Source organism: Vigna unguiculata, chromosome 4 (genome assembly GCF_004118075.2).
Source record: "Vigna unguiculata cultivar IT97K-499-35 chromosome 4, ASM411807v1, whole genome shotgun sequence".
NCBI lineage: Eukaryota > Viridiplantae > Streptophyta > Magnoliopsida > Fabales > Fabaceae > Vigna > Vigna unguiculata.
In genome coordinates, this window is record NC_040282.1 from 17636457 (window position 1) to 17780635 (window position 144179).

The 144179-nt window shown below is 36.1% G+C and overlaps 6 protein-coding genes across 7 annotated transcripts; 3 read left to right on the forward strand and 3 right to left on the reverse strand.

The window, feature by feature from the left end:
• The first annotated feature begins 15928 nt into the window (after positions 1 to 15928).
• On the forward strand, positions 15929 to 19408 carry LOC114180424 (mitochondrial import receptor subunit TOM20-like). The gene is made up of 6 exons (XM_028066744.1): positions 15929 to 16179; positions 16432 to 16510; positions 16854 to 17023; positions 17134 to 17181; positions 18338 to 18430; positions 19004 to 19408. The coding sequence occupies exons 1-6, from the start codon at positions 16081 to 16083 to the stop codon at positions 19136 to 19138; spliced, it is 624 nt and encodes a 207-aa protein (XP_027922545.1). The 5' UTR covers positions 15929 to 16080; the 3' UTR covers positions 19139 to 19408.
• Positions 19409 to 36329: 16921 nt separating this feature from the next.
• On the reverse strand, positions 36330 to 53077 carry LOC114181715 (UDP-N-acetylglucosamine transferase subunit ALG13 homolog). Of its 2 annotated transcripts, none has more exons than XM_028068247.1 (4): positions 52932 to 53077; positions 52641 to 52837; positions 52153 to 52249; positions 36330 to 36831 (listed from the first exon to the last, which is right to left on the reverse strand). In XM_028068247.1, the coding sequence occupies exons 2-4, from the start codon at positions 52818 to 52820 to the stop codon at positions 36575 to 36577; spliced, it is 534 nt and encodes a 177-aa protein (XP_027924048.1). In that variant the 5' UTR covers positions 52821 to 52837; positions 52932 to 53077; the 3' UTR covers positions 36330 to 36574. The 2 variants fall into 2 exon arrangements, with proteins under 2 accessions (XP_027924048.1, XP_027924047.1); XM_028068246.1 differs by having other exon boundaries at positions 52928 to 53077.
• Positions 44896 to 49344, reverse strand: LOC114181714. Its single transcript, XM_028068244.1, has one exon. It carries the CDS (start codon positions 47424 to 47426, stop codon positions 46404 to 46406), a length of 1023 nt encoding a protein of 340 aa, XP_027924045.1. The 5' UTR covers positions 47427 to 49344; the 3' UTR covers positions 44896 to 46403.
• Positions 53078 to 70218: 17141 nt separating the features above from the next.
• LOC114180553 (acidic repeat-containing protein-like) lies at positions 70219 to 81931 on the forward strand. Its single transcript, XM_028066863.1, has 2 exons — positions 70219 to 70315; positions 81726 to 81931. The coding sequence occupies exons 1-2, from the start codon at positions 70219 to 70221 to the stop codon at positions 81929 to 81931; spliced, it is 303 nt and encodes a 100-aa protein (XP_027922664.1).
• Positions 81932 to 109706: 27775 nt separating this feature from the next.
• Positions 109707 to 117760, forward strand: LOC114180554 (probable transmembrane ascorbate ferrireductase 2). The gene is made up of 5 exons (XM_028066865.1): positions 109707 to 110039; positions 114686 to 114838; positions 115092 to 115140; positions 116906 to 117105; positions 117343 to 117760. The coding sequence occupies exons 1-5, from the start codon at positions 109707 to 109709 to the stop codon at positions 117643 to 117645; spliced, it is 1038 nt and encodes a 345-aa protein (XP_027922666.1). The 3' UTR covers positions 117646 to 117760.
• Positions 117761 to 127275: 9515 nt separating this feature from the next.
• LOC114182183 (probable translation initiation factor eIF-2B subunit delta) lies at positions 127276 to 132827 on the reverse strand. Its single transcript, XM_028068984.1, has 7 exons — positions 132120 to 132827; positions 130832 to 130975; positions 130189 to 130538; positions 128829 to 129573; positions 128624 to 128720; positions 128486 to 128540; positions 127276 to 127719 (listed from the first exon to the last, which is right to left on the reverse strand). Exons 1-7 carry the CDS (start codon positions 132607 to 132609, stop codon positions 127657 to 127659), a joined length of 1944 nt encoding a protein of 647 aa, XP_027924785.1. The 5' UTR covers positions 132610 to 132827; the 3' UTR covers positions 127276 to 127656.
• Between the last annotated feature and the right edge of the window lie 11352 nt (positions 132828 to 144179).

A 144179-nucleotide genomic window follows, 5' to 3' on the forward strand; every position in this document is an offset into this window, starting at 1 on the left:
TTTTGGATTTTAATTGGAAGTAATAAAATGTTTTAATTTTCCCGCGTTTTTGGGAAATGAGGTATTATTAAATGAAGTTGTTGCTTAATTCTTTATTTTATTATTTAAATTCGTAATATTCGATCGGGATGTTACACTTACTTTTTTCTTTCTTTCTTTTACTTTGTCCTTTTTTACCTAGACCGCCCTCTTGGGTTTTCAGTCTTGAAATTCACGAATGAAAGAATGATGCAACTTGAGCAAAATCCTTATATCCACAATGTGTGGAAGACAATCCAGTTATCTGAACGAAATATCAAAAACATAACATTTCTCATTTTTACAAAAACTTCCTTCAACGTAAATGTCTTCCTTCCCAGGCATGGATTGTCTTCAACTCTCAACATTGGGTTGTCCTTCTTCAAAGCTTAGTCATCCTGAATCTATCAACAACTGCATTTTTTTCTTAAGAGCCACACATGCTTCTGTTGAATGACTTGGCGCCCCTCCATGGTAATCGCATTTGGTATTTGGATCGTAATTCTTTGGATATAGAGGTTTAACAGGCCTGGTGTTGCAAACCTCTATCAAATTATCGCGAAGAAGCTTTGGCAGGAGTTTTGTGTAAGTCATTGGAATATGAATGAAATTCACAATCTTTTTGTCTCGATTGTAACTTTTCTGCACATTGGCCTGATTAGATTTTCGGGATTGAGATGCTTGAATCTAGACAATGTGGTGAGGATTAACTATTATTCCTTTCTTCTTCCCAGAATTAGATCCACACTCATTCATATTTTCTACCATATTTGAGCCAAACGCAATTTTCCCATTTCTTATGCCAGTCTCGACTCTATCCCCAATCATGATAATATCAACAAAGTTAGAGGACACATTGCCTATCATGTGCTCATAGAATGGATATTGCAAAGTGCTTATAAAAAAGATTACCATCTCCTTATCACTCAATGGGGGGTTCCACTTGGGCAACCATTTCTCTCCATTGTTGAGCATATTCTCTGAACGCCTCTACCTCACCCTTAGTTATACTCTATAATTGCATTCTATCAGGCGCCATATTGTTGTTGTATTCATATTGTTTCAAGAATGCATTAGTCAAATCCTTCCATGAATGAATGCGAGCTGGTTCTAGCTGCATATACCAATTCAATGTTAGGCCAACTAAGCTTTCCTGAAAGAAGTGAATCAACAACTTGTCATAATGAGCATAGGTGATGTAGGATTATCTTGTTCCTTTTAGAAGATTAATGATATGGTGATGATTGATTAAGAAAACCAAGGAAATCCCCACTGGACATTAAGATAGCAAGCTATCTAGATGTGAAGGTTCCTTTCCAAGGTTCTAAAGAGGATGAGGATGGATTGATAGAGAGTAAGAAACCAAAAGGAAAAACATATAATAGAAATAATATAAACCAAGAAGAGTAAAGAAACATAAAATGAAAAGTAAGGGAAAGGGGAGGAATGGAGGATTCACGCCACTACAAGGCTAGGCTAGAAGAAGTCATGGCAACCTTGAAGATGAGTGGTGTATGCCGCCACTTGCCAAGGCAAGATAAGGCTTGAAAGAACTCCACTCCCTAAGGAGGAATACTCTCACAAAAGGTTGAAACACAAAGTGTATAAATTCTCCAAAATGTTCAACCCCTCTACAAGTGTTAGAGGTCCCCTTAAATAGACAAGTCTAGGGGCCCCTTAGCAAAACAACAAAGTAGAAGGTTACAAAAGAAACCTAGCATGTTCTAGAAAGTAGGTCATCCTAGGGTGCACATGGGTGAATTTTTGTACAAACCATCTAGGTGGCAAGTCTTCATGGCCAAGGCTCCCAAAGGAAGGTTCTAGAACATTCTAGAAGACTTGGTGTCCAAGGCATGTGGGCCTCCCCTTTCTAGATGCTTCTAGAAAGTCTTATTCCTCCTCTCTCTTCCTTAGGACGCCAAGTGTCTCCTATGTGGTCCTCCTCCTTTCTTATTCCTACAAAAGCAAATTAAGGAATTTATTAGCATGTTAGTTTAAGGTTAAGCTAATCTTTTGAGTCAACAAGTCAACCCAAAGTCAAGGTAAACAAGTCAACTTAAAAATAGTCAACCAACCCAACTTAATGGAATTTTAAACTAAAGCAAATAAAAGCAAAGGAAGGGATCAAGGAATTCCCTTTCTTCTAAGCATGTGCCATGGGCCATCATCCTTGGTAGGGATCAATCCTTTATCAATAATGAGCCATTTTTCTACAATACATGGTTATATGGCTCTTTGGGCAGGATATCCCTTTGTATTTTTCAAATTCTAGCACTTTAAATTTGGCAGTATAACCACATCTGGAACTAAGCATAATCCTACAACATCTCCAAACTCAAAACTTATTTTTCCTTCTATGACTCTCAGTCTTTCCTCTAACATTTCTAATTTGCCCCTGGTATTTTCAACATCAATTGGCATGGTATCATGGGGTAAATAGTTCACCTCAAGTTGCTTTGTTGGCTCCACGCGTACTGCATTTGATTCAACAATTCCTTGATTGGATGTGAAAACAAATGCCCCTAGTTCATTTACTCCTGCATCAACAGAGTTTACAGCCTTCTAGGTGTATGTTTGCTTTGAGTCATCTTCAATAGGTGGAGTGTACTTCAGAGGGAGACCATATGGAGGTTGGATCATTTGAGCTCCTTATTGTTGTGGCAAAACAGAAGTTTCTCCATTACTTTTCAATGCCATCAAGGCCTCCAAAATGTGGCGCATTTGCTCCTTTAATTGTTGGATTTCGACTTTCATCCCTTCGTGAACTTCTCCTATATTTTCCATGATCTCAACAAGTCCTATCAGGTGTCATTATGTTTTTTTATTTTATTAACATGGACCAATGATTGCATAAACAAGTGCATGGAGACTCACTATGTGTATATAGACAATATCAACCTACAAATGCATTATACAACATTAATTCAATATGCATGTTATTTGTATGAAACTATGTACATCGTATTATGAATGAAAACTGAATGTTTAATGCAAATGCATATATGTGCCCCACTGGGTACTTATTCACAACATGAAATGCTAATGAAAATTGTGATGCATTTATCAAAAACATGCATGATATGCGAATAATTTATGCAATGTATGTTTGTGCCTTAAAAGGCATTCATCCACATGATATGCTGGTAAAATGGTCATGCTCTCAATAAAAACATGAATGATATGCAATGTAAATGACATGCCTAACTCTTATGTAAGATGCAATGCATGCTTGGTGCTTATTCATATAACATATTGATGCAAAGATGATAAATTTAAAAATTAATTACATAGTATCATTAATAACAACAGGATTAAAGGATATGGAGGTATAAAACATGCTCCCACTTTGTGTCCTATTAGGTGTGGAGAAAACCTATTTTAGGTCTATGGACTTTCATATGATTCTTCTAAGGATAGCTCTAAATTATCTCACAAGCCTCTAGAGCTGAAGTCAACCTCAGGACATAATCCACAACGTTAGACGACCTAATAGATGTGGCATGTCAAGAGGAAGCAAACTCTAGATGAAGTCTTCCCAATAAAGAGATGAGACATCATAATCAAACTTTATTTAAGAAAAAAATATTTAATTATCAAGCAAGTCTGAGACTAGACATGATAATCAAACTTTATTTTAAGAAAAATATTTAATTATCAAGCAAGTTCGAGACTAGACATTATAATCAAACTTTATTCAAATCGGATGAAAATTATAATTATCAAGTAAGTCCGAGACTTAACATGATAATTAATAATATCCAATATTAAAAATATAATTTTGATTTAAATGAGAGATGGATCTATTTGTAACACAAGGCTCAAATAAAAATATGAAGTATAGGTCTAGATAGCCAAATCTGGGGCACAGGCAGCATATAAGGGTAGAAGTGCAATACCAAAAATATGGGAGGTGCTTAGTAAATTATATCAATCGCAAACATTTAAGCTTTGATAAAAAAATTCAATTACATCAATCCCTAAATCCTATATTTTAACTAACCTGTGCAAATGAATCCCTCTCCCAATTCAACATTTTTCACCATTAACAGAATAACAAACTCTTGCAAAAATCAAATACTTCATCTTCAAAACAAAACTACGTAATCTATTTTATAAATGATACATGAATCATAAAACTACCGTTTAAAAGTGATGAATGAACCTAAGTTTAAATATGAAAATAGAACTATTTAGAAATGTACCTCGATGCGCTTATGAGTTAATGACCTAATCTTTTATCCATGAAATCGAATGCATGAGAATGTATTATGAATGTATCAAACATGTTCCCAGACGATATGAATTTTAAACAATGCATATGGACTGGGAAGAAACCGAAAAGCTGCAAAACTCATAGAATTACTTACCAAAATAGATTTAGCACCAAAGTGCTTGTTAAAATGCATGAAAAAATAAAACTTTTGTAGAAATCAAATTAAAAGCTGGAACACCTCTAACCTGGGCTAGACGGGCCGGGTTGGTACGGGTTAACGGGTTCTGTTTTCTAACCCGTCCCGCTTTTTTTTTTGGCAGGCTAACAGGCCGTCCCGTCGGGCCTGAGCCATTTTGACAACCCTAGTAGAAACCCCTTATTCTACCTCGATTCTATTGAAACTGAAACCATATAGAGTTTGACACGTCCATCTCTCTCCCCCATTAGGGTTTCATTCCAACGTTGGTGAGTGACTACAATGGAGGTTTGTGTTCACATCGTGTTTTGTTGCATTTCAGCAGACGTGGTTGATAGTGGAGCTCCGGTTTCACTTTTATTTTCCAACCTATTGGTGCACGAGGCTTGTGACGAGCGCTTCCATGGAGGTTTCACGGTGGCTCGATCTGTTACGCGAAGGCTCGCGTGGGTGATATTGTTGTGTCGAGGCTGAACGCAATTAGTTGACGCATGGATGGTGGTGTGTCATGGTTGATCGGATGGTTCGTTGGAGTTCTGATGAAGGAGCAGGGTGAGGGATAAACTAGTGGTTGTCGTGGAACCCAAATGACCGTAGTGGCGTGGAAGGAGGCTCGACAATGGCTAACGGCGCGAAAGGAGGATGGACGATGGCGGTTGTTGATGGAGGCATGAATCAAAGGAGAAAAAAATGAAGGTGCAACGTTGTGGAAGATGAAGAACATTTGCATTTTTTATTCCCTAATTAGGTATGTGGCCTCGGTTCAATTTTAATCGAGGCAAAATAAGTCTTTTGGCACCTATTCATTTCAACCCGAAGCCAAATGTCACTCTCCTAGTCGCATTTTTGAAATATCAACGCACTTTTTTCCTTCGGGTCAGTGAAAACCAAAGGCTATAAAGCTTTATAACAGCAGGTATTTTTTTAACCGAGGCAAAAAAGCATATTCTACCTCAGGTATTTGGGGAACCAAGGAAGAAAAGTTGGCAGGAATTGCAAAAATACAATGGCGCCATTATATGCTTCGATTTTGTGATAATTGAAGCCTATAACGCGAGGCAAAATCCCAAAACTACACTAGTGGGAGAGGCATGCTTTTGGTCATCTTGAATGGATGGATGCACGTGAAGTTTCACTATTAAAAATTCTCATATTACATGAGATTTTTTTTTGCAAATTTGTTAAAATAATTTGCAAGAAAAGACTTTTTCCTTTTAATTTTTCTAAGAATCTTAATTGGCAGGTAATTTCTTCGTGGGTAACTATTTCCTACAAAATTATAAAATTCATAAGTATTTCCTACAAAATTTGTTGTGAAAAGTGTTTTATACGAAATATTTTGCAAAAAAATTGGAAGCAATTTCCTACAATTTTTTTTCATAACAAAATGTATTAGTATTTCCTACAAAAATATTTCAAAACAAAATTGGCAAGAAATATGAGTTTTTTCAGTAGTGTGTTTGTTGTCTAGGGCTACTTCTTGGCTGTAGATGCTCACGTTAACATGAGAGGCCATGTGTTTGGTTTCTTTTCGTATAGGTCCACTTTAAGATTTGTTCTTCTTTCTTTCATTTTAGGTGCATAATCATGTGAGTGTCGATTCCTTGTTAATTGCCAAACACCTGAGTGTGTTTGTGGCCTTTGATGGGAGGTGGTACGTAGGGATTTTTTACTTGATTTTCCTATTTCACATTTGGGAAATGATACTTTGACAAAGTTTGTTTTGGCAAACTTTGACAAATAACCATTTTTGGTAAAAAAAAAATCCTAAAACTTTATTACTTTATTTTCTTAACTTCCATAAAAAAATAAAAAAAAAACTACTCTATTTAGTAACTTTGTCAACTTTGTCAATAAAATTTTGTCAAAAAATTATTTTCCCTCACGTTTGGGTGCAAACCACCCATAGTGTTTCGTCCTTTTAGATTAATGTTAAAGCATCTTCATAGTTTGGATGGGACTCTTCCTTTACCATTATGGTTGGTGGTGAGCAAAATGTGAAAGACCGACTGAAACCGGAAAACTAGAAAAATAAAATTAGACATGGGTTAGATTTTAATGGATACGTATTAAAATGGATAAAGGAATGGGGTTTGATGCGTATATATGGTCGGGTTCAGATATAGATTTACTTTTTAAAAGATACCCTACCCAACCAGTACATATGTTATATTGTTATGTTATAAGTAAAAAGTCCAATCCAATTCTACCACACACCATCCCTCACGTTACCACACACTATTGGTGCACCTTTATTGAACCTTCGCGTTACCACACACCACCGCCCCTCACCCTTCTTCACTCATGGTTCCCATTTCACATTCAAAAAGGGTAACTTTCTTATTCCCTATTTCAAATAGTGAAGAAAGAACCCATGTCTGTTTGCTTGATTTGGTGGATTTTTTGCTTTTGGCTTACTCTACAAGATTGCAACATTTGAAAAAAAAAGATGGTTTCAGGTTTGTAAATTATGCACTACTTTCATTCATATCCTGAAATTCTATTTTATTATGCACTTTGTAATTCTTCAATTGTATCCATCATTTCACCTTTTTCACGGTATCAATCTCACCATTTTCTTCAACTATATTATAACTTTAATCCTAAAATTCTATTTTAAACAACTATATTATTACTTTAATCATAAAATTCTATTTTAAAGCTACAATCTTTTATAAAATTTTAAAAAATTATAACTATCACCGTGAAGAATTTATGGTTTTAATAAAGTTTAGATCATATTTAATAAATTATAGCTTGAATGATAATATCATGTTAAGAGTTATTTAAGAAAGTTTAGATCTCTATTTAATAAATTATAGCTTGCATGATAATATCATTGTGAATAGTATATGGTTTTAAAAGATAGTTTAGATATATTTAAAAATAATATTTTTAAGAATTAATGTGATGGTATTATGTATTTTAAGAAGTTTTAATGTTATGGGTTACTATTTTTTTAATGATTTTTCGTTTCCTTTATAATGTGAAATATTTTTTTATTATCTTTCTTATGATTGATTGAATATAATTTTTTTTCTAAATAAAAATAGCATGTTATTTTTGTGGTATCCTCTATTTTGCTAATTGATATGTGTCGCCTAAAATAAATTACACAAATATGATTGGTAGTTATTGATTATGATTTCTTCATTATAGTTGTAATAGAGAGACATAGCCAAGAATTGCCTCCAAGTTCACAACAATCTGACCTGCCAAACGCTACAACTGAACTTGTAGGAGCTGTAGGAGGGGAACATGATGTTCCTCATTCCCAAAATACAAAAAAGAGAAAACCAAATGCTAGTGGTAAGAAAACAACCTCTGTTGTTTGGGACCACTTCACAAGATCTCTTGAATCCACAGATTCAATTGAACATGTAATCATTGTGGTAAGCGATTTAGATGTGATCCAAAGATACATGGAACATCTAACCTTCTTAATCACCTTAAAAGGTTGTGTTCTAAATATCCATCTGCTGCCATTAATGACCCCAACCAAAACTCTCACCTTTAAAAGTGGTGACAATAAAAATATCCTTGCAACACCCCAAAAGTATAATGTTGAAGCTTGTCAAAAGGCAATTGCTATGTTTGTTATTATGGATGAACAACCATTCAAGGTGGTGGAGGGTGTGGGTTTTAAAATCTTGTGCAGACAATTATAACCTTTGTTTATTGTCCAATCAAGATTCACCATAGCGAGAGATTGTTTTCAATTATATATGGATGAAAAAGTTTGGTTAAAGGAGTTCTTTAAGACAAATTGTGTTAGAGTAGCACTCACTATCGATTGTTGGACATCAATTAAGAACTTAGGCTACCTAACACTCACTTCACATTTGATAGACAATGATTGGAGGTATCAGAAAAGGATAACCAGTTTTTCATTCATAACCTAATCATAAAGGGGAAACAATTGGAAGGAAAGTTGAAGAAATTTTAAGGGAATGGGGAATTAGGAATGTGTCAACACTCACTGTTAATAATGCATCATCTAATTATGTGGTTGTTACATATTTAAAAAAAAAAGGATGAAGAATATGGGTGGATTAGTAATGGATGGACAATTTTTTCATATGAGGTGTTGTGCTCATATACTAAACTTAGTTGTGAGTGATGGCTTAAAAGAGTTGCACAAGTCAATCACAAGTATTAGGAATTTTGTAAGATTTGTAAGGTCTTCACCACAAAGATTGGATAAGTTTAGAGAGTGCATAGAGTTTTTAAAAATTGAATGCAAAAAATTGTTATGTCTTGATGTTCCCACAAGGTGGAATTCCACATATATGATTTTAGATGCAGCAATCAAATTTCAAGTTGCATTTGAAAAGCTTAACAATGAAGACACTAGCTATATGGCTTGTTTTTGTGATGAAGGTGCCCCATCTCCTAGTGATTGGAAACATGCCCAATATTTTTTGAAGTTTCTAAAAAATTTCTGTGAAGCCACTAAATATTTTTCAACATCATTGCATGTGAGTATACATATTATGTTTTACCAAATGGCTATTATTCGTTTTGCACTTGACAAGACAACCATGAATCTAAATAGTATATTAGCATGATGAAGGATTATCTTGTTTCTTTTTAAGATTATTGAATATGGTGTGAGTTGATTAAGAAAACTAAGTGAAATCCCCACTGGACATTAAGATAGCAAGCTATCTAGATGTGAAGGTTCCTTTCACAAAGCTCAAGAGAAGAAGATGATGGATTGATTCAAACAAAAAGGAAATCGAAAGCACATAAACCATAGAAAACCAAGAACAATTAAAGGAAGAAGAAAACATAAAATGGAAAGGAAAGAAATGGTAAAAATGTGAGAAACACGCCACTACAAGGCTAGGCTAGAAGCCACGGTAACCTTGAAGATAAGTGGATGTGTGCCGCCACTTGCTATGCAAGATAAGGCTTAAACGTATTCACTCCCAAGGGAGGAAACTCTCACAAATGGTTGAGACACAAGAGTGTTTTTACTTCAAAACGTTCAACCCTTTTACATGTTTAGGAGCGCCCCTTATATAGAAGAGTTTAGGGGCCTCTAAGCAAATAAAAGATACCTAAGGATGTCTCTACAAAAACCTAACCCTAGCTTCTAGAAACTAGGTCAAATAAGGTTACAAAAATGAGAGACAAAAGAGCTAACTATGGTGTGTGCAAGGCTAATTTCGTTCTAGCACAAAAGGAGACAAAGAATGTGTCTCATATATCTCCAAAAAGTGGTCAAAGTGTGCTAAAAACAAAGGAGACCAAAGGTACATAGGTACACTTGCTTCATGCCTTTTATTTTATGCTTTATGTATTTGCTTTACTCTCTCCTCCACATCATTTACTCCTAATTAACCTACAAAGCAAATAAACATAGATTAGCATGTTGGCTTAAGTCAAGTCAACTATAGTCAACAAGTCAAACCTAGTCAAAGGTCAACAAGTCAACTAAAGTTGATTCAACTAAGTCAACTTAGGGAATCAGAAATAATAAACACAAATGAAAGGGATGAAGGATTAGTGAACTTCCTTTCTAAACATGCTTAGTCTTCTTAAGCATGTGTCTTCATCCTTGGTTGGGATCAATCCTTCATCATAGCACCTAGTAGTTGTGATATGAGGTTGAATTATCACAAGTATTAGGATAATGTTGACAACATCAATCACTTGTTATATTTTGGTGTCATTTTTTATCCTCGTTACAAGTTTGAGTATGTCATTTGGAATTTTCAAGAAATGTACAAATATGATTCAAACAAAGTTGTTGAATTAACTAACTGTGTAAAAGATAGTTTGAAGAAAATGTATGATTGGTACAAATCACTTCATAATGAACAACATAAACCTGAGCAAGTACTTGAACATCAAGTTGATGCATAAACCATTCCTGTAAATTTTGCAAGGCATGATGCTTTTAAGAAACATTTGAGAGAAAAGGACACCATAGATAGAAAGAATGAGTTAGAGAGGTATTTAAATGAATTTATTGTTGATGGTGATGACCAACTTGATATTTTGGTTTGGTGGAAAATAAACTCTTCACGGTTTCCCATTCTATAAAGAATGGTTAGAGATGTGTTGGCCACCTGATAAAGGATTATCTTGTTCCTTTTTAAGATTATTGAATATGGTGTGAGTTGATTAAGAAAGCTAAGTGAAATCCCCACTGGACATTAAGATAGCAAGCTATCTAGATGTGAAGGTTCCTTTCACAAAGCTCAAGAGAAGAAGATGATGGATTGATTCAAAATGAAAAGGAAATGGAAAGCACATAAATCATAGAAAACCACGAACAATTAAAGGAAGAAGAAAACATAAAATGGAAAGGAAAGAAATGGTAAAAATGTGAGAAGCACGCCACTACAAGGCTAGGCTAAAAGCCATGACAACCATGAAGATGAGTGGATGTGTGCCGCCACTTGCTATGCAAGATAAGGCTTAAAAGTATTCACTCCCAAGGGAGGAAACTCTCACAAATGGTTGAGACACAAGAGTGTTTTTACTTTAAAATGTTCAACCTTTTTACATGTCTAGGAGCACCCCTTATATAGAAGAGTTTAGGGGCCTCTAAGCAAATAAAAGATACCTAAGGATGTCTCTACAAAAACCTAACCCTAGCTTCTAGAAACTAGGTCAAATAAGGTTACAAAAATGAGAGACAAAAGAGCCAACTATGGTGTGTGCAAGGCTAATTTCGTTCTAGCACAAAAAGAGACAAAGAATGTGTCTCATATGTCTCCAAAAAGTGGCCAAAGTGTGGTAGAAACAAAGGAGACCAAAGGTACATAGGTACACTTGCTTCATGCCTTTTACTTTATGCTTTATGCCTTTGCTTTACTCTCTCCTCCACATCATTTATGCTCCCCAATCACCATGTGCCACCTAGCATTGCTTTCTTACTCCTAATTGTCCAAGTGTGAATTTTGGGTGGACGAAGTGCAATTCTTGGGACATGTGATATCCGCCCAAGGGATAACAATGGACCCAGCAAAGGTAGAGGCAGTGGTGAAGTGGGAAAGTCCCAAATCAACGACGGAGACAAGGAGCTTTGTGGGTTTAGAAGGGTAATATAGAAGGTTTATTGAGCGGTTTTCCAAGATAGTGGCGCCCTTCACGCAACTTACACGAAAGGACCAACCTTTCACTTGGACGGACAAGTGTGAGGAAAGTTTCCAAGAGCTTAAGCGGAGGTTAACGAGTGCTTCAATCCTAGTGATCCCCGATATTGGAAAACCTTTTGAGGTCTATTGTGATGCCTCTCATCTAGGGTTCGGCTGTGTGTTGATGCAGGAGAAGAATGTCGTGGCCTACGCTTCGAGGCAACTCAAGGTGCATGAGAGAAACTACCCCACTCATGACCTGGAGTTGGCGGCTATTGCGTTTGCCCTGAAGATCTGGAGGCACTACCTCTATGGTGCTCAATTTTAGGTATTCAATGATCACAAAAGTATGAAGTACCTATTTGATCAGAAGGAGTTAAACATGAGACAGAGAAGATGGATGGAATTTTTGAAGGATTATGATTTTGAGCTTTTGTACCATCCAAGGAAGGCAAACGTAGTAGCCGATGCTTTGAGTAGGAAGACGGTGCACACCGCTCACCTCATGATCAAAGAGGTGGAACTGCTGGACAAATTCAGAGACATGAAACTGCAAGTGGAGTTGGAATCAGGATTCATTAGATGTAGTAACCTGATCATATCTAGTGACTTCCTGAACTCGGTTAGAGAAAGATAGTTATTGGATGCTAGTCTGAACAAGGTGAGAAAGCAATTGGGGTCGGAAGAGGCAAAGGACTTTGCTTTGGGTAATGACGACATATTGAGATTCCAGGGCAGAGTGTGTGTGCCTAATGATGTTGAGGTGAAAAGGCTAATCCTTGAGGAAGGGCACAAGAGTCGCCTTAGCTTACATTCGGGCATGACTAAGATGTACCAGGACTTCAAGGAAAATTTCTGGTGGTAGGGTATGAAGAAAGAAGTAGCACAGTTCGTGTCGGGCTGTCTGACCTATCAGAAGGCAAAGGTGGAGCATTAGAGACCCGGTGGGATTATTCAACCCTTAGAGATACCAGTGTGGAAATGGGATAGCATCTTGATGGACTTTGTGACCCATCTGCCACGAACTTTTAGAGGGCATGACACCATTTGGGTCATAATGGACCGATTAACCAAAAGTGCGCATTTTCTAGCAATGAACCTGAGGATGTCTATAGTTAAGTTGGCCTAGTTGTACATCAAGGAGATTGTGAGGTTGCATGGGGTGCCTTCGAGCATTGTATCAGACAGAGATTCACGGTTCACATCACGGTTTTGGCAAACCTTGCAGGGTGCTTTGGGAAGCAAACTCATGATGAGTTCAACCTATCATCCTCAGACAGATGGTTAGTTTGAGAGGATGATCCAGTCACTTGAGGACTTACTACGGACATGCATACTGGATCATTTGGGTGCTTCGGATGAAGTGTTATCGTTGATTGAATTCACCTACAACAATAGTTTCCATGCAAGCATTGGGATGGCGCCATAGGAGGCTCTTTATGGTTAGAAGTGCATGACTCCTTTGTGTTGGTATCAAGATAGGGATGTCGTGTTAGTTGGGCCAGAATTATTGGAGCAGACCACCGAGAAGGTAAGATTGGTGAGAAATAGAATGCAGGCTTCATAGAGCAGACAAAAGGCTTATGCAGATCGTAGGAGGAGGCCCTTGGAATTCGAGGCTGGAGATCACGTGTTCTTAAGGATGACCTGAACCACTGGTGTGGGAAGGGCTCTCCGCTCAAGAAAACTTTCTCCTAAGTTCCTTGGTCCTTATCAGATCTTGAGGCAGATTGGACCAGTAGCTTATGAGATAGCTTTGCCTCCTCAGTTGGAAAATCTTCACCCGGTGTTCCACGTGTCGCAGTTGAGGAAGTATGTGTTTGATTCGGCTCATGTGTTGGAAGCTGAGGATATACAAATCAGGGAGGACCTCACTGTGGAAGTACCACCCATTGCTCTAGAGGATAGCAAGGTTGAGGAACGCAAAGGAAAAACAGCCAGATTGGTCAAGGTCATCTGGGATCGGAGGGCAGGTGACTCTACTTGGGAGTTGGAGGAGGATATGAGGAAATCACACCCACACCTTTTTACCTAGTAAGCTTTCATTTTCGAGGTCGAAAAATTTTTCTTGTTGGGGAGAATGTAAGGCCCATTAATTTTCGTTTTCTCTTTCTGCCCTAAAGTAAAGGGTTGCCCCTTGAAATTGGGCCTATAGCTGGCCCAAGTGATATAACCGAACCCCAAGTCTGCCCTAACTCACTTTGCTTGTTGATTCTTAGAAAAACCTTAGAGCCGCAACCGTCTCCCACTCCGTTAGGGTTTGGTGTTACTGTGGTCAAGCGAGTTCGAACCAGTGTTTCCCTCCCCACGTAAGCATTTCCTCCACCGTGCTTGAAACTCCTACTATTGTTACTCTGAGTAGCTCATGCCTCTACTGCCATTCTTTTTCCAGTTTGTTAAGTTATCCCCGAGCTAGTATCGGAGCTGCTGTGCTAATCAAGTTTGGTCTAGGAGCCTTCTGCTAAACCCTTCCAAGTAAGGGAAGTTAGGGTCCATTTGTCTAGATCGCTTTTCTACTTGTTCTACTGCTATTGTATGATTCTATAGATTATATGCTACTATGATGTGATAAGAATGTCGTTTGGCTTTTGGGTTTGGTGTTTGTGTAACTGTTGTATGAAGAAACAATGGCAGGCACTGGTTTTCTCGCCCAAGCGAGCATGCCTCTCCTAGGCGAGACTAGCATAGGCTCGCCCAAGCTTTCTGCGTGAACAATCGCTCAAGCGACTCGTCTGCATTTTTTAGCGAAGCGTAATCTCGCTTAGGCGAGAGGGGACTCGCTTGAGCGAGAATCCCCATGAGCCACTGTTTCACTTCTCGTACTCTCACCTAGGCGAGAAGGGACTCGCTTGAGCGAGGGGATGTCTCGCCTGAGCGAGGTCTTCTAGCCTGAGCGAGGTTGGGGCAAGTTTTGTGCTATAACGCAAATGGCCAATGTTGTGGTTAATTGTTTGTCTGACTTGAAAGCTTGACTGGAAAAGTTTGAGGGATGATGCCTTGATTTATATATGAGGTTAAAATGTAAATGATATGTTGCTTCATTGTGTATGATTTGGAAAGCATGAGTTGTATGATTGGTTGTTATACATGATATTAGTATTATGGGAACTTTCTGATTAGTTGGTGAAACATGTACATAGTGTGAGTAGGGCATAATTCCATGACTCTTGTAGTGAGAGCTCTTGGTAGCCCCTCATCTATTAGACGTAATCCCATGGACCCTCCTAATGGGAGTCCCTGGTGGTGCCTCACCTATTGGACTTAATTCTATGAACCTCATGGTGAGAGTTCATGGTGGTGCCTCAACATAAGAACGTAATTCCATGCGACTATCGTGGTGGTGCCTCAAGGGCAGGACGTAATTTCACGAAGGCCACGTGGTGGTGCGTCTTGTAAGGGTATAATTCCGCGAAGGCCTCGTGGTGACGCCTCACTGCTAGGACATAATTCCACTGTCACGTGGTGGTGCTTCATTATGCGTATCCAGATAGTCAAGTCTTGGGAGTCTTAAATGATTTTGGTAATCCATGTGTGAATGTCTGTTATTCATGTTTGACTCTGAGATTGCATGTTGACTGTTGTGACATAAGATTTCTCTACTCTAGCTTACCCTGTTTGGTTGTCTTGTATGTGGTTCTTCTCCTATTGCGATGATCATCGATTTTATTGATGTGAGCAGATGGGAGAACTCCTGGAAGTGGTAATGATAATAGGAATGCTACAGCTTGATGGACTGGTCGAGTATTGGGCCCACCCCGGGGCCCATCGCTGAAGAATTTATTTGATATGCTTTCTTGTCTGGACCAGACTTAGTACTATTAGTTATCTAGTATTTTATGTTTTGGACCGTGTGTGGCCTCTTTTATGTTTATGGATATGTTAGGGTACGGAGTACTTTATATCCCAAATCTTCGTACCCTTTAGATATTATGTATGTGGTGTTTTTATTAAATAAGTTTTATCTATTTATTTAGGACGTTACAATTACAATGAAATCATGGTTTCTTTTTCTAATTCAAAGATAAAAAACAGATTTTTTAAATAATAAATGAATTGTGAGTTAAATGAACCCAACACACTCAAACTCGCATAACTTGAATTAAGTGAACCCAACTTATTTTTGTCCACAATCATTTATTTTTTAAATTTCTCAATCTAAATCAACTCAAACTTGTAATAAATTGGATTGATTCACGAATTCAGACTATTTTCACATGCTAAAACAACCACTAAAGTTGTTTAGGTATTACTTTAGTATATTTTATTTTATATTTTTTTGTGACATTTGTTACGGTGTTAAAAAGGGTAAATAAAAAAGACTTGGAGTTTTACATTTTGTATATTTTACAAATATATTTATTGATTATTCATTCACATCAAACAAATATGATATTTATATTGAGAAATGGTTAGAATGTAATTTGATGAAAGAGAGGGCAATTTCAGGTCTCCACGTAGGTCATTAGCAGCTACACTGCCCTCATAAGAGCAGCTGCAGATTTACATTCTAAAACCCAAAACCCTAGAAAAAGCTCCCAAAATATCTCTTGTCTCAAGCTGCCATGGATTTGCAACAGGGTGAGTTTGATCGTCTCTTGTTCTTCGAGCACGCTCGTAAGGCTGCAGAAGCCGAATACATCAAGAACCCTACAGATGCCGAGGTTCGTATATCTTTTTCCTTTCTATGTTTTATTTTATTTTAGCTTCGTCGTTTCCTTCGAACTCCGAATGTTTCTCTCAGAGGATTGGCTCATGGGTACTCTATTTAGATTATAATCGCAATTAATCTGTTCGTTTTCGTTTTTATCATTTTCTTGGTTTATTTTGATATGAATTGGTCGTTGCCTGCTAGATTGGGAAAAAATTTCTGCAATTTTCGAGAAATTATTCGCCTTTTCCATTTGTCTCTACAGAACTTAACACGATGGGGTGGAGCTTTATTAGAGTTGTCTCAGTTTCAGAACTTTCCTGAGTCGAAGAAAATGACCCAAGGTACTGCTAATTTTCTTATTCTACTTAAATCATTTTTTGGTCGATTTAGGGCCAATTATCACTTATTTCTTTCAAGAAAATGATTTTCATGCGGTTCAGCTTTTCAAATAATCAGAAAGTAGTTAAAGAATTTAAAATCTGATCAAAATCAAGAGATATTTTGAAGTGCGTAGAATATAACAAGTGCGCCCTACATTTGTTTGGACATGGAATTTTCAAAGTAGAGGCTTTTTTGTTTTTTATTTTAAAGATTTAAATGGAGCATCTAATGATATGATATGATATGGTGAGTATTTGTATGTTTATGATTTTGAATTTTTGTCTGTGTTCTGTTCTTGAGCAGAGGCTATTTCGAAGCTAGAGGAGGCACTTGAGGTGAATCCCAAGAAGCATGACACCCTTTGGTGCCTTGGAAATGCTCACACCTCGATGGCATTTTTAAATCCAGATCAGGAGGAGGCAAAGGTTTATTTTGATAAGGCAGCTCAGTACTTTCGACAAGCTGTTGATGAGGTACCATTGATTTATTCAGTGTCAATAGCAGTCTCAGATTCATAGTGGGATGTATTTTACGTTTGTCTCAGTTGAAATAATTTGTAATGGAGTACTTTTGTCTTATGTAGGATCCTTCAAATGAACTTTACCTTAAATCATTGGAAGTGGCTGCTAAGGTATGTTTTGTATTATATCGGTTTTGTACCATCAAATTGGTTGCAGGGCTCCTTTGTCTTATGATTTGTGTTTGGAAGCTGTAATGGAATATAGAAACGGTTGTTGCAGTTTGTTCAATTTTGTTGTCACTTTTGTGTCTGGGTTTGAGATAAGTAAGGCAGATATTGTGATTTTCAATTTTTTATTGTAAAGCCGTTCTGATATCTATTTATGGCTGAAACTTTGAGATTGCCTTGATTTGTAGATTGTCAATACATCCATGTTGATCACATCTTAATGAATTTATCTGATTGACAAAGTTTCGATCACAATTGTTTTGGCAGAGTCATGACAAAATTTTACCAGATTTGTACTGTCTGTGATGAGCATAAATCTGGCATCTCCTGGTTCCATCTTTTATCCAGGTTGTGTCCTTAGTAACCCAATTTTATAAAGCCAACAGTGTGTGAAGCTTTTTGACCTCCCTGCTCCACCCTGCCCTGCCCTTCTGTCCTGCCTTTTCTGAGACTATTCGAAGTCAAATAATCTTTAACTTCTATACAGTGTCTAGATGGATTGAGTTTTTCTTATTGAAATTTTAATTAATTATTATCATAGTTGTTAATCAGAAAAGCACTCCCACAGTGCCTCAAAAAGTGAGAGGAGGGGGAACAGAGTGTTCTTGTCATGGTGAATGGAGGATGCTATTATGTCACTTTCTAATTATAATGATTTGGCAGAAACTAAGATCGGAGAAAGCCATTGCTAGTTCTAGGAAGGGGAAGGGAGTTGCAGAAGATGAAGAGGAAATTGAATGAGGAAAAACGCATCTACTGATCTAGTTTTGAGGAGAGTTGTTAGGAACTAAATATAGAAATGGGAAAGAAAAACTTGCTTTTATTGAATTCAATTCAAAGAATGGAAAATGAGAGGAAAATCTCTATTCCAAAGGTTTTGTCTTCACAAAAAGGTTCCCCTTCACAAAAGATTGATACCATAATTGACTATTCTTTGAAGTTGATCTGTTCCTTGTTTTTTACTGGATGGTACCTTATCCACAGCCTCATTTATATTCTTTCTAGAGTAAACTTTCTCTGTTTTTAAATAGAAAAAGGTTCATGAACTTGTTCTGAGATTGGCTTCTGGTCAAATTAGTAATGCCTTTCTTCTTTTCAGGCTCCTGAGCTTTATGTAGAAATTCGTCAGCATGGATTGGGTCAGCAGCAGCAGGCAGCAACCGCTGGATCTTCTACATCTTCGGCTACAAAGGTAATATTTCTGTCTTGTTTCCCTGCCTTAACCTTGTGATATTTTGTATGAATTTTTTTGGTTTTTTGTATTGTTCTTGACCTTTTATGAACAAACAATATATATTTTACGCAATTTGTTAATGAATCGATTTTTCTGAGATTTAATTTACCTTGAAATCATCTTCCATAAATGCACTGCTCTCTGACGGACGACAAAATCAAGGATTGCCGGTGCAGTGAAATAAAGGAGTTTGTTGACTCGAATGTGTTGTCATTACACTTGCAAGTTAATGGTTCTAAATGTTCACTTTTCTACGATAACTTTGATTTTTGTAGTGAAATAGGAACTTAGTGACTAAGGCATGTGGGAAATATTTTATACCACGGGCTCATAGGTTTTACCATGGGTGCACCAAATTGAATTTGTATAGATCTTATTTACCTTATCAGTATATACAAGCTTTGAGATAGATTGGATATGCATTTTATTTGAAGAGTACAAGAGCCAAGTGCAACCCAAACAGGACAAATAGCAGTAAGCATGTCTTCTGCTTTGTATGAGTTTAATCACCTATTTTTGTTTCTTTGTCAGACGCAGAAGAAAAAGAAGAGCAGTGATCTGAAGTATGACATATTTGGATGGGTAATTCTGGCAGTTGGCATTGTTGCATGGGTGGGATTCGCAAAATCGAACCTGCCTCAACCTCCTCCTCCACCTCCTCGATAAGTGAACCATTTGATTGTCTCATACATTATTGATAATTGAGAATGATATTTAATTTGGTTCAGTGCCGTTTGTTACTTTTTGACAGCAGTAATGTTTGTAATGATGTAGCCATTGGCGTATCTTATCCGTCATACGAAATTTTTTGCTACTGTGGGTTGAGCAGTTAAATATGTCCGGCTTAGTCTTTGCTAGTGTTGCAGAATCAAAAGCATCGCCTTCAGTCAAGTATCTAATATAATAAGAGTTTTACGCCAAGGTTTTGGTTTTTCATTTATGGCTCAGTTTCAGTAGTGTTGGTGCCACTTTGATAAATAGGCCTTACTGACGTGCTTTAATAAATTTGTGATTGAGAATTTAATTTTGGGTCTGAAGGGAAAACTTCGCTTCCGCTGTCTTTTTTTGGAACGAAAAATAAGCTAAATGAAGAAATTTTTTAAAAGCTAAAATTGCTTATGTCCAAGTTAAAATAATGATAGAGAAGTGATATTTTTGACACATAAGTTCATGTGTAAAATGATCTTAATTTTTTAAGTTCATTACATATTTTTATTTTTCTCCTGGATGGGATAGATGGAGATTTGTCCGAATGGGTCCTTTCTCAGAACTAGTATTATTCAGCTTACAAAGTAAAGTTATTAAGGGTGACCATGATTTTAAGATTTTATTTCTAGAATTTTCTTTCTAGAAATAATGTACTTAATATATTTTTCTGACAGCGGGTTATTTATTAAATTATTACTATTTTGTAAAAGGTATTGCCTGCGCTGTTTGTAATACATAAATAACAAATAAAATATTACATTTACGTGCTCGTTCTCTATTAATGATTTCTAAAATTAATATTTGCATATTTTTATGAAAACATGTTTACTACCATTATGCAACTTTAATACAACACGAGTCTGTATAATATCTTTCATTTCCAAAAACTACCAAAGAAATTATACAATTGTATATACAAACTCGTGTTTCACTGAAATGAAAGAAAAGGATGTGACTCGTCTAAAGGCTTGTGCTACGTGGTAGAGAAAGTAAGACGTCTGATGGAGTGTGAATGTGTATCATCTGATGACTAAAAGCTTGAGAAGGACAATGGTGATGGACTTTGAAGCACGAAAATGAAGACGAGAAGCTCCATGGTTGGAGCTAGAATGGAGGAATGGAGTCAAGTTTTGAAAGCCCTTGAAGCAGTGGAGATGAAGTCTAGAATAGAGGTCCATTCTAGGGAAGGAGGCTAGAGGAGTTTAGAGTAGAAACTAGTCTAGCAAGTGACTCTTGAGGTAATAAGGGTGGAGTGATCTTAATAACTAGCATATTACCATTCAAAAGTAACCAAATAAAATAGTAAGAAGGCCCCATTTATAGGATGGATGGCTGGCCTAAATGAAATGAAATGTAACATCAAATGTAATGGAAATGTAGCTTGGAGAAGAAGCTCAATTTATGGCCGTGAGATGAAAAGGAGTGAGGGATCAATAGCCATGTGTCCACTCATACTCTCCATGCCTTGCTCCATGTGAAACATGCGCACCAATCTAGCTTCCTCCAAGCATTCTCGGCCAAGCTTCAAATTGGGCTTGGATTAGCCCAATTTTGAAGGCTAATTACAAAGTACTTTGGCATTTTTTTTTTCTACAAAGCATGACCTAACATTTGGTCCAAAATAAAATCTACTCTAATGCTTGACATGCCACCTCTTATATTTTAACATCCTCTTTGGCCCATGAGAAGAGCATTTGAAGCCCATGAGGATTTTAGCCATTTTGAGAGAAACCCATTTGAATCTTTCTAATCATGCCTCTTGTTATTGGGCCTTTGATTGGACTTGGGCCTTGAAGTGCATGTGGGCCTATAATTAGGCCTAGTATGGACTCATCAAATGTGTAATAAAGTCTGTTTAAAGAGAGCTTCTCTAAAACAATTTGTAGACATCAATTAAGTGAGGTGTGTGTTGTTATGTGTATTGTTTGTTGAAGGTGAATCGTCTGAAGTAGATGAAGGGCGAGGAAAAGCATGTGTTGGGTAGGTTTGGGGGAGGTATGTGAATGGTTAGATGTTGTTTGAAAATGCTATTAAGAGAAGTGTTTAAAAGAGTGTTGTTCATAAGATTTTTTTTTCATATGAGGAGAAGGAACCGTCTAATGCAGTAATAGTATGAATTGTTTGACAAACATTATATTGGTGAGACACTATGGTTTTTGTTTCATCTGTTGAGTTGTTTGACGAATTTCAATCATTTGATGGAAAATGTGCAAATGTTTTGATGAAAGTATAATATGCTTTCCTATGAAGCTCGTGCCAGGCATTAGGCATCATTATGCACTTTGATATCTCAGCTTAACTGACACCCTAAAGCACATCTATCATTTGTCTTGACATGAGAAAGAGAGACAATAAAGATAAAGATAAAAAGAAAAAGAAGGAACGAGTTGAGTCCAAGGAAAGAAATGAAGAAAGGTGGCCCTTTAATAGAAACTAAACAAATCTAATCAGGAATACATGATATTTATTGTGACAAAGGTAAAGACGGTTAGCATTGCATGTTATAAAACCCTATTAAACGAACTTGATAGTAAATAGGTTTTGATGATAAAACAAGAGGATAAGTGAGTATAGTAAACTTCCAAGATAACTAAAGATGATTACACTATACTCTTAGACAAGCACTGTACATAAAGGTTAACTAGGTCAAAAACCTTGTTAGACGCTTAAATGTAACCATTAAATGACCATGTTCTTTACTGTGAATATATGTTTTTATTCATGTAATGATTGTTCAATCAGTGTAAGAAAAACATAGCAAAATAGCACAAAACAGAAGTTGCTTGAAGTATGACGACACATGAAAGAAAGTGAAGCTTAGATGAGCTCAATCAGAAGTATTGATTATGTGACTAACGATGTTAGACGACCAAGCCATCAGACGACTGAAATAGTGCAGCCTCAGTTGAACTTAGTGGACAAGAACATTGGCCAAACAATTCAACATAATGAGGCAAGTCATTAGACTTCCACAAGTAGCAGATGAGTTAAAGCAAATCGTTAAACTAGCCAACGCAAACACAAAATGGTACTAGTCGAGTAACAATATTAGATGAGTTAAAGTCAATTCATGAAGTTGAATGTTGAATATCCCTATTAGACGAGTACTTCCATTAGATAAATCAAATGGAAAAATGAATAGACGAGTAAAGCTAAGGCACACATTAAACGATCCAAGTTCAGATAAAGCAAAGGAGTTAACAGATCAAGTATTATTTGATCAGCGAAGCCACAACGTTGAAATTGATTATCAAATCAATTAAGAGAATTGTGATTCAAGGCTCAATGTTATTTGAAGATATTTTGATTAAAGACTTGATTGGAGATATATCTGAAGAATATAAAAGATGATTGAATATCTAATTGAATAGATATAAAAGGAAATCCTCTCTAATTAAAGATCGTTAATGCCGTCATATAATTATCAACCAATCACGTGAATGGAAAAGACTTTGCATATCAAAAGACTATCAGAGAATCTCTAGAATATTGAAGCCACAATGTTATTAACTAGAGTACAAATCCTTGTAGGCCACAATGAGGATAAACAAGTTGAAAAATGTCCACTTGCTTTCAAAGGAGAAAAGTGTGATCTATGGAAGAAAAGGATGATGTCATTCTTACAAACTATTAATCTGGAGTTACTTGAAACCATTGAGAATGATATTCCTACATTGCTCGATGATAAGAGAAAATTACTTGTCGACAACACATGAAATAAAAGCCAGGGATACAAAGCCGAATTGAAGGCCAAAGCAAGGTATGCTCTACTTTATGCCCTATTAAAAGACAAAACTAACAAAGTTATTACTATGGTCACTACCAAGGAGATGTGGAATGTTATTGTACTGTTTTATGAGGAATCGAAGGAGAATCCTAACATTTCAAAGCCAGAATCAGATAAAAAAGGTCATCCCGATATCATGACAAATGCTATAGACAAATCTTCATCAAATAAGGCAACTAGAGAAAAAGTAAAGTTATCTAGTTTAAATCCTATGCATCTTGCACAATATAAAGTTATCTCTAATAATATTAGAATTATGAACACACACAAAATATTAAAAAAGGATTTATATTTACACTAACACAGAAAAGATAATTTACGTCTGCGATTTTACGTCTGACCAATCAGAATCAGACATAAAAATGACCGGTGGCAAACTTGTAATTAAATTATCAATTTTTACGTCTGACTGACACTAGTCAGACGTAAATTTATGTCTGACTTCAGTGCGTCAAATGTAAATGTTGAAACTTAAATCCTTAACCTTCTTCTCTATAGCGTCGCAACAGTGCGAGACGGGAACACGATTTTACCATTTTCGAACTGCACCGGTGGAGATCAAGTGATTAACTTTTGAAAGGTTAGTTTGTCTCTTGATTCCGTTTTGGTGCACCTCCATTTACCTTGAAACCCCTAATTTTCTGCAATTTTTGGTAGAGGCAGCGACAACGAGAACAGAACTGTAGTGGCGGCGAAACTGTAGCAGCGGAGGAACTGCAACGACGGAGGACTGTGTAGTTGGCACACCATTGCAGAAACGCGAGCAGCCACCATCGAAGCGCGACCACGATGCAAATAGCAGAACCTCCACGCATGAGACGAACCAGATACACCGTCGCAGCAGCCACCACGACCTTCAGAAGTGGCACTTGTTCGAACTTCCAACGCAGAGCTTCGTTCACGAATCACTTTCTACATCTCTTTCGCGAACCTATGGCAGCAGCTTTGTGAAACGTGAACTCATTGCCATTGTCTCCCACCTGCAGAGCTACAACTAACTTTACGTCTGCTCTCTTGGGTCAGACGTAAATTTATGTCCAGTTTAAAGTCAGACGTAAATTTACGACTACCGCTACTATGTCTGACCTGAACCAGACGAGAAAAGCAAAAAAACGCCGGACGTAAAAGACCTTTTTTTTTGTTAGTGTTAAAAACATAAACATAAAATCCTTAAATATGTTAATGAGATAGTTAATAAGATTTCATGATAAATTGAGATTGATCTATAATTAGAAAACAAATTAAAAAATTAACAAAAAAAAATTCTTTTATTCGTTTACTAATACTTTATAGGTTAAAATATCTTTTTGGTCCCAATTTTCATCAATTTTTTTCAAATAAGTCCTAATTTTGGTTGTGTTCAAATAGGTCCCAATTTTCGTCAATTTTGTTCAATTGGGTCTTTTTTTGCTAACACTGTTTAAATCATTAACGGCCATGAACAGTGACTGCCACGTGTCACTTCGTGGTTTTTTTGAATTTTTATTTATTTTTATTTTTTTAAAATTTTTTTAATTTTTTTTTAAAAATGTACACGTGTCAACCCAGGAGTGTGCCACGTGTCACTTCGTGATTCTTTTGAATTTTTTTTGAATTTTTTTTAAATCTTTTTAATTTTTTTTAAATGTCCACGTGTCAATCCAGTAGCGTGCCACGTGTCAAAGTCAATGTTTTAAATTCATTTTGGTCCCTATATTTGTTATATTTGTTCAATTAGGTCCCAATTTTTGTTAACATTAACCAATTTGGTCCCTCTCCAAATTAAAACCAAATTTAATTTTTATATTAAAATTCACATTTTTTATTAAATATTTTTATATAATATATTAAAATTCACGTCATTAAGTTAACATTGAAGCAAAAATGTGTCAAACAATATAAATAATTTAAATACTATCATGAAATGTGCTTGAAACGTCAAATAAACTTAACAAAATTTGGTTAAAAGGACTAAATTCACGCATTTTGAAAGATAAATGACTAAATTGGTCAAAAGTTTTGATAAGGAACTAATTCCAAATTTCGCTGAAACTTGAAGGACCAAAAACATATTTAACCCAAAAATAAATTTGGTCACATCTTCTATAGGGACCAAATTGGTTAATGTTAACAAAAATTGGGACCTAATTGAACAAAAATAACAAATATAGGGACCAAATTGAATATAGGTATTGACTTTGACACGTGGCACGCTACTGGGTTGACACGTGAACATTTAAAAAAATTCAAAAGAAATTCAAAAAAAATTCAAAAAAATAAAATAAAAAATTCAAAAAAAACCACGAAGTGACACATGGCACGCTCCTAGGTTGACACGTGTACATTTAAAAAATATTAAAAAAATATTAAAAAATATTAAAAAAACCACAAAGTGACACGTGGCAGTCACTATTCATGGCCGTTAATAATTTAAACGGTGTTAGCAAAAAAGGACCCAATTGAACAAAATTGACGAAAATTGGGACCTATTTGAACACAAAACCAAAATTAGGGCTTATTTGAAAAAACTTGATGAAAATTGGGATCAAAAAGGTATTTTAACCTACTTTATAAAAAGAAGACTTTTTATTGCATTAGTTGATAATTTTGTAAAAGTTATATTGTGTAAAGCTAACTTCAAAGGACCCAAAGATTTATATGTACCAAAATAAAAAACTAAGCGGCTTACATCCATATATAGCCATAACAGAAAATGAGGATGTCTTTGGAGGAAACCTCCATGGAAGGACGACTTCTCTTGGTGAGGTACATAAGACTTATTTGTATTTAGGTTTATTAGAATAGGCTTTCATTTTGGGCCATGTATTTGGGCTTTATTTCAAATAAATGGGCTTTTGGGATCATGAGAGATCATCTAAGGTTTTAATTAGGCTTCCATAGGCCCAATCAAAACCCTAGGCCAATCACTGAATTTGCACATGTTTCAAAGTATGTAAAATGTGAGTGCTACATGACACTTGATCCATGATATATGGAGCTAGTTTAGGCCATGAGGAGGAATTTAATTTGAATTCTCCCTCCCTTTTTCATCCAGAATTTGGAGACCTACACTCTTATAAATTGAGGTCTCCACCCTATTGTATACTACATTGTAAACTACTCTCAAATGTATAGTAAACCTTTGTCGAGATTACTCAAACCACTTTTCTTTGGGAGTCACTCAGCTGAAGCTTCTCTTAGAGCTTCCTCTAGCCCCTTTCCTCTAAAATTGGCCTAACCTTTCTAGAGAACCTTCACCATACTCCATCTTAATAACCAAACACTAAATTGTTGCTCAATGCTTTCATTGATCTTTGCCCAACCAAGACTCCATTTCCCTTCCATCAATGAAGCTTAGAGTTAACAAATGGTATCATGAGCAAAATCAATCTAAGGGCTTCATGAGCTAAGCCTTAGTTTCTTTCATCTGAATCCATGTTATTTCTTAATTTTCCTTACTTGTCTTGATATTTTGTACTAAGTGACTCTCTTGTATGAGTTTAAATTTTGGTTCAAAGCTTTGTTCATCTTGAACCAATTAGTAAATGTATGTTTAAGCTTCTTAATTGATAAAACATGAGTGCTTTTCATTTTTTTTGGTGAAATCATGTTGATTTGAAAATATTTTCTTTTTTTGAGATCATTTCCATGTTGTGAAGCCTTGTTAATTCTTTTACATGTCATAGACTACAACCGGTGAGGTTCGTAGAGTTGGACTACGAGCTAGAAGTTTCGTAGGGTTAGACCACGAGCGGACAAGTTCGTGGAAGCATATGAAATCCTTAAGTAAGACCATGGTTGAGTATGTGCTAATCTTATATAGGTTATGAGACTAGGGTTGCCTATGTACCTTTTGGTATAAAGGTCTTTAAAAATGAGAAACTGGTTAAGTTATTTTGGGTGAGAATTTATATTATTACTTATGCATGTTTATTCCTTTTAAGCTCATCCTTTCTATTTGTGTTTGACGATGATCGTGTGACTTGTCACACGGGAGTAGATGGGATTCTAGGTAAGGATGGCGATGATCGTGTGAATCTTATTTTGTTTATAAATTTTGTTTTATCAAGTAATATCTGCCTAAGATGTTACACTAAGCTACAACTAAAGTTATATTAATCAACTAAACTAGCTAAAACTAGAATTTGAATTTTAATGTAGCTCTTGTCCACTTTTCAGTCCTTTCAAGACCAGTACAAATGTGATTTAATGTTCTAAAACTTCCCCATAAGTGCCATGTCATTTGGACATGAAAATCAAAAAGTCAACTATGTCAACTCTGGTAAACTCTTTTCAACAAAAGTCAACTCTGCCCTTTTTCAATAAATTTTGATTGATTCAGATTCTTCCATGGATTTCTTTGCACATTTGAATGCTTGCCTTAATCTTTATTTCTGCATTTAAACTCAAAAAAATCTCACAATAGATGTTAGTCAACCAAACTCTTCTTAAAAGCTTATAAAACTAGACCACAAACTAGACTAACTCTATTTCTAAGCCTATGTTTCCAAACTAAGACCAAACTAATATGATATTACCTATTTATGAACCTATATTGCAAGCTAAACTAGACCATACCAACAGTACTTCTAAAGATTACACTAAGATGAATTAAAAACATCTAATTAAATTGCTTTTGCAAAACTAGACTAGAAACCTACTAAACTAATTCTAGGCTAAAAACTCCTAATTAACACCTTAAACCAACCCATAACAATGCAATTAGCTAAGAAAAAGTCTAGAGATAAGGGACTTATCAATGAGCTTAGCAAGAGTGCTCTTACTCAAGACTTTGTTGAGCAAGTAGAGTTGTTGTTTGTAAGTCTATGGAAAGTAGGGACTTGAGATTGAAAATGAACAATGCATGAGTAGTGGGCCTATTAGACCCCTCTCACTTTCTTCTATTTATAATGAAAAACTGAACAAGGTTACATGGAAAACTAAGAGACTGCACTAGGACCCTAGGTGTAGAACTAGATACAGTAGAAGGAGGTTTCCCACACTCTACACCCTATACACAGGGTTAATGATACTACATAGAAGTAATAATTCTAACACTCCTCCTCAAGTTGGAGCATACAAATTGTATGAACCAAGCTTAGAACAAATGAACTCAATATGAGGTCCCCTTAATGACTTGGTCAACACATCTACAAGTTGGTCATTTGACCCAACAAACTCAGTACAAATATCCTTGGTCATCATTTTTTTCCTAACAAAATGGCAGTCAATTTCTATGTGTTTAGTTCTCTCATGAAACACTAGATTTGATGCGATGTGGAGAGCAACTTGGTTGTCACAAAACATCTTCATGGTTTGAATTTCACAGAAATTAAGCTCTCAAAGAAATTGCTTTACCCATATGAGTTCACAAGTGATAGATGTCATTGCTCGATATTCAGCTTTAGCGGTTGATCGAGCCACTACATTTTGCTTCTTACTTTTCCAAGAGATAACATTTCTTCCAAGGAAGACACAATATCACGTAGTAGAGCGTTTGTCAATAGGGGAGCTTGCCCAATCAGCATGATAATACCCGAGACTTGAACATTTCCTTTATCTTCATATAGCAAACCTTATCCCGAAGCTTTCTTGAGGTACCTTAAAATATGAATAATGGCATTCCAATTTCCAAGACATGGAGCCTGCATAAACTAACTAACCACTCCAACTGCAAAAAATAGACCAAGTCTCGTAATAATGAGATAAATTAGCTTTCCAACAAACCTCCTATATCTCTTTGGATCGGAGAATAATTCACCTTCTTTTGTTGTTAACTTCTGATTTGGGTCCACAGGATTGTCTACTGGTTTGCAGTTAATCATGCATGTTTCTCGTAATATATAAAGAGCATACTTCTTTTGAGAGATTACAACTCCATCTTTTGACTAAGCTACTTCAATCAAGAAGTATTTAAGGCTTCCAAGATCCTTGGTTTGAAAATGTCTACACAAGTACTCCTTCAGTTGAGATATTCCAACATTATCATTTCTTGTAATAGTTATATTATCAACATATACTATTAAAAAAACACTTTTTCTGAGAGGTGTATGACAGTAAAAGACAAAATGATCTCTTTCACTATGATGCTATGATGCATTTAAACTCATGGATTTGAAGCTTAATGACTAAGTATCCAAAGACATGTTATCCAACAACATTTAAGAGCTTAAAGAGTCACAAAACCGAAGAAAAAATTGCCATGACATAACCTGAATGTTATTTTTCGTATTCTCGGCAACTCTGACCTTTGCTCACTAATTTGATCATAACTCTCTCCATAGAACTCCAAATGCATTCATTCTTTTTTTTGTTGGAAACTAAACTCACATGATTTTCTTTTGATATAAACAACGTTACTTTTGTACCTTTGAGCTAGTTGCAGTATTTTTTTTTTTAAAAACACACACGTTACTACCAACACTATTTTTTTTTATGGAAGAGAAGTTGATTTTGGACCATTCAAAGATAGATGCACAAGACAAGGTTAGAACATGAAAAACACCATACAAGGACAACCAAAGCTCTTGATACCAAATGATGTAGGATTATCTTATTCCTTTATTAGATTCATGAAGATAACATGCTATCTAGATGTGAAGGTTCCTTTCACAAAGCTCAAGAGAAGAAGATGATGGATTGATTCAAAGAAAATAAGAGTGGAAAACATATAAAAAGAGTAAAACCCGAGATACACATACAAAGGAAGAAGAAAACATAAAATGGAAAGGAAAGGAATGCTAAAAATGTGAAAAGCACGCCACTACAAGGCTAGGCTAGAAGCCATGGCAACCTTGAAGATGAGTGGATGTGTGCCGCCACTTGAGTCTAGGCTCAATATTAGGCTTAAAAGTTATTCACTCCCTAAGGAGGAAAAACCTCACAAATGGTTGAAACACAAAGGTGTATAATTTCTCCAAAATGTTCTACCCTTGTAAAAGTGTTAGAGGCACCTTAAATAGAAGTGTCTAGGGCCTCTTAGCAAAAACAAATAAGCTAAAAAGGATTACAATGCAAATAACAAAACCTAGAGTTTAGAAAGTGGGTCAACAAAGGAGCACATAGACACATTCTAGAAGCCTTCTTGGCCAAAGCAAGGTGGATGCTCCTTCTAGATGTTTCTAGACTTCTTGGTGGCCAAGGCATTGGTCATCCTTTCTAGATGTTTCTAGAAAGCTTTTCCATCTCTCTCTCCCCCACATGGGCTTGTCTTCATGTGCCACTTGTCTACTTTGTGCACCACCTTCTTGATTATCCTACAAGACAAATAAAGCTAGTTTAACATGTTGGCTTTAGGTTAAGCTAATCTTTTGAGCCAACAAGTCAACCCAAAGTCAAGGTCAACAAGTCAACTTAAAAATAGTCAACCAAGCCAACTTTATGGAACTCAAAGTAAAGAAAATAAAAACAAAGGAAGGGACCAAGGAACTCCCTTTCTTCTAAGCATGTGCCATGGGCCATCATCCTTGGTAGGGATCAAGCCTTCATCATCCAACAACCTTCTTGCCCGGTGGGTGGAGCACGATCTCCCAAGTATGATTGTGTTTAAGATCATGCATGTCTGTAATCACGGCTTGTCGCCATCCAGGATGATCAAGTACTTCATTTACATATTTAGGAATAACTATAGAAGACACTGAGGATAAAAGGGAACAATAGGAAGGCAACAACATGTGATAGCTAAGAAAATTATAAATGGGATATGGGTTTCGAGTGGAACAAGTACCTTTTCTGAGAGCAATGGGCCAGCCTGAATCAACTTCACCAAGAGTCATGGTATCAAGAGACGAAGGAGAAGAGTCTGAAGTAGGGGGGATTCATCATGTTCTTAAAAAGTTGGACTATTCATTGAGGTCCTGTGTTGAAGGGTATCAATAGGTGGAGATGATGGCTCAAGAGAACCTTGATAAAGACTTGGATTGACAAAGGCATTGGAAAGATTGGACTCAACCACTGGAGTAGGGAGCACCTACTGTATGACCTGAATATCTTGAACAAATGGAAAGAAAAAGGGGGTCTGTTCAAAGAATGTAACATTGGCAAACATGTCGTATTTCTTGATTTTAGGAGGGTAAAATCGATACCCTTTATGAAGCCATGAATAGCCCAAGAAGACACATTTGATAGCGCGAGCAGAAAGCTTGTCTAACCTTGGAGACATGTCATGAATAAAACATACACAACCAAAAATTCTTGGAGAAATGTGGAAGAGAGGATTATCTGGAAACAAAATGGAGAAATGGACCTTATGATTGAGAGAGAAAGATGACATCCTATTAATAAGAAAACATGCAGTTAAGATGACATTTCCCTAGTGATGGACGGGAATATGGGCACCAAGCAAAATGGTACGAGCAGTTTCAACCAAGTGTCTATTTTTTCTTTCTGCTATACCATTTTGTTGTGGTGTATAAGGACAAGTGGACTGATGCAAGATACCATGTGAACTCAAAATGATAGACAAAGCAGATGAAAAGTACTCTTTGGCATTGTCACTTCTAAAGATTTTAATTACTTGACCGAATTGATTCTTGATTTCATTTAAAAAAGATGTGAATATGGATAACAATTCAGAATGATCTTTCATAAGATAAAACCAAGTACATCTTGAATATTCATCAATTAATGTAACAAAATACCTAAAACCAAAAGATGAGACATTATTAGGTCCAAAAATATCAGAATGGATGATAGAAGAACTAGCATTACACTTTGATTGAGACCTTTTAGGAAAGGTAGATCTAATATGTTTGCCTAGTTGACATAACTCACATTCTAAAGTTTGGAGATCACTAAGTTCAGACACATTTTTTTTTTTAATTTGGATATATGAGGATGGCCAAGTCGATCATGTAACATTTTAGGACTAGCAACTATAGCACATGACAACTACAACACATGACACTCGTGGACGAGATCCAAAATGATATAATCCATTTACTTCATATCCTTCTCCAATTTGTCTCCCCGAACCACGCTCATGTATAATAAAAGATTTTGTGGTCGAAGGTTATTGAACAAATTAACATTTTGGTTAACTGGCTTAAGAAAATTAAATTGAATGGACACTTAAGGACAAAAAGGACAAATTTTAGATTTAAAGAGGGAGACAGGATGGATTGACCGACTCCCTTTGAGGAAGTTTTAGAACCATTTGCTAGGGTTATAAAATGATGTTTTTCTTGAAAAGAAATGGTTGAGAACAAGGAGGTATTACTATGTGGTCAGAAGCACCTGAATAAATTACCAATGAGTTTTGACCTTCCATAGATTGAGAGAGGCAAGTTGTTGATATACTTAGAGCTTAAGATGACTGTGACAAGTTGTTTGACTTGAGTCGTAGATACTTTTGATACTCGTCCTCAGTGAACTTGGATTCAACAGTTTTAGCCTTAGAGACATTGGCCGTTTTGGTAGGAAATCCATGGAGGGAGTAGTAGTTTTCTTGGGTGTGACCTATTCTTGTACAGTAGGTGCATTAAGGATGCCCTCGACCTCCACGTCCTCCGCCTCTGGTGCCACGTCCTTCTCTTCCTCGGTTGGCAACTATGACAGATGGTTCTACTAGAGCAAGAGTCTCTAGGGTTTGAGGTGTTGGGACACGAACCATGGGTGAGATTAGAGTGTCTATGGAAGGGACCTCATGAGTGGTCAAAAGTTGATCTCTGATATGATTAAAGTCTAGATGTATAACGCAGAGGATCATCACCATATAATACTTATCAATCTTTTTCTTAATTTCATTTAGAGATTTGATTGCCAAGAACATTCGCAGTTCTTCCATAACAGATTGGGCTTCATTCATGAAAGAGATCATATCAAGGTTGGTCATTCTTAGAGATGCTAACTTATTTGCCGAATCATAGAGGCGTTGGATATCATTTGCATAGATATTTTGAGCCCTCTTCCAAAACGAGTGGCATGTTTTGAAGGCTTAGAGGGACATCAAAAGTCGTGGTTCCATCGACTGCCACAATAGAGCACATAATTGGAAATCTTCTTGTTTCCAATGCTCAACTTTTTTGATAGGTACGTGGCTGTCATCTTTCTCAAGGTGGTCGTGATGTCCTTGACTAAGAAACCACATTTCGACGGCAGTCAACCAAGAAAGATAATTTTGGCCATTTAGTTTCTCGGAAGTAATGCAAAGGCTTTCGGAAAATGAAATACCACTTGTAGTGGCCATTTCGAATCAGGGAGATGAAGTATAATGAACAGAGGTAAAAAACAGCAAGAGAAACCCTAAACCCTAGGGTGATTTCCATAAGGCAGGCTTTGAGACCTTACGCAAACAAGTTTCTAGGAGGTTGAAGAAAGAGAGGAAGCTCCGACAATCCCTACAATGGTGTCGTGACGAAGTTATGGCGGTGGGAAGGCGGCGTGTGAAGGACACGCACCTGGCTGCAGCGGAGTGTGAAGCGACGCGTAGCAGCAAATTGGCCTTCGGCACCCGCGAGGTTGGCCATCACTCGAAGAGGTGATTCAGATCCGGTGGTCGTCGAACGAATCTACGGGGACGAACAACGATAGACTGACATACAATAGTGATGGACAATTAAAACAACAGTGGGTAACTTCAGATAGTGACGAACCAAGCTAGACAGTTGCTAATGATGGTGACTAATGATGGTGGACAGGACAAGACAGAAACCAGAACGGGATCAACCCACTCTTATACTAACTTGAGATTGAAACTGAACAATTTATGACTAGTGGGCTTATTGGACCTCTCTCGCTTTCTTTTATTTATAATGAAAAACTGATACAAGCGTACATGGAAAACTAACATACTACAATAGGACCCTAGGTGCAGAACTAGATACAATAGGAGGAGGTTTCCCACACTCTACACCCTATACATAGGGCTAATGATACTACATAGAAGTAATAATTCTAACATAGGGGAAAGGTCTTTTCCAAGAGGCATTGTTGCGGAGGAAAGGTAGAGTGATTGGTTATGAGAGAATATCATACCGTTTAGTAATATGTTGATGATTGCATGTTGTGGTTTTGGGAAAATGTGATAGGTTATTATCTTGATTGAGGTTATGCATATATTGTGATAATGCAAGGTGAGTTGGATGTTGACAATATAATGTGGTATGATGTTTTATTTGGTTAGCTTACCCTTTATTCGGAGAAACATAGTTGGGAGAAGCTCGTTGAGAAAGCTTTTGGAAATCAAATGGTTTGTCATTTTAATAAGATGTAATAGTTGACTTTAGTAAAAGTCTATTTTGAATTGGAAGGGTTTGTAATAACTTTCCTTTGATGACTTATATTGGTTTGGTTGATTTAAAATGTTGCTTTTTTGGTTGAAGAAATAAAGTTTTTGAAATAAAATTTTTGAAATTTTCACTTTCAAGTGATGGTATCAAAGTTATGTTTTTGGAAGTATTGACGATTTATAAATTACACGTGGCATCTCGAAAGGGATGTTACAACTTAGGATCACATCAAACTCTTATTGAATAGACAATTTTGTTAAACAATAATCAGATGAAATATCTTTAAAGCTTAATCGTGTCCATATCACATGCACTAACTATAATGTTATGCTACCCAGAGTACATCTAAGGGTACAAGGACAATGTGCTTTATCTAACCCAACATATTTAGCTCGATCGTGCTCTTCAACAATATATTGTAAAGCATACTTTGATACAAACCCTGCAATTTTTTATATATTGATACATTAAACACATTACCTATGACATGGACACTATGCTGACATAAAGCTTTTATTGAATTGTGTTACAAGGTTATCATGTTAATAGAACCCCAACAAAAAACATGTCTCCTATCCAGGTTTAAAGAATCCTCTTTTGACTCCAATGTGCAACACCAACCCTACACAGGAAAACAACAATTATCAATGGACATAACTTGTTCTCTTAAGTAGTTGGTCATATATGTTACTTGTTATATTACTTAGGAGCATTGACTTATATATCCATGCCTTAACAAAATTTTATTTGTGTGGAATTAACCAAATACTACCTACATATTCAACAAAGATAGACCATTGACAAAAAACAACTTCAAAAGCTTAAATACGATGTTCAAATTGTTATAAATCATCACAGTCCACAATAGTTCCCTATGCTTCCTTGACTTGATCCCATTTCTCTCTTAGATGCACTAACATTTCACATTTTTCTTTCACGTTTTTGTCAATGTGAAATCAACATAGCAAATTAGAAGCTTGGAAAAATATCTTTTATTACATTTGACGGCGCAAATAGAGTACAAATTTTGGTCCTTGTTTAACCTTTAAATTTATCTTCTTAATTGATTTTTATGCTTACAAAATTATTTTAATTAAATTTTGTTATAATTAGAGTTATTGAACTTGTGATATAAAAACATGTTAAAAATAATTTTGTTTATTCTTTTTCATACCATAAATATTGTACTTTTGGGTTTTTCTTTTTCTTCTGGGTTTTCCCTTGTTTTGTTATTGTTTTCTTTTTCATTATTTCATATTTCAATGGATATAATATTTGAAAGGTAAATTCTTGTTTAACTTTAAACATTTTTTTAATTCATTGATATGTTTTTATAGCATAAATACATCTATTGATTAAAAAAAATAAACAACTACAGAGAAACTGAAAACCATCATGTAATGTATTATTGTTTGGTGTCCTAATTAACATCTTTATGTTACAAAATCATATAAATGTAAAAATTGCTTTTCTTTTTACAAAATTATAAGTATAACATAATATGCTTTTATTTTTATTTATTTTACTTACAATAAATAATATATTCAATTGTCCATAAAATAACCACATAAATTAACAAATATGGGATAAAAAATAGTATAAATATTAAAATTTTAACTTAATAAAAACTAATATGATTAAGGTCAACTATTGAATCTTATCATAAATTATTAAGTTTATTTAAATGTAAAACTTACGATATTAATAGTTTCTTCTTGATTATTTAACTTATACAAATCATTTGTTAATTATTTATATTAAAAATCTCACGGTACCAACTAAATATAATCTCACTTATAAAGATAATATTATAGTCTTACCGTTTCTATCGTATTCAAGTTTATTGGGATGGTTATACTTCGCCAGCTAAACTCTTATTAAACTATCCACAGGTATGGATATGTTAAAAATCTAACATCAAATAGAAATATAATCACCTCATAATATGTAAATAAGATGCAAATTTGAATTAGAAATATACTCACCTACTAAGAATTAAGATTGTGTTACCCATATTTAATATTTGATTCTTTCCCTGGTGTATAATAAAAACTAACTAAAGAGTGTGCAGGAATACATATACATTGCTTGCATAGAAAATGATATTCAGTTCAACGCCAAAACTGAATATTCACGGCACCCGGATGACCAAAACTTTAATACCAACCCTCATGTGCATTGCTCTTCAATTCAACACTAAGACTGAAAATATTTAATGCATCCGAAGGTTACCAAAATTGAATATCATCCCTATTAAGTGTCACAAGTACATTGCTTACACTAACCTAATATTCACTTCATATGACCAAAATATTTATGGCATCAAAATATCATAAAAATTCATTATCATCCTTCCCAATGGCATTTAACCACAAAAGAGGGGCAAAAAGGCTCTATAGATCAGTCATCAGGAAAACCAAGGAAACTGTTTATATGCTGGGCCACCGGTGTAGCATCACCTGGAGAATAAGGAGAGAGAGAACTTAAATCCATATCCGTAATAGTTTGCTGGAGTGTTTGAGGACCGGCACAATACAGATGTTTTCTATCAGCAAGTTCTTCGGCTAGTTCACTTTGATGATTATCCATCAAATCTTCATTTACAACCACTATTAAAGGTTTGCCAAGCCGCAACGTCTCAAATATGCTACCGGACCCTGCATAAATTCGCAGTTACAATAAGTTACCAGGTCCCAAACAATAAAAATAGAAAAATAGAGATTACCTAACCCTTGACTTGACAATAACACAACAGAGGTTACTTAAAATTTTGTCTTATTATGCATTGTCCTTTTCTTTTATGTGAATGATGTTCTCCCAGCTTAATCACAATACAACAACAAATTTAAGTGTTGAGTTTGATGAAAGTAATAATAGTGCTAGTAATGGAATAAACATCAGTGCCTACACCTCAAAAATCCATTTTAAATAAGATACAACAAAATGACTCTTAATACTCATCAAATCCATTATAAATCTCGTGACTAATGAAGGAAATACTGATATTGAATACTATACAGCTGGTGTGGGCAGCACACAATTAGGAATAAAAGGAACTCGTTTACTAACAATGTTGGTGTTCTCCATATACTTCTTGGCAACCAATTATACTTCTTGGCCACCACGTTGCACACCAATTTACACTGCTTGGCTTGCATGAGTGCTGCCACCAATTAAATCCAAAAACTGTCAACTATTTTCACCAGTTTGTTTGCTGCACCGAAAGGGAAAAAAAAAAAGGAAAGCTGCTGCATAATTGACGGACTCCCTTTGCACCGTTTCGCTGCTGCTGCTGCAGTTGGTCCAAACTGTTTTAGCACTTCTAACTCCAATTTCACGTTATTGTCCCAGCTTTGGATAAATGAAGGTGGTTGCTGCACAAAATTCAATGCCCACTGCAACACACCGCTTCCCTCTTGTGGAATGGTCCAGCTGCTGCATCAATTGGTTCACGTGGCCAAAGAAACCAAAGTTGCACCATGCTGGAACAAGTCAAAGCTGTAATTTCTCTGAACCATTTTCACAAACACACGCTATGCATCCAAATAAACAGCCATGGAGTAATTCACTTACAACACCAACTCAAAACAGGGTCATAACGTCTCCAAGTGAAACCAGCTGATAGGGACAATTAGTAATACAGAACAATCAAGATTAATTCTTGATTACTTTTATTGAACAACACTGCTTGTGCCAAAAGAGAAGAAGCCAGAACTCAAGATTACAACTGATGAAGCTTTGAGAGATCCTCACTCTCCTACCAATCCTTTCAGGAAAAACCAAAACTGCCTTTTTCCTATAACCTCTGATTATTTATAATAATCAGTTATAAGACAGTTTTAAAAAAACGAAAACAGAATTACTCTACAGAGGTTATAACTGTCATAGTCAGTTATTCCTCTTTTCCCTCCTTTTATAAACTATTCCAAACCTATCATTACTCCGCCCCTGCAGATTCACCTTGTCCTCAAGGTGAAAGTCTGGAAACTCTTGCTGGATGGTTGTGGCAGACTCCCAGCTGTTTTCCAAATCTGGAAGATGCCTCCACTTTAGAAGAACCTCCAAATCTCCTTTAGCATCCTGGCGAGTATCCAACACTTTCTCAGGTGTCACCTCCAATATATAATCTTCAGAAAGCATGGGGGTAAAGGTTGTGATGTGGGGATAGCCGTGGCAGCAGACTTTAGTAAGGATACATGAAAAACTGGGTGAATACGACTGTGGGCTGGAAGGAGTAGTTTGTATGCCACTGGACCAATACGTTCCAAAATCTGATATGGCCCGTCGATACGAGGACTCAGTTTTTCATTAGGTCGTCTGGCCAAAGATTTAAACCTATAAGGTTGTATTTTAAGTGTAAAATAAGATGAAATAGGGTTTTGGGATTAATCTCCCTTGTGTAAACCCTACACAAAGGACAGTTTATTTATATTGATAATGGGCCAAATCCCAGAAATACATAATGGGCTGAGCCCAACTATTAAACACAATATTATATCATCTAACACTCCCCCTCAAGCTGGTGCATACAAATCGTATGTACCAAGCTTGTTACAAAGATAATCAATTCTAGGTCCTCGAAGAGACTTAGTGAAAATATCTGCTAATTGATCACTTGATTGACAAACTCGGTCTTGATGTCCCCGGATAGGATTTTTTCTCGAATGAAGTGACAGTCAATTTCAATGTGTTTGGTCCTCTCATGAAAGACAGGATTAGAGCTAATATGAAGAGCAGCCTGATTGTCACATATGAGTGTCATTTGAGTGACATCTCCAAATTGCAATTCTTGAAGCAATTGCTTAAGCCAAACAAGTTCACATGTGGCTAAAGCCATAGCTCTATATTCTGCTTCTGCACTAGATCTTGCCACAACACTTTGTTTCTTGCTCTTCCAAGAGATCAAATTACCACCAATTGAGACACAATATCCGGAAGTAGATCTTCTGTCGGAAGGAGATCCTGCCCAGTCAGCATCTGAATAACATACAACTTTTGTATCAGAGTTGGAATCATATAGTAAACCTTTTCCAGGAGAGCTTTTGATATACTTTAATATGCGAATAACTGCATTCCAATGTTCTTCACATGGGGAATTAAGGAATTGACTCACCACGCTAACAGCAAAGGAAATATCAGGACGAGTAACAGTAAGATAATTCAACTTTCCAACTAACCGTCTGTACTGTTCAGGATCTGAGAAAGGCTCCCCCTGTTTAGGTAGAAGTTTAATATTAGGATCCATGGGTGTTTCTACTGCTTTAGAATTCATTAATCCAGTTTCCTCCAGAATATCCAATGCATATTTCCTCTGAGATATGACAATACCACTATTGGATTGTGCTACTTCAATACCCAAGAAATACCTGAGTTTTCCAAGATCTTTGGTCTGAAAATGACGACAAAGATGTTGCTTTAAGAGGGAGATGCCAAGGTTGTCGCTTCCTGTGAGAACAATGTCATCAACATACACTATTAAGTAGATACATCCAGCACTGGAGTGACGATAAAAAACTGAATGATCCACTTCACTGCGAGACATGCCAAATTGTTGAACAACACTACTGAATTTTCCAAACCAGGCCCGAGGAGACTGCTTTAGGCCATATAAAGATTTGTGAAGACGACAAACCAATCCAGAAGACTCCCCCTGAGCAACAAAACCCGGAGGTTGCTCCATATAAATTTCTTCATTCAAATCGCCATTGAGGAATGCATTTTTGACATCAAGTTGGTGAAGAGGCCATTGGCGAAGAGCAGCCATGGCAATGAATAAGCGAACAGATGCCATCTTGGCCACTGGAGAAAAAGTATCACCATAATCCAAACCAAAGATCTGTGTGTAACCTTTGGCAACAAGGCGAGCTTTGAGACGGTCAACAGTGCCATCAGGGCCAACTTTGATAGCATAGACCCACCTGCAACCAACAACAGATTTCCCGGATGGTAATTGAACAAGATCCCATGTTCCACTATGCCTGAGAGCACTCAATTCATCAAGCATGGCCTGACGCCAACCAGGGTGGGCTAATGCATCACCTAAAGATTTTGGAATTGACAAAGAGGAAATAGACGAAAGGCATGTATAGAAAGATGGAGAGATTCTATGATAACTCAAAGCAGCATAATGAGGGAATGATTACGGGTAGAACGCATACCTTTACGAAGGGCAATGGGAAGATCAGACTCAGTTGTTGGAACCGGAGGAGACAAATAACTCGGCACTTGATGTGAGTCATGAGTTGGTGGTTGGCAACGATGTCTTCTGCTATAAACCTGAAGAGGTGGTCTATCCGCAATAGGTACACTCGGAGGTGGCTGAGGAGAATCCGAGGTGGCACTGGAAGTGGGCACACTAGGAGGATCACACACAACAGGGATATCTATAGTAGTAGATGGTGGCTCACAACGAGAAGAGGGGTGTGTGAAGTAAAAAGAAGACTCGTCAAAGGTGACATCAGCGGAGATAAAATGACGTTGAGGGAAGGAGAGAAACACTTATACCCTTTTTGTGAGCGGGGGAATCCTAAGAAGACACATTTGTGGGCTCTCGGAGACAACTTATCCAAGCCAGGACTAAAATCATGAACAAAACATGTGGACCCAAAGACTTTAAGAGGTAAAGGGTGAAGAGGGTCGTGAGGAAATAAAATAGAATGAGGAACTTGGTTATGCAAGACTGAAGAAGGCATGCGATTAATAAGATAACAAGCAGTAAGAACCGCATCACCCCAAAAATGTGAAGGAACTGCACCATGAATTAAAAGAGTGCGAGTTGTTTCAATAAGGTGCCTATTCTTGCGCTCAGCCACTCCATTTTGTTGGGGTGTATAAGCGCATGATGTTTGATGAAGAATGCCCTGAGAAGCCATAAAATGTTTGAAGGATTGAGAGAGATATTCACGACCATTATCACTCCGCAAATTTCGAATAGAAACCCCAAACTGTGTTTTAATTTCATGAAAGAATGATTGAAAAATAGAGAACAACTCAGAACGATTTTTCATTAAATATAACCAAGTACATCTTGAATAATCATCAATAAAAGTAACAAAATACTGAAAACCTAAAGTAGACTTAACACGACTAGGTCCCCAAATGTCCGAATGAACTAATGCAAAAGGGGACAAAGCTCGTTGTGAGACACTACAAGGAAACGAACTACGACTATGCTTTCCTAATTGACAAGACTCACACGACAAACTAGATAACTTGGACAAGCTGGGGACAAGTTGTTGCAGTTTGGCAAGGCTGGGATGACCAAATTGTGCATGAAGAAGGGATGGTGATTCCATAGCCGCGCCAACATGTGAAGGAGGACGAAGATGATACAGACCATGAGACTCACATCCGGTGCCAATCATGTGTCTCGAACTCCGGTCGTGTAAACAAACAGAATCTTTGGTAAAGGAAATAATACAATCAAGAGAACGAGTTAGTCGACTGACAGATAATAAATTGAATGGAGACCCAGGAACATAAAGAACATGATCAATGGATATGGATGGAAAAATATTAACAGTACCAACACCATGAGATGAGACTCTAGACCCATCAGCCATTGTAACTGAGGGTAAATGATCCGGACAAGACAAAGAAGAAAACAAAGATTTGTTACCAGTAATATGGTCTGTGGCGCCTGAGTCAAGAACCCAAGGACCAAGAGAATCAGAGTGAGTCAGGCCAACGAATGATGTACCTGTGCGTGCAACAGAGGCAGATGTAGTGGAACTAGAACTTTGACGTTCCTCATACCATTTGAGAAAGTCGTTGAAAATGGCAGGGTGCCCTGCGGTATCAGATGAAGCAGGATCCACAGTCGCTGATCGGGGAGGAGGATCAGAGTGAACTACTGCAGCAGACCGAGGAGGACGTCCATGTAGAGCATAACATTTGTCAATCTTGTGGCCTAATTTGCCACAATGGTCACACTTGGGTCGTCCCTTTCCCGGCTTGCGAGAACGATTGCGATCATCCCGCTGAGAGACCAAGACTGAGGAATCATCAGCACAAGTAGATGTATCAATGATTTGTTTTCTTGGCACACGTAAAAGGGCAGAACTAGTAGCAGTGAAGTTGGGCACAACAGGAGACCCCAAAATCTGGTCGCGAACATGGGAATATTCATCAGAAAGACCATGTAATGCCAATAACATAAAGAACTTTGACCGTTGCTCAAGTTCTTCAGCTGGAGTGGAGGCCGGAGGCAATAACTCATTAAACTCATGCAGAAGGGCATGAATTTTGCCCAAATATTCAGCCATGGGTCCAGGACTCTGCGGAGCAACAACTTTGAAAAGATCCTGACAAACACCATAAAGACGCTGAGTGTCATTGGTGTATAACAACTTGGCCTGTGCCCAAACGTCTGAACATGTTTCATATGAACGAAACATTTGTTTCAGCGAAGAGTTAATGGTGGACTTAATGACGATGCATAATTGGGCATCAATTTTCGTCCAGCGGGAAACTTCATCTGCAGCAACTGTAGTTACACTCTGGGTGAGATGATCTTCATATCCTTGACTCTTGAGCCAAAGTTTGATATCGGATGCCCATGTCGCGTAATTTGTGCCATCCAACTTGTCAATGGATAAATGCACATTGACGTAGTTGGTATAAACAGAGGGTTCAGACAGCGGAGTGCTTGAAGATGACACACTCGAATTGGCAGCGGAAGAAGCCATAGAGGGAGAAACCCTAAAAATTCAAGGTGCTCCGATTGAAACAACAACCACAGATTCAGAAAGAGCTCAAGAAGGCGATTCAGGCGAAGTTGATCGGCGCAGAAAACGACCGGCGACGCGCCGTCACGCGCGGCGGAGAGGTGGCGGCTGCCGGAGCTTGCGGCGGCGCGTGGAGGCGCGTGAGAGCTCCGATGGCGGCGATCTCTGCGGCGTTGGAGTCGCCTGGCCGAGACGAACAAAACCGTCTGGTCGTCGGTCGAAACTGCAGCTCCGGCGACGGCGGCGGCGGCGGCGGCGGCGTAGGCGACGGTGACGACGACAGAAGCGGCGGCAATGAGCGGCGGCGGGACGGTGGCTGTAGTAAACTAACCTAAGCTCTAGATACCATGTAAAATAAGATGAAATAGGGTTTTGGGATTAATCTCCCTTGTGTAAACCCTACACAAAGGACAGTTTATTTATATTGATAATGGGCCAAATCCCAGAAATACATAATGGGCTGAGCCCAACTATTAAACACAATATTATATCATCTAACATTAAGGAACACCCAATCACCAATTTGATATGTAACTCTCTTCTATGCTTGTTGGCTTGAAGTTTATTCTGCTCTTGAGCCCGACAGAGATTGGACTTCAAAGCTTTCAAAATCGCATCACGTTCATCTTGCAACTGGTTGACACTCTCTATTTTAGAAGGAATGGTTGTCCCTTTCAAAAGCAAAGGTGGGTCGACCATATAAAGCTTTAAATGGTGTCATTTTTGAAGAGGCATGGTAATTAGTGTTAAACCAGAATTCAGCCCAAGTAACCAGCTAGGCCATAACTTAGGTTGAGATCCTGTCATACACCTTAGATAAGTTTCCAAACAACGGTTAACCACTTCCGTTTGACCATCCGTTTGGGATGGTATGATGTACTGTATTTGAGCTTTGTACTTGCTTGTTTGAACAATTCCTTCCAAAATTGACTTAAAAACAGTTTGTCCCTATCTAAAACAATTGTGTGGAAGGAAACCCATGTAACCGAACCACCTCTTTAACAAAAATGGCAGCCACATCTGCAGCAGTATAAGGATGTGCTAAAGCAAAGAAATGGGCATACTTAGTGAGGCGATCGACCACTACAAGAATAGTGTCCATCCCCTTTGCTTTAGGTAGACCCCCAATAAAATCCATGGAGATATCACTCCAAACCTGAGTTGGAATTGGCAATGGTTGTAGTAAACCAGCAGGAGCTAGAGTCTCAGTTTTATTCCTCTGGCAAGTGTCACACTGCATCACAAAATCTTAATATCTCCTCTCATGCCCTCCCAATATAGAACACCTGCAATTCGTTTAAGAGTGTGAAAGTAGCCACTATGACCACCTAATGGAGATTCATGAAGCTCTTTAATGATAGTAGGGATTCTACTATAATGTTTAGGCAAAACAAGTTTGCCTTGATAGTACAATTTCCCCTTTTTTAGTTGAAACTGGCATGAGCAGTAGGATCCACTAACAAATTCTGCATAATGTGCTCATTTTCACATCCTTTTGTATTTCTGTATCCCAATCTTCCCACTCTTGAGGTTGTAGGACAGAAATGTTAAAGAAGACTTGTCGGGATAATGCATCAGCAACCATATTTTCCTTCCCAGGTCGATATTTGATGTCAAAATCCAACCCAATGAGCTTCGAAGCCCATTTAAATTGTTCCTCTGTCAACAATTTAATCATTCAAAAACTTTAAGCTTTTTTGATCAGTGACAATGGTAAAGTGAGTACCCATCAAGTAATGTTTCCATTTTTGCACAGCTTGGACGATAGCCATGAGTTCTCGTTCATAAACTGATTTTCCTTTGACCCCTTTCTGTCAAGGCTTGGCTCCAAAAGGCCAAGGGTCTGCCCTCTTGTAATAACACAGCTCCTAACCCTTTACTGGAAGCATCAGTCTCAACCACAAAAGATTTGGAAAAATCGGCACCCCTAGTGTGGATAATTGGGAGACAAGCAGTCTTCAATGCTTCGAAGGCGTGTTGTGCTTCATTAGACCAAACAAAACCTTCCTTTTTAAGCAATTGTGTTAGAGGTTGTGCAATTTTACCATAATCTCGAACAAACCTTCTATAGTAACCCGTGAGACCAAGAAAACCTCTTAAAGCAGTGACGTCCTTCGGTCTAGGCCATTTAGACATAGCTTCTACCTTCTTAGGGTCAGCAGATACCCCATTTCCCGAGATCACATGGCCCAAGTATTCAATGTTGTCTTGGCCAAAGCTGCATTTCTTTCTATTAACTTTTAAGTGATGATCACATAGTAGTTGAAGAACTTGTGATAAATGTTGGAGGTGCAGATCCATAGAAGTGCTGTAAACCAAGATATCATCGAAAAACACCAACACAAATTTTCGCAAAAAAGGCTTGAGAACTTCATTCATTAGAGATTGGAATGTTGTTGGCGCATTTGTCAAACCAAAAGGCATGACTAGAAATTCATAGTGGCCCTCATGGGTTCGAAAAGCTGTCTTCTCAATATCACTTTCTTTCATACGAATCTGGTGGTAACCAGACTTGAGATCTAGCTTAGAAAAGATAGTTGCACCAGCCAGTTCATCCAATAATTCATCTATGACTGGAATAGGAAATTTATTTGGAATGGTTACCTTGTTAAGAGCCCTGTAATCTACACAAAACCTCCATCCACCATCTTTCTTTTTCACCAAGATAATAGGGCTGGAATAAGGACTAATACTAGGCCGAATAATACCAACATTCAGCATATCACCAATCAATCTTTCAATCTCATTCTTTTGTGAGTGTGAATACTTATATGGTCTTAAGTTTGGAATGGATGCTCCCTCCTTGAGATGAATAGCATGATCTTGTTTTCGGGTAGGAGGTAATTCCTGGAACTCTTGAAAAACCACACCATAGGATGCCAACACTTGCTCCACTTCCTTTGTACAAGCCGTGGAATCCACAACGTCATGATTCTGAACCATATCCACCAAAAACCCCTGGTCCCCTTGCTGCAATTCATGTATCAACCTTTTAAATGAAGTTGCAGTAGTGGATAAAGCAGGATCCCCCATTACCATGTGCTGCTGGTCCCCTCCACCAATGGTAAGTTTTAAGTTGCCAAAATTTGCCTTAACCTCCCCTAAACTGGCCAACCACTCTAAGCCCAACACAATATCAGCTCCACCTATCTCAAAAATGAAAAAGTCTTGTTGAATTTGTAATCCTTGGATTTCCAAGATAAAATCTGCACATTTTCCTTGACACTCAATCTTTCTACCATCTCCAACTTCCACCACATAAGAGGGAGTAGCCATTGTCTGCAACCCACATCTACCAATCAAATTATTTGAAATAAAATTGTGGGAAGCTCCATAATCCAACAAAACAATCACTGTTTCCTCTCCAATTTTACCCCAAAGTTTCCAAGACTTCTTGGTAGTGAGACCAGCCATGGTACACAAGGATAACTGTAAAACCTGTCTTGTGTCCTTCAAGGTATCTTCTGTTGTCGCTGTGTGGTGTTGGAATTCCCCCAATTCAGTTATTTCGTCTTCTGACAGTAGTAACATGTGCAACTGTTTGTTTCTACAGACATGTTGAGGCCCAAACTTCTCATCACATCTAAAACATAACCTTTTTTCATCTTGTCTTGCAATTCTGCATCAGATAATTTTCGAAAAGGGGCTCCTCGTTGTCGCAGCCCCCCTGAATTTCTTATAGACACCTCACTGCTCTCCCCCTTTTCCTTATTGGTAGTACTAGAAGCGACCGAGTGACTGCCTTCTCTTGAAAAGGTTCTGGTGGCTGAATATGGTTTGGCCCCTGAAATATTGCTGCTAACCCCTGTAAGGCCGCTTTTAGATGTGACTCTAATTTTTTCCTCCACCATTTTAGCTTTCATCATTAGTTCAGCAAGACTTTTTGGTTCATGTAGCTTCACTTCCGCCTTGATACCTTCTGTTAACCCGTTCAAGAAAATGCCTACCAAATAATCTTGCTCCACGTTTTTCAAGAACCCAGCATATTGTTCAAAATTTTCAATATACTCTTCAACCGGACCTGTTTGTTTTAAGCCAAGCAAAACCTCAAACAGATTATCCAACATGGTTGGTTGAAACCTGCGCACCACTGCAATCTTGAAAGCATCCCATGTAGGCTTGGGATTACACGTTTCCCACCATTGGAACCAATTCAAAGCCTTTCCTTCCAAAGCAATAAGAACTGCCTGCATCCTTTCGTCCTCTGTTACCGCTTTTAAACGAAAATAGCGCTCCAACCTATTGGTCCAGCCATAAGCATCCTCTCCTATAAAAACTGGAGTATCCAGTTTTCTCCATCTGGACAAAGAAGAAGAATGTACTCCATTTGTGACTGAAATGTCATCACTATCCGATTTTCCTGTTGACGATATTTTCTCCACCACCACTGTAAGACCACGAATCATGTCTTCTAAACGTTGGAACCGTTGATGAGCCTCATTTTCCTGTCTGTCCCGATCTTGAGCCATTTCTTGGACCATGCGTTCAACCCCATCCATGCGTGACTCCATTCTGGTATGGACCATGCTCTAACGAACCCTTCCCACAGAACCCAGAAGGCGCTCTGAATACCAATTGATAGGGACAATTAGTAATACAGAACAATCAAGATTAATTCTTGATTACTTTTATTGAACAACACTGCTTGTGCCAAAAGAGAAGAAGCCAGAACTCAAGATTACAACTGAGGAAGCTTTGAGAGATCCTCACTCTCCTACCAATCCTTTCAGGAAAAACCAAAACTGCCTTTTTCCTATAACCTCTGATTATTTATAATAATCAGTTATAAGACAGTTTTAAAAAAACGAAAACAGAATTACTCTACAGAGGTTATAATTGTCATAGTCAGTTATTCCTCTTTTCCCTCCTTCAGTTATTCCTCTTTTCCCTCCTTTTATAAACTATTCTAAACCTATCACCAGCCAACATTCAAAAACAATCATGCACCAGAAAACTCCAAAAAGAGATCTTTAACGCTACAACACAGAAAACTAGTTTAGGCAAAACACACTCTCTCAAATGTATCTCTCGGCCAAACAGGTGTGGGGTACGGTTCACTCAATTCTTTTCTCTCCACAAGCCAGAATGCATCTCTTTACTTGGCCAATCTCTTGAGCTAACGTCTCAAGAAAAAGTGGAACAACTCCACCTCAATCTCTAGGGCAGACAAAACCAGAGCAATTCAATACCAAAAGGAATAAGAGAAAGGATTTTAACAGGGACAAAACAGCACCTAAAACAAGCAAACACAGCACTTTTAAGGTCTCTAGAGGTGTTTGTTCAAGGTAACGTGAATGACACAATATATCAAACACCTGGACTGCACACAAGACAATTATACAGAATGAAATTAAGCACATATGTAAAAACACCGAATACGAGACAATTGCAGAACTAAACAATCTGAAGGCAACAATTGCAGAACTAAACAATCTGAAGGCACAAGACAACATTACCAAAAGAAGCACTTAGATGAAAATAAGAAAAACAAAAACTCAACAAAATTAATCACGCGAGTAGAAAATGGATTACGATCCGCAAGTGAACTGAAAACACGAACATAACTAAAATTGAATGTCTAAAGCATCAATCAGGAACCAGTACACGAATGCCCCAATTTCAGATAACCACAAATTCATCAAAACCTAAGCTCTGAATACCAAATGACGTAGGACGAGATTCGAAATTTGGGGAACATGTGAACTGAGGGTTCGTGAATGGATGCAAACAAAAAAGGGGTGGACGAAGAGTACGACAAACACATACTGAAACACAAAAATCAAAAGGAGAATGTGAAACAAACCCTAAAACATGAATAAACCCTAAAACATGAGTGGGATGGAGTAGGGGATGACGTCGAAACGTGAATCGATCGGAAGATGGAGCGAGCGAAGGAAGCCACGCCACTTGGGGATAAAGCCAAGATAAGTGGGCAAATCCAAATTCAGCATGCCACTCGAATAGCCATCCGAGATAAGTGCAACAGCTTTAACACGCCACTTGCATGCTTGCAAGATAAGTGAAGACAGCCACGAAGAAATGGAATTGTGCTCCTCTCCACGCCACTTAATAGGTTCCATGAGATAAGTGGAGGAGTCGCCACTTAAGCCACTTGCTCAAGATAAGACTCGAGTGCACATACACAAGAGAAAACACTCAACAATGTCCCTTCATGTATCTTCCAAATCTCTCTTTACAAAGAAGGAAACTTTCTATTTATAGTCTAAGAGTAAGTTGCCCTAAAATTAGGTCAAACTAAACATGGCTTAACTCCTAAATACAACCCTTAATTAAAGAAAACAAAAAATAAAAAACATAGGTGAAGCTTTCAAGACGTGTCACTCTCGCTGGGCGCCACCTTCCGTTGGTTAGGCTCTCATCAACAATAAAAACTAATAGTTTTATTAACCAAGTTTGTGCTTGAAACAGAACATAAATTGGGGAAAGCTAACATCAAATAGGCCCAAGGAATCAAGTAGGTTAGCAACTACTAATTAAGATGATGAGTTGAGATCCAAGTGAATTAGGAAAGGATTCATTAATAATGGACTGGTGGTAGTAATCAACAAGAACATGTCATTGAAAATAACTGATTACGTGTTACAAGTATTGAATTAAAAATAGCATAGCGGTTATACAATAAAAAGAAATCATTAGGAGTATATATCGGTAGATGGGTGTGTATAAAAGATAAGCGTGCTTATAGAATAATCTCCACAGAACCGTTGTCTCTACAATAACCAGTCTATTGCCATAGTGTTCATCATGTTTGGCTGGGAAGGACTCATACCTACAAATTCATGCACATAAAGACTTGGAACAAAACATCGAGAAACAAACTTATGTGCATACGCATGTATTCTTTCATTCTTTCAAGTTTCTAAGTGCTTGGTGGGAGCATCTTCTAGACAACTTGTAAAAGGAGTGCTCATATTTGTAAATCTTTCATGTGTTAAGTTAATCTCTTACAAAAAGGTGTTCTTGTATTTGATATCCAATCGGCTGAGAATGAAACCTTTTACATAACATTTTTTTTATCTTATAGCCAAGAGAGAATGTGTATTTATCCTGGAGAGTTGTTGTTGTGTACTTGTACTTAAACACATGGAAATTTGAGCGGATACTGGAAAGACTTTGTGCACATGTATGCCAAAAGTGGTAGTGAAAAATACTTGTAAACAATTATTTGTTCAGTGGAACATTTTACAACATTGAAGAATAGGATGTAACCTAGGTTAAGAATGAGCTAGAATAAAAACAAAAATGACCAGTCTCTTTTTATTACTTGCACATTGCTTCTCTTCGCCAATGGCCAGCAATAAAATGTTTTAAAAAAGCTTTGGTGAATGTTTCAGAAAACCTTCAGATGACCAACTTTTAAGCCCCTAATAGAACATATTGCAAAAATATTCAAAGGTGACCTTTTAGCTCTATTTGAACCCACTCCCCTTTCTAAAGTTAACATATCCCAAAGCAAACTTCTTGGGGTTAGTTCTTTATAGGGCAAGATGTAATGATCCTAGCTACAATGGAGAACAAAAGACAAATTGCAAACAAACCTTCGCTATTTAAGGGCGAAAAGTTTGATTACAAGAAATAACATATGATTGTGTTCTTCAAATCAAATCATAGATATGAGAAGTAATTGAAAATGGAAACCACATACCAGTACTTGTAAACATTTGTTTGTTTAGTGGAACACTTTGCAATTTGCATTGAAAAATTGGACATAACTCAAGTTACGGGTGATCTAATATAAAAAAGAAAAAAAGGTGTTGATTGTCACTTTCTATTACTTGTGCACTGCCTCTCTTGGCCATTAAAAAAATGTTCTAGAAACCGTTTGTGAACTTATTGCGAAAACCATTAGATATTTTCTCCTCTTAATCATGCAGTTTTAGACAGCACTTTTGTAATAAGGAGTTGAGGGAAAAGGATAAACAACATTACCAAAGAAAAGTTGCTCATTCAGAGAATTAATGCTACTCCAGCTGTAATGGAAACCCAACAGGTGTTATTTCATAGTTCAGAGCACTTACCCAATGCTTCAATAATAGTTTGGACTTTAAGCTTCTAATAAAGGGATTCAGATGGGTGTTTTATATTATAGCATTGAGGCCAAGCATTTTAGTGTTCTTCCTATTTAGGTTTAGTTAATTGACATATTATTTAAACCGTTACCCTGCATATTTTTATTTGTTTTTACTCTTATATTAAGCAAATTGCATTCTTAGGTGCTCATTATGTATGCAGGGGATTTCTAGGATGGAATGAGATTATAATTGGTGAATGCCAAAACATGCACATTGATGAATGTGATCCACAAACAAAATTTGAAGAAAATTCTCGAAGACCTTAAATTTGAAGAAAATTCTCAAATGCACCTTACATGTCACAAGCAACTAGCATTACGTATTACCTCTAATATTGTCTTTCATGAAAGAACAACAAATATTGTGGTAGGTCGTCATTCTTTTTCATAAGAGAAAAGTTGGACTCTAGAGACAAATTCACCAAATCTCTAAAAGAGGGCCAAGGATCAATCACATTAGCAGCAAGCTGAGCACATATAATTTTACATGCACCATCTCAAGGGGGAGTGCTATAATTACATAAATAAGAAATACATCTTTATAATTATACATATTAAGATCATGAACATATTTATCATATCTTTATAATCACAAATATCTTGACCATATCATTAATCTTATAGGATCATATCTTTCTTACTAGAGGATATCAAGTCATTGGCATAAAGTGTGATACGATCCTATTCAGGAAAGTTGACGATCATTGTTAATTTTTGAAAATTAGATGAAATATAAAAAAGATAAATCATAGTTTATAATTTTTATAATTATAAAAAATGCGGAATAAGCAGAGATGGAAGAACATTACGATCTAACATATCGATAAGTAAGATCCGCTACAAAGAAGTCCTTCTTTGATAAGGACCGATAATAGAGACGCCACAATCAATAAGACCGATAAGTCAAGGAAGATTTCCACAAAGAGGTCACTCTTTGATAAGAACCAATAATAGAGATGCCAAAATCAATAAGACTGATAAAGTCAAGGAAAAGTTAGGCATACACACAAAAACATTCATACTGAAAGCTGATTAATCTACATGGATACGATAGCAGAATACGGAATTAGGTACCAAGACAACGTACATGATAAGCTCTACCAATATAGACATAAGAATACACAAAAAATCATGCAATAGACTAGTTGTAACCAACATACCTGCGTGGCTAATGACAAGAGAAGCTGATCTGAGATGAGCTGCAATACTGGATGAAAAAGTGAAGTAGTCTACAGCCAGAGCACCATCTCCTTCAGACTACAAATAAAAAAGAAAATGTTAATAATAAGAACGAAAACACTTAGTAAACGAGACCATGAAAAAGAGAATAATAAAGTCTGCAAATTGTTATCTCCCTCCATTTTTGGAATTAGTTAAACTTTTTTGCATACAGTTACTAGATGTCAGCTTGCTTAAATTAAGTTTGTTACAATATCCATACATATTTATCTAATAACCAATGATATGTAAACCTTTTTTTCAAGCAAGTAGCTTGCAATGTTGATTCAAGAAACGATCAAGTGAGAATTTCACAACCCCCATCAGCACAAATTGATTTATAATTTAACTATTACAAAAGAAATTCTCAACCAAAAAGTATCAAATGAGTTTTTCTCAGGATGGAAAGAAATCATAAAGGGGAAAGTACCTTTGTGGGAAGATATGATCCTCGACCCATTTGAATAAGAAGGTGGGTGTATCCTTTAGCAAACAAGGCTTGTTTAACGATATTGGAATCCACAGCTCTCACAAGAGCATCAAAACAGGTCGTCCCTACAGTCACAAAAACCACTCTCTTTTGCTTATCACAACCTTCATCGTTCCCCATTTAGCTACTCCAATGTGCTGACATCAGAAGCAACAATTAGGCTTAAAGAGAATTTGAAAACGGCAGCCACCACAGTAGTTTGGTGTGAGAAACTGAAGAAAACTCACCTACGTAGGTTTTTAATCGCCGGGCTCACCAAGCCGTTGTTCGATCGCCGTCGTTCGCTTGCCGCTCCTCAATCGGGTCTCCGTTGTTGTGCTGCAGGGTTTAGTTGGGGAAGAAAACTGTTGATTGTGGAGGAAACTAATTTTATTGTTCTGTAGCTTTTAGGAGAGGAATGTAATATAATATTAATTATATTATATTAATTATTTAATTATTATTTTAATTGAATTTGACGGTTTTGGAATTAGGTGTTTTAATTTCAGATTTCAATTAAGAATTAGGATTTATTTTTAATTATTTAATAATTATATAATAACACTAATAAACATTCTTTTATAATATTAATATTTTAACCCGTGCAACGGGACTTACAAAATAGAAAAATATGTTTTGTAAAATAAATTTATAGTAATAAAAATATAATTAAAATTTAATATAAATATTCTATTTTGTAAATTTAAATAATAAATGTTTTATTATAAAAATATATTTAAGTTTTTTCGTATATTTTTTAGTAAAACATATTTTATTATATAATTGTTTTAAATAATGTACGATAATTGAGTCGATCAAAATAAAATATTTAAATTTAAATATAGTAACAATTAATAATTTATATATTATTAAATATTCTATTTTAGTACATAAATATAAATAAGTTTTACAAATTTAAATTATATTTAATACTGAATTAAAATTATTTTATGACTATAATAATTAAATGATTTTAATGGTTTAATTCCTAACTTTTTCTTAATACCAAAAGAAAAAAAAATTAAATTATACCTAAATGGACTTAGAATTTATAATTTATAATATATATAAATTTTAATGTGAAATTGTTTTTGATATTTATAATTTATAATATTTTCTCTTAATCATGAATTTAATTTCGTTACATCAATTAGAATTAACTAAAATAGTTTGAAATGTGTATCTAATCATAGGCTTTGAAACATTAACAAAATGACATTAGTTGGTACCTAAATAAAAAAATGTAAATAAAACAAAATTTGTGTTTTTTTTATTTTAAAAATAATGACTTGTAACGAAGAAAAAGATAAAATTCAATTTTAGAAAGTGGTTTGTCGTATTTAAAACTTTATGGACGATCAAAGAATCAAATATATTTTTAGCATACATGTTTATCAATATTTCTAAATTTATTACTTTTAACTAAAAGATCTCGTGATATCATGGTATCTCAATATTATTTTCACTTCCTCGTTTAAATCTCTCTACCTCCTCGGACCAAGATAATCTAATCATCAATTTTTTTTTAATGTGTTTAGTTTTTATTTATTTTTCCAAAATTTTGTCTCATACTCTACTAAATCTTGAATTGTGTAAATAATATGACTTGATAACAATATATAAATGATTGCATAAATTTACATATTAAGCGTTTTATGGATAATTTATAAACTAATTTGAAAAATAATTATTATAGATGCAAGACCCATTTATTTTCTGCCTTTTTTTTAAGAGTTGCCCTAATCTTGTTGGGCCTAAGGGCTGGCCCAAAGGGGAAGATCAGACCTAATCTGCCTTAAACTTAAACTTTGTGCTCACTTTCAAAAAACAGAACCCTTCCACCCTTTGAGCGGCTGCTGTTTTTCCTCTGCTAGGGTTTTGGATCTCGTTCGTTTCCAAGTGCAAACAAGCTCTCTTCCGTCCATGTAAGTTGATCTCAACCATGCTCTTCTTCCTTCAACGTACTCCTTGTAAGTTCAGCTAGGGTTTGTACTGATAAACCCGTTTAACTCTGACCGCTTCACTTTTACACTGTTGTGATCTCTTTCTAGAGTCGTGGTGTTCCGTTGTTCGGTGTTGTGATCTTATTTTAGCCCATTCAAGGTAAGGGAAGCTAGGGATCTTTGTTAAAGTCTGTTTCTCGCACATTTTGCCACTGTTTTTATGCTTTGTACGAGTGTGGTGTCATTGTGAAATATTAAATGAATGTATGCTGCTGTTTGGAGTGTGTTTGGATGGTTGTGCAGGGCGAACAATGGCGAGGACCGACGTTCTCACCCAAGCGACCAGGCCTCGCCCAGGCGAGACTTGCAGAAACAAACCCAAACTCGCGCTCGAGCTCGAGCTCAGGCGGAGAGCTTTCGTTTGAGCGAGACACCATCTCGCTCAAGCGAGAGAGGCTCGCCTAAGCGAGGACGCGTAGGGGTTTGAGGTATGTTGCTGTAGGCATAGCTCAAGCGAGGAAGCCCTTTTTTGGGCAAGGGATATGCTCGCCCAGGCGAGTAGCGGCTCGCTTAAGCGAGAATCCGGGAGTTTCGTAGGGTTTCCCTGATGACAATCTCGCCTAAGCGAGCCTTACGGCTTGAGCGAGACTGGCACGGGACTTCTCTATATAACTGTACCTTTCATGTTTTTGGGCCCTTAACTGTATGTTTGGCTTATTATGCTTTACCTTGGGTATGAATTGTATGAATTGAGTGACCTTGTATGAATAAGATGGAATTACGATTCATGAGTTTTAACATGAGGTGAGCATGATGTTTGTATGGGGTGCTTCATGGAATTAAAATGATGGCTTTGGTATGGGTTTGACATGAGACATGAGTGAAAGTGGATCAATGAATGTGGCATGGTGCTGGTAGAAAATACACTCCTGCATTTGTGATTTGTGAAGGATGAGTGGAATGGATTGTAAAGGTTGACATGATATATATATATATATATATATATATATATATATATATATATATATATATATATACATGTGCATGTTAAATAGTACGGGTTTGATTATGATTTGTCTGTGTCAGTGCGTAATTCCTTGGAGCCTCTAGGTGAGACTTTCAGGGTCGCGCTTCAGTGGTCGGGACATAATTCCATGGCCATGTTAGTGGGTGTCCATGGTGGTGCCCCATCTATATGTTCTGGTAAGGATTCAAGGTAAGGTTGCATCCTGACGCTCTAAGGAGTCAGTTAGTCTCACTTAGAGCGGACTGACTCTTGTGGTGAGAGTAGTAGGAGGCCTGGAAATCATTAAGGGCTAACCTTGTGCGTGAGGGAATGGATTCATTGTAACACTTGTAACACATAGCTCGGGGTGAGCAGAGGTATCCACCACAAGTGCAAGCATCCGCTGAATCCGACCAGATTATATGTATCCGGATGAGTCGAGTCGAGTCTTAGTGTATTGATTGAAATGTGATAACATGATTGGATGATATAGGTGTATTGGATTGTGAAGGTGTATCTAATTGTATGATAAAAATATTGTTGGCTCTAGTTTATCTTTCTGTTTTGTTGTGTGTTCTGCTGTGTGGTTCTCTCTTTTGCGATGATCGTCAACTTGTTGATGTGAGCAAATGCGAGGAACACCCGTGGTCAACAGGGAGGTGATGGTTCCGCTGCTTAGTCGACTGGACTTGGGTTTCTCTTTTCATGTCTTTTGCTAGGGCCATGGCCCATGTATTATTTGATTTTTATTGTGTTTCTGGTTATTTTTAGACCTCGTACTTTGTCTTGTCTGGCATCGTGGTGTGTCCTAGGATTTTCTTTTATAACTCTTGGATATCTTTAAGGAGGGAGTTCCTACTCTGCATCTATGCTCTTATTATTATATTGTGTGACGTGTCATTGAAGTAAGTTTATTTATTTAAATGGAACGTTACAATAGACACAAGTAACTAAGTCATATCAAAATATAAACATTATAAAGTAATAATAACATTTTTCGTTCTAATACGTTTATAATTACGTTTCTAGAATATATAACTCGAAAAAGTCAACTTTTATATCTTTAAACAAAATATACATTTTAACAACAGGAAAAAGACAACTACTTTTTGTGTATTTTTTTGACTAACAAAATTCTCTATGTTTAACTTAAAATTTATAACACAAATAATATTATAAATGAAAGAATATTAATAATGTTGATAAAGTTTTAGAATAACATAATTCATTTATAATAAAGCATATCAAATATATTCAAAAGTTTTCTTTACCATATATTTTTAATTGAATATCAATACTTATTCATAATTAAATGTATTTACATATGGTAAGCATGCTTATTTTGAACAATAGTATTCATAGGGATAAGCAAAATTTTACTTATATAATACTTGATGATAATTAATTAAGAAAAATTACATTATTTAGTATTAGCAAGTAAGTAAATTTAAAATTATAATGGTTCATGTATCAAACAAAAATGTTTACACTAAAAGACTTAAATATTTTAATTTGTATGAAAAAAAATGATATTTTTCATATATTTGAAAGTTATTAATAAACATCATAAATAAAATATAACATAAATACCATTAAATTTGTCACTAATTAATTAGAGACTAATTTAAAAACTAATTCATTTTGGTAGCGAAAACCTTAGTAATAACTTTCTAGTGGCTAATTTTATTTGGTAGCTAAAATCATAGTAATTAATTTCAAAAAATAATTTAGTGACCAATTATAATTTTTTATTCATAATATTGACTATTTTAGTAACTAATAATTTTTTATTTTATAAATTGGTATCTAAATTAGTCACTATAATTACTAAATCACCATAATTAAAAAAATAATCCAATATTGAAACACAAAACCTCCAAATGAAAATAATAAAGTATGATAAATTTTTTGAGTTTACAATAAGTTCCAATGCAAAATTTGTAATTAAAGAATAATAATAAATTGAATAAATTAAAAAAAAAATATAATTATTAACTCGACATATGATAATATTAAATAATATTAATGTTATTAATATTATTAATTCAACGAAAAGGTTAAACTAAAATACATAATAACTTAAATCATACAATGATTGATTAAGAATAACGTTAAAACAAAATATATATAACATTAAATAATAATAATAATAATAATTAAAGAAAAAATAGAATTATAATATAATTATTAATTAAATGAACAATAATATTAATATTAATATTAATAATTAAATTAACTAATCTATTTATAATACAATTGAAAGGATCACAAAAAGTAACTTCTTACACGTGGCATCTTCTCAGACAATCTTCCATTTCAAAATTCAAATAATTTTTACCTCTTTAAATAATTCTTACACGTGTCATTTCCTCAACTTGCCACGTATACAACTTCACTTTTTTTCCCTCTCAAAACCAAAACACAGCACAAAATCCTATCTCACTTTTTTTCTAAAAGTCTCTTCACTTTCCATCTCTCTGCCGTATCAAACCCTAACATCTCTTTCCCACTTTCCACCTCACTGCCATATCAAACCCTACTATCTCTTTCTCATTTCTTCTTCCAATCCTACTCTCCATATTCATCATTGAAACTCTACGCTTTTCTTACTCCTCGATCATCACTGAAACCCTACAAAATGTGTATACTATACTGCATTATAGGATTTCATCTCGCAAGTACCCATCTCAAACCTTTTTCAATTTTAAACCCTAAATGTTGTTTTTCATCATTTCAGTGATTGTTCTCACAATTTCTTTTCATCATTGGCTTATTCGACTACTAATTGGTAAGGTTTTGTTTGTTTTTTTTGTGTGTAGATGATTATTTTTATGTTTTTTCCAACTTCGTTTTTGTTTATTTTTTGGTCATGCCTTCACTGACGAAGAAGAAGATCGAAGAAGTCTTCAAGTCCAAAGATCGAAGAAGGTTTTGGTTTTTTTTTACCGTACATTCTCTTCCAATAGATCCAAATTTCTCTGTTTTTTTTGTTCATTTTGTTTGGGTTTTTTTATCGTTCATTCTCTTCCATTAGATTGTTGTATTGCGGAGTAAAGACGCGATAATGGATCCAGATTGTTCAAAGCTACTCCACTTAAATCCAGGTTATGCACATTTTTCTTTATTTAACATGTTTTCTTATTCTTTCAATTTCCTATGCGCATCAGGTTGAAGTTCATTTCCTGTACGCATCATGCTCATTCGTTATGCTGATTGCAGTTTTTTTTTTCATTTTTAGTCTCTATAACACTTCAAATCACAATGATCAGTTAAAGGTGAGGTCGCTGTTATGTTTAGGATGCAGAGTTTTTCTGTTTGAAATTATGTCGTTGAATTGCTAAGTGCGAGTGTTATGTAGTTAGGAGCAAGCCGTCCTGAAGAAGCGGTGAGGCGGATTCAATCTTTCCATGAAGCATCATTAAAGGTATGTGATCTGAAATGTTTTAAGCCTGAGGTGGAATTGTTTCAAATGAAGGATTACATTATTAATTTGAACTTCAAAGGGTGTGCCCGATGGAGGAGATGATGTTGTAGGTTGTTCTAAGAGGAGATGGCAATCCTTTAGGTAGAGTGATCTAATTTTTTATATGTGATCTATGTTTTGGTGATATAGCTTATGCGTGATCTTTTGATTATTTTTGCAGTACCATCCTTTCAGACTCACCCAAATAGTTTCTTCTGTTGTTTGGGTTGTCATTGTTTTGTAAAAGCTGTTTTAAAATTTCACATAAGTACTACAGCAGGGTAAAAGTGGTATGAATGATTTTATGGTCGCATAACGAAGGTTTACGACTATTCAAGGAATCAAAAGACAAGGATTCTGGTGGGAACTTGGGAAGGTTGGCAGAATTTGATCTCAGTAACTATTTTTTATATTTGGAGTAGAAATATGACTTTTTTTAATATTGTCCTTTCTCCATAAATATGATTATCACCTTGCAATAATGGTTGTTAGTGTGGTTGATGGAACTTCAGAAGCCATTTTCCATACTCTTATGTCTCTTGGCCCTTCAAGATCAGAGTAAGTTCATTAGTTGCATTGTGATCTTCCAGCAGAGGCATTGTTTTATTAACAAGACATTTTTGTTTTATTATCACAACATATTGTCATGTTACTTCTATCAAATTTTACTATATCATCATTCTTATTCTTAAGATTCGATGATTGGATGTAGAAGGAATTATGACGTTACAACATAATGAAAAGTGTATAAGAGCCAAGCAAATAAAAACTAGAGCAGAATTTTGTAACAAGATCGTGCAGAATTTTTAAGTGGACATTGAGCACAGATAGTATCGTTTTATGTCTAATGATCATGGATAGGCCTAGGTGAAATAGGTTTCTTCCATTGAAAAGAAAAAATTCAATGAACTGCAAATAAAAAATGTGTAATATTCCACAATGGGATTTTGGGAGTGGGAAACAGATGGGGTGGTTTTCATAGATATTATAATTTATAATTGTTGTTCAACCCTCCACCCAACCCAAGTTTCGACCATTTTATTTAAGGATTTGGATGCATTGAGATAGTCTGTACTAGCTTTAAAATATTCCCATAAGTGTTGGATGTGAAGTCAAACTATATTTGTTGGGTATTTTATGTATATCCCCATAAGATTGTGATGAAATTGTTGTTCAATCATTGAGATTGAGTTCGTGTTGGTGGCTGAAGGTTCTTTTTGTGCTTTTAGTTGATACATTAGTAATTCATCATGTTCTCTTTGACTAACATTTTCACTCTGGGTGTTTCCAAATGATGCAGGAGAATGCAAGAACAGAAGCATCGTGGTCGCTTCTGGAAATAAGATTGCTAGTTTCATTGCAAGTCGATAACAATTGTTCTTTGTTGAGGCTAGCAAATGAGATTGTCAATTTCATTCGATTAATCAGTTTCCGATTGATTTTAAGGTCACTGCGAGTTGACAAGTTATTACGTACTATAGAGAAAATGTAGGTTTTGTTTTACGGGAGTCTTGCAACCCATGTCTTTGAACCATTATTTTTTTGCCTGTTGTAATTTTGTTGCTAGAAAGCACACATTAATTGAGGAGTTATTAATCTTGATTATATTTACTCATAATTCCATGGATTCAGTTGCACAGTTTTACAACTGACATAATATCAAGGGAGTTTTGATACGGTCAAATACTATCCTTTGTATTGTGCTTGGAGTTTTTGGGATTGCATTCTTCTTCTTTTTTAATGTATTGGTTCTTTCAAATTTTCAAATGTATCTTTATATATATATATATATATATATATATATATAAAGACTTTTTAATTCTTAATTTTTATTTTATTTACTTTTTGTTATTTCAAGTTTTAGATTCGAAACGTATTTATTGCAAACAGTTAGACTTATTGGTTTCCAGTAAAATTTGATCATATCATGAGGAGTTTTGATACGGTCAAATAGTATCTTTTGTATTATGTTTGGAGTTCTCGGGATTGTATTCTTTTTTTTAATGTATTGGTTCTTTCAAATTTTCAAATGTATCTTTATATATATATATATATATATATATATATATATATTATTTTTTTGTAATTTATAATTTAAATTGATAATTTATAATAATTATTTTATTTTCATAAAAAAAGTAATATAATTTTGTAATTTTAAATCTTTCTTATTAATTTTTTTAGGATTAAGTTTTGATATAAATTGATATATTCTCATCCAAAATTTATGTCATAGACAATGTATTATTGATTATTAGCATTTCTTTATGTATTGCTTCTTTACTCTTTATAAATATAAATATAAAAAATATATAAATAATATATATATATATATATATATATATATATATATAATTGTGGTTGCAAAATTAGGAAATTATAATTGTATTAAATTTTAATTGAAAATTTTTGTGATGTATAGTAGCTAGATTTTAATTATATTATTTTTTTATTGTAGTTATGTGACTAATACATATAACAAAAGACAAACGCAAACCCTCTCTAAAGGTGGACTTTATCTTTCTCGCCTCATATTCATTTATGGACAACTATATGTAACAAATTCTAGAGTGAAATAAAAAATAAGATTGGATTAAAAATACTAATTATGGATGAAAATGTAACTAGCCACTACAACTACAAATGTGATTTACAAATAAATATTTAAAAATATTTGATATGAGGTATTCAAATTAATCTTATACTATTTTGATTATTTGTCAATTATTGTATTGCATTTTTTTTGTTTTTTTGATCAAATTTTAAATTTAATAAAGTTATATCAATTTTATATTGTAGATTATGATGGTCTTCTAACCTATGAAATCAATCAGAAATTTTGTATACATTATTATAGCATGTACATATATAAATGTTTAAAAAGTTAAAACTTTATATTAGACAAAATAATAATTACTACAATTAGTATTGTTATAATCCACATAACTTTTTACATTTATTTATAAATATGATAAAATTAATATCATTTATTTTAAATCATATTTATCATTACTATTAATATTTATTTTTAATTTCTTTATTTTTTTTTCATTTACTATAAAAAAACAAAATTCATTCATCTAAATATTAACCCGTTGCATGGGTCATAATTCTAGTTAAGATAAAATATAACCATTGATTGTAACTATAATAACAATATTAATAGTAATAATAGCATTAATAATTAAAAAATATTAAAATGAAATATAATTATTACAATAAAATTATAGATAGTTATATTAATAATTAAGGAAGATAATGTATGTAAAGTAGGAATGATATAATCAAATAGTAATAAAAAGAAAAAATGGGAGAGAACATAATACAAGATGCTTATTCTTTCATATCTATCATTTTTTTCTCTCTCCAATGAGTATATATGTTTTTTTGTTTGGACACTTTGCATTAGTTGTATAGTTGGAAGTAGCTCAATTTGTTGAGTTGTGGGTAAAATATTTGACATTGATGAGTTAAATATAAAAATGTTGAAATCTTTGAACAAGACTTGGCAACCAAAGGCCACTACCATAATGGAGTCACAAAATCTTACCAACATGTCTATGACTACTCTATTTGGAAGCTAAGAGAACATGAGTTGGAGTTGAGAGGACTCAATGAGGAAGAAGAAAGGGAAAAGAAATATATAGCCTTTAAATATGAAATCTAAAAGGGTAAGAGTCATGAAGAGGACAATGGCTCAAACTGTGAAAATATGAATTTTATGATGAAGCAATTCACAAAGTTCATGAAGAACAAAAACAAAGGGCATCACAAAAGTTATAAAAAAGAGAACCAAATTTTGTTTCAAATTACAAGTGGTACGGATGTAGTCAAACAGGTCATGTTAAAGTCGGGTGCCAAAATTCAAAGAAAAGTGAAGAAAACAAAGATAGAAATTTATAAATATGAAGAAAGCCTACATAGCTTGGGAAAAGAATGATTCAAGCTCTTTATTTATCTCAAGTGTTTCGGGTGAAGAAGCAAACATTGGCTTAATGGTAGACAATAAATCCACAAGTAGCGAGGTAAGTAATTTTAGTGACCTAAATGAATATTATGAAATGCATACTACTTTTCAACAACTTTATATTGAATCTGAAAAGTTGTTAACATTGAATAATAAACTGAAAATTGAATATAAAGTTCTTGAACAAAAACTTGAACAATCTCAACAAAAGGAAGATACGTGGAGAACAAAAATGTCTAGCTTTGGAAAAGGTGAAACGATAATTGTTGAGTGTGAAAATTGCAATATTTGTGAAAATAAAATTGTTGATCTAGAAAAGTCTAGCAAATTTTTCTCTAGGTCAAAATAATACTTTGAAAAATTCAAGATAAAGGTTTTTCAATAGAAATAGACAAGTGTTTAGAAACTATAACAAGAAGTTTTCATTTTGAATTAGTTTGGCAAATGGAGTCAAACCCAAGCTCTTTCCTCAAAAATCACTTCCCTCTTACCCTTGTTGTTTTGCTTGGTGTATCTCTCAGTTTGGTGTTGTATTTGAGACTTCACCTTCTCATGCATTTTCTTCACAAATTCAAGCCTAGATACCCATTCCTTATGAATGAAGTCACTAGGATTTGGAAAAGGTATGAAGTTTAAAGGAGTGAGAGGGTTGAAGCCTTATACAACCTCAAATGGAGAGATTTTAGTGGTCTTGTGAACCACCCTATTATATGCAAACTTAATGTGGAGAGGTATTCATCCCAAGACTTGCGGTTTCCTTTCAAAATAGACCTCAAAATGGTTCCTAAAGACCTATTCACCACCTCGGTTTGCCCATTGGTTTGTGGGTGACTAGAGGTGAAAAAATGAAGCTTGGTTCCTAGCCTAGACCAAAGTGTCTTCCAAAAATGGCTGAGGAACTTAGAATTCCTATTAGAAACAATGGTTTTAGGCAAACCATAGAGTTTCACCACATCTCTAAAGAAGAGTTTTTCTATGTACCTTGCATCATCTACCTTATGGCATGATATAAAATGAGTCATCTTGCTAAACCTATCCACAACCACAAAGAGAGAGTCAAATCCCTTGAGTTTTGGGTATACCATGGATGAAATCCAAGCTAATGTCTTCCTATGGAGATGAAGCAATGGGTAGGGGGATTACAAACCATGAAGCATAGTCTTAGCCTTGGGTTGCAAGCATGCAATGCACTTATGACAATGTCTTTGAACTTCCTTCCTCATATAAGACCAATACAATTTCTCTTAAAGAATTTTCTGAGTTTTATCAACTCCAAAATGGTCCATGAGACCTCCCTCATGTAACTTCTTGATGAGGAGTTTCCTATGGTAACCTTGAGGCACACACAACCTACCCTCTTTAAACAAGTACCCTTTGGACACATAGTAACCCCCTTGAGCCTTCTATTGATAACTAGAAAAAATGGAGGAAAAGAAGTCATCTTGTTCACACAACTCTCATATGTGATCAAAACCAAGAATTTATGATCCAAATTTTGTGAAAAGGTTGTGCCTTCTAGAGATAGTACTCCCAAGTTTGAAGTAACCTCACAAGAGCATACAACTTCGTAACATAGTTAGGGTAGTTAAGAGTGACGTCATTGAATTTTTCACTAAAATAGGCAATGGGGTGCCCCTCTTATAACAAAACTCCACCTATTCCCATACCACTTGCATCATATTCTATCTCAAAATTTTTTGAAAAGTTTGGAAGAGATAGAATGGGTGCATTGGTGAGCTTCTCCTTAAGTTGTTTGAAAGTTAACTCTTATCTTATTCCTACACAAATTTAACATCGTTTTTCGCCAACTTATTAAGTGGTGAAGCTATGCTTGAGAAGTTAGGGACAAATCTCCTATAGAATGATGTTAAACCATGAAAACTCCTAACTTTTCCTACCTTTTAGGGAGTTGGCCAATCTTGAATGGCTTGGACTTTGGTGGGATCAACATGCACACCATGCTTGTTCACTATGAATCCTAGGAAGACTATATTATCCTCACAAAATGTGCACTTCTCCTTGTTTCCAAAAGATGGTTATCCCTCAAAGTGGAGAGAACAACCTTCAAATGTCCTAGAAGATCATGAAGACTCTTGTTATACACTAGGATGTCATTAAAGTACATAACCACAAATTTCCCAATGCAATCCCTAAGGACATGATTCATTAGCCTCATGAATGTTTTAGGTGCATTAGTTAAGCCAAATGGCATCACTAACGACTCATAAAGACCAAATTTAGTATTAAATGCAGTTTTACACTCATCACCCTCTCTTATTTGGTGATAACCACTTTTAAGTATATTTTGGAAAATATAGTGAACCCATGCAACTCATCCAATTAGGTGCTTATACTTAATGGTAATGTTGTTGATAACCTACAATCACAACACATTGTCCACTTTCCATCTTTCCTAGAGGCTAATAACCCAAGTACGACACATGGACTTAAGCTCTTTTGAATCCATCCTTTGTCTAACAAATATTGCAGTTGAGTCTCAATCTCCTTTGTTTATTGGGGATTTGTTCTATAGGTTAACCTATTTGGTAAGCTTGCCCTAAGAACAAAATCTATTTGATGCTCCATTCCCCTAATTGGTGAAAGACCTTTAGGATCTTCTTGGGGGAACATATCATCAAATTCTCATAAAAGTTTTTTCAAAGGAGATGGATACTTGGATTCTAGATTTGAACAAATGCATGAAAGTACTCCTTCACAAAAGAGAAGGTAGGAAAGTTACTTACAAAGGAGAGTTTCCTTTGATAAATTCTTCTCCTTTTGAGTGACCTTGGGAGGAGCACTACTTTCCCCCTCTTCATGAATGCATGCGTTGGGAGCTTGCTCCCCCAACTCTTTGCACATGCTCTCTTCTTTTCTCTCATCATCCCTTAGTTTCTTCATTTGTATTTGATCCTTAAACACTTTAAAAGGTGCTAGGGGATGAAGAACAAACTTCTTTTCCTTGTGTTGGAAAGTAGTCTCATTGGTAAGACCATTGTGCATAGTTTTCTTGTGAAATTGCTAAGGTCAACCTAAGAGAATGTGACAAGCTTCCATAGGTATTATGTCACAAAGAACTTTATCCTCATAGTTTCCTATAGAGAGCTTGACCTCCTCTTGTTAGTCCACATTCAAATCCGCTTCTTCATTAAGCCATTGAAGTTTGTAAGGTTTTGGATTATTGTGAGACCCAATTTTTCCACAAACCTAGTGCTACAACTATTGTAACATGAGCCACTATCCATAATGAGAGAACATGTTTTGTTTGAAACTTTACATCTTGTATGAAAGATGTTCTCTCTTTGGGTCAAGACTTAATGATGTAGGATTATCTTGACCTTTTAAAGATTATTGAATATGGTGTGAGTTGATTAAGAAAGCTAAGTGAAATCTCCACTAGACCTTAAGATAGCATGTTATCTAGATGTAAAGGTTCCTTTCACAAAGCTCATAAGAAGAAGATGATAGATTGATTCAAAATAAAAAGAAGATAAAATGTGAATAAACATATAAGAACTGAGAACAATTAAAGGAAGAAGAAAGTAATAAAATGGCAAGAAGAGAAATGGAAAAGGTGTAAGAAGCACACCACGTTAGGGGAGAGGCAAAGCCATGGACTCTACTAAAGATAAGTGATGGTGCCGCCACTTGAATCAAGATTCAAGATAAGGCTAAAAGCATTAACTCCCTAGGGAGGAAACTCTCACAAGGTTGATACACAAATGTGTTTGATTTCTCCAAAATGTTCAACCTCTTGTACAAGTGTTAGAGGTACCATTAAATAGAAGTGTCTAGGGGTCTCTTAGCAAAAACAAATAATCTCAAAAGGGTTACGTAACAAATGGCGAAACTAGTGTCTAGAAAGTAGGTCAACAAAGGAACACATGGACACATTCTAGAAGCCTTCTTGGCCAAGGCATGGTGGATGCTCTTCTAGATGTTTCTAGACTTCTTGGTGGCCAAGGCATGTGGTCATCCTTTCTAAATGTTTCTGAAAGCTTTGCCATCTCTCTCTCCTCTGTATGGACTTGTCTTCATATGCCACTTATCCACTTTGTGCGTCACCTCCTTAGTTATCCTACAAAACAAATAAAGCTAGATTAACATGTTGGCTTTAGGCTAAGCTAATCTTTGGGTCAACTAGTCAACCTAAGGTCAAGGTCAATAAGTCAACTTAAAATAGTCAACCAAGTCAACTTCATGGAATTCAAACTAAAGAAATAAAACAATGAAAAGGAATTAAGGAACTCCCTTTCTCTTAGGCATGTGTCATGAGTCATCATCCTTGTTAGGGATCAAGCCTTCATCACTTGAGGACTAGGTTGATTTTTTAGAACTATTTTCATAATAAGGAGGTCTCCCTCACAAGGGTAGGAATCTTCTCCCTCACTCTCATCCTCACTTACACTTTTCTCTTTCTTTTCTTCACTATTATATCATCAACACCCCTTAGGATTTTGGTCTTATTGGAGGGGCATTGTGATGATATATGACCTCTACCTTGACACTTAAAACACTTAATCTCACTTGTGTGCATAGTTGATGATGATCCCTCCCTGTGTTTCTCCTTTCCTTTCTCAAATTTTCTAGGGGGCTCCTCTCTTTTCTCAAATCTTGACATATGAGCTTGAGTGGTTATCTGTCAAACCTTTTCTCAAATGTTATTGTTCTACCTTAATCCAAATTTGTACCAAGTCATTTAAGTATTGATAGGGCAACAATTTCACTCTATCACTAATGTCAAGATTGAGATCACTTAAAAACCTAGAAATAGTGGTTTCTTCCCCTTCCCTAGTTCCCACCCTTATCATATAGAGCTTCATTTTTTGTCTATACTCTTCCACACTCATGTTCTATTGTTGGCCCCTTTGGAGTTTATCCATAAGCTCCTCTTAGCACTCTAATTTTGCTTATTTTCCTTTTAGAAAAAGGTTTTGTTTTAGTTTAAATAAATTTGTTTTTATCTTTATTTAATTAGTTTTTGTTGAGCATTTAGAAAACTGGAGTTTTCACAAAAAATGTGATAAAAGGGTTAATTTTAATAGTATTTTGTTTCATTTAATTTGCCCTGTTTAAAACTCCATTTTAATAAAAGTTGTTTTGCTAGGAGACCCTTTATTCTTGCTTAATTGCATGTGAGCCCTTAATTCCAATTGTTTGATTTTGCGAAGCATCCCCTGCCTTGGTCAACCGCAATTTTCCCAAGCCTTCATTCATGTTCATCATAACACACCGTTTTACTAAAATCATGGTTGATCCTTTGTTTTGGTGAAACGCAAGAAGCAAAACACACATCATAATTAAGCACTACTCCACTACACAAGCAAAATGGAAGCTCTGATGCATGAATATGATACGTGAGATCCTAGTTTTAGAGAAGGGAGCCAACGTTGATCATGATGGATGGAGACAATTGGAAGATCAAATTAGAGTGAGAGCGTGGAAAATTCGTGGAGAAAAAAAAGGGAAAAGTCAAGTTGATCAAGGGCGTAAGATCTCTGATTCAAGGTTTGTGATTCTGTTTCGAGATGCAGGGAATTGGGATTGCAATTTCTGTTTGTTTTTCTAATTTTTCCTTAGGGGTTTTTAAAGGGCATGATTAGGTTTTGTAAACGTGAGTTCTAGAATATACATGCTAGACTTTTGTGGTAAGAGCTAGGGTTCAAGGTTCTTGCGCAAGGGGGAGAAAGTATACTATAATAGGGTTTTTTCCATCTTTGATGAGCACAAAAAGGCCTTTAGAGATTGGATTTTTCCCTAGTGTGTCAGTAGGTCTACTTAGTCTTTCACCCACACAAAGTGGTCGGGATTGCTAAGTGAGTTCCTTGCATCATTTTAATTTTAGCACTATTCTTGAACTCATGTAATCCTCCTTTGATTTTTTTAGTGAAATACAATGACTAAATTCTAGTTGTGAATCGTGTTTGTTTATGTTTTGCTGAAGTTTAAGTTTTCTTTTTAGGTTTCTCATTTCAAAATCATTTTAATTTTGCTTATTGCTTTCTTAATGTTATTGTAGTTTCATGTTTCCAAGTTAGTGACTTAAGTATGGATGAACATTGCACACTTTAAGGATTGAAAACCAAGTGACCCCAAAGTGGGCACATTTTATCGAGTGGTCTTCTCGAGTGTAGAATAGTCCATGATTAAATCACTACATTTGTTTCTGTTCAATTTGTGCTACTGATTTAGTGTTTTAAGTAGGATTCTTGTTTTTCACATAATTTTAGTTCCTTTTTGGAATCCATATGAACTCAAAGTGGGCATACATTCCTGAAATGTCTTCTCGAGTGCAAAAGAACTTTAGTTTGATAACCAAATTAGTTTCCACATTCACTTTTGTTCTACGATATTTAAATTTGTTTTCTTTGGTTGTCATTCTGTTACTGATTTGAGATTCTGCATTAATTTAATTCTACTGTCTTTGCTTTAAATTCATGTAACAAGTAGTTTAGGATCATGTTTTCTATTGTAATTGTGGTAGGGAATTTTATTTCCATGCATTTTATATGATTTTGCCATGTTATTTTCTTTGTTTATAATAGGAGTGCATATTATCTTAACCATCCGGTGTGACAAGGCTAAATCCATTCATTAATGCTTATACTATTACGTGGGAGTTTTAAAGGCTAGAAATTATGGGTTAGTTAATCATTTTGAGTGTTTAGCCCTCAACTCATGCATGGCCTTCATAAATTTAATTTAGTATCCTAATATTCTAAAGTCTTGCATCAGTGTCCTAATCCCTTCATTTTAGTCATTATGCACCACTAGCATTTTAGTTTCCATTGCATCCTACATCAACATTGCATGATCTATTTCGTTTTTCTATATAGAATCAAGGTTTTTGGTGGGTAGGGGTGGACAAAAAATCTAATTTTCTTGATTTGATCCACTTTTGCTCTGATCCAATCCATTTAAATTCCATTTTATTGAAAATCCAATCCATTTAAAATCCATTTTTTTGGATCTGGATTTCAATCTAATTGACATTTTATATATTTTATGGATTGAATATTCATTATCTAAATCAAGATTTTCAAATATGGATAATCCAAAAAATCCAATCTAAATTTTTAATAGAAATTTTTAGTTGGGCTAGGCTAAAGGTTGAGATGGACTAGGCTATATCCAAACTCGGACAGGCCGTACTCGACGACATGTACGGACCGAGCAGGCCCGACGACCTTGAAGGGCCGGATGGGTCCGATGACCAGAACAGGCTGGGCGGGCTTGATGACTCAGATAAGTCATTGGGTATGAACCCCTGAACGGGTTGGGCGGGCCCAAAGACACAAATAGGTTGGATGGGTCCGAAGACCTATATGGGCTAGGCTGGTTAGACGACTCGGACAGGTCGTGCCCGACAACCTGTGTAAGATCCGAGAAAATTAAATAATTAAATAAATAATTATTTAGTAAATGAGGGTAATGGGATCTCTATGGCAATAAATGCTAGAAGTTATGACAAGCAGAAATACTAGCTTAAGTGGTTGAGAGTATATGGCCATGATTAAAGGACTTGGATTCAAGTCCTGTGTATGCCATTTGTATGTAAATTAATTATTTTATTATTTTAATAATATGCTTGACCATGGTGCGTGATAATATAATCCTAGATGTGTAGGTATTAGGTAATTGGGTGGCTGTGGTGTTTGGGAGTGCCTTTGGGAGCAGAAATTCCAACACTTGGAGTGCCTTTGGAAGCAGAAATTCCAGATTAGGGGAGCTGCACTTCGTGCTTTAAACTTTAATTATATAATTGTGTAATGTATGGGATACATTTGTGTGTTTTGTTTCTACCAAGTTTATAGATTTTTCGTGTTTCAGGAATTTTTCAGAAACCGCTTGGCGATAATGAAGGCCTGTCAGGCGACGAATGATATTTGAACTAAGATTCTGGGTTCTGCCCATAAATCGCCTGACGACAATGAAGGCCCACCAAGCGATACGAATTGGATTGGTTCGTTTTCTGTGACTTTGTAGTTTTTTTTTTGAACGTACACCTTTGGTTTTGGGTAGTTTTACACGCAATAGGGACCGCCGGGTGGTGGTTTCCTATTGCTAGGCGCTAGGTCTCTGGTCTTGTTTCATTGGGCGGCAAGATCTAGTCGTTGGGCGACTACGATTTTTCTAATCTGCGCAATTTTCGTAAAACTATATGTCTCATTTCGTTAGTCGTCCGATTTACCTGAAAGTTTGACATGTGATCCATAACATGTTATTCTTTACTTTCAACGGTGGAGATTTGAATTGGAGTTTTGTAGCTAGAGTTATATGTTACTCGTGATTATTGGTTTGAATTCCCTAACAATATGATTAGTATTGGATGCTTCAGTGTGATTGGGCCATGCTAGGATAAATGGATTTGTGGTTTCGGTGCTCTGGTTGACATGTGGTGTTTGGGTCATTAGAACCTGTCTTGGGGTGCACAAACCAGCAACTCTCACGTTACTGGTGTGGCGCCTAGTGGTGTGTCCCGTGCAGCGTCCAACGACATGTTGAGATCACCAAACAGTCTACGCTAGAATGTCGCCTGGCAGCGCTTAGGCAGCGCCAGGCGATAGCACATGGCAGTGTTTGTTATTATTGCATTTTGCATGTCTTGTTGTGTTGGTCCTGGTCTAGATATGCTTGACTGTATCACAAGCGAGTAGGTTCGTGATTGGTGATGGAACGCGTGGTTAATATGAGCGGGAAGGTTCATATTAATGATACTCTCGTGTGAGGATATGATCAGGGACGTTCATATGTTCCGTTCTCACACTTGAGAGTTGCTGTGAGCGAGGAGGTTCATAGCTGGATGAATCATACGTCTTGGACTACAGGTGGAGAGGTCCGTAGAGTTGGACTACAAGCGGGGAGGTTCGTAGAGTTAGACCACAAGCGGATAGGTTCGTGGAAGCATTGGAATCCCTAAAACCAGCTTGAGTGTGTATCTTGTATAAGGTAATGTGTTTTTCTTAATTTCTTTTGAATGTGTTGAGATGTGGACTTAGACTAGGAGATGCTTGACTATGTCATGAGCAGGTAGGTTCATGGCTGGTGGTGAACACATGATAATATAAGTGGGGAGGTTCATATTATGATGCTCTTGTGTGAGGATACGAATGGGGAGGTTCATATGTTTCATGCTCAAACTTGAGGGTTGTTGCGAGTGTGGATGTTTGTAGTTGTTGGATCACGTGTGTTAGACTACGGGTAGGGAGGTCTGTAGAGTTGGATTACGAGCGGGGATGTTTGTAGAGGCAGGACCACGAGCAGACAAGTTCGTGGAAGCATATATATCCTAGGTCCATGGTCAAGAAATTGTGGGTTGGAAAGCGTAGGGCAGTAAGGTTTCTTGGTTAAGCATTGGCTGGAATAAAGTAATTTTGGGTGAACTTCTATGTATTAAATTATATGTTTATATTATTACATGAGCTCACCCTTTTTGTGTGTGTTTAGCGATGATCGTGTAATTCGTTACACGGGAGCAGACATTGTTTCAAGTGGAGCTAGTAACGCTTAGAGCTGAAGAAGGGCTAGCTTGGGAAGTTTTATAACTATATTTGACTATGTTGTAAACATTTAGTTGATCAGTTTTGAACTATGTAAACCTAGAGTTTAATTTATGGTTTTGAATTTTGAGACATTTTATTAAGGCATATTTAATAATGGCATAATTAATATTATTTTACTTTATTTTATTTAAATTAGTAATATCTGGCCAAGATGTTACAACCTGTATGGACTGGGCAGGCCCGACAACCCTAATGGGCCAAGTCGGCTCGACAACTCGGACGAGCCATGCCAAAATGACTTGTACGAATCGGGCAGGCCCAACGACCCTAATGGGCCAAGCGAGCCCAACGACCCGATAGTGTGAGGTTGGGCCAGCACAACTAGTCAGATAAATCGGGCTGACCCGACGACCTAGACGGGTTGGCTGGACCTGGCCTGATGGCCTGGATGGGTCCTAGACCTATCGACCCTTAGCCGACGACAAAAAGTTTAATAATATATTTTTCATGTTTAAGAAGAAAGCCCATGGGTGGGGCTTGACCCACACGACTTTTGTGTGGTTCTTGGCCCCGTGGGCTTCTTTAATGGGGGGCTTTTTTGGCCCTAGTCCTGTAGGTTGGGCAAAATTGACAACTCTAGCATAATTGTATCTTGTCGGCCTTAAGGAGACAAGTTTTAGAAAATTCAATTTAAATTTCTTATATCAAAAATGAATTCTTGATTTTGAACTTGATCCAAATATTTGGACTATATTTAAATCTTGATCTAAATATTTGGATCTAGATTTAAAAAAAATTCAAACTAGGTTTGATGAAAAAATGGATTTGGATCGAAAATCTTATCCAATTATTTGGATCTAAACTAGATGGAATTGGATCATTAAAAATCCAATACATGACCACCCCTACTAGTGGGTTAAGATTTTTATTTGGCCTTGCACTGCACTTGAAAAGGAGTTGTATTGCCTTGTTGCTATGAGTTGTTACCCCAATATGCCATTAGCATTTGCATTGCATTTTAATATAATCTCGAACTTGCACATTGAGTGAATTGAATTGGAATCCTAAATCCTGAATTGAATTTTGGTTAACAGTTAATTAAGAACCCTTGTTTGAGATCAGCTTGAGCTTACATGAATTCCAAAGCATGCACATGATTTACTTGCATTTGCCATATCATGATATCACTTTAAGCTTGGTTCAATTATAGGGGCATGAATAACACGTGAACTCTATCTTGGATCTTGAATTGAATTGATATAGATTTTCATGCATATTTTCATCTAATTCAGTGTTGCATTCATGTTAGTTCTCTATTGCCATCTAATTTCTAGATTTGTATCATAGCACATGCACATTCTGTTTGGGTGTGATGTGATGAAGGATTGACCCCAACCAAGGATGGAGGCACATGCTTAAGAAGACTAAGCATATTTAGAAAGGAAGTTCACTAATCCTTCATCCCTTTCATTTGTATTTGTTATTTTTGATTCCCAAAGTTGACTTAGTTGAATCAACTTTAGTTGACTTGTTGACCTTTGACTTGGTTTGACTTGTTGACTATAGTTGACTTGACTTAAGCCAACATGCTAATCTATGTTTATTTTCTTTGTAGGTTAATTAGGAGTAAGAAAGCAATGCTAGGTGGTGCATGGTGATTGGGGAGCATAAATAATGTGGAGGAGAGAGTAAAGCAAAGGCATAAAGCATAAAGTAAAAGGCATGAAGCAAGTGTACCTATGTACCTTTGGTCTCCTTTGTTTTTAGCTCACTTTGGCCACTTTTTGGAGACATATGAGACACATTCTTTGTCTCTTTTTGTGCTAGAACGAAATTAGCCTTGCACACACCATAGTTAGTTCTTTTGTCTCTCATTTTTGTAACCTTATTTGACCTAGTTTCTAGAAGCTAGGGTTAGGTTTTTGTAGAGACATCCTTAGGTATCTTTTATTTGCTTAGAGGCCCTTAAACTCTTCTATATAAGGGGTGCTCCTAGACATGTAAAAGGGTTGGACATTTTGAAGTAAAAACACTCTTGTGTCTCAACCATTTGTGAGAGTTTCCTCCCTAGGGACTGAATACTTTTAAGCCTTATCTTGCATAGCAAGTGGCGACACACATCCATTCATCTTCAAGGTTGCCATGGCTTCTAGCCTAGCCTTGTAGTGGCGTGCTTCTCACATTTTTACCATTTCTTTCCTTTCCATTTTATGTTTTCTTCTTCCTTTAATTGTTCTTGGTTTTCTATGGTTTATGTGCTTTCCATTTCCTTTTCATTTTGAATCAATCCATCATCTTCTTCTCTTGAGCTTTGTGAAAGGAACCTTCACATCTAGATAACTTGCTATCTTAATGTTCAGTAGGGATTTCACTTAGCTTTCTTAATCAACTCACACCATATTCAATAATCTTAAAAGAAACAAGATAATCCTTCATCATGATGTTGTTGAGATGCACTAGTTCACTGATGTCATGCACTGGTTTAAAGCGATTTTCTATTCTAAATACACGTGGTTTGGTTTTAGTGTATTAACTAACTTTTATCATGAATCCAAATTGATCCATGGATTTTGCATTCTGCAGCGTCTGCATAATGGCACATGTGTAGCCTTTTAGTTGCATATTTGCATTCACAATTTCCTACTGAGAAATTTGCATTTGCATCATTCATAGTTCTTCATGTTGGTTAACAATGTTGTCCCAAATCTACTCCCATTTTCCAATATTCAAGGACCATTCTGCACTTGGTAAAGTCTAGAATCCTTTCATTCACGCACATCTTCTTGTTCTTGTGTCAAGTTCAATTTGCACTAGGCTTTAACATTGTTCGTGGTCCATAATCATTCCTCAATTGTGCATAATATCCAAATTTGCATAAGGTCTGCATCTTCATCCATATCCCATTCAACTATGCTCATCTTCATTCCAATTAAAATTCATTTCACCATTACCATTAGATTCTACGCATGCATTGCATTCTTGGTATACTTCCATTCATGCATTTAGATAGTTTAGTTTCAATTAAAATAACTCTGCACTTTTTCATAATTTAATTTTATTTACTTTCCCACATTTTCAAGTTTTACTTTCTTTATTAATAAGATTATTTTTTTAAAATTATGCAAGTTAAACTTAACACACACCATTTCCTTGGATTTGATACCTAGGGTTTCCCTATATTTCATTAGGGGGATTTGGTTTTTCTTTGCCTTAACACGACTAAAAAGGCTGCTAACAAAATGGCTTAAAGATACGGTTGTACCAATTGAAATGGATATGGTTAATTCTTAGGTAGCCTATCAATATGAAAGCACTCAAAGCTTACAAGATTTAGAAGTCAGCAACTACGATTTCCTATATAAGTTGATCAAGAGGCTTCATAAGTACCATGGAGTTGATGGAGAAGATCCACACATGCATTTCAAGGAGTTCCACATGATGTGCTTAATATTTAAACTAGCTAAAATTGTTGAAGAATGGGTCAAATTCAAGGCATTTCCTTTTTCTTTGAGGGACAGAGCAAAGGATTGGTTGTATTACAAGACTTATGCAACACCAATCACTTCATGGACTAAAATGCAAAGAAGTTTTCTAGAGAAGTTGTTCCCAACCTCAATGGTGTCATCTATCAGGAAGCAAATATGCACCATTGAACAAGGACAATACGAAGAGTTGGATCACTACTGAGAGAGATTCAATAGGCTCTGTATAGCTTACCCAAATCATCAAATTTATGGGTCATTACTTCTTGTGCAATTTTATGATGGGTTTTTGTTCAAAGATAAGAGTTACATTGATGTTGCTGCTGCAAGATCTCTACTGGACAAGACACCAACTACAACAAAGAAGTGACTGTGTAAAATGGCTGTTAATTATCCTGATGAGGTAGCTAGTGTAGAAACAATATAGGTTTTCTCTGAAGTTGAAATTCAAACTTATTTGCCTGAGGTGCAAACTGACTTTGATGGTATTGAATTGTAAAAAATTGAACCTATAGAGTCTATTATGGATTATGTTACTATGATGCCTAATCATTCTTATATCCTTGATCAAGAATTTTCTATTGATCATATTGATATACCCTCTGTTATTGATTCATGTACTGATTTTGACATTATATCACTCGATAAAAGTTGTGCAGTAGGTGTTGATCTGATGAAGGATTGACCCCAACCAAGGATGAAGGCACATGCTTAAGAAGACTAAGCATGTTTAGAAAGGAAGTTCACTAATCCTTCATCCCTTTCATTTGTGTTTGTTATTTTTGATTCCCTAAGTTGACTTAGTTGAATCAACTTTAGTTGACTTGTTGACCTTTGACTAGGTTTGACTTGTTGACTATAGTTGACTTGACTTAAGCCAACATGCTAATCTATGTTTATTTGCTTTGTAGGTTAATTAGGAGTAAGAAAGCAATGCTAGGTGGCGCATGATGATTGGGGAGCATAAATGATGTGGAGGAGAGAGTAAAGCAAAGGCATAAAGCATAAAGTAAAAGGCATGAAGCAAGTGTACCTATGTACATGTGGTCTCCTTTGTTTTAACACACTTTGACCACTTTTTGGAGACATATGAGACACATTCTTTGTCTCCTTTTATGCTAGAACGAAATTAGCCTTGCACACACCATAGTTAGCTCTTTTGTCTCTCATTTTTGTAACCTTATTTGACCTAGTTTCTAGAAGCTAGGGTTTGGTTTTTGTAGAGACATCCTTAGGTATCTTTTATTTGCTTAGAGGCCCTTAAACTCTTCTATATAAGGGGTGCTCCTAGACATGTAAAAGGGTTGAACATTTTGAAGTAAAAACACTCTTGTGTCTCAACCATTTGTGAGAGTTTCCTCCCTAGGGACTGAATACTTTTAAGCCTTATCTTGCATAGCAAGTGGCGGCACACATCCACTCATCTTCAAGGTTGCCATGGCTTCTAGCCTAGCCTTGTAGTGGCGTGCTTCTCACATTTTTACCATTTCTTTTCTTTCCATTTTATGTTTTCTTCTTCCTTTAATTGTTCTTGGTTTTCCATGGTTTATGTGCTTTCCATTTCCTTTTTGTTTTGAATCAATCCATCATCTTCTTCTCTTGAGCTTTGTGAAAGGAACCTTCACATTTAGATAGCTTGCTATCTTAATGTCCAGTGGGGATTTCGCTTAGCTTTCTTAATCAACTCACACCATATTCAAAAATCTAAAAAGGAACAAGTTAATCCTTCATCATGATCCAATTGCTGACTTTGTGGAGATGACAAAATTAAATAAGAATATAACTATTGGCAACAATGATGTAGTCCTTTTGGATGAAGAAGGAATAATTGATGCAAGTGAAGGACTTGTACAACATGCTCCAATTTCAGCTACCCAACAACTACCAGTACATGATGAGCTTTTTCTGCTAAAAAGGCAATTAACAGCTCCCTATTGTAGTAGGAAGGTATGTGACTTCTTCTTAGGACACTCTTTATATCATTCTAATACTCAACTTGAGGGGAGTTGGAGAGTCCTCTTTCTCTCACTAGGGAAGTCCACCAATACACGACATTCCCTTAGAATCTTAAAGTAGCTAGGGAGACCTTTATTTCTTCACTCAGATGGTGGCACTCAAAAAGTTGCTAATCTTTTATCTCCCAATCTAAATAGACCTCTATATATTTCTTTCCCATGGAAAAGCAAAAAGTCAACCATAACTTTTCTAGGCTTTTGTTGCTCACGCTCCCTTTCAAACTAAGTGTGATGTCTTACCCCTAATGAATGAACTCTTTGCATTACTGATTAAGACTCTTTACACCAGCTGATTGATATAGGGACATGTCTACCTTCTAACAACCTCATATGGCTCAACTAGATTTATAAGATGAGTTAGCTTTCGCCTAACTCAAGTTATATATGCAATAGGTGATTGATCAAGTCATCACACATGAAACGTGAATTAAATCACTAACAAATGAATGAATAATTAATTAAAACAATAAAACAATACCATTCATAACTTCAGAAGATTTATATATAATCCCAACACTTGGATGTTCAACAACTCATGATGATTCTAACAATTCATCCTAGGAGAAATTGCATTTTCCTCGTGTTTTCTCTAAATTCTAAGAGATTTTACAAGTGAAGAGAAAGAATCTAGAGAGAGAAACTATGATCCTAAAGAATTCTTGATGAAGATCTAGATGATATGAAGGGGGGTTTGCCCCTTAATTTATAGAAAAATCTAGGTTGGTTGTAGCTCCAATCTAATGGCCAAGCATGTAAGATTTCCTCCCGTGGAGGGTTTCCTTCAAGCTTGAGTGCATTTCTTGCAATTTGATCACAAAGTTTTCCTTCAATGGTGGGTTTCCTTCATGGGTTTAGCTCTAATCTTGATGCTTGAGGTTACTTTTGGGTGAAGTTTTCTTTGTGTGGCTTAAGCACCATATCTTCTGCTAGAGTTGTGGAGGCAAAATTCAAATGTTCTAGAAACCACCTTAAAGTTGCTCAAACACTGATTCTACAAGTCAAACCATTTTGCTTTGTTTCACGAAATATTGCAAAAAATCATCAAAAATACATTAAATTGTCACACATGATCATTTCCAAATGCTTTTAATTTAAATTAGATGAAAAAGAGTAAAATCCAAAAGATATTCAATGAAATCAAACTATATAAGTGCTAAAATGCATGTGAAAAATAGGCAAAATGGGCACTTATCACAATCCCCCTTTTTAAACCTTTGTTTTGCTAAGCAAAGTACTTTGGATTTTATGAAAGATCAGATACTGGAATTGGTTGGACTCAAAAGTTGTGACTTCACTAAAAAAGGATTTAAGAGAGATGCATTCATAATATAAGATGATATAACCCTTAACATTTCAGTTCAAGATGCTTAAACATTTCAATTGCACAGCCTAAATCGATCATTGGATCCCTAGTGTGTAATTATGATTTTCAGTTTGCCCTCCCAGTTTGAAGTGTTTCACTCTAAGCAACTTTTTGCAATCCTTTCATACAACTTTGTATCTCATGTTAAATCATTGACTACACAAAACTTGGTGAGGATCACTAATGACTTTACATAGCTTGTAACATGGTTGGGCTATAAAGGGAAATTCATTTTTCAAGGCGAGCAATACTCACTAAAAGGAAATGATGTCACAAAATACATGTGTAGTGAATATTCCAAATATCACAATCTCCCTTTTTTAGGTATTTTCATTCTTTTCTTTACCCAACTCTTTCATGGCCTATGATTGGATTTTTCTATCTTTATGCTCTACATTGGTTGTCCTTTGTCCATTCAGTCACCTTTTCTAACTCACACATTTTGTTCCACCTTCCCTATTAGTGATTAAGGTATGATTCATCATTTTTCAGGCTAGGTGTGCGTTTTTAGGTTCAAAAGGGATTTTCAGTTGAAATATCAGGGTGGTTGTTTGGCTCGAGCTAAAATTAAAAACAAAGATGGCCTTGATCCTTCCCTCACCTCCTAATGTGCAAGTCATAAACAAACATTCAACAGAAAATAAGTGTAGGCTTAGCCCAAGGTGCTTCGGTCATCTAATCTCATAGTGTTTGACTATCAATTCTCATTGGTTGGGTTCTCATCCTATGTCAATTTGTAGTTGTGCAATATCCATACAAATCATTAAATAAATTCATGTAGAGCTTATTCATCATTTCTTCCTTACGTTCCTACATTTCAAAATCATTTTCAGCTCAAAAGTGACTTGTCCCACTTTTTTTTCCAAGCAATTTTCAAACATTTTCATGCTTTTTCAAGTGGTTTATCATTCTCTATGAGTTTTTCCAGAGAAAGTGTGTTTTTATCTTGATTGTGATTTTGCGTGTGGTAGATCATTTGCCTACTCTCTCAGAGGTCCTAAGATCAAACCCAATTGACCATTTTTTATTAGTACTTTAATTAAATATCTACAGTATGAAAAAAAAATAAAAACAAATAACAGACATGTACTAGCTAACTCTCTCAACTAATAAAAGTATAAAAGTATGAAATAGGTGGTTTATTGAAATTACCTTTTACTCATTCTGACATCTAATAGGTGGCTATACTTTCTTTGGTTCAATCCCTCTATATCCATTTTGAACTATATGTCTTAAAGCAACAACATAAAAAACATATTGATTTGCTGCAACACTGACCCCAATTCCATTTCCGCACTATTCATACCTTGCCCCTAATAAAAGACTCCCTTATGGTTAATCCACATACAAGATGGCTTTATTGACTTTGCTTATACAACACCATAGTTAATTCTAAAGAAGTAAAGTTGCATTTTATTTCTTGTAGCAAAAAAATTGATGATTACAACTATTCATATAAAAATTTAAATATGTACAGTGAACTCATGTGTGATAAAAGATAATGTTAACATCAACCCTTACAATTTTCATGTCTAGTCTTATTGTTCAAGTTGCACAGTACATTTAAAGTGTGGTAATGGGAGCAACACAGTCTTACCAAGTTCCTAACTATGGGTGTAGTTCCCAAGTCCAACAGCAAAACCAGACTTTATAGGTTTTCCAACAAGCTCATTTAATCCAAAGATAACCTTAACCCTGAAATATAACTATCATTGTATGTTAAACTTGAGTTCAATAATTAGCTACAAACACAATTAGTGAGAAAACACTAATCGTTTCAGTTAATGTTGCTGAAAGGAGTAAAAATATAATGATAGTTTTATATGAGCCTTAAGAAAGAAACAAGATGTAGTGAGACACCTAACTTTCTTCAATTTCGATTGCTTCCTTCTCTTCCTTAAACGAATACATCCTCTTGGATTTTTATTTTTATTTTCATAAAAGAGGTTATCTATTCTTTTGTTGTTACCATTAGATGTCACTTAGGAAATGACAGAGTCATCAATTCTGTCTAATGAGTGGCATGGTCAACCAACACACAAAACATTTCATTACCAAAAATTTTGCCCCAAATAGAGAATAAAGACATTCAACAAGTCACGTAAAGCATCGTCGAGAAGGAGAAAATTCATTGTTGCAACTAAATTTGCTTCACGAAAGTTAAGGTTCCAATGAGATAGGATTTGTGACCCAAAATTAGATTAATGAGGAGTGAAATAAAACAAAGAAATTTTGTACGAAAAGGAAGTTAGGGGTTGCAGACAAAACCTTGTAATTTAATTGCCTTCAATGCTGATGGGTTAGATGGTACTAACGACCAAGACGAGACGAACGGTACAAATGACGACGTCTCGGATGACGGCGACGTGCACAATTTTGATGACGCGGACGGCAACGCGGACAACTCTAATGATGCAGACGGCAATGCGAACAACGTTGATGATGTAGACAGTGAGGCAGACAATGCTGATGACGCGAAAGACGCAGACAAACAACAAGAGGGAGGGTAGTCTTAGGAGGAAGAACATAAAGTTTTGTGGGAATTTTAGGTTTAATTTAGGTTACATTATTTTTAATTAAAAAAGTTATATAAATTTTACATATGAAACTTTTTCGTAGGTAATCATTTTCAAAATAACTTTCTTTAATTTTTTTATTATATTTATTTTCTACACTTATTTGTAACTTGTCATATGAAAGATTCTGATCACGTTATCTACGAAATTTTCATATATAATTTATTTTTATTTTACCCATGAACTTTTCCTTTATCTTTTTCCTTTATCTACGAGTAATTTTCGTAGATAAAATAAAATTATCTACGAAAAATATTTCATAGATAACCTTTCGTAGATAATATCTTAAGCAAATTTTCTACGCAAATTATCTTGTAGTGATATCTTATGTGAGATTACCTAGTTAAAACCATTAGTCGTGTTTGTACAATTTATCTTTTAATTAATAAACTTATTCTAATATAGAATTGTTGTCAATCATCATACATCCAAGTATTGTATGCTTTGGAAGTGAGTTTCGTCACAATTTTGTCCTTAAAAAGTGTATCTATAGCTGTCAAAATGGGCCACTCGGCCCAGCCCGACCCGACCCACCACGGGTTGGCCACTTAGTGGATCAATCCAACCCGACTCACTTATAAGCGAGCCAAAAAATTTCGAACCCGACCCGACCCACCACGGGTTGGTGGGTTAAATGGGTTGGCTCACTAGCCCACTTAATTAAAATAAAATATAATTTTTTCTTAAGTCAAATTAAAATTTAAATAAACTTCAATACAATCTAAATACAATCCAAAATGATGTTAAACACCAATACAAACCAAAATTAGAAAAAAAAACAAATTACTATCTAAGATCAAAGCATTCTTGTCACTTATCCAACTATAATATTAGAGTCTTGAATGGATATATCCACAACATTTTCATCTCTTGAAGCATATTCTTTATCCCCATCTATTTGGAGTTAAAGCTAGGTTTCTATTTGCCAACCCACTAATCAGTGGCGGAACTTGGACAAAAAATGTAGGGGTGCCAAATTAGATTTGTTATATATAATTTGTTTCTAGTTAGAAAAAAAGCTCTTCATCTTTTCTCTTCATTTCTTCTGCTTAAAACAAGCATACATAATAGTAGAATTCAAGAAAATATTACTATCATTCGCTATTATATCATGATACCAAACCATGAATACCATTTTAGATAAGTCCTTCATACTTCATCAATTTGATTTGGTGGTATTGTCAAATTTGAGGTTGTTTTTCCCGAATCGCGTTCTAATGAATTTTTAAATTAATTATATGCAAGTCTAAGAACTTTAGAGATTTGCTTTTTTTATTGTCTTGAATTCTTGGTTTTCATGAAATTTCTCAAGTTTAGTTAACGTAAATGCATTTTTTTCATCTTTATCACAAACCTTCCTCTTTAAAACAAAAATCAATTTTTCTACTTTTTATCATAATCTTTCTAATATAAATTTATCACCTCTCGCCTATCTAGAAAAAAAATTTATATTCACAAATCACAATTATCACAATGCAAAACATAACAAAACTCATACCACTTTAATTAAATAAGCAACATTGTATAAATTCAAAACTTATAATTAAGGGTTATAATAATTTCATAATTAAGGGTTATAATAATTTGGGAAAAATTATAATTAGGGTTCATGCCAATTTCATAAAAGAATCCCTAAAATCATAATTAGAGTTTATATTAATTTGAGATAAACTTAATTTGGGAGAAACATCCTAAAAAGAACCATAAATTTAATATACATAAATCATAATAAGATACTAACCTTGATATGTGATAGATCATGCCAGAATGTATACTTCAATATCAATCTATGTGTTTCTCAACCTCTATTTCCCAATCTATCTCTTTGTATTTATTTATTTTCACACACTTTCATGATAATTTAAATGGTTAAAAGATCTTATAGCCAGAAAAAAAATCTTAATCTCTTTTATAAATCAATATCTCCATTAAATTTTTTATTTTCTTTTATTATAATTTTTCATAATATAAATAATATATAAATATAATTTTAAAAATATATAAATATATAAATATATATATATATATATATATATATATAAAATTCAAAAAAAAAATTGGGGGAGTCATGGCTCCCTTCTGTCACCATGTAGTTCCGTCAATGCCACTAATGTGTTTGGTTAAAAAATAGCTCAACATTGCAAAGCTCAACATAATGTGTGTGACCATACGGGTTGGTGGGCCAACCCGGCTCACCAGGGTTCAACCTGGGTAAGCCGGATTCTTGGTGGACCGGGTCAAAAATTGACCCGTACTAACATTTGTAAAAAATATTCAACCCAATCCGGCCCAAACCTGTGGTGGGTCGGGTTGACCCATGGGTTCTGACCCACTTTGACGGCTCTAAGTGTATTGAATGATGAAAGAGAAATGAGTATTTAAATAGCCTTAGACCTTAACTTCTAAACAATAATACGAGACTATTAACTCAGAAATAGGAACAACATATAAGTTATTAACTTCATTTTAATTGTTTTGTCTTGCATTTGTATTTAATATAATAAAATGTTTATTTAAGTAAATATTATATATATTCAAATAATAAGATCATAACTATAAAATTAAATATAAATAATTTTTTCAAATTTATAATAGATAACTTTTATTAATTTTATAGTAATTTTTTATTATAGATAATCATTTTAGTTTAAAAATATTAATTTTAAAAAATAATTAAAAATAGTTAAATTAAACAAATAGTATTGATAAAATAATTGTTTTTATTTTAAAAAAATAGTTAAATTTTCAAAAATAATTAAAATAATTAAAATTTTAAAAATATCACTTAAAAATTAAAATACTAAAAATAATTTCTTTTTCATAATAAAATTAGAAAATAAAATATATAGAAAAAGGTAAATCTTTTATAATATACATGTTATTCTTCCAAAATTTTCCAACAGTTTAATTGCTTTAATTTGCTCTGGATAAAAACTAAACATTTCATGTATTAAAATTTGAAACTTAAAACTTTTAATATACTATTATATATCAAATAATAATTGAAAGGCTTAAATATACATTTGGTCCTTATTTTCGTCAAAATTATTCAATTTGATCTCTATTTTTGTTTTGTGGTCAATTTGGTCCTCATTTTTGTAAAATTGGATTCAATCAAGTCCTTTTAGCAAACAACGTTAGAATTGTTAACAACACAGTGACAACGTGGAACTGTTTGGGGAACGTGGCAAGTATGTAAATTAAAATTGTTAACAACACAGGAAAAAATAAATTAAAATTAAGTATGTAAAAGAATGTGTAAGTTAAAAAATTAAAAAGTTGGAAGTGAAAATTAAATGCAGCGAGAGAAAGTGGAAGTGAATAAGTTAAAAGTTAGAGATTCGACTTCGAGAGAAAGGGGAAAAATAGGGTTTGTGAGCATCAAATTAGGGTTCGTGAGAAAGGAGAAAATCAAGAACGATTGGAGATTGTGCTTCGAGATTGTGCTTTGTTCGTTGGTGAAGTTCGTCTTCAAGCGTCTGAACGATTGGAGCGTCAACCAGGTTAGTTCATTGTAAATATTTGTGTTGTGTAGTTTCGTTTGCGGTGGGTTTTATAGTTTTGTTGTTTATTATTTCTAAATGTCACGTTTTGGTTGATTTGTTGTTTGTGTTGTCGCTTTCATTAGTGTGGTGTGTTAATGTTTTATGTGTTTGGTGGTCCCCTTATGTTCTCCTTTATTTATGCGTTTTTCAGTTGTGGTCCCCCATTTAATTGATAGCATGTTATTTTATTTCTATATTTAGATGTGTGACGAGAGATTCAAGGTTATGGTCCACCATGGTGGACATTTTGTTCAGAATGGTGCACTTTTTTATATGTGGGTGGATTTACTGATGATTGGTCATGTGACCTAGACACATGGGGGTATTTTGAGGTGTTAGACACACTTAAGTCTATGGGTTATTTAGCTCTTAAAGAGTTGTGGTATGTTGTTGATAGAAGGTTGCAATTATTGTATGATGATAATGGGTCAATTAATATGTTTAACGTTTCTAAGGGTAATGGAGAAGTCCACTTGTATGTGGTCAACATTGTGTCAGAAGCAGTAGTGGTAGATGATGATTTAGAAAGTAATTTAGAATATGCAATTGTTGAAGTTAATGCTGAGTTGGGAGGTGGAGGTTTGACTAAGGTTGTCTTGGGGGGTAGAGGTGAGACTGTGGGTGAGTTGGGAGGTAGAGGTGAGAATGAGGCTGACTTGGGAGGTGGAGGTGAGACTGAGTTTGACATGGGAGGTGGAGGTGAGACTAAGGATGACTTGGGAGGTGGAGGTGAGACTGACTTAGGAGGTGGAGGTGAGGAAGATTTGGGAGTTGGACGTGAGGATGAGTTTCATGCAAACCTAGGTGGTGGAGGAGGTCAGGAGGGGGTGTTTGAAACTGAGGTAGAAATTGAGGTCGAGGTGCACAGTTGGGTTGATTTGAAGACTGGGGATGAGGACTTTGTTAATGTTCCTATCAGTGTAATGGGGGCCATTAATAATTGTTATAATGATGTGGGTTTTGTCGCAGTTGAAGTGGGTATAACTGAAGAAGAGAATGAAAGTGAATGTGAGCAAAGGGGGATGTACGAAAACACTTTGATAGGGGGCTTTATAATGATCAGTGGCAGTCATATAAATTGTCGAGTGATGGGGAAACTGATTGTGAATCAGAGGATGATGATAGCAATCAAGATGTGTTTGGGATGTTTGTGATGACCAAATCCATGGCAGACTATAAGTGGGATGTGGGAACATATTTCCTTGACAAGGAACAGTTTAGAGATGTTGTTAGAACATATGCAATTCATGGTGGAAGAAATATAAGATTTGTCAAAAATGATAAACATAGAGTTAGGGTGAGACGAATAGGGGTCCAAGGAAATTGTCCCTGGTTGGTTATTGTACATTGTTGACTTCCCATAATAATTGGCAATTAAGGAAAGTTGTTGATGTTCATACTTGCAGTAGAGAATTTAGCATTGATATAATAAATGTTAAGTGGTTGAGTGGGACTTTAGAGATAGACTTAAGAGAAAATCCAAGTTTAAAAATAAATGAAATACGTAACAAGGTTGTTAGGAAATGGAATACTGGAGTGTAAATGTCTATGGCGTGTAGGACGAAAGCAATGGCAATAGACCAAGTGCAAGGTTCATTAAAGAGCAGTTTAGGAGAATTTATGATTATGCAAATGAATTGTTGAAATCTAATATGAGATCTACAATAAAATTGAAAGTGGAAGACGTTTAGGTCAAGCAACATTCAAAAGGTTTTACACTTGTTTAAAAGCGTGTAAAGATAGTTTTGTGTCATGTAGACCAATAATTGGGTTCGATGGATGCTTTTTGAAAGGAAGGTATGGGGTGAGTTATTAACTACTGTTGGTCGAGATGGTAATGACCAAATGCTGCAACTATGCTTTGCACTTGTTGAAGTTGAGAACAAAGAGACATGGACTTGGTTTATGGAGCTATTGATTGAAGATCTAGGTGGGCCTGAAGTATGTAAGTCCATCAACTTCATGTCAGACCAACAAAAGGTAAATATAAGTAATGATTTAATAAATATTTTAAAGCGTTTGTGTAACATCCCGACCGGATATTACAGATTTAAATAATAAAATAATGAAGTAAATAATAAAAAATTCATTTATTATAACTGATATTCCCAAAACTCGGGAAAATTAAAAACTTTTATTACTTTCACAATAAACCAAAATTCATAAGTATAAATAAGATTGTAATTATCTAAAAGTCCAGAATATTTATAATTACAATTTATTTGAAAGCATAAAAACTTCATAAAAGTTCTGGTAAAATCTTCTCCCAAAACTAGCCCTGCTATGTCTCTAGGCCTCACCAGATCTACCTGCAATAACATATGCTCCCGTGTACCGCGTACACGATCATCGCAAAACACAAGCAGATAGGGTGAACTAACAAATTACACATATATATAAATATTGCATAGTTATATATATATCACACAATCACACCAATACTGCGGCAATAAAAATCGTCTAGCGGGGACACGTACCGCCAAACACTGCCGCTTCCAGACCATCTGGAAGGTATGATGAGTCGAACCTTGGCTCATATTCAATAATTAACTTTTGGGGAATTTAATATTATTTTTGCGCTTACAAATTTGATATTAGTTGCATCAAATTTATTATTGGATATTCTTGAGTTTAATAATGCAACAATAATTTAATTTAGGTCCTTAAGAGTGTAAATAATGAATATTTTAATTTATTCATTAAGTCCCAAAATAGGAATTTTGGAGAGAAATAGTTCTGGTACTAAATGCACCCGCAATTCTCATGTTTACACCCTTTTCAATTGGATTATCTATTTTTGAACAAAGACATTTTTGGGGCTAACTGCACCCCCTTCTGCAATTGGACTTTATATTTCTTTTCTGCACCCCTTCTTTTTACTAATTTTCACCGCTAATATCACTTAAACTCTAGTCCACCAGATTACGCCACATGGCAATCCTCCACTTACTACATTAACCAATTAAAACTTGCCACTTCCTCAATCCCCCACTCTCTAGAATAACCACTCACAGTTTGCCACATCATCAATCCTCCACTAACTCAAATCACCAATCAAAACATGCCACCTCGTCACTCTCTCTCTCCTTCACACAACCAAAACCTTAACCCTAATCCCATTCTCTCTCTCTCTTCCGCACCAACCCCTTTCCGCAGCCGCCACCTCCGACCACCGCTGCAACTCGCCGAAATTGCAACCGCCAGTCGCGCCCTCGTTGGAAACCACAATCTCCTATCGTGCTGCCAGCGGCTCGAACCTGCATCTCCTGCACCGCCGTGAATCGGCCACCACATCTCCTCCATCATGCCTCCGTCGTGCCTCCTTCTTCATCACGAAGCCACCACCAACGCGTGCATGCCAGAACCGCAACCCTCACTTTTCGTATCACGCCGGAACACCATGGCAACGGCACTAGTGAGACCTGCAGCAGCTATCTCGAGCTCCGCTACGTTGTTCTCGCACCACCATCGAAGCCATGGAAGCCACCGTGAGTTCGTACCTGCACCTGCACCCCCTCATCGCGCTCACGTCAGAACTGCGTCGACCCCATTCAGTCCTGCGCCGTCGTCGACGAGCATCGCTTCCATGGCAGCCACCACATCGCACTCCCGCCTCCTGCTTCCTCCACCATCTAGCCCCACCGTGACGCCACTCCCCCCTGTGACAGTCGCGGACCCAACAACACCTTTCGCGACAATTCTGCAGCCACCGCGACAACCACCATAATCTCGCCTAAACCGCTCACGGCAGCCAGACCCTAATGGGGAGAGAGACTTCCCTGACACGTGGCAGTCTCTTAATGGGCTGTCAAAAGGTCAAGACTGGTCAACCAGTCAACTTTGGCAAGAATTTGGATAACAAGGGTTAATTGCCTATTTTACGCTATATCTGGCAGATGGTTCCTTTGCAGGAACCCTAAAAGGCCTAGACTAGTAAGAATCGTCTGGCGGCTGTTCATTGCCGACCAGACTATTTCTGGAAATTTCCAGAAACAATAAATTAAAAGGAAATAACATATCCATCATAACCATACCAAATTCAGCATACCAATCAGAATTAAATTAATCGACGCATGAAATTTCCCTATTTAGCATGCCATTCAAATTAAAATTAAAGTTAACGCGTAAAGCTCCCCTAACCTGAATTCCTTTGCCAAATTTGAAAATTGCAAGCTCTTTCCTTGATCACTAAAAGCTTTCCTTGGTTCTTCTCAATTCAACTCCAAAAACCTCGTTCAAGCCTCGCCACTCTAACAAAATTCGTGTCCTATTTTCTGAGTGCAATTTCAGCTTTGCAAAACCCTTCTCCTAACCTAATTTCTTGCCTTTTAAAGGTGCCTTACCAATAGGTAATTACCAAAAACGAAATTTAAGTTTTTAATGGTAATGTTTATTATCATTCGTTACTCCTTTATGGTCTGTTTTTCAGCCAACCTGCCCATGCATCTAGGTTTTCCTTCACTCTTCACATTCAAGCCACAACTAAGTTTGGCAAAAATAAAGTTTAATTAATGATCAAGCCAATTCATGTTTCATGATATTTAATATAATTCTATGATTATATTATCACTCAACATGATCAAGCATATTATTAAAAATAATAATAAATTAAATAACACACAATTGGCATACATAGGACTTGAACTCAAGTCCTCACACATAATCAAGTACTCTCAACCACTTGAGTTATTACTTTTCCACATTATATAAATAAATAATTAATGCCTTAAAGGCTCCCACTACCCGCATTTATTAATTAATTAATTAATTAATTATTTAATTTTCACGGGTCTTATAGTTTGCATTGTGGTTATGGACTTATATATTTGATTTTGCCTTATGATAAGGACTAAGTTTGTATTTAGGCCTCTTTTGGTGTAATTTTGTAGTAATTGGTACTCTATTCTATTCAATTCTTTAGTCCAGCACCTGACTGTTTTTTGGAATCTGAATTGCTTGAGTAAATAGGTTCTGATTGCACTTAAATGAATATTGGACTCCAATATTGGAGTTGTGATTGGCATTTGTGCTTTTTCTACTTTAAGAATAGGGAGTTAATTGAATTATGCTTTTGTGCTTGGCAGGTTGTCTTACCAAAATATGGACTGAATTACATTATGCACTTCTGATTGGCAGGTTGTGTTATAAAATTAGGGACTTCATTACACAATTTTTCACGAAAATAAGGACTTAATGGAACATATTTAAATCAAATTAGGGACCAAATTGAACACTTTAAACGAAATTAGGGACTTAATTAAACATATTTAAACCACATTAGGGACCAAATTGAACAACTTAAACGAAGATAAAGATTCATATTCATTCATCTAGAGCAAAATAAAGATTTCCCAAGCCTGGTTCATCCAGAACACAAAAAAGATTCATAACTTCATTTATAAATTACAAAGCAGAACCAGACATTGGTTTTTTAACATTCATAAGTTGATCAACATCCAAAAAACAACATCCTCACCTAAACACATTGTTTTTTTAACATTACTGGAACCATTACTATATTGATTACAATAATAACAATAACCAATCCTAAGAAAAATTGTATCGTTTTCTTCATAACCCTGACTGAAGTCTCCAATTTAGAAATCTTCATCCTTTGCTGGGCTATATACCATCCCTTGCATCATATAATTCTTCATCACACCACTTGAAGTAATTACACCACACCACATCATTGGAAGCAGTACTTTGTTATTGAACACAAAATTATCGAAGCATAAATTTTGTCTTATCAATCTATATGAAAGGCAAAAGACAATGAGTTTTTTAAGGCACATCAATCTAACCTTGTACTTAAGACAACCCCAAAATTTCCTACCTTATTCCTTGAAGTTCTTGCCACTCGGATCACTGCAAGTTCTCCATATTTGCAAATAAGGTTTAAACCTATACCCTTGGAACCACGAATATGAGACTCACTACAACTTGGTTGCCCCAACTATTACAGCAAGAGGAGGAAGACAAATGGTGGCAAGACACACCACACAAAAATGAATTCAAACTCACCAAGTCGTTTGTGCACATTATGTTCTTGCTAGCCACAAATTTCATGTAAACCCTAATTCAATTTCTTCCTCAATTAGATTTCAATAAGTTTTAAACCTACAACGGTCGTAAAAATGAACAACGACCCATGTTAATACAAAAATTTGCCACGTCTCCCAAACAGTTCCACGTTTTCACTGTGTTGTTAACAATTTTAACACTGTTTGCTAATTGAATCCAGTTTTACAAAAATAGGACTAAATTGACCACAAAACGAAAATAAAGACTAAATTTAATAATTTTGATGAAAATAGGGACCAAATGTATATTTAAGCCTAATTGAAAGAACTTAGGTAGTTTATTAAGATAATGTTAAATTATTTATTTTAGTACAATTTTTAAGGGATTGAGGATGGAAATCATAATTCTTAGAAAAAACGGTAAAACATATTTAAACATTTTCTTGTAGTATTACTTTTGGGTCATGCAAATTTTCAATTGAATATTAAATTTCCAAAATTTATTATAAAGTAGAGAAAATAAGTTATGCATTATTATGTCAAGAGGTGTATCGTGTTTGTACAATTCTATATTAGAGAAAATAAGATTATCTAGTCAAAATCATTAGTCGTATAATTTATTTTTTAATTAATAAACTTATTCTAATATAAAATTGTTGTCAATCACCATACATCTAAAATATTGTCTGCTTTGGAGTGTGAGCTCTGTCACGGTTTTGTCCTTACAAGACATATCGGAGAAGGATGGAAGGGGAAGGAGTATTTAAACCGCCATAGACCCCAACCTCTAAACGATGTGACTATTAATTGAGAAGTAGGAATAACATATAAGTTATTAAAAGAATGGTTAAATTACTCTTTTGATCCTTGTATTTGTCAAGTAGTGTCAAATTGGTCCTCAAGTTCTGTTTTGTCTCAATTTGGTCATTATTTTTTTAAAATGATTTAATTTGGTCCTTGCTGTCAATTTTGACCAAGCAGTGTTAAAGTCAACACTAAGTGTCAATTTGTGGTTTTTTGGACTTTTTTAATATATATATATATATATTTTAATTTTCTTTAATTTTTTTTAATTTCTTTTACACATGTCACTTCACAATTGTGTCACGTGTCAAAATAATTTAATTTTGTCCTATATTTGTTTTTAGTTTCAATTTAGTACTAACTTTTTGTAAAAATGAAGAAATATTAACCCTCCTTAAATTGACACTCAATTTACTTTTTGTATTAAATATTACGATGATATTCTTATTAAAATTGACATTTTTATTAAATATTTGTAGAAATATTATTGTACCACACCTAGCCAAACTCGACCAAATAAGTAAACAATGTGTATATTAAGGCAGCCAAGTTTCCAGCCTAGGCCGAGTTAGCCTAAACTTGTACTGGTTTTAACCTAAACTAAACATCTAAAGGAACAACCTGCATCTCATATCACCAACATAAGCCATCAAGACAAGTAGCCGGCCCAGACCGACTACTCCAGCATATCTGGTAAGATTAGAGCCTAGGCCGACCACTCCAATGGACTCAGTATGATAGAAGCCCCCGCGTTCAATAAACCTTAAGGGCCTGGGTTAGGGCCCAGGCCCACTCATAGCCCAAGCTAGAGCCCAAGTCAAGGCCCAGCCCATGAAGTGGTCAAACAGCATTAAATGCTCTATAAATACACGTGGACCCCAGCAATTGAAGGTACGTATTCATTAATCATTGATTTGACTCTCTGAGAGCTTGGACTTACTTGAGCTTCAAAGACTCTTCTGCAGGAACAATTGGCGCCCACCGTGGGGCACGAGACGAACACTTTTAGTACCCGCTTTTCTCTGAAGATGGTTTCCATCCGCAACAAAGCTGGAGCGAACAAGCAAGCGGATGTTGGTCCCTCTGGACCTCCTGGCATCACCCCCAATTTGGCCGCTGATGAGTGCGTATTTTTGCCCTCATTTAATGTTTAATTCTGGGTATTTAATTGAATTTGTGTGCCTAAAGAGTGATTTAATTGATAATTTGATAATTAGGTTGTTTGAGCTTGTGTGATAAAAATGTCTTAAAAAGTGATTTTTAGCTGCATAAATTATTTTTGGATATTTTAACGTTTGTTGATGCAGCTGAAGTTAAGTTTTAAGCTCATTTAGAGGTGTGGAAATAAATTGATTAAAGCTTCATGACACCTTAAAGATAAATCAAAGAATAAGAAATTATCAAAAGCACAAAAATTCAGGCCAAGCATTACATGAAGACGGCAAGAAAAGCTTGAAAAAGTGAAGAAGTTTGGCTAAACCAAGAAGAGAGGAAAAAAAATTGGACCTTGCGGTTTTCTTTATCTTTATGATAGAAGATAATTTGGGAAAATATATCTTTAGATATTTTATTTGATATTTTTAAATAATTATCTTATTTAATTATATCATAAAATATTAAAAGATAATAACTACCAAATCTTTTTAAATATGACAAGATCTTCTTGAATCTTTTTAGTTCCACAACAAACAAATATATCTTGAAGATATTGGATTATTTAGAAGATAATTTAAGGAGATTGCAAAGGGTTGATTTGGAAAATTAATACAAATATTAATTGGTGATAATTTATCATATATCTTTAAGTAATTAATTAATTTAATTATATTAGATATTGATATTATCAACCAATTATATTTGTCAAATAGTCTATATCTCTCCAAATATTTTTAAATATTTATATTTATCTTTATTTTAAAAGATATTTGAGAGATTTTAGCAACAGAAAAGCCCAGTCCAATTCCTATATAAAGAGACCAAGGGAGAAGCAGAAAACAAGCTCGGGACTTCGGAGTTTAGGAACCCTTAGGGGGCCTAATTTCGTTTCCTTTCTCTCTCTATTCTTCTTTATTTCTATTTTGTATTCATGGATTGCTAAACTTCTTGGGTTGATTCCATTGTAATTTCATTATGGATTTGAGGTTAGAATGAATTAATTTCTTTGTTCTTTTTATTATTGTTGAGGTTTTAATTCATCTATGTCTTTTATCTTTGAATCACGTAAAAAGTAATGATTTTAAATCTATATGCATGTTGATCATATGAGTTCAAGGGTTTTTAAATTTAATTGAGACTTTACTTTGATTTTATTTAGAAACTTTCATATGATTAAATGAGTTTTTACCAATAATTGAGACTTTACTTTGGTTAAAGGTATTTACTCTAACTGAAAATTAATTGAGACTTTACTTTGATTAATTAAGCTTTTTATTTGGTGAGGAGATAAAAGAATAGACATGATTAGGCATAGTAAAATTTGATTGAGACTGTACTTTGGTTGAATTTACTGTGGATAATCTAAAAGTTCTCACTTTTAATTGAGACTGTACTTTGGTTAAAAGTGAGAACGCCAACAAATTAATTGAGACTTTACATTGATTAATTTGTAAATCTTAACAATAATTAATTGAGCAATAATCTTTAGATAACCGATGATGAATCTATTTTGAAAAAGCAATGGAATCAATCTATTTTCTTTACTATTGTTTTTATTTCTTTTTATCTTTTAAATTTTATTTCTATCTTTGTTTATCTTAATCCCCTATATTTTTTATTTTATTTGACTAACTCTTTGTATAGTTTTATAAGAACTAATTTGTTAAAAATCAATTCCGTGTTCGTTGGGAGACGACTTTGGGTTACTTTACCCTTACTATTTTGTTGACTACTTTCTTAACAATACTGAAGTTGTTATAGATAAGTAGTATTAATTTGATCGCGTCAACGACAGCGTTATCAAATTTGGCGCCGTTGCCGGGGAACACGGTTAGAATTTTTATCATTTTAGTTCTTATTTTATATTCTTTTGATTTTATTTTTTTTTATTTTATTTTATTTTTTGTTTATCACTAACATTTTTTTTCTCAATTTTTTTCTAACATTTTTTTTCTTTAGTTATTTTATTTTATTTTATTTAGTTATTTTTTTAAGCATAATTTTTGTTTGAGGAATTTTGTTGGGAAATTTGTGAAACTAGTTGGGAAAAACTTTGGCTAAGGAAAGACAAGGTACTTAAGTTGTCCATTGAGACGCACCTCTCTTTCCTGGAAGTCTACTCAACAAGCTTTCAACTTATTTCTTTTCAGAAAACCTCTTTCAAAAATGCAAAATAGTTTTTCATATGAAAATAATCAACAGTGTGATTTTCAAGTGAATTATGATTACTATCCACAGCAACCACGTGATTCATATGATTATCAGCAACAAATTGTCACACCTACTTCTGCACCTGATATAAGTGGGTTAACTTTACGACAATTTAATGATCTATATCCTAGATCATCTTTTTTGGGATATGAGCAACAACCATATTCTGAGTGTCCACCTCAGCAACCATATGTTCCAAATAGTTTTCAGCAACAATATGTACCACCACAGCAAGTTGAAGCAACCAATGGACCATCCTACAGGGAAGTTATGATACTAATGGGTGAAGTTATAGAGAAATTAGAGTCCATGGATGAAAGGTTGCGAGTTGATCAACGATGCAGAAATATTGAGCAAGAGTGGTACGAAAATAAGCAAATATTGTCTGATATGTTGAGGGATGCAAGTAAGAACAACTTCATAGAATTACTTGTAACTGTTAATACCACCCCTCAACCCCATCAGAGATTTCCTGAAAATCCAGATTTTAACGAACTTCGTCATGAAATCAAAGATGTGCTTCTGAAGTTGGCCATCAGAGCTGAACAAATGTCTGAAGATTTGAGTCAGCTAATGAATGATGCAGTGAGAAAGGTCACTTTGGAAGATATGATGAAAATGATGACTGAAATGATGAAGATGAATCAGACAGATCAGAAAGAGATGATGAATGCCGCCACACAAAGCTTGCAGAATCAGTCTGAAAAACCAATAGCGGAATCACATCACATTGATATATCTACTGATGGATATAATGATTTCATAGTAATATGTCTACTGATGGACATATCAATTTTGCTAAAGATGTTGCTGATGAAGAAATTAAAGATTCTCACACAAACATATCTACTGATGGATATGTTGATGATGCTCAATGTGAATATAAAGTTGTACCCGTTGATGAGGATATGAGTACAAATGATCATTTTCAAGAGCAAAGTTGTGAGAACAATACAATGGAGGAACCAAGTGCAGTTGAAGAGCCAACATATTCGAAGATGCAGCTGAAGCATCTACTATTGCAACTGACTTGGTTAATGATGAAGCAGCAGAGTCAACAACACCAGGTGAAAATTTTTGCTCAGAAGATGAGATTATGAGGATTACTGATGATCCGCTTAACCATCTGAATGCACCTGATGATGCTCAAGTTGAGTTGAAGCCACACACTCCACACATCAAGTTTGTTGATGTGAATGATGCAAATAAGTTTTCAGTGGTTATCTTTGTTGACATGGCTGCAGAAAAAGAAGAAAGGTTGCTACAACAGGTAAAAAGCTTAGATTCAAATTCTTTTGAAATCATTGTTGATAGAAAAGTTAATTTGCATGCATGTTTGTTTTTTGTTTTGTTTTTAATTTTAAAAATATTAAAAAAATTTCAAAAATATGTGTTTTTGTTTTCTTTAATAAAATTGTACAAGCTGACTTGTACTTTATAAAATTAAAGAAAATAAATTTTGACATATGGCCAGATTGAGCCAATAGTCACAAATTTTTCGTTTCCTCCCCAAAATAAGTCCATCAAGGACATTTTTTTTGAAATAAGTGTGGGGGAGACAAACTGTAGGTAGGATTTTTTTTTTTTTGTTTTTCAATTTTTGTTTTTGTTTTCAAAAAAATTGTGATTTCTTTTTGAGAAAATTGTGAAAGTATTAACTTTTTACTAAGTGAAACTTTTAAACAATATGTCTCATAAGAAATCCACCAAAAATATTTCCCTGCTTTCAATAAAACATATTGACATTGGATTTTGGGATTTGATTCATAATTGGGATGATCATAATTCTAGAAAAATAAAAGTCATGTTGATATGAGTGGATTGTTTCTATGATTTGCTAATTGAGTTGATTTGAGAATTTCTTGATTAAATCTTTTGTGAAAGAATTTGACCTTGTGAGTCTTGAGCCTTAATGTAAAGGATGAACCATATGTCATTCCTATTTTTTCTTGAGTGACTTGCTCATGTTTGTTTATACTCAAATGTTTAGCTTGACTCTTTTGTTTTGCATCTTAGGTGAATATGCATGATTTGATATGACTGAGGCATTTCTTGTTTTTAGCTACTTGGCCAAATAAGCCCACCTTGATATTAATCCATTGGTAGCCCCTTTGAGCTTTAAACCTCTTTTTCTTGTTTTAAGCCTATTGCATAACCTTGAAAAGAAAAAGACCATATTCTACCTTAGGAAGAAAGAAGGAGCTAATGGATTATGTTCAGGAATGGTTGAGGAATAAAGTGTGTGGGTGAGTACCTCACCCACAAATTAATAAAAATGGCAAAAGGAAAAATTGTTGATGAAAAAGTGTTGAAATAATTGCTTTCTAAAAAAAAGAGAGAGCAACAAAGCAATAAACGAAAAAGAGTTGTTTTTGAAATTATGCTCCATTATTCTTTCTATATTTTAATTTCAAAAACCCAAAAATCTTAAAATTTTTCCTACCTTTGCCTTAGCCCCATTATAACCTGTGAAAAGTCCTCATGATCTTTGAATGCATATTTTCTGAAAGTTTGTGAATATTAGAGTCTTGTTAAGTATTATGAGAGTTTACTTACATGAGTATTTTGAGTGAAAACACAAGCCAAAACACTTGAGAGAATTTTGGTGAGAAAATACACATTTAACTTGAGTGCTTTCTTTCATAATTGATTGTCTTGTGAATTCAAAAGATTAACTCATGTGTGAAAAATAGAACCTTTCTGTTTGTATATACATGATAATTTGATCTCTAGAGTATTGATTTGTCTCCAGTGATGTTCATTCCTTTGATCCAGTGTTGATGTGAAATAAAATACCTCAGATTAAGTTTTGAAATTGTTTGATTTTGCCCAGGAGTGCAAAAGGATAAGTGTGTGGGTATGATGAGTGCGTATTTTTGCCCTCATTTAATGTTTAATTCTGGGTATTTAATTGAATTTGTGTGCTTAAAGAGTGATTTAATTGATAATTCTGATAATTAGGTTGTTTGAGCTTGTGTGATAAAAATGTCTTAAAAAGTGATTTTTAGCTGCATAAATTATTTTTGGATATTTTAACGTTTGTTGATGCAGCTGAAGTTAAGTTTTAAGCTCATTTAGAGGTGTGGAAATAAATTGATTAAAGCTTCATGACACCTTAAAGATAAATCAAAGAATAAGAAATTATCAAAAGCACAAAAATTCAGGCCAAGCATTGCATGAAGACGGCAAGAAAAGCTTGAAAAAGTGAAGAAGTTTGGCTAAACCAAGAAGAGAGGAACAAAAAATTGGACCTTGCGGTTTTCTTTATCTTTATGATAGAAGATAATTTGGGAAAATATATCTTTAGATATTTTATTTGATATTTTTAAATAATTATCTTATTTAATTATATCATAAAATATTAAAAGATAATAACTACCAAATCTTTTTAAATATGACAAGATCTTCTTGAATCTTTTTAGTTCCACAACAAACAAATATATCTTGAAGATATTGGATTATTTAGAAGATAATTTAAGGAGATTGCAAAGGGTTGATTTGGAAAATTAATACAAATATTAATTGGTGATAATTTATCATATATCTTTAAGTAATTAATTAATTTAATTATATTAGATATTGATATTATCAACCAATTATATTTGTCAAATAGTCTATATCTCTCCAAATATTTTTAAATATTTATATTTATCTTTATTTTAAAAGATATTTGAGAGATTTTAGCAACAGAAAAGCCCAGTCCAATTCCTATATAAAGAGACCAAGGGAGAAGCAGAAAACAAGCTCGGGACTTCGGAGTTTAGGAACCCTTAGGGGGCCTAATTTCGTTTCCTTTCTCTCTCTATTCTTCTTTATTTCTATTTTGTATTCCATGGATTGCTAAACTTCTTGGGTTGATTCCATTGTAATTTCATTATGGATTTGAGGTTAGAATGAATTAATTTCTTTGTTCTTTTTATTATTGTTGAGGTTTTAATTCATCTATGTCTTTTATCTTTGAATCACGTAAAAAGTAATGATTTTAAATCTATATGCATGTTGATCATATGAGTTCAAGGGTTTTTAAATTTAATTGAGACTTTACTTTGATTTTATTTAGAAACTTTCATGTGATTAAATGAGTTTTTACCAATAATTGAGACTTTACTTTGGTTAAAGGTATTTACTCTAACTGAAAATTAATTGAGACTTTACTTTGATTAATTAAGCTTTTTATTTGGTGAGGAGATAAAAGAATAGACATGATTAGGCATAGTAAAATTTGATTGAGACTGTACTTTGGTTGAATTTACTGTGGATAATCTAAAAGTTCTCACTTTTAATTGAGACTGTACTTTGGTTAAAAGTGAGAACGCCAACAAATTAATTGAGACTTTACATTGATTAATTTGTAAATCTACAACAATAATTAATTGAGCAATAATCTTTAGATAACCGATGATGAATCTATTTTGAAAAAGCAATGGAATCAATCTATTTTCTTTACTATTGTTTTTATTTCTTTTTATCTTTTAAATTTTATTTCTATCTTTGTTTATCTTAATCCCCTATATTTTTTATTTTATTTGACTAACTCTTTGTATAGTTTTATAAGAACTAATTTGTTAAAAATCAATTCCGTGTTCGTTGGGAGACGACTTTGGGTTACTTTACCCTTACTATTTTGTTGACTACTTTCTTAACAATACTGAAGTTGTTATAGATAAGTAGTATTAATTTGATCGCGTCAACGACAGCGTTATCAGCCGCCATCCTAGATGGCCAAGCAAAGATGCAACAGGAACTCGCTGATCTGAAGAAACACAGTGCTGAAGAAATGGAGGCGTTGAGACAAGAAAACTCCCGCCTCAGGCGAAGGATCGAGGCTGATCCAACCTGAAGGGAAAAGCCAAAGAAACCTCTGAAGCTGTGAAGTCTCCGGCTTTCCAGCCTACAGAGGAAGAAAGTGAATACAATCCCACCCCCCACACCTTCACCACCACCCAACAGACACCCGTTACCTCCACCCATCCCCATCACTTTCCATCTGGTCAAGGGGCTTACCGCACCCCAACCCCGTCGCACCCTTCTACACCCAGATCCCCTACAACATACCCACCACCCTCCACACCACACATATTCCACCCTATAACCCATAATATCTTCCCACAACCCACATTCCCCCTCACAACATCACCTCCACCTTTCCTACTATGATCAACCACCCCCCCACCTCACATGCTCCCTCCTCACCAGCCCAGACGCCGCCACCCATTCACAGACTTTATCGCCAACACCCCTCTCCCAGCCCAGTGGGAACCTTTCACCCTCGATCGCTATACTGGCGAAACCGACCCCGACGACACCTAAAGTTACATCACCCATGTCGCCTTGTACACGTCCCAAGACGCAGTTTTGCAAAGCTTTCCCCACCACCCTCAAAGGCCCTGCCCTAGAATGGTTCACAACTCTTCCGCCCTACTCAATCGACAGTTTCGACATCCTCTCCACATGTTTTCCACCCACTTCGCCGGCAGCCGTCCCCATCAAACCACCACCATATCCCTACTGGGCATCAGACAGAACCTAATGAACCACTCAAGCGTTCATCGATCGCTTCAGTAAAGCCGCCCTTCGTACACCACACCTCAACCAGGAGATGATCTCCAATGCATGACTCTTACCCTACAACCCGGCCCCTTCGCCAACAACGTCTACCTCCACCCACCTGCCTCCATGCACGAACTCAAGCTGCGTGCAGCCGACTACGTCCGCATGGAGGAAATGCAAACACTTCACACCAAATTCTGCAACGACTACGCGCCACCACCTCCAACCCCACCCCACCCCACAGCCTAACCCACGCCCTGATACCCGCCCACGTGAACCCCGCCAACCTCGCTTCACCAGATACGCCCCCTCACAGTAGCCCTCCCGCATCCTGACGAAGCCCTCCAAGCTGACCTAATCCCTCCACCACGCAAGACAACCACACCCCCCAACGCCGACATGACCAAATATTGCCTTACCACCGCAACCATGGCCACACTACAGAAGAATGCAAAGCACTCCAGGAAAAATAGAAGAACTGGTCCGTGCTGGCCACTTTCGCCGCTTCATCCGTAGAGATGACCATTCCTCCTCCTCTCGATCCCGTCACCCCCGCGACTGACCACAGACGCAACCAAATGACTCCCATCATAACAGCCACCCCCCCAACCCAACAATCAACAAAGAGCCCGCCCGCACCAACATCACCCCTGCCGACCCCCCTTACGAGGCACCATTAACACCATCTCTGGTGGCTTCGCAAGCGGAGGCTCCACCTCTTCTGCCAGAAAAAGACACCTCCGCCATATACAATCCATCAACCACATCACCCATTCCCACCACAGACGCCGTATGCCCCCATTGTATTCACAGATGATGACTTCCACGGCCTCGACCACCAACAAGACGACCCCATGGTCATCAGTCGAAATCGAAAATTATGCCGTTAAGAAAGTCCTTGTTGATCAGGCAGCTCAGTTGACATCCTCTACTGGGCCACTTACCAAAAATTACAACTTCCTGACACCGCCATGGTCCCATATGACGAGCCCATATATGGCTTTTCCGGCGAACAAGTATCCACCCGGGGCTACATAGACCTCCACACCGTCTTTCGGGAGGAACCCAAACCAAAACCATCCCAATCCGCTTCCTTATAGTCGATGCGCCAACATCCTACAACATCCTCCTGGGCCGTCCTTCCCTCAATACACTTGGCGCAGTCGTCTCCACCCCTCACTTGGCCATGAAGTTCCCAGCCCCATCCGGCGACATCCTGACCATCCACTGCGACCAACGCTTGGCACGCGAATGCTACATGGCAAGCTTGCGACCACAACTCCCAATCCAACAAACCAACCATATCGAACGACCCCTTCCAGCATAGCCCTATCCGGCGAAGACCTTGACCCCAGAATAGGCCGGGATGTCCGCCTCGAACCAGTCGAGGACACCACTCCTCTAGAGCTTCCCAATGGCCACTCTATCAACTTAGGCACCGGTTTGAACTCTGACGAGCGTGATGAGCGTGCCACAATCACACCATCCTCATCAACAACACAGATCTTTTCGCCTGGTCAGCCGCCGACCTCCCTGGAGTAGACCCCCAGGTGGCATCCCACAAGCTTCCATATATAAAGAAGCCCGCTACGTATCCCAGAAAAAACGCAAGCTTGGTGAAGAACGCGACAAGCAGCCAAGGTGAAGCCGACAAGTTACTGAGCGCAGGATTTATAGAAGAAGCTCAATACACCACTTGGCTTTCTAACGTTGTCTTGGTGAAGAAAGCCAATGGCAAATGGCGGATGTGCGTAGACTACACGGACTTGAACAAGGCTTGCCCTCGCGACGCCTACCCCTTACCCAACATTGATCGACTCGTAGACGGCGCGGCAGGAAACAAGGTGCTTAGCTTTTTGGATGCATATTCAGGTATAACCAAATCCCCATGGCCACAGCAGATATGCACAAAACCGCCTTCATCACAGACGATGCCAACTACTTCTATAGGTCATGCCCTTTGGCCTCAAAAACGCGGGGCAACTTACCAACGACTAATGGACAAAGTTTCAGCCACCTAACAGGACACTGTGTCGAAGTATACGTCGATGACATGGTTGTCAAGTCCCCAAGCCATCATCAACACGCTGAAGACCTGGAGCAGTGTTCTCCCACTGCGCCAGTACAACCTCCGCCTCAATCCCGACAAGTGCGTATTCGGCGTGACCGGGGTAAATTCCTTGGTTTCATGTTAACCCAACGCGGCATAGAGGCTAACCCTGAAAAATGCAAGGCTATCATCGAAATGCGCAGCCCCACTACTGTCAAAGAAGTCCAACGTCTCATTGGCCGCCTCACAGCCATCTCTCGCTTCCTACCCAAACTAGCGAACAAACCCAACCCATAATCCAACTCCTAAAGAAATCCACCCGGTTCACGTGGACTGATGATTGTGAACAAATCTTCCAAAACTCAAAACACCTAACCTCACCCCTATCCTCCACAAACCGGACACCAGCCAACCCCTGCTGGTATACATCACGGCCACCGACTATACCGTCAGCGCCGCTTGTCCAAGAAATAGAAGGCACACAACATCCTGTGTATTTTGTGAGCAACACTGCAAGATCCTGAAACCAGATAAATGGTAGAAAAACTAGCCCTATCCTTGGTCCACGCGCACGCCGCCTTACGCCCATATTTCCAAAACCACACCATAACCGTAAGACCGATTACCCAATCCAAAAAATATTACAAAAACCAGATCTAGCCGGACGCATGTCATCATGGGCCGTGGAACTGTCAGAATTCAACATCCGCTATGAACCCCACGGCCCCATCAAAGCCCAATGTCTCTTAGACTTCGTCAACGACCTACAACAAACACCCATTGAGGACCAGTGGACACTTCATGTAGATGGCTCCTCAAATCCAAGGGGTGCCGGCGCCGGCATCGTTAGAAGGCCCCAACGACATCCTCATCGAAAAATCCCTTCACTTTGCTTTCAAAACGTCAAATAACCAAGCCGAATACGAAGCCATCCTCGCCGGCCTTTCCCTAGCCCGTGAAGTCGGCGTCAAGAAGTTAACGTGCAAAACCGACTCCAAACTCACTGTAGGTCATCTAAATGACGAGTTTCCAGATCAAAGACCCCATCCTTCTACAATATTACCATCTGGTCCGTGCAGTTATTCAATCCGCCTTTCGAACAAGTCCGCGTCGAACACATCCCAAGAACCGACAACGTCAGGCCGACATCCTTTCCAAATTAGCCAGCACCAAACTCAAAAACCGTAACCGATCCCTACTACAGCAAACACTATCCACACCTTCCATCACACACACTTGCCAAACTTAACCCACACCCCAGCTAACAACGTCACCCCCTCCCAAACCCAAAACTGGACCACCCCTACATTCAATACCTCAAAACCGGCAACCCCCCTCGACGCGGACAAAACTTGGCTGGCTAAGGCCGCCAGGTACCATATAGGCGATGACCTCTACAAACGCGGATACGGCCAACCCCTACTTAAGTGTGTCACAGAGAACAAGCCCAATATATCATCAAAGAGCTACACGAAGGAATTTGTGGTTATCATTCGGTGCACGCACCATGGCTACAAGAGTTCTCAGAGCCGGATACTTCTGGCCCACTATAGAAGCAGACTGCCAGGATCATGTCAGGAAGTGCAAGCCATGTCAGAAACATGGCAACCTTATCATCAGAAACAAGAACAACTACACCACATACTATCCCCATGGCCATTCGCTAAATGGGGAATGGACATCCTCGGCCCCTTCTCACCCGGCAAGGGGCAAGGTAAAATTCCTAATGTAGCCGTGATTATTTTACCAAATGGATCGAAGCCAAGCCCTAACCACATCACGGCCCAGCAAGTCCAGCATTTGTGTGGAAGGACATTATATGCAGATATGGTGTACCACATACCATCAACAGACAATGGCCGACAATTTTGACAAGGAGTTAGCCAAATTCTACACCGGCCTAGGCATCAAACACATCACAAGTTCTGTAGAACATCCACAAACCAATGGGCAAGCGGAGGCGGCAAACAAAGTTATCCTGTAGAGCTGCGCAAGAGGTTGGATACCGCCAAAGGCCGATGGCCTGAAGAGTTAATAGAAGTACTATGGGCTTACAAATGCACCCCCTAATCATCAACAAACGAATCCCCATTCAGCTTAGTCTACGGCGCAGACGCCATGATACCAGTAGAAATTGGCGAACCATCCCTGCGCTGAGAACTATACGACCCAACCCACAATCACCAAAACATGGCCTTACATCTCGACCTCCTACCCGAACTCAGAGAAAAAGCCCAAATACGCAATCTAGCTACCAAACAACGGGCTGCCAAGAAATATAATGCAAATCTACACCCACGATCATTTGTCGTTGGGGACCTAGTATGGAGAATGGCCAGCAGTGCTAGAAAGAAGGATGACAAGTTCTCTGCCAATTGGGACGGCCCGTACCGCATACGAGAAGATGCAGGAGGAGGAGCTTATCGCCTAGAACGACTGTCTGGGGAAGAGATTCCTAACACATGGAATGTATCCCACCTCAAGTTCTACTTCAGCTAAATGTGTATTGTAATCGAACCAATAGTTGTAACCCCGGGTGTACTCTTTTTCCTCACTTGGTCTTTTTTCCCTAAGGAGGGTTTTGGCCAAGGAGGTTTTAACGAGGCACCCCTATTCGATAAATAAAAATAAGGGTTCCCTACTTTATGACTCTATATGTTTTTACTTGTGCTTTATTCGTTTAAGATCCCCTTCCTTACCACAAGTAAGCGGCCTGGGTCGAACACCCTTAACTTGTGCTTTATTCGTTTAAGTTCCCCACCCTTACCACAAGTAAGCGGCCTAGGTTGAACACCCTTAACTTGTGCTTTATTCGTTTAAGTTCCCCACCCTTACCACAAGTAAGCGGCCTGGGTCGAACACCCTTAACTTGTGCTTTATTCGTTTAAGATCCCCACCCTTACCACAAGTAAGCGGCCTGGGTCGAACACCCTTAACTTGTGCTTTATTCGTTTAAGTTCCCCACCCTTACCATAAGTAAGCGGCCTGGGTCGAACACCCTTAACTTGTGCTTTATTCGTTTAAGTTCCCCACCCTTACCACAAGTAAGCGGCCTGGGTCGAACACCCTTAACTTGTGCTTTATTCGTTTAAGATCCCCACCCTTACCATAAGTAAGCGGCCTGGGTCGAACACCCTTAACTTGTGCTTTATTCGTTTAAGTTCCCCACTGATATCGTTGTCGTTAGGCGATCAAATTACCACTACTTTAGCAACTTCAGTATTGCTAGTTAGTAGTGAACAAAATAGTTAGGGTTAAGATAACCTTGAGTCGTCTCACAACGAATACGGAATTGATCTCAAATATTTGATTCTTAAAAATTGCAATTAAAACTAGCAACTATAAAAATAGGGGGATTTTGGTGTGCAAAGAAAATGACACGAAAGATTGTAAACACAATAATAGTAAATAGGTCAATTCCACTGCTTTTTCTAAATAAGATTCTTCATTGGTTATCTAGAGATTATTGTTAAATTAATTATTGTTGTTGTTTTACAAATCAATCAATGTAAAGACTCAATTCATTTGTTGGCATCCTCACTTTTAATCAAAGTACAGTCTCAATTAAAAGTGAGAATTGTTAGATTGTCCATAGTAAATTCAATCAAAGTACAGTCTCAATTAATTTTACTATGTCTAATCATGTCTATTCCTTTGTTTCTTTACCAAATAGAAAACTTAATTAATAAAAGTAAAGTCTTGACTAATTTTAGTTAAAGTAATTACCTCTAATCAAATTAAAGTCTCAATTATTGGCAAAAAGTTATTTAATCAAATGAAAGTTTCTAAACAAAATCAAAGTAAAGTCTCAATTTAATTTAAAAACCTTTTAACTCATATGATTAGCATGCATGTAGATTTAAAATCATTATTTTCTATTCGATTAAGAAGCAAAGGACATAGATAAACAAAAACCACAACAATAATCAAAATAACAAAACATATAAATTCATCTAACCTCAGAATCCAGTTAAGAAATTACAGTGGAATCAACCCTAAAAGCTTAGCCTTCCATGGCTTTGATGGAATACATGATGATATGAAGGAAAGAAAATAAAAGAAAGAATGAGAGATGTGGTGGAGACGGTATCTGCCAAAACCAGAGAGTTCTCAGTGTCTAAATTGTAAGTTGTAAGTTGTTCCACTTCTGCTCCCTTAAGTCTCTTTATATAGGCTTCCACTGGACTTTGGGCTTTATCTGTCAGTTGCTAAAATATTTTATTTTTATTTAATTAATTAGCAACTTAATTCTTGTCCAATTTCCAATTCTGCCCCTCTCATTTAACCATATTTGCAGTTTTGACCAGATTTGACTACTGACTTTGACCAGATTTGACTACTGACTTTGACCAGTTGACCAGAGTTGACCAGTTTGACTGTCCTATCAGATGTTGACACGTGGCGTAGAGTACTCTCTCTCCAGAATTAGGGTTTGCTGCTCCTTCCTCCTTCCTCCCTTGGCTGCACAGGTGCAATGACAGCGCGGCTGATGGCGCGGCTCCTCCTTCTCCGACGAGGCTTGACGGTGGCGGAGCAATGGCTGCCATGGCTACTGCTGTGGACGTTTTGCAGGTGCAGGCGTGAATGAAGATGGTGAAGTTGCTCGCGCAAATCTGGTCCAGGTGCGTTTGCGAGGTGAAGTGGTGGCCGCTGCTCCGATCTGGTCTGTGTGCAGACGTGGTTACAAGTCTGCGGTGGCCATGATGGTTCGCGGAACAAGCTTCGCGGAGGCGTGGTGGTGTGCGTCGGATCTGCTGCATGTCATGGTGAGGTGGTGGTTGCTGGTTCGTGCGAAGATGGACGAGAATGAGGGTGCAGATTCGTGGTTGCGCTACTACAGCGGGAACGGTGATGACAAACGTCTCCGCTGCTGCCATGAGATGGTGCGAGCGTGGCGGAGTTGCGGTGCTCATGGTGGTTGACGGAGATGGCGCCGCTGATGCGTTACAAGTGAAGGTGGCGCGAAGGAGGAAGATGGTTGGTGGCTGCCATGGCTGAGGCGCGATGGTGGTCAGAAAACAAGCTTCCATGGTGGCTGACGAAGATGGCGGCGGCGGCTGCCGTGAAGGGTGGAAGGGAAACTAGGGTTAGGGTTTCATGTGTGAGATGGAGGAGATGATGACGTGGCAAGATCTGAGTGGTCAATTTGGTGAGTGGAGGATTATGACACGTGGCAGCTTATGGTTGGCTAATTTTAAAAGGTGGGGATTGCCACATGGCATGATCTGGTTGAGTGGAGTTTAAGTGGTAGGAGGGGTGCAACTTAGTGAAAACTGGGGTGCAAAACAGGTTTTTGTGATCTACTTGCAGGAGGAGTGTGCAAATAAAATCTAGGGGTGCATTTAGCTCCTGATTTATTCTTTTCCAGAATTTCTTGATTTTGGACTTATTTTGTAACTTTGAATACTTCAAATCCACACTATCAATGACCAAAAATAAATTCCAGCTGCATTAACAAACGTTAGAATATGCAATAATATTTTATGCAACTAAAATCAATTTTTACGCCACTTTTACCAAACTTACTCAATAAATCCAATAATCACAAATTCTAATTAAATCAATCTTTAAGCACAGAAAATTCAATTAAATCCCCAAATTTAAATATTAAATGAGGGCAAAAATTTGAACTCATCACCCACCCTTACCACAAGTAAGTGGCTGGGTCGAACACCCTTAACTTGTGCTTAATTCGTTTAAGTTCCCCACCCTTACCACAAGTAAGCGGCCTGGGTCGAACACCCTTAACTTGTGCTTAATTCGTTTAAGTTCCCCACCCTTACCACAAGTAAGCGGCCTGGGTCGAACACCCTTAACATACAATCGATTACGCCATACATAACATACACCACAAATCATCAAAACCCGTATACACAATAACATACAGAAATTAATCACATTAAGCATAAACGCAAAGAAATGTACCAACGCAATGAACATAATGTACCAGTTATTACAGACATAGGCTCAATAATACTTTTAAATCATTAAAAAATCGATGTCCTATTCTGCTGAATCAGGGCCACCTCCGCAGCATCATCCACCTTCTTCTCCTCCTCTGCCGCCTTCTCCTCCACCTTCTCCTCCACCTCCTCATCTGCACTGCTCTCGTCCTCCTTCACCAACTTTCCGTCAACAATGTCCTTATTCACATCGAACTTTGAATCCGTGACGTCCACATCTTGATGGAAAAAGGCCGCTGCCGCAACCCCTTCTCAAAACCATTGATGTGCTCCTGATGAATGTTGTTCTTCAAATCATCAAGCTCACCAACAGCTCCATCATACTTCTCCTTCAAATCATCATAGTCCTCCTCCAACTCCCCTATACGTTTGTTCAGCTTTCCTCAGAGTCCAAGCAACGCACCCTCCATGTTGCCAACCTTTTCCTCTCCGCTTCCCAGCCTTCTTTTGCCTTTTCCAAAGCAGCCTTCTCCTCCTCTAGCTTATCCACCTTACCCTGCAACTCCCCCACCTCCTTCACTTCCCTCCTATAAAGCGACCCTACACGCCGGCTCAGAACTAAGCCTTGCTCCCAAACTCGACCATTGTTCTCACAATGTGCTCCGCGTCCATGTTGTCAATAGAATTTACAACGGTATCCGGGAGGGTGATCGGAAATATCCTTCCTCACGGATATCTCCGGCAACTCGATCAACCCGCTTCCGGCCCCTTCTCTCCCTAGCTGACCCCGCCTCGCTAGCCGTTCCAAGCAGAGCCGCCCTTATCTTCTTCACATCTTTTCCCTTCCCGGGTCGAGGCGGAAGCTCAGCCTTCCTTTTCGTCCCGCCGTGCACGTGCACCTCCACCACCGATTCTTGTAAGTTGGGAACATCAGCTTTCCCAGCCGCCTTGGCCTTAGCGGCCATTTCCTTCCTCAACGTTTGAAAGAGCGCCAGATTCTTCTTTCCAGATTGCGCCATATGCCCTACAATATACATCACAACTCGGATCAAAACAACTTAGCATTATTAACACAGCTTAAGTAATAAACAGATACCTTCAATATCTATTATCGGGTGCACCGAATTATAAACCCTAACTAGGCCCTTAGTGGGCAACTTATCGACAAACTTCAACAATCTCCACCACCTCCTTATCACCTCGACAACTCATCCATCCCCATGTCCTTATACCGAGAAGGATTGTTGTCCAACTAAAGGGAAACTTGGTACTCCCATCTGCGTTCAAAAAATAAGCGTTTCCTCCTTCCTTGACGATGACCTTGAAGTACCCATCCTTGAAATGCTTGAAAGACTGGGAGAAAGCATCCAGTCTGCTGATGCTGGGGCGACTATCAAAGAGAGCCAAGTAGCCGGCCGTCGAGGTCTGGTGTCGTAAAAATATAAGAAAGCATAGGGAGTGGGCTCCAAATATAAGGACTTGCACAGAATGCGGAAAGCCTGCAAGTAGGCCCAACTATTAGGATGTAGCTGGGTAGGTGCCACATTCAACGCCCGCAACACACCCATAGTGAAATCGTCTAAGGGTAGTCGCACATGAAGTTGAGAAAAATGGCACATATACATGTAGAAGAACTTCTCGGTAGCCCCCTCCTGCCCATGGCATACCCGGTCGACGCACTCACCCTCTCTAGCGAAACAATGTCTCCACTGACACCCTTGGAGATGACGGGTGTGCAGTTCAGCCAAGAGTTCAACAGACGAGACCACCTGAATAAAGATGATTGATCACGAACATCAGCAACAACCCACCCATAGCCGCCTTTCGCCGGCCAGTTGCTCTCCTCCAACTCTTCGGGGGATCCTCTCGAACCTCCCTCACAACCTCCATTCATCGCTCGTAACAACTCCAGAACTCGTACCCTCTCGCCAAGTTGCCTATCCTTACTTCTATCTGACTCGGTACTTTCACTACTACTAGACGTAGACACGCTACCACTACTAGACATACCTGGTTTTTTTTTACGAGAAGATGTCGGTCGAAATTGAGGACTAGTCGGACAGTTTTACGCGCACAAGATCTCTGAATTCAGAACTCACAAATGAAACAAGTAACCCCTCATCTGTTTGCAAACCCATATTTATAGTCCAGATCCCAAACGACGAAACTCTTCCCGCCAAAATCATACCCCAGACCAATCGACACCATCATTGCAAAGGATATGACACTTCAAAACGACGGCGCCAAAACTTTTTCGATTTGACCACTGACCCCTTCACCTACCTTCTGACGGTTACCACTTTTAGCCTTAACACTGTTCACCACACTTAAAGGCTGGGGGACTGGTGTATCACACCTAGCCGGTTCCGCTAGCATACCAACACATATCACCCTTGACCGACAACTCATATCGGACAAGGCTGGGGACTAGTGTACCACACCTAGCCAAACTCGACCAAATAAGTAAACAATGTGTATATAAGGCAGCCAAGTTTCCAGCCTAGGCCGAGTTAGCCTAACTTGTACCGGTTTTAACCTAAACTAAACATCTAAAGGAACAACCTGCACCTCATATCACCAACATAAGCCATCAAGACAAGTAGCCGGCCTAGACCGACTACTCCAGCATATCCGGTAAGATTAGAGCCTAGGCCGACCACTCCAATAAACTCAGTATGATAGAAGCCCCCGCGTTCAATAAACCTTAAGGGCCTGGGTTAGGGCCCAGGCCCACTCATAGCCCAAGCTAGAGCCCAAGTCAAGGCCCACCCATGAATGGTCAAACATCATTAATGCTCTATAAATACACGTGGACCCCATCAATTAAAGGTACGCATTCATTAATCACTGATTTGACTCTCTGAGAGCTTTGACTTACTTGAGCTTCGGAGACTCTTCTGCAGGTAACCCCTCCTGGGTTCAAGCTGACATGTATCGACCAGAAGAGGCCAACGAAGAGATAGCGGACTACATGGTAAGGTGACGCTTGTGCCTAACTTATCTTATTTGTTCTCTGCAGGAACAATTATTAAACAAACTTTTTGTTTTTAGTTTTATTATTAAACAAAGTTAAAGTTAATTTAAAAATATTTCTAGAAATATTTATTAAAAATGTTAATTTTAATAAGAATATCATCATATGAAGAGGAACAATATTGCTCTATTTTTTTTTACAAAAATTAAGATTAAATTGAAACTAAAAGCAAACATATGATCAAATTGAATTATGTTGACATGTGACACAATTGTGAGGTGATAGGTATAAAATAAAAAATTCACAAAAAATTCACAAATAATTCAAAAAATTCAATTAAATGTATTGTTTGGTCAAACTAACACCAACCCCAAATTGAATATTTAAAAAAAAAAGCAAGAACCAAATCTAAACAAAAAAAAAAATCTGAAGGACTAATTTCACACTACTTAATAAATACAAAGACCAAAAGAATAATTTAACCTAAAAGAATTAATAAATATTTTATATAAAATAATTGATAAATAAATAATTTTTATTTAGTGGATTAGTTCGTACCTTTTAACTCTTCCCAAACTTTTAAAAACTCGTTTCTAAATTTTTCAGAATATTCCTTTTATAAACGAGTTCATCAACTATTTGATGTTAATTTTCATCATTCTTGTTATAATTTTTTTACAATATCATATTATAAAACGTTGTCGCTAATAATATAACTTAAAGATAATTAGAACAAAAAATAAATATCTTTATATAGTATTGTTTTATAATTGAATGAGTTTAAAAATCATTTACACCTATACTATTTATTAAAAATCTATTATTTAAAAAAAATATTGAATGTAACTTTTCCCCCTTTAGAAACTTCTAATTCAATCATGGAATGAACGAATAGAAGGTTTAAGTATATTACTTAAACCATGGAATATTTCTATATAACATGACAACACTCTCTGTAATGGAATCATTTTATTTTTTCCATCAAGTATTACCAATAATTGTCGAAAAAGTTTTGAATATTCTTAGACTTTTTTTGTAAATTACTAGATCAATTAATTAAGAACTACAATTGGTGTAATTTTTAAGTAGTTATTAACGGTAATAAATTATATATAAGTATTGTATTTAACTTTTCTATTTAAAATAATTTTTATATTCATTTTAATTTTTTTGTCTTACATTTGTATTTAATATAATAAAATGTTTATTTAAGTAAATATTATATATATATATATATATATATATTCAAATAATAATATTATAATTATAAAATTAAATATAAATAATGTTTGCAAATTTATAATAGATAACTTTTATTAATTTTATAGTAATTTTTTATTATAGATAATTATTTTAGTTTAAAAATATTAATTCAAAAACAATTAAAAAACCAGTTAAATTAAACAAATAGTATTGATAAAATAGTTGTTTTTAGTTTAAAAAAATAGTTAAATTTTTTAAAAATAATTAAAATAATTAAAATTTAAAAAATATCACTTAAAAATTAAAAATTCTAAAAATAATTTCTTTTTAAGAATAAAGTTAGAAAATAAAATATATAAGAAAAGGTGAATCTCTTTTATATATATATATATATATAATGTACATGTTATTCTTCCAAAAATTTCCAACAGTTTTAATTGCTTTAATTTGCTCTGGATTAAAAACTAAAACATTTCTTGTATTAAAATTTGAAACTTAAAACTTTAATACACTATTACTTATCCAATAATAATTGAAAAAACTAAGGTAGTTATTAAGATAGTATGAAATTATTTATTTTATTAAACGTTTTTAAGGGATCGAGGATGGAAATGATAATTCTTAGAAAACAAAAGGTAAAACATATTTAAACATTTTTTTGTAGTATTAGGTTTGGGTCATGCAAATTTTCAGTTAAATCTTAAATTTCCAAAATTCGTTATAAAGTAGAGAAAATAAGTTATTCATTATCATGCCAAAAAGAAATTATAATGAAATGAAACTTTGTTGATTTTTACAATAATTATTTAAAATTACATTAATAATAAAATTTTAATTAATTATTATGTTAAAACTATTTCATAGTTATTAAACTCCGCAAAGTATCGGCTTGTACTATTTTAACACTCTCACTATAAACTAACTCTAAAACTTACTATTTCGTAATTGCCAATTTGCCACTAAACATATTTTACAAAATTAAATTATATTTATTGACTTTTATAATAATTACATCTTAGCAATTTGCGATATAAATGAATTATTATATAAAGATATTTTTTCATTATCACTAAAAAGATAAATTGTTGAGAAAATTCTTACTAATTAAACCTAAATGAAATTCATAATTTTAATTTAGAATGTCAAAGTTGTTTGTTTCTGGTGTAGGAAGAAACTGATCTCACTGTACAAAGCTACACCATTTTCATTTTGTATATCCTTTCACCTTTCTTTCATTTCCCTCTTGTGTCTCTTCCTTTTCTCTCTATAAAGATCCCAATGGCGACTCCCCGTGGTAAGTTTTCCGATCTTCACGGTGGTCAGGGTGGTCGGCGTTGCCGTCACCGTTCTTCTCCTCACATGGGCTCTCCATTTTCGGGGTGGCCTCGCCCTCGTCTCTGACAACAAAGATCTCATCTTTAACGTAACTATCCCTCTTCACGGCCTTCTCTTTTCATTTTTGGGTGATGGGTATGCGGGATTTGCTCAATCTTTTCGTTTTTCTGTTGTGGGGAATTTGATTTTGAACGAGAAACTGAAAAGGGTGGAGTGGTTTTAGTTTTTGATTGTGAATATTGTTTTGTCTTGTTGACTTCTTCTTTTGATCACTTTGTTTTAGGTCCATGTTTGTTTGATTTTTTTAGCTTTGTTGTCTTGGCTTGGTTTTTCCAATGTAGGTTCATCCAGTGTTGATGGTGATTGGGCTTGTTCTAATCAATGGGGAAGGTAAATGTTTCTTATATTTTTTACTTTTCTTAAGTATCTCACTGGTACATCATTTGATGCATATTGGTCACTCTGAAACATTTTGTGGTCACTGATCATATTTCAGTTGCATTGGAGAGTTGTTATTAGATCTTTGTATTAAAATCAAATTTTGGTGTCTTTGTATTTGCGTAATGCAAACATTGATAACAGAAACTCATTTGTCCATTTACGTATGGTGCTATTCATGATTGTTGATTCACTCATTCATGATGAAGCTGGTCATGGCTCGAATATGGAAACAATCCTTTTGCATACACTTCCTCTGTTCCAGATGATTGTAGTTTAAGGTTTTCTCACCCATATTAAGGAGAATAAGAAATATAACCCTGTTTGAAACCATTTTACTGAAATAGTCTCGGTTTTTTTCAACATAAATGCATTGTTTTGAATAAGAGAGGGTAATTGATTTGATGATAAATTAGGAAGAAAAAAACATAATACTTGGTATATGAAAACATTAGTCAACTTGAAAAAGAAAATTTACATAGGTAAAACTGTAGTCCTTGAATGAAGAATACACTCTCGCGTAAATTGTTGCACAGTGAGGAGTCTTTTGGCACCATGGTACTAGTTAGGTTGTTGATTCACAATGTTTCTCAATGGTTAGAGTATTTTAGGAGGTGAAGCATTCTATGATCTTTATTCTTGTTTACATTCTGTGAAGCCTGAGTACTTGATTCAACATGAGTACCATATGACATTGATACAAGGATGCGAAAACTATAAAAGTGTAAGATATAATATTACATCGATATGTTAAATGAGAGCATAAATTTTGAAAAATACTTTTAAATGGATACACAATATTTTTAAGTGTTGACCATTTCTCATCAATACATAATTCTATCATTTCTGTCAGCAGTTGACGATCACGATTTACAAAAGCAATACGTGTGATCATTTCCAAGATCCAGGGTTAGATATAAAAGCATCTAGGAGTCTTGGTTCTATATAATTGCCTACTGTTTGCTATAGGTTTAAGGATACAGAGGGAAAAATAGAAGTATATGTGATTGAAGTCTTATTCAACGTGTTTGATCCAAACATATTAGTCAGTAAAATTCAAAGAAGCCAAAAAGGAGGATATATGTTGGATACATATCTATAAGTATTGGTATTGGATAGGAGGATACCGATACTTTGCCATATTTTGGAGTATACGTGCTTTGTATAAATTTATTATCAACTAGTTGTAAGTTTCCATTTTGTAGGATATTGTTTGCGATCCTCTAAAGAAATACATAAGTTCAAATAAGATTTGATGTATGTTTTATCTCCATGTATGATTTCTGTCCTGATCTGAATGTAGATTAATATCAATCATTGTTGTCCTAGGAATATGGTGTTTTCCACTTAGTTTACAAAGTTTATCTTATGGTTAGTTATCCCCTATCATTTGACATGCTTGTGGTGCTACTGAGTGTTATAAAACATTGTTTCCATCATATGTCTTGATTACATTTGGTATCTAAAATGAAACTTCAGAGGCCAAATTAGAATTAAAATGTTGGTGTTTTATTGTGGTAGATTGTAAAGGATAGCAAACTTGAGCTGGCTAGTACCTTCAACATGCTCGTATTAACTTTTTATGAAAATGTAACTTCCCAAGTCAAAGGAACTTGTTGTCTTTAAATTCAATACAATGTTTCTTCTTACCAACCCTTGATTGTTTATAAATACTTTCATGTTAGAACTACCTTTTATTCACTATGGCAATTTGCAGGGATGCTTGCATACAAGACTCTATCTGGAACTAAAAGCTTCAAAAAATCAGTTCATCTCACATTACAGTTTGTTGCTCTCATTTTGAGCTTGATCGGTATCTGGGCTGCTTGGAAGTTTCACGTTGACAAGGGCATTGACAACTTCTACAGCCTCCATTCGTGGTTGGGCCTTGCCTGCTTTTTCCTGTTCTTCATCCAGGTATGATAGCTACACTTCATCTTACAAGTTGTTCTAAACCTTGTTGGTTAAACATCTCCATTAGTACTTATATTTAAGACAAAAATAAGAAAGAACAATCAACTAAACTTCTTCCATAAACTAAAATTAGCTTATATGCATAGTTAAAGTTAGTTTTTTTTATCTTTTGTAAGTGTTTTTTGGAAGTTGGATTGTATCATTTGGTTGTATCTAATTATTTGGTACAATATTAATCAGTGGGCTTGTGGGTTTGCAACATTTTGGTACCCCGGAGGGTCAAGAAATAGAAGAGCAACCTTACTGCCATGGCATGTTTTCTTTGGTATGTATATCTATGCCTTGGCCATAGCCACAACTGCTACTGGTATTTTGGAAAAAGCTACATTCCTTCAGGTCAACAATATCATATCACGCTATTCCAATGAATCACTTCTGATCAATTCTTTAGGCATTTTGATAGTCATTTTAGGTGGCTTTGTGATTCTTGGACTTGTTACTCCGGTTTATGGTAAAGCTGACGTCATACGGGGAAATGAGTAACCATATTGTAATATATGTAATCCAAAATTGAGGAACATGGACATGGATGTATCAAAAACTCATTGAACGTGTATACATGTTTATTTCTCAATTTTATTTATTTACTTTCTGTATTCTTCTATTAAAATGAGAATTCGTGTTTCGTGCATATTAAAAGGTGTCGGCGTTTAACTATAGAATTTCTTATTGTTATCAATGTATTTGCATTTTTCTCGAGCATTTTTTTGGTTAAGAGACTATAATATCTTAGCCGAGAAATAATCATGTTGAGTAATGTAGAACTATTGTAGTATTGATGGTAAACTATTCTAAATGTTTTATATAATCCCTTCATATTCAAGGTTTAACTTGAGAGTATTGATTAAATTAAAATAATTGTCTTGGTATATCTATGAGATTAGTGATTTATGGTTAAGATAGATGCATACAAGAAAAACATGGATGATTTTTATACGATAAAAATAAGAGCAAACATTTAAAAAAAATAAAATAAATAATTCAAATTTTGATCCTTTTCTCCATTCGAACAAATATTGAACGTGAATATTTAGCACCCTCATATGGTTTGGTCCATCAAACATATTGCAGCCCATTACTAATTATAAACTAATAATTGGTCATTTGGTATTTAGACGAGTTTTAAGTAAGCGTCTTTAAGAGAAATAAACTACTTTTAATAAACTAAAATTAATTTATGAGTTTTAAAAAATATATTAACTTTTATAAACTACCTTATGTATACACTAATTTTAATTTATAATTATTTTTTTACTTATAAAAGGATTATTTATTTCTAAAACTTTTAAGAAAAAGCTTATAAAAAATATCTTTTATAATAATACTACCACTTATTTCAACAGCTTGTCACATCATTAATATTTAATGTTTTTGTGGTTGTAAAATAATTGTTATTTTTGAGACAGTATGAAAGTGGAGAAAAGATTCCGCATGATTTGCAATGTAAAAAAATACGAGTCCATGTGATGTACGTTGACACTCTTAAAACTAATACTTAAAGAATCATTTTTCATATTTTTTTACTAAATTAATGTAATATTAATAGGCGACCATCAATGCCAACATTCAATATCTTATTAAGAAAAAAAAAAGTTTAAATACTATTTTGATATCTGTTTTGGTTTAGTTTGTTCAATTTGATATCCGATTTGTTAAACTATGTTTAGTTCGTCATTTTCGTTGACATTGTAATTTGATACAGACATGGTGTATAGGCTGACACTGTTCACATGATATGACATCGTTCATATTGTGACTAGTTGTGGTTTGTTTAAATAAGTGTTTATTTTAGTTAAATTTGTTCAATTTAATCCATATTTCAGTTAAATTGGTTTAATTTAGTCTCACCTTTCATTTCAAGATCTTTCACCACTTCCACCACTACCACTGTCACTACCACTACCACTGCCACCACCACCACCACCACCATTGTCGTTGCCACCACCACCACCAACACTACAACCACCATCACACTAAAATCACCGCCAACAAACCACACCCAGAATCACCACCACCACATTAGAAAATTTGTATTCTACCATGCATATGTATGTAGGCTTGAAAAAATTTGATACTTTTTATCCTAGTTTTTGATTAAGTTTTTGGTAGTCCAAGCCTGGATCAATATAAGGGTATAGATTTTAGGGTTGTTTTTTGGTTGCCATTTTTACTCATCTCTTTTTCATAGATGTTATGAACCTCTCATTCACTTTTTCTTTCTTTTCCATATGTTTTAGGGTGGTTTGTGTTAGAAAATGATTACTCAAATAATACTATTAATAATAAAAATATTAAATAATATAATAATAATTATTAAATCAATAATAATACTAAGACATATAACTAAAACAATGAATATTAATCAAAGATCAACAATTACAATAACAATAATAAATAAAAAGTAGATGAGGAAAGGAGTAGAAATAGTCTGAGTTGAGGCACGCATAGTGCTATCCTTAGAGAGAAAATGCCCCTACTGCACAGAACTAAACAAATACACAATCATATGTGTTTCAAATCATGTGTCTTAACACTCTTAAGAAAAATGTAGTGTTTTTGTTGTTTCTGTTGTTGTCTTTTTCTCCATGCACCTAGGTGGTATTTATAGGTAGAAAGAGGAGACAAAAGAGTAAATTGTAATAAGAATATAACCGTTAGTCATAAAAAACATTAACTCATAAATTAAAGGTTTATAAACACATGAGTAACAGTAAGTTTTTTATTTTAATTATTTATTTTTTAAATTATATTAAAATATTTCTAACTGTTTGAATCCGTGGTTGTAGGGTGATAGTGGTGGCAGTGGTGACAATAGTGATGGCAGTGGTGGTAGTGGTGACAATGGTGAAGAGTCATGAAATGGAGGGATGAATAAATTGAACCAATTTAATAAAAATAGAGATTAAAATTGAACAAATTTAACTAAAATAGAAACTTATTTGAACATTGAACAAAACACAACCCATTATAATATGAATATTGTCACTTCATGTGAACAATGTCAGTCTGTATGCTCTGTTATGTTGTTATCAATTTAAACACATCAACGGAAAAGACGAAATTAAACATAATTTAGCAAATTAGGGACTAAATTGAACGTGAAAAAAAAAGAAACCAAATTGAATAAAGTGGACCAAAATAATATTTAAACCTAAAAAAAACTAACATCTTCATAGATCAGGATCTCCAACATTTATTTTAAATTGCATGTAAATGATTAAGAAAGAATTATTTTTCAAAAGATTATATTTTGATGTACTTCCATGTAAAGTCATTGAGAATTTATGACATGTAATAATTTTAAATGTTAGAGTTTGACCTCAATGCATACTCTCTTACGAGTGGTGTGGAGATGTGGAGGGCATTTCCGGTTATTGCGGTGGTTGCTGCCTCATGGTGAAGGAAGTTGTGGCCGTAGATTCTGAGAGCATGCTTTTTTATACACTTTCTACTTTTCCCTTGCATTGTTTCAAGGAAAATGAGGTTTTAACAAAAAATATTTTGACAAAGTTGATAAATTTTCTATAAATAGGATTAAAGTAGATTAAATTTTTATTTTTTAATGAAAAAGAAGTAATAAAAGTAGTACTTTTTTACTTTATTTAGTAGTTTGTCAATTTTTTTTTGTTAATGTATCATTTCCCTTGTTTCAATTGATGATGGGCGGTGTGGAGTGGTGCACATTTTGAATTTTGAGCTCGCAGGAAATCTCGTCACATCTCTTCCTCCCGACTTAGACACTTACCTCTCCGCCAACCCTTACCCTGTCAAGCCCAGATCTTGAATTCTCTTCTAGAAATAAACACCTACCCTTAGTTCCTTACTTCAAGATTGGTACCCTAACTTGAAAACATAATTCAACCACCTCTCATTTTCTTGGTCCAACTTCCTCTGTGCAACCCTACACTTCCAACTCTGAATGATCATTGCACCCTTTTACCTGACACTCACAAGGACGAAACCTTTGATGTTTTTAAGGATCTGGTTTTCGTAGTGATCTTTAGGTCTTGAATAAGATAGTTCTTCTCGCGCACCTATTACCATTTCTAAGCATCATCTACCACCATCCCGCTGCACTACTTTGGTCCATACCCAAGCTCACTTGTTTGTTTACTCCAAATAATGATCCTTTCATGTCCGCCATGACAAGGAAGCAATCAAACTTACAGAACCCCTTAAACTCCTCTTTTGATAGCCTTAGCGTTCCATTTTCTCAACAACGTACCTATCCTTTTAAAACCATATTCCTTTTTAGTCACTCCAACCTTAGTCAATACTCTTCTTGAACGGCTTGACACCACAACTTTTTTTTCCCCAAACTCGCAATCATCCTGATGATTATATTGAGTTTATACCATTATGTCTCCAACAACTCTTTCACTCTTGAGATTATGTCCCAACCTTGTAAAGGAAACATTTCAAATTGGCTTCAAATTTAAACACTTTGATCACCGCGAAGGCACCACACACCCGAGCGAGTCTCCACTTGGTCCCAATTGTAGCGAAACCATCATCTTAACCTCAGTCCTTTCCTAAAGGCAACCGTGATTCCTATACCATACTGGCGACATCAAGGAGTACACAATTCCAAGAAAACTGACTCTTAGTCCAAGCATCACTTCGTAAGGTGCATCTCTGTATGAGATTTATTTGTGCTAACCACTTTAGCATCAACCATCGTAGACACCATGTCAACTACTTAAAACTTTTCTTTTCATTCCCTCCATCATTGTGCTCCGACATCAGTTGGGTTGTCCTTCCATACGAGAATAACCTTTAAAGGTGTGTCCTTCCTTCGGGTGCGTGAAACCTTCCACTTTATACCCAAGGTCGAATGACTTGCTCATGGGAACTACTTTTCCTTGAAACATCCCACTAACGAAGTTGAAAAGACCCCTATCCACCTGCTGACTGTTAATTCTAGTATGAACCTCTTATCCATCCCAGCCTCTCACTAGAGGTTTGTCATCTCTTTGCACTTCACGGTCTTTTCTTTTCTTAGCTTGCTCATTGTTAAGCAATCTCTCCACTTTCTGCAGCTTAGAATTTGCCAATTGTCCCTCTTCCACTACTCCAAGAAGCACTAGGTGTGGCCATATGACCATATTCAATGACACTTTTCCTAACACTGTATGCATTTGCATGACTCTGAACTTCAACCTTGTCGGAATGTAGAATCAGCTTGATTTCTTCAAACGATGTGGCACTTGCATGCACTGATACCCCTTAGTATTCTTAACCTTTAGATTCAACTCCTTTAGAAATTGTGTACTATCCGTTTCCGAGAGTTTATCTTTAAAGCTCCCTCTGACGAATCGTTATGTTGGGAACTCTAGCATCTTCTCCAGTTTATTAATCCAAGACTTAGCTTTCCTTGTTCAATTATATACATCATACATCAACTTCCTATCTTTGAGGTAAGACGTTGTCTCAAAGACCCCATCTAACACTTGTAAAGGTGAGCAGACCAAGTTGACATTGAATTTGGATTCCCTTATCTCCGTAGACACTAGACACAAAGCACAGAGGCGCGACAGGACAAACTAGATCATACAAAGCAATAATCTATCACTTACAAACAACGAACCCCTTTTTGTCTGTCACCCTCCTTTCCCCCAAACCATTAGAATTAAGAAAGGAAAACAACCTTTAATCTAGTCATGAGTGTGCACCCTCATTACTCTATCAAGGCGTTTTCTGTTCTTACAACTTTCGATTTCACTGACAAACCTGACTAGACTTGACAAATTATGCCTGCGAGGCATGACAAACCCACAACCTCAGATCATCCTAAGGACGAATTGCTCTGATACCATTAATGTAACACCCCATTTATTTAATAAAGCTAAATAAAGGATATGTCACACAATATAATATAAGAAGCGAGGATAAAAGAGTATAACGTCATTCTTATAGATATCCCAATTGCTTAGAGGACGAATAAAAGAGATACACCATGATGCCAGGTACAAAGTAAAGTAAGAGAGTGAAAATGACTTAAACAAATTCCTGGAGAAAATAATACATGGGCCTTAGCCCTAAATGAAGAGCCCAAAGGCAGAAGTCAACCCAAAGGCTAAGCAGCGGAACCATCACCTCCCTGTTGACCACGAGTGTTCCTCGCATCTGCTCACATCAACAAGTTTATGATCATCGCAAAAGAGAGTACCACACAGCAGGACACACAACAAAAACAAAAGGGTAAGCTAGAGCCAAAAATGGTTTTATCATGCAATCAGATATGCTTTCACAGTCAATTATACATACATCACCCAAGCATGTTATGACCTTCCAAAACAATACACTAAGACTCGACTCATCTGGATACATTTAACCTGATCGGATTCAGCGAATGCTTGCACTTGTGGTGGATACCTCTGCTCACCCCCAAGTTATGTGTTACAAGTGTTACAATGAATCAATTTCCCTCACACACAAGGTTAGCCCTTAATGAGTGTCAGGCCTCCTGCTACTCTCACCACAGGAGCCAGTCCGCTCTAAGTGAGACTAACTGACTCCTTAGAGTGTTAGGATGCGATCTTTACCTTGAATCCTTACCCAGTTATATAGATGGGACACCACCATGGACACCCACTAACAGGGGCCATGGAATTACGTCCCGACCACTGAAGCACGACCCTGAAGTCCCACCTAGAGACTTCAAGGAATTACGTACTAACCACACGACAAACATACACAAACAGCCAAGTAACAGATACATATATCATACATAGGAACCTCATCCCCTCATTCGTAACCAATCCTTATTTATCATACGTTGAATCAATACCAACTCGTCATTTCCAACCATGAGTAAAGAGTTTCTCCTCACACCAAAGCCATGCCACTGGATTACCAACCATCATGTCCATTGTTGCTTATGTCAAACTCGTGACCACATATATACATATATTCAACCTCTCGAGTATAATTCATATAAAGATTATGTCAAACTCATGATTCACACATAAAACCCTCTCCCAATCATACATAAACATTCCCATTAAGCCATCATACAATAACTTATACAAGTACCAGCTAAACATTCAAGCACAGAGGGACCAAATTCAGGATGCATTCTCGCTCAGCTCGTCGCTCAGACTGGAGGATCTCGCTCAAGCGAGAAGGACTCTCGCTCAGTCGAGCTCCCTCCGCCTAGGCGAGAGCTCGAAACACACACCACAATGGCCTCTGCACATTCTCACTTAGGCGAGACTCCCCTCGCCTGAGCGAGACACTCGATCGCTCAAAACTGAGCTGGTCGCCTGAGCGACCCCTCGTGTAAAAAGTTTGGACGAGCCTCTACTCATCTTGCCTGGGCGAGACAGGCTCGCCTGGGCGAGATTATCAGGTCTCACCATTGTTTTCCTGCGACAACCATTCATACCAAGCCAAGAATAACACACTAAAGCATTTCACGCATCCAGGAATCATATCAACCACAAAATTGTAGTACAACAACGAAACAGTGAAAAGGACGAATACAAGATTAGGTTCTAGCTTCCCTTACCTGGAATGAGCTAGTGCAAGGCCTCGGCACCAACAACGGAGCACCACAGCTCAAGGAACAAATTTAGAAGGTGGGGTCGAAAGAGCTTGAGCAACCTTGACGAAGGCTAAGGATCAAACCCTAGCAGAGCTTCCGTTGAGAACGAAGGGGTTTGAGGACAAATGTTTTCTGAAAGTGAGATGGGAGTGAGAGTGTTAGGCTGGTTTAGGGTCTTTGGCTCCTCATGGACCAGCCCTTAGGCCCAATTAGATCTGAGGCAGCCCTTAAACATAAGGGCAGAAATATTGGGTCTTACATAAAGAGTTTTCAAGATTTAAATATTTTTTTAAAGTAATCTAATGACTTTAATTTAATATATTTATTTTTAAATTATTAGTCACTTATAATATTTTAATTAAATTTTAATATCAAACATAATTTTATAATTAATTTAATATAAATATATTAGTATTAAACATATTTGGGCATTACACTAACCATGATCATATAAGCATCCATTCTTAAAGAATGAGAATTGTGGTGTGAAGGGTGAAATTATGGTTAAGGCAGGGTTGTCAGGGTGTAGTGCAAGCTTCGTGATAGAGAAGTTAGGGAAGTCGAAGCGATGGTGTAATATAGACAAAGTTGTAGAGAAAAAGTAGGCAATGTTGGTGATTGTGAGATTCTTATCACCATGTTCATTGAAAACAGAGTGAGTTGGTGGCATTGATGGCGATTATGTTGCTATCGCTTTGTTCAACGAGAACGAAGGAAGCAGATATTAGAGAGGATACTATTATTTTTACCTCCTTCCATAGTCAAAAACACCCTTATCAACTTATACAAGTAGTGTAAAAGAACATTTTCCTATCAGATACAATGAGATCACTAGCACCGTGTTAAACAAAAACGAATAAGTAGAAATCATTATATTTTAATACCATTCCAAAGATAAGTGTTGATGACATTTGAAAAGTGACATTTGAGATTAATATATGTGAAACATTTGAGAAAATCCACATATATAAACATTAAAACGGATAATTTTAAGGCTTAAATATATATTTGGTCTTTATTTTTGTTGTTTTTATTCAATTTGGTTCTTATTTTCGTTTTGTGTTTAATTAGGTCATTATTTTCGTCAAATTTTGGTCAATTTAGTCCTTTTGACTAACGATATTTAAATAATTAAAGTTTTTGAACAATAAACGTCACGTGTCGACTTCTGGTTTTAAATTTTTTTTATAAATTTTTTATAAATTTTGTTAATTTCAAGAAAATAGTTCACGTGTCAAGTCACAATTGTGTCACATGCTAGTGTCACGTATCAGTTTGTGGTTGTATTATTATTTTTTCTTTAATTTAGTCTCGATATTCGTTATTTTTGTTCAATTCAGTATCTATATTCGTTATTTTTGTTTAATTTAGTTCAAATTTTTGTTAAAATAAAACAATTTAATTTTTAAAATTGACATTATTATTAGTTATTTTTGAAATTCAATTATAAATTACTATATTTAATTATATATTGAATATAATTCTTAGATTCAATTGTTAAATAAGATATAATTATTTAAATATTATTATAATATAATTATTAAAATTTTAAAAATATATATTAACAATTGTAAAATTGACATTTAAATTTAAAATATTTAATATTTTTATTGCATTTGTTTATTTTACAAATATTAGTTTATTTTTCTAAAATATTTTGAATATTTAAAATATTTTTAAATATCAATTTTAAAAGTATTTTAGAATATAAATATTAGAAAAAAACATTTAATAATTATATTCTTATAATATTTTAAATAATTATATTCTATTTAGCAATTAAATATAAAAATTTATTCAATTTATAATTAAATTTAATAATTTATAATTGAATTTTAAAAATAATTAATAAAAATGTCAATTTAGAAAAAATATTCATATAATTTGTATAAAAGATATTAAATTTAGTGTCAATTTGAAAGTGACAAAATTGATTTATTTTAATAAAAATTAAAATTAAATTGAACAAAAATAACGAATATAGAAATTAGAAACTAAATTGAAAAAAAAAATAACATAGCCACAAACTGATACATGACACATTGACAAGTGACACAATTGTAACTTATCACGTAGACAATTTTTTTAAAATTAAAAAATTAAAAAAACAAACTAATAACTAATATGTGACATATACTAAGACACGTTACATATAGTAAATAGGAACCAAATTAATATTTAAACCTAATTTGAAAAGGATACCGAAACATTACCTATTGAATCATTCCTAAAACATTTTCATTATGATTTTTCTCGGACATGATAGACGGTGTAGAGAACAAGGTGAATATTTCGAAACTAGCAAGTCACATAATGTTTTTTAAAAACGATTTTAAATTGACATCTTATTTTCATCTGATTCTTAATATTGATACACACTTGGACGCAAATCTATGGTCCATCACCAAACAAAAGAAATGATTCAAATTCTGTCAGCTTCAAATTATTTATTCCTTGCAAACTAATACCCTTCACATGCGAAAGGGGTGAAATGACAACAGCATGTTTTCGTCCAACCATTTCCACTTTCCATTTTCTGACAATTAGAGCTATCACACGCAACACAATTTTTCAATGATAACTTCAATCCATGGTAATGATTTTCGTAATTCCAGTACATCAACTAAAGAAGGGGCTAAGCTCAACTACAACTTGCTAAACCAAAATTGTAACAGAATAATTATCCAAAATTTGAAGAATAATCGAAAATGAACTGTTACAGATGCTGATAATGCAAGGCTAAATCTTCCTGGAGAGGCGAAAATTTGCACTCTTCTCTAGGATAGGCGAATACAGACAGAAATGTCCAAAATTTCGAAACAGGAAGGCTCATTAACATTATTCCAAGGTGACAAAATAATACAAAAACATGCATGCCAACATATCAGGCTTCTAAATAGGGATCTTGCACGCCCACAAAATGGCTGATGGTACAAAATTTGCGTAGTTTATATCCAGACCTGTTCTCTCCCGTATTCTCTTACAATTACAGGCACACTTGTAGGGGGAACCTGAGCAAGCAAAACACGTTTTCTTAGTAAATCATCAAGATCTAAAAGTGAAAAACATGTAAAGGACCCTATTGCCTTTGATAGTTATGTATATAATAAAAAATATATACTTTGTTTTTATGGTTCTTTACCTCTATTCTTCTAATGTCCCTCCTTGCTTCATTTCCATATTTTCTTTTTCCTTATATAAATGTTTAATGAAAGAGGAAAAATTATATAACAAAATGCACATTGTGCTGTCCTGAACCAACAATCCTGAAAGCTTATCTATCTGGTCAACACTCGGCAATGGCTTCTATACTTTATTATTTCTCTAACACACTGGCACGAGCCTTTGAGGTAGGCTTAATGCATGGATGTAATGCACACCGCCACTGACAGTGAGCAATATTCAACTTTTTTTTTTAAGAATAGAGAAGTGACGAAGTTACAGCTCAAGCTCTAGATCACTAATAGAACACCGAGGCAATCCCAATCTTAAGCTTTTACGTAAATATGTAATTAGTTTAATACAATATTATATCATCTTCTGACAGTATTTTTCCATTTTTTTTTGTTGTTTTATGTTATTCTTTTAGGATTTTCAAAGTGGTATTATATGCTCATTCAAAATTAATTTTCCAAAAATAGAGACAGAATTTGTGTTCTCAATTCATCTACACAATATAAGTTAGAAACAATGCACACCGTACTAAAATCCTGTAGCTGACTTTTAGGCATGTTTTAGCAGCAAAGACATAAATACTCTTAAGATTTCAGTACTTACCATGCCATAATCTGTGACAATCATTGAAACATAATCTGAAGGTGTTGCATCATAACTGCCATCAATTTAAATAGAAGTGCAATGTTAAGAATGGGAAAATGAGAATTTGGAGGGTATCTCAGCAATATGAATGCTTACATCAGATTTAAGAGTTGCAGATTTTCAATATTGGCCCAGCCATCCAAGTGGTTGACATCCTCTCTACCCAATACATTTGAAATTGCATCTGGATCACCTGTAAGAATATCATAGAAACATCAACCTTCTTACAGACATAATGCAAAAAGCTAACCGTGAACTGTAAACAGAATCCTCATCTTATACAACTGTTCTATGTACATACCAAGTTCATTAGAGCATATTGAGTCTAGCTGTACCCGTTCATGAAATTTATAGGCCTCACAACATACTATGACAGGCACACGGAATGCATGAGCAACCATTGCAACACATGCAGTCCCTACTCTTGAATATACTGTTCCATTAGATAAAACTGATGAAGCACCCAGAAATACTCGAGTAACTTCATGCATTATATAGGAAACGGCATTTATATGAGTGTATGTACAGCTAAGACCTTTCTCCACCAGCCTGCGCAGCAAAAGTTGCCCTCTAAGCTTTGGACAAGAGTCAACTACCACAACGCGAAACTGTCTTCCTAACTCATGTGCATGTAATAGTACCATTTCAACAGCTGACGAGGACCCATAAGTTAGAAGAACATCACCATCTCTTATTTTGGTGACAGCATGCTTCACTATCACTTTGTTGGCTAGTATAATCTTCTCACTAATAAAACGCTCAATATCTGAATGGAGAGAAGCTTTTGCTTCTGATTCAGACAAGGTCAAAGGTAACTTGGCTATCCGACTTTTGAGAAACCTAATAGCATTTCCCATGCTGATTGACAGAGGTCGACACTCAATAAGAAATGATACATAACTACTAATTTTTGCTGTTAAGTCCCTCACAAGAGTCTTCTCGTGTGGAACCTTGTAGTCTTTGATTGCCTCCTGAAATGCTTGAAGCATTGCAATACACCGAGCATTGGCACCAGATATATCTCCAGTTAGATACTGCAAACCCACCTGTAACAAAAAATGGAGATCTTAAGATTTGAGAAAAAATATTTAAAAAGGTCTAACAACTTTCCTACTCGTTAAAAGTAAAACACCATATGTTTTAATTTTGAATTGGCTCATAAAGCTGTATCCTTTCTGCAAATGTATAGAAGGTTAAATGCACTTTATTTTCATGTGGATGTCATTCAACTCAACCCTTAAGTTGCAGAAAGTATGATAGGCAATAAGATGCAGTGAATGTAACAGTCAATGACATTGACAATTGCATTATGCAAGTTGCACAGAATCCTTTCACTCCGCAGATTTAGAAGAATTGATCTATATAAACTACACCACTGTACACAAACAAGTAGTACATAATCTTTCTTTTAGTTTTTCCTACTTCTGTTGGCATCGGCACATAAGGAACAATGGAAGCACTGCATGGTGCCTATCAATGAACCATATTATCTCATCTACTGAAAAGAGTGTTCAGAGTTACTACTGCAAGTGACATATGTTGATGCATTCAGGTTCCAGAAGGGCTCACATGCAATGCTCTCAGTGCAGTACATACTATATTAAATTGCTATAACCAAAAAATAATGGTAACAAGATGACATAACAAAAAATGCAAAATACCTTATAAACAGCTGGGTGCACTGGAGAAAGATGGAAAAACCTTGCCTCGAGATCTGGAAGCTGACTCCCATGTTCATATTGCGGCAAATGCCTGAACAACTCAACTCTGTTCCTAGCTTCAGTTTGTTTTACCACTGCACGACGTTTAGCTTTCTCCACTCGACTCTTGTCATCATACTGCATCCGTGGTTGAGGAGCATCTTTTTTTCTATCCTTTTCTGGTGGAATCTCACCTCCCTTCTTCTCAGATGCTGCAACAGCTGCATTATCAATTTTCTGAGCAGGCTTTGCAGCTTTAGCTGGTTTGGCATTTACTGAGGCTGCAGTTCCAGATGCTTTATTTCCTTCAGCTAGAAACACAATTTTTATTGAAGCTAACTAATCAGCATTATCTCAATGAATTGTGCAGAAAAGCGACCCATGAAAGAGCATCATAAAATCCCACTTTTAGGCATGTTATGATCATTAGAAACAAAGTATTAGGGTCTATGAACACAGTAGTTCTGACAAAGAATTAGTCATAAATACACATAAAAGAATTCGATGAGCACATAATTGCTTATCACAGATAATATGTTCAGCTTAAGAACTTAAGTCAGATAGCTTAAATGCATACTCACAGGACACATTATAAACTACGCACCTTTTGCTGCAGCCTTTGCGGCTCTTTGAGCTTCTTGAAGGGCCCGTCTTTCAGCCTTTGAGGTTTTTGGTTTCTGTTTTGAACTAGCAGGTTGCTCTTTCACTTCCGCTGCTGACCCTCCTCCTCGGCTTGCTTTTTCTTTTTCTAATGGGGATTAGGGAAGAAGATGAAAAAAATGGGTAACAGAATCAAGAAAAAAAAGTAAATAAAAGTAAAAACAGACTATAGATAGAGACAACATATTTAAACTGATCTCTTGAGATCTAAATATACACATTGATAAGAAACAAGTTGAACCAATTCAAAACTTCAAATCATGCATTCAAGTTTGCAAATAGTAAAACTCAACTCACAAAATCTAAGTAGAGATTAAAAGAACATGTAGCAAAAGATATATTATATATTCAATTAAATAATACAAATAAATAAATAATATAACTTCAACTTCTGTTACATTTCTTGTAAACATCACAAGGAATTCAAAGATGTTCCTTCTTTATAAGCATGCATGCGATGTAATAGTCAAATTCACGAACTCAATAAAGATTGCTTCCCTTCATGAAACACATTACCTTACTTCTCAAGAAGCCGACCCTATCCACTCTAGAACCTATCGAAGGTTGATTTTGATTATTAGCCCACGCCTTTATAAACAGTTTCTCACGAGCTACACAAAAAGCTCATCTAAGTGCATGTTTGAGTAAAATGCCAACTAAGTAACTTTTGGATTCAGTAGGATTCTCACTGAAATACAAACTAAGGCTTCGGGTTTCAGTTTAGGTAGCTCCATACTATGTTTAGAAAGTATATGCTTAGTTTCATCACATGTTTAGAAAAGTTTGTTTATACACTTTGTAAAGCCAGACTTGAGTTGCTATTGCAAACCCAGTTGCAAACTATATTACCACAAACTATAATCCAAATGCTCTAACATGATTTAAGGCGAATGTTTACATGTTTAGTTTTCATTGAGAAATTGATTGAGAATCCAAAATTAATTGGTTTGAAGCAATTCTAGCATTGGATTCAAACGTTTTTACCAAAACTTATTATTAATGTCCCTATACAATAAACATAAATCACATCACTTCAAAATCAATTTTGCAAAATTTATTTCGTCCAAATCAATAATTCTGCAAATGCTACCCCAATCGCGCTCTAAATCACTTAAACCACAGTTCCTACTTCCACACTAAACACGACAAAAATTCACATTCAACGCATATTTCTACCATTTCATATCCCGAACCACTTCAAATTCAAACCTAAGCATTGACAAGAAGCTCACCGGGAATCCCTAGCGAATCATTCACCACGGAAACCGTGGTCAGCTCGCTTGCCGGCACAACGACGCTCGCGGCCGCCGCCGCCTTCATTGCCGTCAGGTCGAAACCTCCGCGGGGGAAAGACGACGCTGCGAGCTTCCCACCGTTTCCCTTGTAGAAGTCGCCGGCGATCCTGCTGGAGTACGACGACGACGGCAGAACGGGCGACAGCGGCGCGGTGAACAAGTCCGCGTGGTCGAAGGAGGTTCCGCCGCTGCCGGAGTCTGCGCGAAGGGGAGATGAGGCGGGGGGCGCGTGGAGGAGAAGGTTGTCCGATAGGTGGCGCGGCGGCGGGATCATGACCGGCGAGAGGGAGTTGGAGATTGGGGGCGAAGAGTGGGTCGTGTTTGGAGGACCAGATTGGGAGCGTTCGGGCGGGGCGAAGAACCCGACTTGGCGGAACTTGGGGACGGGGTCGATCACGGCGCGCGGGGCGCGGCGAGAGGGATCCATCGAAGAAGATGAAAGAAAAGTAGGGTTTACGAGAGACAGTGACTGTGTTTGGATGGAAGGAAAATTTGGTTTGTTTTCTCGGGAAAATTTTGAGGGGCTGGAATTTGATGGAGTGAAGTAAAGGAAAGAGTGAAACCGTGAAAGCACTAACACAGTTGCTTGCTTTGCAGCCGAAATGAATAATGAGTTGTTCGCGATGGAAAGGTTGATAAGTTTATGATTATGGAGGGGCTCATAGTTTACCTTAATAAACCAGTTAAAGGTTTTGAATTACGGTTAATAATTTAAATATATAGATATACAAATTTAAATATTATATATACATATATAATATTAAGATTTATTCACTTTTTATTTCTAAAATATAATTTGTATTTACTAAGAGTATTGAATTATATTATCATAGGAGAGATGTCGGAAAACATTTTAATTTAACTAAGTTTTTTTTGTTTAAGTTTTTTTTATTTATTTTGCTATTAATTTTGTTAAATCGGTTAATAAAAGTGATTTTGTAAGGTCCATTAATTTTATTATTTTTTTCTGTCTAAGTCCTTAAGGGCTGCCCCAAAGTTGGTTGGGCCTAGGGAGTTATAGACTAAATGAATAAAGATTGCAAGTAGCTGTAAAAGCTTGATTTATTGAACGAATAACTGGACTATATAAAGCCAATCAGTCTTAACAGAAAAGCTGCCCATGATTTAATCAAGGCTACAATCAAGGAAATAACAACTGTAAATAATAAATATCTACTCCTAAATAATAGGAACCAGATTTATTTTGAATAACAAACTCTAACAAATCCCCCCTTAAACTGAACTGTTTTATACATTCAGTTTATCTCTTCAAAATTGCATATTCCCAACCTTTTCCTAAGCTTTGTGTATGCTTCCAACGTTAATGCGTTAGTCATGATGTCAGCCACTTGATCTTTGGTCCCACAGTGTATTAGTTCTACTTCTCCTTGATTTGCTAATTCTCGAAGAAAATGAAATCGAACGTGAATGTGCTTACTTTTACCATGCATAACAGGATTCTTTGACAATTTAATGGTTGAACTGTTATCACACCTAATGATACACTTCTCTTGCTTTACTCCCAACTTTTCAAGAACACGTCTCATCCAAATGCTGTGAGCCGCACAAGCTGCTGCAGAAATAAATTCTGCTTCTGTGGTGGATAACGATACAACTGGTTGTTTTTTCGAACTCCAAGCAACTACCCCATTTGGCATTTTGAAGACATATCCCGAGGTGCTTTTTCGATCCTTCAATGTCTCCCGCATAATCACTATCACAATAAGCAATCAAATTCTCCCCTGCTTCACGTGTATAGAACAACCCCATGTCAGTAGTTCCTTTCACATAGCGTAGAATCCTTTTTACAACTTGTTGATGCATTACTGTGGGAGCCTCCATGAAACGAGCAACTAGACTTACAACATACATTAAGTCTGGTCTCGTTGCTGTCAAATACATAAGGGTTCCTACCATTTCCTTGTAACGTGTTGCTTCAACCTTTATCCCGCCAATGTCTGTTGTAAGCTTGCACCCATGGAACAATTGGATTTTTAACTGAAGAACAATTTGCTAAGCAAACTTCTCCAAAATTTCGTTGGCATATTTTTTCTGACAGATAAATATGCCATTTGGAGTTTGTGTGACTTCTACACCAAGAAAATATCTCATGCACCCTAGATCAGTCATTTCAAACTCCATTTTCATTGAGTTCTTGAATTCTTCTAGCATCTGCTTACTATTTCCTGTATAGATAAGATCATCCACATACAAATTGACAAATAAAACACTCGTTTCTCCTTCTTTCTTTGTAAAGAGTGTGTGTTCACTTGTGCTTCTTTCAAACCCTTCTTTTACGAAGTATGACTCAATTTTACTGAACCATGTCCGAGGGGCTTGTTTCAGTCCATAAAGAGCTTTCTTGAGTCTATGTACTTTGTTTTCCTTACCTTTGACTTCATATCCTTTTGGCTGCTCTACATAGACCTCTTCCGTTATCTCACCATGTAAAAAGGCGCTTTTGACATCAAGCTGATAGACTTTCCATCCACGACTGGCTGCAATGGACAAAGTTAGTCTAATGGTATCCCATCGTGCTACAGGTGCAAATACCTCATTATAATCAATCCCAGCTTGTTGTGCATACCCCTTTACTACCAACCTAGCTTTGCATTTGTCTACCTCTCCTCTTTCATTAATCTTAGTCTTGAAAATCCATTTGACACCAATTTTCTTTGTGCCTATTGGTAAGTCCGTTAGCTCCCAAGTACCATTTCTGTTTATTGCTGCAATTTCAGACTCCATTGCATTCCTCCATACCTGACTTTTGACAGCTTCCTCAAACGTAGTGGGATCATTTGCAACGAACATGGCCAATTGTTGCATCTCTTGTGTTAGTTGCTCAACTTGCTTTTCCAGAACAATTTGTGCAACTTCTTCTTTTTCTGATAGTCCTTCTCCAGATTCATAGTCTTGCATCCAAACTGGTTGCCTTCTTGTTCTCTCTGTATTTCTTGCTCTCTGATCTCCTACAGTAGTAGCCTCTCTAGGTGAATCTTCATTTTCCTCTTTTTCATCAATTTCTGCACATAAGAAATCTTGAGATGTGGTTTCTCCTGATTGATTCCAGTCCCATTTCTCCATTTCTTCAAAGATTACATCTCGGCTGATAATGATCTTCTGAGTTTCTGGATCATACATTCTGAAGGCTTTAGACTCCTCACTGATTCCCATGAAGACACATTTGATGCTCTTGTTATCCAACTTTTTCCGTGAAGCATTTGGAAGGTGAACATGTCCAATGCATCCAAATACTTTAAAATGCTGCACTGACGGTGTTCTATTCTGCCAAGCATTTTCTGGAGTAATGTTTGCTAGAGCTGTAGTGGGACATCTATTCAAGATATGTGTAGCTAGATTAACTGCTTCTGGCCAATATTGTTTTGGTACATCACGTGCTATCAGCATGCATCTAACCATGTTCATCAATGTTCGATTTCTCCTTTCTGCCACTCCATTTTGCTGGGGTGAATAGGCTGCAATTAGTTGCCTTGTGATACCATGAGTGCTACAGTATTCATTAAACTCGGATGATGTGAACTCCCCACCTCTGTCAGTGCACAGACACAAAATCTTATCACCAGATGCTTTTTCTACTAAAGATTTGAACCTTTTGAATGCATCAAAGGCTTCAGATTTTTCCTGCAGAAAATAAGACCACATTTTTCTGCTATAATCATCAATAAAGGTAATTACATACCGTTTCTTACTATGTGATTCAGGTGTAATTGCACCACATAAATCTGAGTGGATGAGTTGCAATGGTTTAGATGCTCTCCAAGTGCTTTTCTTTGGAAATGAATGACGTTGTTGTTTTCCTGCCATACATATGGAGCACATTTGGGATGGATTCTTTAAAATAGGCAATCCGTAAACCATCTTCCGATAGGCAAGTGTCCTTAGCCCTTTCATATTGAGATGACCAAACCTTTGGTGCCATAAACTTGTGATATTGTTAGAGGTCACATTAAGAGTCGATGAAAAATTAATAGATACAGGAGGAACTGAAGCCAAAAGCACAAACATACGATTTGCAGATATCATAGTTTGCATAAGTAATCATTTGTTTTCATGATAGATACTACAACAATCAGCCTTGATTAATATAGTCAAGTTTTTCTCTTGGAGTTGACCAATACTAAGCAGGTTAGTTTTGAGATCAGGGACAAAGAATACTTCAGTAATCACCAAAATTTGTCCATTCACCTTCATGCGAACATTTCCTTTGCCCACTACCTCCATTCTGGAATCATTTCCCAGCTTGACACCATGTTTGAAGGATTGATCTAGTTCGCTGAACCATTTTTTGTCGCCACTCATGTGATTACTGCATCCCGAATCCAAGAACCACCTCTCGTCTTGATTGGAGTGTTGCATTTCCACATATGACATGAGCAACATCTCCTCTTCCTCGTCTAGTTCCGTGTGTTCTGCATACTTGGCATAGGTGGGACATTCATATCGAAAGTGTCCCAATTTATGACAGCCATAACATTCAATTGTGGATTTATCAAATACTCTTCCTCTACCGTGACCTCTGCCTCTTCCTCTGTATCCACCACGCCATTTGTTGTTGCTGCCACGATCATCAATTCGAGGAGTGAGACTTTCTCATGTAACCTTCAGGGCTTGTTCAGTCATCTCCTTCCGCTTCACCTTGTGTTCATGCACTAATAGCGAACTATGTAACTCATCCACGGTCATCTTGTTGATATCCTTTGATTCTTCAATAGAGCATACAATAAAGTTGTATTTATCGGACAAAGTACGTAGAATTTTCTCCACAATTTGTCCATCCTCCATAGTATCATCGGCACTTCTCATATTATTGGCAATTAGCATAACACGAGAGATATAATCATTGACACACTCATTTGCTTGCATTTCCAGAACTTCAAATTCTCTACGTAGCCTTTGAAGCTGAGCACGTTGCACACGGACATTACCTTGGTACTTTTGCTTCATGGAATCCCATAGGGCTTTGGAAGTTGCTTTGTTGGTTATCGTTTTCAAAATATTTTTATCAATAGATTGAAAAAGATAATTCTTTGCTCTCAGGTCCTTTAATGTGAGCTCCTCCAAGGACCTTCTTTCTACACTTGTAAGGGTCTCCGTGGGCTTGTTCTCCTCAAAGCCTTGTTCCACCACACTCCAATACTCCTTTGATCTCAGTAGATTTTCCATAAGCATCGACCAGTGATCATAATCTCCATCAAATTTAGGAATACAGAGAAAACTGTTACTGTCAGCCATGGTTGAGAATGGTTTACGCTTTCGTTCTCTAAATGTTTAAGTATCAGGCCCCGTGTGAAATGAAGCTCTTGATACCACTGTTATAGACTAAATGAATAAAGATTGCAAGTAGTTGTAAAAGCTTGATTTATTGAACGAATAACTGGGCTATATAAAGCCAATTAGTCTTAACAGAAAAGCTACCCATGATTTAATCAAGGCTACAATCAAGGAAATAACAACTGTAAATAATAAATATCTACTCCTAAATAATAGGAACCAAATTTATTCTGAATAACAAACTCTAACATAGGGCTGGCCCAAGAAGGGGGAACCATACCCTAAGTCTGCCCTAACGCACTCTTCTCTTCTCACTTTCAGAAACAGCCGCCTTACTCTCCTCTCCTCACCAAATCAGTGCTCTGCTAGGTTTGATCTCCAGCCTCCGTCGAGTTCGCTCAAGCTCATTTTGCTCAACGTAAGTTACCCTTCATCTCAGACCATTTCTTTCTTGGCATGATTTTCGTGTTTTCCTGATGTGACCCCAATAAGGCTTATAGCATTGGACCAACGCCTAGGCCCATTCCTTTTAATTCCTTTTAATTTCTTTTATTTTTAATTACATAAAACTTGTCTAATTGGGTTTGTTTTCTACATAAAACATAAATCATGCTTCCTCTATCATTTTCGCTGCACTTGGAGCTTCATGTCTCCACCAGGCTCCATCATAGTGGTATCTAGAGCCATCCAAATCGTGGAGTAGTCACTTGTCTTGGTTTGGTAAGGGTTCTATCCATAGGTTGTTTAGTTTTCCTTGTTTCCTTGTTGTTTCATCTCTTCTCTTCTTCTTCTTCTTTTATTGTTCTTCATCATTCACGGTTCATTTGTTGTGTTTATGTGTTTCTATTGTGTTTCTCCATTGAGTCCATGCAACTATGAGACTACAAGAGTGTTCTACACTCTATTTGTAGATTTCCATACTTGCTATGGTTCACATAATTTACTAGTTTTCCTTTAAAGTTCAGCACTATTTACTTCTTTCTATTGAGTTTCTTGCATTTAAAAATCGGTGAATCTTGCTTGTTTTTCATTTTTCTACCGTTTAAGTTTTGTCTATGGTCTTCTTCTTCACTTTTGCTTCATTTCCACCGTTTATTTCTTTCATTTTGTTGTTTTACTAAGCTTGAAACAGTGCCACCATTTCACAACTACGCAAATGATGCTTACACTATGTGTGTGGATGGTTGGACAGTTTTCTTGCCAAGATTAAACCATTTTCACCGTTAGTTGTGGTACCTGAGGGTCTTGAGATGTTCATCTTTTATTCATGTATGATTTTAGTTCATAGTCATGCTCCAATCCACTGGATTTTCTTTTGAACATCTCCAAAAAAATTTCAGAGAGCAATCTGCTCCAGTTTCTTTGTTTTTCAGAGCGCACACCTTCTGTTTGTTAATTCTCTTGAGTGATACAGTGCCTGTTAATTTTAGTTGTTTGTTGTGCCTAAAAGATAAGACATAAACAAAATTTTTGCAACAAGAATCACTCAAAACCATTGAGATATGAATTCACAATAATTCATCAAAGTCTGGCCAACAATCAGCGTTTTCAGGCTTGTTGTGCCTTTTTTTTTCACTTTGTTTTCCAGATGCACACTGTTTTTGTTTGATTTAACTGGAACGATCCACTGCACCAATTCACTTGCTACTTTTTGCTGACTTAAAGAACATCTGGACAAAAATTTTAAAAAATATTATGACAAAAAATGTGAAATACAAAAAATATGATAAATCCTCAAAGCTGAGGCAACTGTCAGCATTTTTACTGGTGCAGTATTTTTTCCAGCTTTCTCTGTTTGTGCGTTTTGGTTTGTTTTCAGCTATAATTTTAGTGCTTTTTGTCCATCAATGTCTTGGTCTAAGTGTGTCTCCTTTATTGCTATCAAATGCCTTCAATTTGGAGTGGTGTACACCCTCCCATTGGCATCAATGCATAACGGACTATAGGCCTTCTTACAAGCACTGCATTTTCTGTTTTGTTTTTGTAGATCCATTCTAGTTCCCTTCTAGGATTCTCTTTGTTGTGCTTCCCCCCTTGTGTGTCTTTAATTTTTTTGCTTGTCCATTCGTGGAATTTCAATTCTGTCTTATCACTATAATTTCATTTGGTTTAGCATTTTCTAATTCGCTTTTCTTGTGTTTCTTCTTTCATTTGGCAAGTAATGTTGGTTCCAATGCTTATGGATATGAATTAAGTGTTTGATTTTGATTTGGTTGCTAGCATAGGTAGCATCTTAGGGGGTGGTTGAGGAGTAAATCTCTAAAGGTTGTGCTCATCTTTTTTTTACCCCTCCCTTCACCAAATTTGGAGAGTTTGAGCCTTAATTTTCTTGGCATGAGTGTTGAGTACTAACATTTGCCTTGGCATAGTTTTGTGTATTGTTTTGTTGTATTTTTTTTTTTGCAGCTATATTGTGGTCATTTGGTGCCAATTCAAAGCAATTTCAAGAGGTGTTTGCTGCCTCACAAAGTCCCCAATTGGTGCTTACCTTTGGCCATCAACTAAGGCCTCCAAATTCACAAAAAATTGGTGCTCTCGGTGGTCTCTTGGAAGCAACAATCGGAGTGCTTTGGCTGCACATTATTGCATGCAAATTGTTAAAACTTTGTAGTTTATTCTTTGCTTTGTAATTTGGACTACTTAGGTGTCTTGGGGAACCACAAGGTGTTCAATCTCATCTGCTAAGTAGAACCTTCATCCTCCATTAGTGAATCATTTTTAGTTGTAAGTGTGTTGAAAGTTCTAAGTGCTTTCTCACCTTACATTAGGCCGCATAGTTATATTCAAGTTTTCCCGTTGTTTAGTGGCTTAAAATTTTGAGACCAAAGTCTCTTCATATTTTGGCCAATTATGGGTTCGTTTTTAGTGTTAAATTTCTTTGGGTCTTATTTGTATGTTTTGTGCTTAGTGACTCAAGTGATTTTATTTACTTAGCACTTAGACAATTGTGTGATCTTTGACACCTTTTACAAGTGTATCTTGGCAAGGATTGACCTTGGTATTTAAGAAGTCTTAAAGACTCACCTCGCGTAACCTGGAGGTCCACTTGTGATTGATTTCCTCTACCACACTTTGTTCAAGTTGCATAAGTTCATTCAATCACCATGAGTACATATTCTACATATAGTCCTAGGTTGCATAAGCATGGTAGTCATGAGTTGCATCATACATTTCATAGTGACATTCCATTCTTTGGGGAGGATATAGGACCAATATCATTTAGAGATTGGATGTGGGATACAGAGAAGTTGGTGCAACCATTGTTTAGTAAATATAGTCAACTTGACATTCTTAGGCATGTTACTTCTAGGTTTATAGGACGTGCATCCGAGTGGTGGCAAGAGAGGCAGTATATTGAAAAAGGGGAGAAAATCATGCATTAACACTTTTTTTGAATTAAAAGCATGCATGTGGAAATATTTCATTCCCCCTTCATTTAGGATCACTAAAGAGCAACAAGTTAGGATAGAAAACTTCATTGACATAGGGATGCTTTCATCCAAAATCTTGCTAAGTTTTCTAGACTAGAAAAAGATTTTAAGCACAATTTGGACTTGCTCTTGAGTGAACAAAGAAAGAGAGTAAAACATAAGAAAGAGCAAGCAAAATTTAAAAAGCTTAAGAGTATGAAAAGAAAAGAGAAAAAGAAGAGCTTGAGAAGCTTTGTGCTAAAAAAGAACAAGAGGACAAAGAGATAAAAGAGAAAAAGAAAATAGATGAAGAAGAAAAGGCAAAAAAGGATAATATTAGAAAAGCCAAAAAAGAGAACGAGAGAAAAGACTTTGAAGCAAGAGAGAAATTAAAAAAAGAGAGTGAGTTTGAAAGAAAATCAAAAGTGGTCGAGTTAAAGAGTAATTCAACCTCAAGGGAACTCATTGTTAGGGATTTGGTGTGTAATCCTTCACCAATTCCTTTCATGAAGACCCAAGTTCCAAAGGGAGTTTCCTATCTTTAAACTCTTCTCACTTTTTCATTAAATCTCTTGTTTTGTTTCCTTCTCAAACTTTTTGTTCTTTATCTCATTCCCTTATTTCATCCTTTTCAAAATATAGTGCCAAAATACACTTTGACTTTAAAATTCTTTTCAAAAATCATCCAAGTCAAATTGTGAAACACTCTTTTTGTGAAGTGGGCCTAATAACAACTTTTTCCAAATTTATAAGCCCACTTTCACACATTCCCCAATCAATTATACTACAGGGTCTTCATGATTTTAATCCAATTCTGTTTGATGATTGTTGCAGATATGTTTTTGATCCTGGTGGAACCCAGCTTTAGTTGTTGTGAGCCTTAAATGACCCTCTTGATCTAAGGTCAGATCCTCTTCAAGTGGGAGGGGATTATGTGATCCCAACAAGGCTTATAGCTTGGGCAACGCCTAGGCCCAAATCATGCTTAAGGCCCAATACATGGCCTACATGCACCTTCAAGTCCAAGCCCATCAAGATGCCCAATAACAAAGAGCATGCTCAAAAAGATCCAATTAGGCTTCATTTAAGATGGCCTAAACCCACATGGGCTTCTTATACTCTTCACATGGGCTAAAGAAGATGTGAAGATTTAAAGAGGTGTCTCAAAGAGCAATAAAATAGCAATAATATTGGCCCATTGTTTAGGCTTTGCTTTCTAGAATAATAAGTCAAACAATGAGTAGTTTAATTGATAAAATTGGGCTTGACTAAGCCTAATAGGAGATTTGGCCATGAGCTATCAAAAGAGCAAGGGTGGACTAAGTGGAAGTCAACACTTCTTCCTACACCTCATGGATCTAAAGCTTCCAAGGGTTAGGAATGCTTCCTACTTTTCCAAGGCATCATCCAATGGCCAAGATCAAGCCTCCTTCTCCAAGCTTGATCTAAGGGCCAAGATCAAGGTCCACTCCATCCAATGGCTCTCCTTTCTCATGTGTAAATGGCTTCATATAAAAGCCAAAATTTCACTCATTTGTAAACACTCTTGAATTTTTGTGCAATAGACACTTTGAGTTGAGAACACTCCTCACTATTGCCACTTGAGAGTCATCTTTTAGAGAGCTTACTCTCTTTACCTCTAGCCCCCTTCCTAGGCTAGAACCACCTCTAAATCATTCACCCTTTCACCTATCCATTACAAGCAAGAGCCTACAAACTTGCCTTCCATTCTTCCATGCTTCCTCCATCATTTCCGCTGCACTTGGAGCTTCATGTCTCCACCAAGCTCTATCACACTATATGCGCGTTATCGCCTGACGTTGCCTAGGCGCCACTAGGCGAAGTTACGTTGCAAACTGATTAAAGCTCTCGACTTACCGCCGGATGGCGCTCGTTTCGAGGACTTCCCTGGTTCACCTATCACCTTGCGATTTCCCCCGTGCCGCCAAGCACTATACCAGTAGCGTGAAACTACTAGTTTAGGCACTCCAAAACAGGTTCTTAACACATCAGTCACCCAGGCTCACATCCATATTACCAAATGCATACTCATACATTTCAACATGCCCTAAAATTGCATAATATCACGTATCACAACACGTTGACAACATACAATCATCAACATTATATTAAACATAAATCATTCATCATTCAAACATAGTAATAAAATATATCTCAACATCAACCTGTTATTTCACACATATTTACATGTCATTCCCATCATAGTAAATAACTTCAACTTCACAATCTACACTCAATCAACACATGTTTAACTAGAATCCCATGATGGTATCGCGCAGCGGAATGGTTGGCGTTTGGACAAAAACCAAGAGGGGGGTGAATTGATTTTGATTAATAAAATTAATACTTTAAAATTTTTTCGAAATTCTACCGATTAATTTGATATTAGTTCCTTTATATGCAACAGTAGATTCAATATAGAGATAGAGAAGAAGATTTGAACACATGTATTTATACTGGTTCAAATCAAAAGATCCTACGTCCAGTTGTTAATCTCTTCAAATAAAGAGATTAACTCAATCACTAACTAATATCATATTACAATAAGATAATAAAAGATTAAGGAAATAAAACACCTCTCTTGAACACACAAGGGATGAACACCTTTCTCTGAATCACATAGAGAACCTTGACCTTAGCTTTCCTAGCAACAACATCAACACTCAATCTCGTAGAAAAACTCTCAGGAAAAGTTATCGCTCTACCCACACTAGGTTTTTCAAAGCTTCTTTTGAGAACACTCAGAGAACTCTCTTTGCAGTCACAATACCAACACTATGGCTTCTAAAAAAGGTAAGTTCGAAGTAACTCTGATGTTCCTTAATTAGAGGTTCCAAAAATTAGGTCAAAAACTGAACAGTCACGTTCAAACTGACAAAGGTGATAATCGATTATTCCAGTGCTTTTCTGAAAAATTTGACTCAACTCAGGATAATCGATTATCCTAAGCAATAATCAATTATCACATTGGTTTTTCGAGAAATACCAGAATTTTGATATTGCTTGTTGATTCTAACTATTCTAAGTACAATTTACAAGATAACTTTAAACATAAAAACACATGTTCTTCATATTGACTTCCAGATGGCATTTAGGCTTCTTTTATCATCATCAAAATCTTGCTTCAACATTTGACTTGTATTTTGCTTTTGCCAACAATCTCCCTCTTTTTGATGATGATCAAAACTTTATGTTTAAAGTATCTGCAATCAGAAATCTCAGAAATAGATTTATTAGTAGCACTATTTATTTAAACTTTTAAACTTTTTCTCCC

Coding starts and splice junctions, on each gene's coding strand:
- LOC114180424 (XM_028066744.1), top strand. CDS start 16,081: ATGGATTTGCAACAGGGTGAGTTTGATCGTCTCTTGTTCTTCGAGCAC. Junction 17,182..18,337: donor CATTGGAAGTGGCTGCTAAG/GTATGTTTTGTA, acceptor TCTTCTTTTCAG/GCTCCTGAGCTTTATGTAGA. Junction 18,431..19,003: donor CTACATCTTCGGCTACAAAG/GTAATATTTCTG, acceptor TTTCTTTGTCAG/ACGCAGAAGAAAAAGAAGAG.
- LOC114181714 (XM_028068244.1), bottom strand. CDS start 47,426: ATGGTCCATACCAGAATGGAGTCACGCATGGATGGGGTTGAACGCATG.
- LOC114181715 (XM_028068247.1), bottom strand. CDS start 52,820: ATGGGGAACGATGAAGGTTGTGATAAGCAAAAGAGAGTGGTTTTTGTG. Junction 52,250..52,640: donor GATCATATCTTCCCACAAAG/GTACTTTCCCCT, acceptor TTTTATTTGTAG/TCTGAAGGAGATGGTGCTCT. Junction 36,832..52,152: donor TCTTGTCATTAGCCACGCAG/GTATGTTGGTTA, acceptor GAATTTATGCAG/GGTCCGGTAGCATATTTGAG.
- LOC114180553 (XM_028066863.1), top strand. CDS start 70,219: ATGTACGGACCGAGCAGGCCCGACGACCTTGAAGGGCCGGATGGGTCC. Junction 70,316..81,725: donor TGACTCAGATAAGTCATTGG/GTATGAACCCCT, acceptor CTGATGGGTTAG/ATGGTACTAACGACCAAGAC.
- LOC114180554 (XM_028066865.1), top strand. CDS start 109,707: ATGTTGCCAACCTTTTCCTCTCCGCTTCCCAGCCTTCTTTTGCCTTTT. Junction 110,040..114,685: donor CTGACCCCGCCTCGCTAGCC/GTTCCAAGCAGA, acceptor TTCTCTCTATAA/AGATCCCAATGGCGACTCCC. Junction 114,839..115,091: donor ACAAAGATCTCATCTTTAAC/GTAACTATCCCT, acceptor TTTCCAATGTAG/GTTCATCCAGTGTTGATGGT.
- LOC114182183 (XM_028068984.1), bottom strand. CDS start 132,609: ATGGATCCCTCTCGCCGCGCCCCGCGCGCCGTGATCGACCCCGTCCCC. Junction 129,574..130,188: donor TGCACCCAGCTGTTTATAAG/GTATTTTGCATT, acceptor TTTTTGTTACAG/GTGGGTTTGCAGTATCTAAC. Junction 127,720..128,485: donor TTGTCACAGATTATGGCATG/GTAAGTACTGAA, acceptor TTGCTTGCTCAG/GTTCCCCCTACAAGTGTGCC.